General features: G+C 42.4%; 1 protein-coding gene and 1 long non-coding RNA gene across 5 annotated transcripts in view; one reads left to right on the forward strand and one right to left on the reverse strand.

Annotated features, from left to right (window-relative positions):
* Positions 1–60397: 60397 nt before the first annotated feature.
* On the reverse strand, positions 60398–104670 carry SLC25A37 (solute carrier family 25 member 37). 3 transcript variants are annotated; one of them, XM_049865367.1, is made up of 4 exons: positions 104320–104670; positions 68643–68871; positions 66602–66658; positions 60398–64300 (listed from the first exon to the last, which is right to left on the reverse strand). In XM_049865367.1, exons 1-4 carry the CDS (start codon positions 104539–104541, stop codon positions 63780–63782), a joined length of 1029 nt encoding a protein of 342 aa, XP_049721324.1. In that variant the 5' UTR covers positions 104542–104670; the 3' UTR covers positions 60398–63779. The 3 variants fall into 3 exon arrangements, with proteins under 3 accessions (XP_049721324.1, XP_049721326.1, XP_049721325.1); XM_049865369.1 differs by lacking the exons at positions 68643–68871; positions 104320–104670 and adding an exon at positions 68204–68615; XM_049865368.1 differs by lacking the exons at positions 68643–68871; positions 104320–104670 and adding an exon at positions 67758–68615.
* Positions 104671–135623: 30953 nt separating this feature from the next.
* The window catches only part of LOC126065386 (uncharacterized), an 8595-nt gene continuing 39 nt past the window's right edge, over positions 135624–144179 (forward strand). The window contains exons 1-4 of one of the 2 annotated variants that reach the window (XR_007514850.1): positions 135624–135839; positions 137830–138025; positions 142753–143097; positions 143868–144179. The exon at positions 143868–144179 is cut by the window's right edge and continues 39 nt beyond it. This is a non-coding gene — a long non-coding RNA (uncharacterized LOC126065386). The remainder of the gene's footprint in view (positions 135840–137829; positions 138026–142752; positions 143098–143867) is intronic. The other variant, XR_007514849.1, reaches the window with a different exon arrangement.

Below are 144179 nucleotides of genomic sequence, written 5' to 3' on the forward strand. Positions count from 1 at the left end.
TTAACAATAAAACTGACAGTTGACTTCTCAATTAAAATAATAGAAGCCAAAAAGTAAATGAAGTAGTATCTCTAATGTGCGAAGGAAAAAACACATTCTGTTAATAAAGAAAATTCTAAAGGGTGTAATTCAAGCAGAAAAAAAAAATCCCAAATGGAAGCTCTGAGAAGCAAAAAACAATGAGAAGAAACAGAGCAAACATCCATTAATAATAGGAACATGAAATGTACGAAGTATGAATCTAGGAAAATTGGAAATTGTCAAAAATGAAATGGAATGCATAAATATTGATACACTAGACATTTAGTGTGCTGAAATGGAGTGGCATTGGCCATTCTAATTCTACAATCATATGGTCTAGTATGTCAGGAATGACAAATTGAAAAGGAACGGTGCCAAACTCATCATCATAAAGAACATTTCAAGATCTATCCTGAAGTACAATGTTGTCAGTGATAGGATAATATCCAACTGCCTACGAGGAAGACCAGTTAATTTGAATATTACTCAAATTTATGCAGCAATCACTAAGGCCAACAATGAAGAAATTGATTTTTACCAACTTCTGCAGTCTGAAAGTGATGAAACATGCAATCAAGATGCATTGATAATTACTGGTGATTGGAATGAGAAAGCTGGAAACAAAGAAGAAGAAACATGATAGAATTTTTCAAGACCAATGACTTTTTCATTGCAAATACCTTTTTTCAACAACATAAATGGCAACTATACACATGAACCTCACCAGATGGAATACACAGGAATCAAATTGACTACATCTGTGGAAAGAGACGTTGGAAAAGCTCAATATTACCAGTCAGAATAAGGCCAGAGGCTGACTATGGAACAGACCAACAATTGTTTTTATGCACGTTCAAGTGGAAGCTGAAGAAAATTGGAACAAGTCCACGAGAGTCACAGTACGACCTTGAGTATATCCCACCTGAATTTAGAGACCATGTAAAGAATAAATTTGACTCATTAAACACTAATGACTGAAGACCAGACGAGTTGTGGAATGACATCAAGGACATCATACATAAATAAAGCAAGAGGTCATTAAAAAACAGGAAAGAAAGAAAAAAACAAAACGGATGTCAAAATAGACTCTGAAACTTGCTCTTGAATGTCAAGTAGTAATGGAAGAAACGATGAAGTAAAATGGCTCAACAGATGATTTCAAAGGGTGGCTCAAGAAGAAAAACATTATAATGACATGTGCAAAGACCTGGAGTTAGAAAACCAAAAGGGAAGAACATTCTTGGCATTTCTCAGGCTGAAAGAGTTGAAGAAAAAATCTAGGCCTTGAGTTGCAGTATTGAAGGATTCTGCAGTGAAAATATTAAATGATGCAGGAAGCATCAAAAGAAGAGGGAAGGAATACACAGAGTTATTTTACCAAAAATAATTGGTTGACATTCAACCATTTCAGGAGGTAGTAAATGATCAAGAACTGATGGTACTGAAGAAAGAAGTACAAGGTGCACTGAAGGAACTGGCAAAAAACAAGGCTCCAGAAATTAACAGAATAACAATTAAGCTGTTTCAACAAATAGATGCAGTGCTGGAAGACAGCTACCTGGCCAACCGACTGGAAGAGATCATATTTGTACCCATTCCAAAGAAACGTGATCCAACAGAATGCGGGAATTATCTAACAATATCATTAATATCACACACAAATAAAATTTTGGTGAAGATCATTCAAAAGCAGTTGCAACAGTACATCAATATGGAACTGCCAAAAATTCAAGCCAGATTCAGAAGAGGATGTGGAACAAGGGATATCATTGCTGATGTCAGATGGATCTTGGCTGAAAGCAGAGAATATCAGAAAGATGTTTACCTGTGTTTTATTAACTATGCAAAGGCATTCAGCTGTGTGAATCACAGCAAATTACGGATAACATTGCGAAGAATGGGAATTTCAGAACACTTAATTGTTTTCATGAAGAACCTCTACATAGACCAAGAGGCAGTCATTCAGACAGGACAAGGGGATACCATGTGATTTAAAATTAAGAAAGGTGTGTGTCAGTGTTGTATCCTTTCACCATACTTATTCAATCTGTATGCTGAGCTAATCTGAGAAACTGTACTATATGAAGAAGAACATGGCATCGGAATTGAAGGAAGACTCAGTAACAACCTGTGTTATGCAGATGATACAACCTTGCTTGCTGAAAGTGAAGGGGACTTGAAGCACTTACTGATGAAGATCAAAGACTACAGTCTTCCGGATGGATCACACTTCAACATAAAGAAAACAAAAATCCTCATAACTGAACCAATAAGCAACATCATGATAAATGGAGAAAAGATTGAAGTTGTCAAGAATTTAATTTTATCTGAATTCACAATCAACACCCATGGAAGCAGCAGTAAAGAAATCAAAGGATGCATTGCATTGGGAAAATCTCCTGCAAAAGACCTCTTTAAAGTGTTAAAAAACAAAGATGTCACCTCGAAGGCTAAGGTGCGTCTGACCCAAGCCACGGTATTTTTGATTGTTTGTATGCATGCAAAAGCTGGACAAAGAATAAGGAAGATTGAAGAAGAATTGATGCCTTTGAATTATGGTGTTGGCAAAGAATATTGAATATACCATGGACTACCGGAAGAGTGAACAAATCTGTCTTGGAAGAAGTACAACCAGAATGCTCCTTGGAAACAAGGATGGCGAGACTTTGTCTCATATACTTTGAAGACGTTATCAGGAGGGATCAGTCCCTGGAGAAGGACATCACCCTTGGTAGATGGTCATCGAAAAAGAGGAAGACCCTCAGTGAGATGAATTGACATAGTGGCTGCAACAATGGGCTAAAGCATAATAACAATTGTGAGGATGGTGCAGTGTTTCATAGTGTTGTACATGGAACACCTATGAGTCAGAACCAACTAGAAGGCACCTAACAACATGTTTAATTTAGAAGACAGAAAAAAGTAAAACAAAACATTCCCAAAGGAAGTACAGTAATAATGACAAAACTTAATGAATATCAATGTACGATAGAGAAGATCAACAATGCTGAAAGTCAACACTTTGGGAAAAAAACTAATAAAATCAACAAACCTCTGGCAAAATTGATTTTAAAAGGGAGAAAGAACAAATAAAAAATATTAGGAAGAAAAAGGGAGTTGTATCTACAGAAACTACAGAGTCTCAAAAAAAAAAAAGAGAGAATATTATGAATAAATTTATGCCAATAAACTTGAAAACAGATTATATGACACATTCCTACAACAAGATGACATCACAACAGTTTCCAAAAGAAAAAAAAAATTCTGAATGTCCTATGATTATTCAAAGAATAATTAATGAATAAAAACCTTTCCGTGTACATACTCATACACACATCAAAACAAAACATCAGGCCCAAATGATTTCCTCAAACACTCAAAAGATAAATAAATAAGACTCTAATCTTACCCGAAATATTCCAGGGTATAGAAAAGAGGCATACTCCCCAAATCATATTAAGAGGTTACCATAACTATGATACAAAAACCCAAGAAACACACTATAAGAAAGGAAAATCTCAGGCAAGCCTGATTCATAAACATAATTAAAAAATATATATATATAATTAGCAGACCATAAACATTTTTTTAAAAAGATAATACATCGTGAATAACTTTGGCTTATCCCCAGAATACAAGATTGGTTTAACATTAGAAAATCAACCAATGTAATTCACAACATCACAAAATTAAGGAATTGAGAACTATCCCATCACCCCAATAGATGCTGACAAGATGATAAAATTGAACATCAGTTCATAAATAAAGCTCAGGAAGGCAGTAATTGAAAGGAATTTCAAAAAACTTGGGGCAATCAAATTTAGAGGGGAAAATGTGAAATCTTTCCCTCCAAAATCTATAACACAACAAAGGTGTCCACTGTTACCGCTTCTGTTCATCATTGCTTTGGATGTCTTAGACAGCAGAGTAAGGCAAGGAATGAATGATATAAGTGTTAGAAGGAAAGAAAAAAAACTGCTATTCATAGACTATATGATTGTCAATGTAAAAAGTCTAATGTGTACATAAATCATTAGAATTATTGAAAATTTAGCAATGCTACTGAATGCAAAGTCGATGTTCAAAAATCAATAGTACTTCAAAAATCTTTGAGTTGAATTGAGACTCCAGAAAACAAACTAATTGTATTTCTACACACCAACAGCAAGCAGGTAGAAAACATACTTTTTTTTTTTTTTTTACGGGATAACCTTTATAATAGCTTGAAAAATCTAAAGAAGTACCTAAGAATAAATCTATAAAAGATATCCATCTCTTTATGGAGAACCAGTATAACATTTGAAGGTACTATAAAAAAAAATTTTTTTTTTTTTTTAACAAGGACCTATATTGTTGAAGAGATATACCATATTTATGGAGAGAAAGAATTGACAACCTGGTCCTGAGAGCATGTTTCTCATGCTCCCATGGAGGACAGGACTATCCCCGCAACGATGCATCCAAACAACGGTAATCCCCGGTAATCCCTGGGGATGGCCCTATTGGCGCCAATAAAAGGGCTACCCCATGCAAGGAGCTTGGCTGAAGAATTCCCGTGGGTAGCAGCTCCTTAAACAGTCCCTTACTGGTGGAAAATTTTGGCTGCGTTGTCAAACTTTCTGATCTTTGATAATTTTATAGGTGATAAATGGTAATTCAGAGTAGTTTTATTTTGTATCTATATTATGATGAGTGAAATTGAACATCTTTTCACGTGATTAAGAGACATTCATGTTTTCCTCTTTGAGCAATTTTCCTATTGGATAGAGATGGCCCTATCAGAGCCAGAAAAAGGGCTGCCCTATGTTTTTTTTTTTTTTTTTATGCAGGGAGCTTGGCTGAAGAATTCTGCTGGGTGGCAGATCAGCCCTCTCTCTTTGGTTCCTGCCCCATACCTGATTACATTATACAACACACCCATGATTATGAAGTGACTGTGACTGCCCTTTTTAAATAACATACAAAACTACCCTCACTCACATGTATATGAGTTCTTATATATTTGTTAAAAGTTTCAATCAGCTACAATCCCACCTTGGATAAACCTCATAGAATATGACACCACCATTGTAAAGGGATATTTGTTAAAGAGGGGGCAGTGTGGGGCAGAGAAGTAGCACCACCTTGGAAGACAGAGACTGGAGTTCAGGTATTAGCTCTGATATGGACTCCAGACTGGTCGCTTAACCCCTGGGACCTCATCAGTATGCCTGAAAACCAAACTGGATGACTGTTTAGCTTTTATGTGTTAGAATTCTTTGTAAATCAGTTTTACAACCACATCTCATGAATTGCCTTTGTTTTCTTTCTTTTGTATCTTGATTTCACTTATGGCTTGAAAACATTATGGGGAAAAATCCTATATTTTACTTCTTTTATATATCTATTAGGGGCTACAAAGAGTTTAGGGTGCAACAGGGACTAAGTAAGTGCTTTACAGGATGAATGTGTGAATGAATGGCGTTGAATTTGCTTAAACTCTCCCTCACAGGAGCTGGGAGTCTCCAGGCAAAAATGAAAGTTATTCTCCAACTCTCTATGGTCTGGGTAATATGAAAGACCTTGCTTTAAGGAAAACTTATGCACCAAAAATCTTTTGAACATTGACAGCTGTCAATGATTCTTTGCTTTGGGGTCTGAATCAGTCAGGGGTCCAGCAAGAAGAACATGGCACACTCAAAATGGGTAATTTAAGAGTTTAGTAGAAGAACTATTTACAGAGTGTGGGCAGGGGTTAGGAAGAACAGGAAGGGATGATGCAGTTGTAACTTGTAGCAAGGAGCAGCAGTTACAGCAGTCCTTACCAAGGGGAGGTCTTGAGGGAAAGTGGAGGCAGCATGTACCGGAAACCAGCGGGGAGAGCTGAATGGAAAAGCCTGCCTGACAGAGGCGATGCCTTCAGCAGAGGGATGCAGCCAGCTCATGGCCAATGGCAAAGAGGGACCCAGGGAAAGCAACACCCCAACCTTGTTTCCCTCTGGCCACCTACACTTAGAACCTGCAAGATGCACATTTATTCTAGAAAGAGATCTTTGAATTATAACCATTTTCCCTCCCAAGGGCCCATTGAAGGGTCAGAAAATATATATGTGAGAACTAAAACAATGACTGTGCCAGAAAATTTTAAAATGGGGTTGCATTATAAAGGAAGCCAAAGCAAGGAAGCCACAGACCAAAACACCAGAGGCAAGATCAATCCTTTCCAAGAGAATCTCAGAGATGCTCCAAGTATGGGGTCCCAAATATGAAGAGAAACTGTGAGCCATTGGGGCAATTATCAGGGTTAATAATGAAAGAAAATTAACTATGTTTTTATTTCAGCTGATCCAGAAAGTTCTAGATTTTACCCCACAGGTTTCTTGTAATATATTTCCCAATATTTTCATCAATGGTTTTTTTTTTTTTTTTTTAACATAGATATCTGCTCTTTTTTGATTAGTAAGTCTAGCCCTGGAGCTCTCTCTGGAATTCCCTCCCTTGTGGGCATCCTTTATGCCCAGGATGTGCCTACACTCTACCAACAGTGAACAACATCCCTGCGTTGAGGGATTCTACAAGTGGGTGGGGAGAGGCTTCAGGGAGCAGCAGGTTAGGGACTTTATGGAACAGTTCTACTCTGTCACATGGGGTCGCTATGAGTCAGAATTGACTCAATGGCGCCTAACAACCACAACAGTCTATATCACCTCAGCAGATACAAAGGGGAAAAAGAAAGCAGTCGTGCTCCTTCAGAGAGGGAAATACACAAACGCCCATCACACCAGAGAGCAGCCTTCCTGTTTTGCCTGTCTCTCATCTACACACCCTGAAGAAAAGCCTGACAGCTAACACGCCCCACCCTTTGTGAGAAGGCCAGAGAGAAAACAGACCTCTTTAACTGAAGCAGAAACTCCACACCAATTATTTACACAAATCAAACAAATGGTAACACTTTATACACACCATTCTGTACCTTGTTTTTTTTATCCTGTATTTTAACCTATATTTGGAAACGTTTTCATATCTGTGCAGGGGTTTCTTTATTCTTTTTTTTACAGACTGTATATTATTTCATTGGATTGATGTACCATAATTTATTTAAACAGTTCCTTGTCGTTGCTGTTGCTCAGTGCCATCGAGTCAATTCAACTCACAGTGACCTCATGTGACAAAGTAGAACTGCCCCATAGGAGCCCTGGTGGTACAGTGGTTAAGAGCTTGGCTGCTAATTAAAAGGTCGGCAGTTCAAATCCACCAGCCTGTCTTTGGAAACCCTCTGGGGCAGTTCTACTCTGTACTATAGGGTCGCTATGAGTGGGAATTGACTCGATGGCAATGGATTTTTTTGTTTGTTTTGTTTTTTAGGGTTTTCTAGGCTGTAATCTCTATGGGAGCAGATCACCAGGTCTTTCTCCCAAGGAGCCTCTAGGTGAATTCAACCTGCCAACCTTTCGTTTAGCAGCCAAGTGCTTAACTGTCACACAACCAGGGCTCCTTAAATAGTCCCTTACAGGTGGATAATCTTGGCTGCGTTGTCAAACTTTCTGATCTTTGATAATTTTATAGGTGATAAATGGGAATTCAGAGTAGTTTTATTTTGTATTTATATTATGATGAGTGAAATTGAACACCTTTTCATGTGTTTAGGAAATATTCATGTTTTCCTCTTCGAGCAATTTTCCTATTGGGTTGTGGGTTTTTATTATTGAAAGAAATCTAACAACCAAGTGGGGGGAGAGGGCTAAAAAGCAATGAAATTAAGGCTTTTTAAAGCCCATCACTCATTTGTAATTAACTTTTACAAAGATTCCCCTAATTAAAGAAATCAGGTTACAAACTTCTTACAAATATAACTCCATAAATTTAGCATAAGAGAAAAGGCATTGCTAAAGCCACCAAACTCATAGTCTCTTACAGTCTGAAAACTGGAGGGAACCTTCTACATGGTTTGATTCTACTGACTCATTTTATAGATACAACCCAGAGAAATTAAGCGAAGTATCCTTTGTGACTTGAATTCAAATCTCAAAACTACTAGCCTAGTAATCTTTGTACTTTACTTTGTTTCTCCTTTTAATCTGCTACTTAGAGAAACCAGAATTTTCTGTCCTTGGTCGAAAGTTTCTTTTTGGGAGATATGTGAACAGCCAGCACCACCCTCAAGGAAAACCCAGGACAGCTGACCTCCAAGTTTTTCTGTTGGGTGTTTCACCTAACTGGGGCCATTGTTCTCCCAACCTTGACCGTAAGCTCCTATAAAGGAAAGAATTCTGCAACACAGGGTTGCAAATAAGTATTTCAGATTTCTCCCCAGTGATAGACAGGACAGAACAAGGGTAGCCTGTACAGAGGTGTGGCTAGGAAAAACTTTCAGAGTCCGAACCTGCGCTGAATCTTGTCATCCAAGATAAACACACAGCTTAGTAAAATTTCAGGTGCTTGGTTATTTGCCTTTATGTCTGATCCCCTATAAAGGAGGAGTAATATTTGATGAGAAACAAAGATTTGAGCAAACCAGATAATAATCACGTACTGAGAATAGACACAGGAGTTTAATTGTTTAGATCCTGGATTAATATATGATGTCCCAGTGCAAGGACTCCAGCAGAAGCCATGGATAGGCAAGGCAATGTAGCCCCTGCTGCTGCTTACGTTGGAGGGTGGGGAGCAAGGGCCTCTCTTCTTTTAGAGAAGGAATCAGATCTTTCTCGCTTGTCTTTCTGGCTGTCTCTTCCTGTGCAAGAATAAGAGTTAGGAAGAGTGCCTGGATGGGCTTGGCTGAGTTGTGCTGTAAAGGAAGGACAGAAACGGATCATCTCTGAACCAGAGCTCTCTCAGCAGTAGGCCAGGAGATAGCTGCCTACATAGTCAGGGCTGCCCTGTATCGTTGGGCAGTTTGTGTATTGTTCAAAGGCATTTTCTGAGGGAGTACAGGGGCTGAAAACTAGCCTGCCCCCCACCAACCAAGCCATGTGGGGTAAAGAACTTTTCCTCTATACAAAGGCAGCTGCAGGGCTGCATCTGCCCAGAGAGAGCACCGTTTTCTAATCCAGGCAAAGGTGCCAGGTAGGTTAGGGGCATCCTGGGATCTTATTAGAAATGTAGGTTCTCAGGCCCTACTCCAGGACTACTGAACCACAATCTTTCCATGAACGAGAGCCCCATGTAACTTGTGTACCCATTAAAGTTTGAGAAGCACTGGCCCACATCTCCCTCAGCCTAGAGCTGTAGCAGGGGCTACATTGCCCTTCCCTGTCCACTGCTCGTGTTGGAGTCATTGCATTAGTTTTATATCTGATGTCATTCCACTTTACAGAAGGGGGAAACTGATACAGAGGAAAGTGCTTTGCTTTGTGAAAAGGTAGGGTAGGCCTCCTGAGTCCAAGCCCTTTACTGGCTTTTCCAGCTAATAGCCTTTTATTTTCTCCAACCAATTATTTCATAGAAGCACAGTAAAAGGAAGCAAGCATCACCTCACATTTTAACTCTCAACAGAGAAATTGTTAAGTTTTTCTCCTTAGCATTATCTCCACCATTCTGTTTCTCCACCCCTCGTTCTCCCTCTCTTCTTCTTCCCCTCTTTCCCCACCATTAGGGAGGGTCTCTTTTATCCTTTTTTTTAAAGCTGATTAACATTTTCCAAGTCTCTCCTGTGTGAGTCCCAGGAAAGAGAGGTTTTCACAGCACATTTTCACAGGATGACAGGGTCTTCCCAAACAGGGTCCCTGTGTCTCCTCTCCTTCCCTAGAGTTTCATGATCCATATGTGGGAGCATGTTTGCTAAGCTCAGCAGTTTGCTCAAAGGCAGCTGCCTTGCATGCCACCTGGCTCCCTGGGGCTGGGGACCGTGGTGCTTATACACCCAGAGGCTAGACTTTCTCTCCAGCTGATGCACTCCTGGCCACCTGGGCCCTCGACTGAGAGCCACCGATTTCTCTCCCTCCTCACACCTGCTCCCCACTTCCTCTTCTCCCCACTTCCAGCCCTTTGTATGGTAGGTAGGAGGATGTTGAAGGAGTTTCCATCCGGAACTTTTTGCTAAAACAAAAACAGCAAAAGGAGCAGCCATCTTCTTAAACTGAAGACTGAGGGAGTAGGTGGTAGGGTCAGAAGTTTAAGAGAAGTAGACGTTTTACATTGTTACACTGGAGAAAGAGAGCAAGAACTGATAGGGAAACACAGGAGGGCTGGGCGGCCGTGTGACTTTCTACCAGCCTGCTGTGGTAATGGAAAAGGCAGACTTTTGGATTCATACACATTTTCTCTCTCTTCTCTCACTCACTTTGCCTTGAGAGTAAGGATGGTTTTTTCTAGAGGGACCTCTAGCTCATTAATAACCAATAAGTGATGGGGAGAAAAAGGAGGAAGGAGAAACTTTTCAATAAAATGGGGCCTGACTAGCCCAGCCCAGTGTCTCATTATTATGGCAAACCACTCACCTCTCTGAATCATAATTTCCTTGGATATAAAAGTAGGATAACGACAACTATCCAGTCTACCACAAAGGGATATAGAAAGAATCACATAAGAAAAAGTCGGTGAAAAATTTTTTGAAAAGTATACAGTTGCTCTAAGAATACAAGGTGCTACTGATGTCAAATTATTGTCTTCAGTGCTTGTGAGAAATAATGTGCGTAATAATTGTTGAGGAGTCCCTGGGTACAACAAACGGTTAAGCACTTGATTACTAGCTGGAAGGTTGGCTGTTCGAACCCACCAAGAGGCAACTCAGGAGATTGGCCTGGTGATCTGCTTCTGAAAGGTCACAGCCTTGAAAACCAATGGAGCAGTTCTACTTTGCACACATGTGGTCACCATGAGTCATGATCAACTCCATGGCAACTAACGACAACAAAAAATAATAATTAAAAAAAAACCCACAGCCGTGGAGTCGATTCCAACTTATACGACCCTATAGGACAGAGTAGAACTGCCCCCATAGAGTTTCCAAGGAGTGCCTGGTGGATTCGAACTGCCGACCTCTCGGTTAGCAGCTGTAGCACTTCACCACTACACCACCAGGGTTTCCACTAACAGAAAAGAATTGTTTATCAACCAAAGAATTTACAATAAAATTAAGGAACTGAGACATATAGCATAAAATAATATGAGCTGGCTTATGGTAAGTACCAGATGAATGGTACAGGCACAAATGTGCTATGCAAATGTAGTGCAAAGAGTGATTTGGGAAGGTCTTACTGAAGAGATGAGAGTTGAGCAGGGCCTCGTAAGCAGTGCTGTATTCCCATAGGTACAGTAGAAAAGAGAAGAAGATTCTTCACGTGATATTAGATCACAGAGGAGTGTATAAGAGGTGAGCTTCACCAGTCAAGTTAATCATTTCTCAGTATGTTACAATACCTAGGGATAATGTCTGACTTCCCTCTGGATAAGATCAACAATTTCTTTTTTACTATATTATGTAGTAATCAGTATTATTGTAGCTTTGCTGCCTACTATATTTGGTTTGGCTGCACAAACTCTTTTTAAATTACTTCTCCTTGCCTATTATCTATTTATTGCCCATGAAGAATCATGCTGACCCTGTCTTCAGTTTTTAAAAATCAATGTTTGGCTTTCCTATTTGTTAATGCTCAGGTCTTAGGGCACCCAAATTTCCTGATAAATGTTAACGTTTGGCTCTAAAAAGAGCAGTGTGAAATTACCCAAGAAGGAACTCTTAAGCACTGTGAGCTCTGTTCGATACTCAACAGATTTTGCTTCAAGGAAATCCTGTTCTCTGAAGAAGCTGTTATGGTCTATTGGACCAGTACCATACCTTGAGAAAGCTCTAAGGGCCATATTTACACGTTCAGCTGTCATAGATCCAAAGTAGCCATTAGCGGTGATTAGGTAAATAGATTGACTTCAAATGTCCCTAAATACATATTTGCAGGATAATAGGCTATTGGGTGAGGTGTTTCTTTTTGAAAGAAGCCCAGATTTTCAAAATGAAACTCTGGTTAGGTTACAAGCACACTGCATAGCGCTGTCCCCGTCTCTGTATATTATCCATGAACGTATCATTGTTGTATCTGATAATGCCTTAGCCTCCTTTGGGCTCTCTAATGGTGATGCCTTCTAAGTATCCAACATTTGCTCAATGAGAAGCTCAAGACACTAATCAGTATTCTAAGTTTTAGAGCAGGGATGTCCTCAAAGGTAATAATGGATATCTGTGAGCGACTTTCATTACTTCAGCCTAGTGGAAATCATCTGCACTCAATTAACCACATTGTCTAATTTGAGTGTCAGCTATGCATTATAAAGGTTAAGAGTTCAGAGCCTGGAGCCACACTGTCTGAATTTGAATTCAGCACCACAACTCACTAGGTGTGTCCAACTTACTCAACCTCTCTGTACCCAGTTTTCTCATCGGTAAAATAGAGATAATGCTACCTACCTTATGAGATGGTTGTGAGGCTTACCTGAGTTGATACAAGTAAAGTACTTTGGGCTGTGCCTGGCATCTAGTCAGTTCTTGAAAAGTGTTTATTATTATTTTTTGCTTTTAGCTAAATTATATGAATGCCAACTAGATATTTCATGTTAATCAGAAACTCTGCTTGGCAATGATACATATTGCAAATTAATTCTCATTAATTGTTAAATATAACGTATTTTATAAGCTATCTCTTAAAAACAGTTTGTACAAGAGAAAGGAAGTAAAGGGGTCATTGGTAGTGAAAATGTTGGGTATCACTGTGTTTATTTCTTTAAGATAGTCTTCGTTGTACCAGTGTTAACACTCATCCAAGAGCATACAGGGAACACTCACTCAGAGAATCCAGTCCTTTTAAGCAGAATAATAATGGTCATTTAGCAACTGGATATAGTCTCTGATTCTAGCTCTATCAATTTCCCATTAAATTATTCAAGGAGATTCAGAAAAATACAAAAGTGAAAATTAAAACTGAAAGACATTCTAATACCAGAATCTGGGCAAAATCTCCACTAGATAAGTCAGATCGAGCTGAATAAAGGAAAACCCTACCCAGGATGATAAGGAACTTAAAATGCAAAACACCTAAATTAAAACCCACATTGGAGGGAGTAAATGCAGCCAATGTCAACATCATTCAAAACACAGTTTAGGGATTACCTCTTCTAGAAAGCTTTCCTGAGTCAAGCATCTCTTTTTCCATTGTGAGTATTCCTAGTGCAGCCTCTATATTCTTTCAGAATGCCACAGCATACTGATATTATCTGTTTGTAGGCCTAAGTCTAATTCTAAAACACAGGGACTATGTACAAGTCATGTTTACACCATCAATAACTGGCAGAAAGTCTGGCTCACAATAGGCACTCAATATGTACTAGCGGAACTGAACAGTACAGACTTGATCAAACCTTTTGCTGAAAGCTATCTATGCTCTTTGCTGTGCTTTCCTGAACTACGAGTTTAGTAGTCTGTCAAAGAAATGAACTTGTTTATTCATTTTGTCAGTTAGTCATTTTTTTCACTTGTTTAATACCCTTTGAGTTTTCCCCATGTGCCAGATGACATGTGCGTTCAATCTAATGTGACTTGTTTCTTTGGAACCCAAGCTGATGCCTAGTATGGCTAATTCCTTTTCTTTGTTCTCAGAAATGGTTCCTCCAGTAGTTCACTCAAAAACTTTTTCTAAGACCAATGTCAAGCTCATTGGTCCATAATTTGGTCAACATACCTTCTTCATTGTTTCAAAACTAGGAACCACAGCTGTCTATCTCTGATACCACTCTCATTCCTTGCAGATTCTTGTATTAGAATGCATTAACATATGATCCTTCAAATATCACTAGCAACAACAGTCGGACCATCTCAGCCACATCTTCTAAGTGGCATAGAAAGTAACATTTTAGGACCAGAAGACTTACAATCATCAAGAGCAGGTAGATGCCATCTTATTTTTATCAATTATAATTTTTCTTACAGTTTATATAGGAAGATCATTCTCCCGGACAAAGAAGATAGAAGGAAAATAGATACTAGACAATAATGTTTTCCTTGGCAACCTATAGATAATTCACCACCCAAACAAGGCAGTCAAAACCAAAGTTTGTATTTGCCAAAACTGAAGATTAACTGCTATAGAATTGTCTTCCCACTGAAAATAATTAGAAAACAGGACAAAGCATATGAAATACCTGTTTTCAGATATTGGACACTCAGCTTAGCATAGCGATGCCTGAATGAAGGGAAACTAATTAGGTGAGCCCTACAATTGCCCCAGGTTACAGCCTATAGATAGCTTCTAGTCTTCAGCACAAAGAGGGGGAACCCAAATATAGCCTGCTGGTCTTGCTGAGTTGCGGAGGAAGGGATTGGAGTTTGGGGAATCTGAGGTAGCTAGAATTTGTGGGGAGGAGTACTGGAGAGAAGGGAGCTGTGTAGAGAGAAAGCTCTACACGTGTGAGGTGAAATTCCCTGAGGCCAGGGAAAGATCTGCCAGAAAGAAACACACTAAACATTTTCCAGAGTTCACAAAGAACTAGAAATAATTCCTGTTTTCACCAGCCAAGTGTGGAGAGATTTCATAATATGTGGGACATTGGCCGCCATGTGCTGGAACTGGCTTGTACAAGCTAGAGAGAACTGTTGTTAAATTTTTTAGGGATTTTGAGAGCTGTTTGATGTCATATTGGTCGCTTGAAATTGGCTACCATAGGAAGTCAGTAAATGCTTGCAAGTCAATGTTTGTTTTTTTTTTTTTGGAGAACCAAACCAGCATACCACTGGTCATTGATTGGGTAGTCTTTAGAAGAACAATGCTTTAGTTAGAAATTAGAGATTAGATAGTTGCCCTTGAGTCGATTCTGACTCATGGTGACTGTATGTACAAGAGAAAGAAACATTGCCCGGTCCTACATCATCCTCACAATTGCTGGCATGTTTGAGTTCATAATTGCAGCTACGATGTCAATTCCATCTCACCAAGGGTCTTCCTTGTCCTTGTTGGCCCTCTACTTCACCAAACATGACGTCTTCCTTCAGTGATTGATCCCTCCTGATGACATGTCCAAATCAAGCGAGTCAGACAATGTTCTGTTTTTCACTGGCTAATTTTTGGAAGTCGATCACCAGGCCTTTTTTAGTCTGGAAGCTCTGCTGAAGTCTGTCCACCATGGGTGACCCTGCTGGTATTTGAAATATTGGTGGTATAGCTTCCAGCATCATAGCAACATGCAAGTCACCATAGTACTGCAAGCTGACAGGCAGATGGTGGACGCTTTAGTCGACCCATTGCCATGATGTCAATTCCAACTCATAGTGACCCTATAGAACAGAGTAGAACTGTCCCATAGGGTTTCCAAGGCTATTAATCTTTACAGAAGCAGACTGCCACATCTTTCTCTTGCCAACCTTTTAATTAGCAGCCAAGCACTTGACCACTGTACCACCAGGACTCCTTTGGGAAAGGAGGCTAAATTAAGTATAAATTAATCCTAAAACAAAAGCTGCTCTGAACCCATCCTAACAAAGCTTAAAAGCAAGCCTCAAAAGGATCAAACTAATCTCAAGTAACTTAACCTCAATAGAGGCACAACACTTAGACAAAATACAAAACACTCGGACAAAATACAACAAAATTCAGCTTTTAAGAATATAACATTCATAATCACATGAATATATAGCCTTAAATCTATTAAATAAACTGGATTCATTATATATATATATATATAAAAAAAAAAAAAAAACCTTCAAAAGAGAAAACTCCAGGCCCAGAGGATTTCATTGGTGAATTTTACAAAACGTTCAAAGAATAAAACCAATTCTACACAAACTCTTCCAGAACATAGAAGAAAACCAAACCCAAAGACATTGCCGTCAAGTCGATTCCAACTCATAGTGACTGTGTGTAACAAAGTAGAACTGCCCCATAGAGTTTCCAAGGAGCTCCTGGTGGATTCCAACTGCTGGCCATTTGTTACTGGCTGTAGTTTTTTTTCTTTAACCACTACACCACCAGGGTTTCGGAACATAGAAGAGTAGGAGGAAATTCTATGAGGCCATGTTTATCCTGCTATCAAAAGCAGACAAGAACATTACAAGAGAAGAAAGCTGCAGAGCACTAGCCTTTATGAGCAGAGACACAAAATCCTTAACAAAATATTAGCAAATTGTATCCATCAGTATAAAAATAATAACACATAATGGTAAAGTGTGGTCTAACCCAGGAATGCAGTAACTGCTTAAGATTTGAAAATTTATCCATATAAGTCACCATATTAACCCATTAATGAAAGAAGCCAGACCCAAGATTCCATACTGTACAATTTCATTTATATGAAATCCTAGAAAAGGTAAAACTATAGTGATAGAAAGCAGACCAATGATTGCCTGGTGCAGGGGTGGAGGGAGGAGGCTGACTGCAAAGAGGCATGAGGACAGTTTTGGGTGTGATGGAAATGCCACATTTCTTGATTGTGACAGTAGTTATGTGACTACACGAGACTACACGTTTGTCAATATTTATCAAAATGTACACTTAAAAACGGGCAAATTTTACTGTATGTAAATTATACCTAAATAAAGCTTATTCTTTTTTTTTTTTTTCTCAAATCAACAAATGCCCTCATAGCAAAAAACAGTTGAATCATCTTATTTCTCTAGGTCCCTCTTACCCTTCCTTTATAGCCCAGTGATACCTTAGTGGAAACCCTGGTGGTGTAGTGGTTAAGAGCTATGGCTACTAATAAAAAAAGTCAGCAGTTCGAATCCACCAGGTGCTCCTTAGAAACCCTATGGGGCAGTTCTACCCTGTCCTTTAGGGTCGCTACAAGTCAGAATTGACTTGATGGCAACAGGTTTGGTTTTTGTTTTTTGTTTGTTTGTTTATTTTTTGATACTTTAGTGCAATGTAAGTTCTGTGATTTTTTTTAAAGATTTAAAAAAAAATCTCATCTAGCATGTATAACTGTTTTTGGTAGGATAGTTGGTCCAAATACCCTAGCCTGATTTTTCTTAATGAAGAGTCTCAAAGAAAAGTATAAGTCAGTTGCCGATGAGTCAATTCCAACTCATGGTGACCCTGACTCATGGTGAAACCATGTATGCCAGACTAGAACTGTGCTCCACAGGGTTTTCAGTGGCTGATTTTTCAGAAGCAGATTGCCAGGGCTTTCTTCCAAGGTGCTTCTGAGTGAACTCAAACCTGCAACCATTTGTTCCACCCAGGCACGTCTAAGGAAAAGATCAAGTATGGGTATTTCAAGCCCCTGAGTCAGAATTAACTCCATAATAGCAACTGATTTTTTGTTTCGGTATTAGTAGCATGGCGGGAGGAGTGGGGGAATGTTTTTGTCACGATGGTGAGATTTTTCCTTTTTCTCTATTTTTTGTTATGAAAGTATACGTTTACCCAATTTGACTTGATAGCAGTGATTTTGATCTTGGCTCATAAGGTTGGACACTTTTCTTTGGTTCAATTAAGAAATATCTACTCATTCATCAGTGACAATAAATATATCAGGAATTGGACTTAGCAGTCAAATGATGAGTTTTAGAATTGGTTCTGTGTGATCTTCAAGAAGTGAACAAGTCGCTTAACTTCTCTTGGTTTCAATATCATCTTTCATAAAATGAGGCTCAATAATTTCTAAAGTGCTCCCAATAAAATCTGACTCTTGGCTCTCCACAGGAAAGACTCCTGCTGCTGCTTAGAATTGTTCATTTGCCTTCAGTTCATAACTTCAAAAGTCATGACCATAAAATATTTTAGTGCTGAATTACACTCAGTTTGTTCTCGTTGTTAGGTGCCATCGGGTCGGTTCTGACTTACAGTGATCCTATGGACAACAGAACGAAACACTGCCTGGTCCATATTCAGTTTAGTGGTCTTAATATACAAAAACAACTCATCTGACTAGCACTCAGTTCTCCTGATTTCTCAGTTCTCCTGGATATAATCAAGGATCAGGTAAGAAGCTTTAAAGGACGGAGGAGAGGAAGGCCTGTCAGCAGTCCATTCACTAGTTTGAGCATTTTCCTAAAAGAAGAAAACCATAGGCTTACTTAGGGCTAATTTGTTGGTTATTTTCCATCCAAACCTAATAATATTAGTTTGTTCTCAAGCCCAAGATAATAATCAGCAAATTAAAAAGTACATTGACAAACTAATTACAAGAGATAAAATAAATTAATAAAAAACAATAAAATACAAATGATCCGGTATTGACAATAAACAGTCCTCCACACATACTTCAATAGGTCCTGAGGGAACTGCTGTATTGGAGTCAAGTATAATTACTGATTTCACTAATGTTACCATCTTATGCTTCAGGGGACAACCTCTCAGATGTCCAGAAAACTCGCCTCTCCAGAATGACTCACCTTTCAAAAGCTGATGTTTACTGTCAGCCATTTCATATGAGTAAATGTTGTGCTCTCAACGATACTGAAGCTCCTTGAGGGGAAGGGCTAGCTTATATCCTTCTCTGTAGCTCCCATACAGCCAACTAATCTGTATCAATTACTTATGAGGCTAACGGTACCACCCTCACATGACTGTGGTTTAGGTAAAGCATTAAAATGCCTAAGACAAGAGTCTGGCACACAGTTGCTGCTCAATGTTAGTTGAATGAATGATGTCAAATGTGTTGTGCAGCTCAAGCAGTACTTGAATTACTATTAATTTTGGAGTCCCTGTGTCTTCTTCAAAACTGTATTATATGCTTGGGATGCCATCCCTTTTTCCCCCAACTCATCAATCCTTCTCTCTGCGTAATGAAGATAATCTCTGATAATAATCCCACAAATTGCCAAGACTTTCCTGATCAGCCTGAAATGGTCCGATGCTTCTCTTCAATCTCATGAAGGATGAATTGCAAACTCCCCTGGCCTTTGTTCCTATTCTCTTTTCAAAACGCTTTTTTCCCCCTACTTGAAATTTCTCTTATCTCTGACTCAAAATTGACACGAATTGTTTACAGCTTGGGTTTAATATTTACATTTTATTTTCTCTTTTCACCCTCTGTGGTCACATCCACATGACTGTCTTACATTACATATTTTTAGTGTCTTGGTGGGACATGCCATTGAAATTATTTTTTAGTTTCCTGTAGGCAGTTAGGTTCTTAAAAATACCTTTAGAAACGTGAATTAAGAATCCAAGAATTCAAGCACTTTCAAGGGAATATTTTCATCAGATGTTTTCTGACAACAAAACAGTTTTTAATGGAAAAAAGACAGTATTAATTTGTAATTAACTGTTCTGTGAAATTCTGGGACCAGTCAACAAGACTATTGCGTAGTTCTTGTAACAGCTAATTTGGGAGTCTGTAAGATAGGTGGCGCTGAAGTGATATAATTCAACATAAGTATTTAACGTATTTAATCTCTCATTGAAATATAATGACAAAAGTATTTTGAATATTAGAAAATAAAACAGTAAGAAAAAAATAACCTATGCCCCCACCCCCCGATAAAACTATTTGTATATACTTGAGAAGTGCTTGTTGAGTTTGCCCCGGAGGAGTTTGAAATCTGTGTGGGAGGAGGCAAGAGCTCCCCACTTGCAGGAGTTACAAAACAAGGTGAGACAATGTGGAACCAAGTGCTAAACAGAGCATTTAAAAAGGAGAGAAAATAGAACCTACAGAATGTCTGCCTACAAAAGGGCTTGGAGATACTGTACCCAAAGTATGAGAAAATGTCCAAAAACAAAACTCTTTATTCCAGTGACATGTTGGGTGAATGATACGCACTGGGGAAGTGTTCTTGACACCAGTAACGCTTACTGACCATGCAGAAGACAAGGATTTTTAACCCATCAACTGGGATACAATTGAACCCTCACAGAAGTAAGATCATGGGAGATTTTGTGAAGCTTTGTTCTTCTTCTACCCTTGGCGGCTCAATGGTTAAAGCGCTCTACTGCTAATGAAAAGGTCAGCGGTTCAAACACACCAGCCGCTCCTCGGGATAATGATGTGGCAGTCTGCTTCTGTAAAGATTATAGCCTTGGAAACCCTATGGAGCAGTTCTACTCTGCTATAAGAGGGTTACTATGAGTCAGAATCAACTCGACTGCAGTGGGTTACCCTTCCTTGGATATGGTTTGACACCTTTTTTAGAGTCATAGTTGAAACAAACTCTAAGTTAGGCCTGAACACTTGTGCAGATACTAACACACACTCCAGACTTAGGACATCATGTTTTCATTGTTTCCTAGAACAAATGACAATCTGAGAAAAGCAAGCAGTCATGCATATTTATACTGGGAAATTCTTTAAATGTGCATTCTATTTGTATAGGGTATGTACCAAATTTCTACAGTCAATGAAAAACACTGCTACTAGATGCTGTACGGCATTCTCTTTTTGTGAATTGATGTAGGGGTTTCTTTTCTTTCCAGCCAAGAGTTTGCAATTTACACCTGCGATTTCCAGTTTCGAAAATCACATTCTATGCAGCTTAAATATTTATTTTCATCACTTAAAAACAAGTTAAAAACTAATAACCAAGTTAATAAATTTTCACCCTAACGCTGTTACTTCACCAGCCTACTAATATTCCTAAGATTCTTTCCAAATCAGAAATATTAGGACTTACTGTGGGATTCCAGAAAATTCAGTAAAAAAAAAAAAATCTCTCCAATACCTAGAATTATAGCAATATTAGAGTTGTACATGAGCCCTGGAGATTATTTAGTCCCATTTCTTCATTTTACAGTTGAGATTCTGAGAGATTAACAGACTATTAAGATAATATAGCTAGTTATGAAAGAACTTCCATAGCATGCTTCCTACGTAGTGTTCAAATAATGTTTGTTGGGTGTCTTGCCTATGTCAGGTACTTGCGTTTCTTGCCTCTGGATTTACCGAGATGGAAAAGTATGTCAAAGAACTTAGTGCCCTTCAGGTATCCCGCTTCATTCAGCACTAGGGTTTGGCATCACCTCTTAGATATTTTCCACAGAGGTTGCACCATTTTACATTCTCACAAGCAATGGATGAGGGTTCCAATTTCTCTACATCCTTTCCACCACTTATTATTTTCCAAGTCTTTTTTTTTTTTATAATAATCATCCTAGTGGGTGTGGAAAAGCTCAATACCACCAATCAGAACAAGGGCAGGGGATGACTACAGAATAGACCATCAATTGTTCATATACAAGTTCAAGTTGAAGCTTAAGAAAATCAGAACAAGTCCAAGAGAGCCAAAGTATGACCTTGAGTATATCCCACCTAAATTTAGAGACCATCTCGAGAATAGATTTGAAGCATTGAATACTAATGCCCAGCGACCAAAAGAGTTGTGGAATGACGTCAAGGACTTCATACAAGAAGAAATCAAGAGGCCATTAAAAAGACAGGAAAGAAAGAAAAGACCAAAATGGATATCAGAAGAGACTCTGAAACTTGCCCTTGAATGTAGAGTAGCTAAAACGAAAGGAAGAAATGATGAAGTAAAAGAGCTGAGCAGAAGATTTCAAAGCAAGCTTGAGAAGACAAAGTAAAGTATTACAATGAAATGTGCAAAGACCTGGAGTTAGAAAACCAAAAGGGAAGAATATGCTTGGCATTTCTGAAGTTGAAAAAGTTGAAGAAAAAATTCAAGCCTCGGGTTGCAATATTGAGGGAATGATTCTATGGGCAAAATACTGGACAAAGCAGGAACCGTCAAAAGAAGATGTAAGGAATACACAGAATCACTGTTCCAAAAAGAATTTGTTGACGCTCAAGCATTTCAGGAGGTAGCATATGATCAAGAACGATGGTACTGAAGGAAAAAGTCCTAAGTGCACTGAAGTCATTGACAGAAAACAAGGCTCCAGGAACTGACGGGATACCAACTGAGATGTTTCAACAAATGGGTGCAGCAATCAAAGTGCTCACTCATCTATGCCAAGAAATTTGGAAGACAGCTACCTGGCCAACTAACTGGAAGAGATCCATATTTATGCCTATTGTGGAAATTATTGAACAATATCATGAATACTATACATGAGAAAAATTTTGCTGGAAATCATTCAAAAGTGGTTGCAGCAGTACATGGACAGGGAACTGTCAAAAATTCAAGCCAGATTCAGAAGAGGACATGGAACGAGGGATATCATTGTTGATGTCTGATGGATCCTGGCTGAAAGCAGAAAATACCAGAAAGATGTTTACCTGTGTTTTTTGACTATGCAAAGACATTCGACTGTGTGGATCATAAATTATGGATACAGTTGCAAAGAATGGGAATTCCAGAACACCTAATTGTGCCTATGAGGAACCTGTACATAGATCAAGAGGTGGTCGTTTGAACACAACAAGGGGACACTGCATCGTTTAAAGTCAGGAAATGTGTGCATCAGGGTTGTATCCTTTCACCATATTTATTCTGTCTCTAGGCTGAGCAAATAACCCAAGAAGCTGGACTATACGAAGAACAGGGCATCAGGACTGGAGGAAGACTCGTTAACAACCTACATTATGCAGATGACATGACCTCGCTTGCTGAAAGTGAAGAGGACTTGAAGCACTTTCTGATGAAGACCAAAGTCTACAGCCTTCAGTATGGATTCCACCTTAACATAAAGAAAACAAAAATCCTTACAACTGGACCAATAAGCAACATCATGATAAATTGAGAAAAGATCTAAGTTGTAAAGAACTTCATTTTATTTACTTGGATCCACAACCAACACCCACGGAAGCTGCAGTCAAGAAATCAAATGATGCATTGCATTGGGCAAATCTGCTGCAAAAGACCTCTTTAAAGTGTTGAAAAGCAAAGATGTCACTTTAAGGCCTGACCCAAGCCATGGGGCTTTTAATCACCTCATATGCATGTGAAAGCTGGACAATAAGGAAGACCAAAGAAGAATTGATGCCTTTGAATTATGGTGCTGGTGAAGAATAGTGAATATATCATAGACTGCCAAAAGAACAAACAAATCTGTCTTGAAAAAAGTACACCTAGAATACTCCTTAAAAGAAAGGATGGAAAGACTTTATCTCACATACTTTGGACATGTTATCAAGAGGGTCCAGTCCCTGAAGAAGGACTTCATGCTTGGTAAAGTAGATGGTCAGGGAAAAAGAGGAAGACTCTCAAGGAGATAGACTGACACAGTGGCTGCAATAATGGGGTCAAGCATAACAATGATCACAAAATTGGCGCAGGACTGGGCAGTGTTTCGTTCTGTTGTACATCGGGTCACTATGAGTCGGAAGTGACTTGATGGCACCTAACAACAAAGTGGGTGTGAAGTGGGTGTGAGCATCTTTTCATGTGTTTACATTGGGCATTTGTGTATCTTCTTTGGAGAAATGTCTATTCAAGTCCTTTGTCCATTATTTAATTGGATTATTTCTCTTTCTGTTTTTGTTGTGGGAGTTCTTTATAGATTCTGGATATTATATATTTATCAGATATATGGTTACCTAATACTTTCTTCCATTCTGTAGGCTGTCTCTTCACTTTGTTGATAGAGTCCTTTGCTGCACCAAAGTTTTTAATTTTGATGAAATTGATCTATCTTGTCTTTTCTTGCTTGTGCTTTTGGTGTCATTTCTAAAAATCCATTGTCAAAACAAGATCTTTAAGCTTTACCACTATGTTTTCTTCTAAGCATTTTATTTCTTATATTTAGGTCATTGATCTATTTTGAGTTAATTTTTGTATATGGTGTGAGGTAAGGGTCTAACTTTATCCTTTTGAATGAGGAGATCTCGTCCTAGGAGGGTTCCCATCACTTTTAAATTTAGATATTTTTTCACAATTTTAAGTAGATTTTGTACCAATTATTTCAATAATGAAGATTGCCTATAACTGTAGATATGAGGGACTGAAACACAAAAAGCAAAGCAACTTTTCCAAGATCACACATCTAGTAGTGGCAGAACCAAGTCACTTACCACTCCCATTGTCCAGAGATTGCTAATCTCTATGCAAAGAGGTAAAGAATTTGCCTTGCACTTAACATGGCTTTCAAACATGGTAAGAATTTGAAAGCAGAAGAAGTAAAAGACACAGAGGAGATATTATGGAAGATCAAATAAAATTTGTTTTCTCTTCACTTTAGTTAAAGAAATGACATGTCTAAAATTGATCCTAATCCAAATTGTACATTCCAGGGATAAGACTTGCCCATTTTAAAGTGTGTTGTGGTGCAATTAAGAGATACACTTAAGGCAGGGATTAATTTTGATCATTCTCCTTAGGGTTTTTTTTTAAAAGAGAGTACATAGATGAAATCATAACACACCCCAGCACCTCACCCCTGCTGCTTCACTCCTTCCAACACATGACAACATAAGGCAGAAAGGAGGCCCTAGGTCTCCCAACCAGGTTTTAGTTCTTAATTGTCTGTTTTACAGTAGGCCACTGTTTCTTCTTATGTAAACATGAAGGAGATGTCATCGTCTGGAGCAAAGAGGCTAGAGATGTCCTCTCTTACTCAGCAGGGCAGGGGCTGGGTCCCCCTCTGTGTCTCAGAGGACAAAGCATTTATTGTGACACCTCTGGTCTGTGTTCTTGGCTCTGGAGACTACTAGTTATGTTTCTTTGACCTGCTCAATAATCCCTAGACTAACTCAGTTGCAGTCCAACCAAATAATAAATATTGAGGACTCTGCTCTGCCCTAGGGAATACAGAGATATGATAGCCATGGTCTCACCCTTGGTGATTTTAGGGACTAGCTGAGGAGAGAGGAGGGAATCCCTAGGCTATCGGGCCTGGCTTACGCCTCTACAGTGTCTAGGAGCTGGTGCAAATGGCCAATGCACTTGGCTGTTAACCAAGTGGGTTTGAGTCCACCCAGAGGTGCCTTGGTCTACCCAGAAGTGTCAGAAGTCCTGGCGATCTATTTCTGAAAAATCAGCTGTTGAAAACACTATGGAGCACAGTCCTACTCTGACACACATGGGGGTCACCATGAGTCTGAATCAACTTGACAGCAACTGGCTTTTTAGCATGGAGCATAAGGAAAATTCTCCCACTTCCACCCTTGATGAGGATGCTCTTGGTGACTTTGCTATGGTGATAAAGGGACTCTAGATGAGGCAGATGGAGCAGTGAATTTTCTCAACAATCCCTTTGGTTGCTCCCTAAGGAGCCATCTCAGGTATAGCCCAATTGAAGTGGTTCTTCCATTCTGTGCATGGCTGTCCTCAGCCACAGGGCCCAAGAGCTAGCAGCCACTCCCAGCAGTGGGGCCTGTCCTCATCCTCATGCTACTGGCCTCTGGAACCACTTTTAGGCCCCAGACTAGGCTGTGTTCCACTCTCTTAGCATACCACTAGAGGGTCACTCCTAGCAGAGCCCCCGTGCAAATCTTCAAGCAGCTATGCTACTAATCACCTCTATCTCTGCAGGAAGATCCCATCAGCACAAGTTCAGCACAACTAACATGAAATTCACTATCTCACCCCTCTGTCAGCCTCAGCAATGAGATGTGTTCTTCCAGTATTTGTTGCCTCAATTAATGGCAGAACTAACTTAGTCGGCCAGTCCAGTGACTTCTACTTCTTCTCCCTTCATATTCAACTGACAGTCAAGATTTCTAGTCTCCATGGAAAGCTATAATTGAAACTAAGGATATGATGGTATCACTCAATCAGATAAGGAAACTGATGATCAGAGAGGGGGAGAAAATTTCCCAAGGTTACATAGCTGGTTCATGGAAGTGTTGGAATAAGATTTCTCCGTTTAGACATTCAGTTTATTATGCTTTCCAGGGCACTATGTTGTCATCCAAAGTATGTGTCATAAAATTACGTGAGCTACAGGAGTGTATGGTAGAGGCTAAGGCCAGAAAGCCCAGCTATCACCTGAAATGAAAGTGCTCCTTAGAACAATCAATTATATGAGAGCCAAAAGGGAATATTTGCCTAAAAGCAAAGACGAGAAGGCAGGAAGGAGTAGAAGATCAGGATGAAAGGAAATGGGGAACCCAGGGTGGAAATGGGGAGGATGCTGACATATCATGGGGGAATGCAACCAATGTCATGGAACACTTTATGTACAAACTATCGAATGGGAAACTAATTTGCTCTGTAAACTTTCACCTAGTGCACAATAAAAAAAAATTTTTTAAATATTTCTGGTCTAGGCCAAAATTCTATACCCTTTTCCATGGACACTGGCCTTATACTAATTAGACTCTTGAAATACATTCTAACTGGTTTCTCTGGCTCCGCTTTTTTAACTTCTCTAATTTTTTTTTTCCTGCAGCCCTGGTGATGCAATGATTAAGGGCTCAGCTGCTAACCAAAAGGTCAGCAGTTCAAATCTATCAGCCACTCCTTGGAAACCCTATGAAGCATTTCTTCTCTTTTTCTATCCAACCTCCAGATTTATCGTTTCTTCCCCATGCTAAATAAACTTTGGTGGTTCCCTGTTATCTACAGTTTAAAATTCAAACGCTATGGTAAGACATTTAAGACACTGCATCACCAAGATCCAACCCACCCTTCCTGGCTCATTTCTTACTGCACTCTATCCTGACTCTGCCTTCAAGTCTCATTGGAGTATCCATTATATGTATCCCCAGAATTTGGCACATATGTCTCTGCAGTGGCCTTCTCCCAGAAAGGATTAATCTTACTTCATATGTTTCTCCCAGAAAGGATTAAAAATTAAGCATATTTATCCATGGTCCAATTCAAAAATTACATTCTCCTGTTAATCTTTCCCCCATCTTCTCAATCTGAATTAGTACCATTTTCTAGGTTCATGTGGCACTTTGTTAATAAATAGAATGAGCCTACAGTTCAGTTCGCTTGGGATGCTCTCACTTTATGCCTAATGTCTCCTCTTATTTATTAATGGTTTTCTCCTTTCACTCTCAAAAATGTCCAAGTTAGGAGCCTGAACGGAGCCAGAGGTTTGTGCTTGGCTACTAACCTAAAGGTCGGTGCTTCAAACCCACCCAGCAGCACCATGGAAGAATTACAGCCAAGAAAACTCAATGGAGCAGTTCTACTCTGTAACACATGGGGTCACCGTGAGCCAAGATCAACTAGATGGCTTCCCCAGGGCCCAGCCCACTGCCTAACACATCATAAATGCTCAATATTATTTGTTTATAAAGTGTATTTTAGTTGGGCTTCGAAGGATGAGTATGATTTGAAAAAGCAGAAAGTAGAGACAATTTTTTTTAATGATCATTTTAGTGATACTAGGGATACTAATAAATTACATTGCAGAAAATATTAGTTAATTCCAACATCTCAGATCTAGTGTATTTCCTGACCTGCTGAGCAGAAAGCACATGGGGAGGTTTTTGAACATGAATTCAAGGCTATGGCTGGCAGCTGTTCCTCAGGAGTTGGGCAGCCCCAGATAGAAGGCTGAGTGGTTTACACACAGATTCCCCTAAAGGCGTGCCTGACAAAGCTCAGCAGACTCTGGGTGAATCTAACGCAACAGAGCAGCAATTCCGGACTCCATCAGGAAGTGAGCATCATTAAATTGGATGTCCAATCAGTACAAATGCTTGAAAAGTTATGTGCAATCTCCCCAACTTCGGATAGCTCTGAAGGGTTATCTGAGCTGCAGAACTCCCCACGGGGTTGGCAAAGCTTCTGTTGCTCTGCATCACCACTCAAGTTCTCCCTCTGCCTAGTCTTGCTTCCTTCTCCGGTCCACAGATGCTGATCCCCAAAGCATTGCCTAAGAAACCTGCTGCACACTAATCATTGCAGTGTTTGCACTGAGGGAACCTGACTCACAACACCAGCCAAAGAAATAAAAGCCAAGATCATGATTCCAGAATGCTTACAAATTAGCTGGAAATATCAAATTCATTCACAGGAATAAATAATAACAGTATTTATAAGAGTATAAATTATAAGACTTTTGAAGGTAGACCCCATGCCCCGTTTATCTGAGTATTTTAAGAGGCCAGCAGCAATCCTAGTTCTAATAGCTGTTTGTTTAATGGATAGACAGATGGTTGGATGGAAATTGAATGAAATAATTATTACACATGAGAAGGGCCGTAAGACTTCAGAGGAGCACAGATCACTGTGGAGTTTGGCTCCTCGGGAAGACTTCACTAAGGAAGTGGCACTTGAGTAAGGTATTAATGTACAGCAGGGAGATGGAATTACAATCTGAAATATAGGAAAAAGTCACAAATAGTGAAGGCCAGATTAAGAAAAAGCAAATCTGAGCAGCTATCTACAGAGCCAATTTATAAGGGGCACAAAAATATCACTAGAAATACAACAAAATGGATAATTATATGATTGTGTGTGTCCATACTTCTCTTAAGGATAGTATTAGAGGTGACTGGAAGTAAAGCTCCAATGAGCCTATTGAGGTGAAGGGGAAACCCTAAGGGACGATGCTCAGATAACAACACATGGTCACCTAACTTCCTTTTGAGGAGGCAGACCTGAGTACACACAGGTTTAGGGTGAGAGCTAAATTGTTCAGTACGTTAGAGAGCCTGGGGACTACCACTGCCATTCTTCTCTGATCTTCCCCCATACAGCCATCAGCCACTCCCCTAAAAAATGTTGAACAAACATTTAAATAATATTAGTTTAAAGGAATGTCATTTGATTAGCTTACTCTGGGAGCCCTCATGTCTCAGTTCAGCCCTAAATCTAGAGATAATAAGTAATGTGGAAAAAATGAGAAAGATATTGCAGATATTAAGGTTGTATCACCCATAAATGTATTAAAATGCTATTTGAAGCCATTTATACTTTTGTAAGTTCCATGAGAGTACAACCGTTGCATTCTTGTGTGTGTGTACTGGGGAGATACTGCAGGGAAGGTCTAATCCATGTTTTCACTCTAAATTCAACAGTGTCTGGACACACAGGAGAAGCTGATCAATGACAGCGTAAGCCTTACTCCCAGCCCGCAGGACTAAGACTCCTAAATATTCTATAACAAGAGTCTTCCCTTTACTCACCAGGAAAGCAATGGATAAAAAAGGAAATCATAAGGGTCAGGGGGTGAGCAAACCGAGATTCACAGCACCGTCTGGAGGAAGTGGCTGGTGTTGGAGGGAGGATAATTGTAAAAACAGTAAGACATGAATTAGGATTGTTCTCTCAACCAGTCTCCAGCTATTCATGATGGGGACCTAGGGTTGCTCAAAGTCTTGTCTTGCTAGGAGCACAAAGATTTGCAGTCTCAATACAGTTTAAGGGAAGGAAGTTTCTATACTTAAGCATCTGCTGGTTGGAGCACAGAATGGAGGTACAACAAGTCCACCAGGGTGCAGAGAACATCAAAGTCTCCCCATGATCAGGGACACCCCTAGAGTCATCGCAGGACTCTAGGGAGGGTATTACTGCAGAGACAATGAAAACTGATAATGCCGGGGTTACAGAGGAGAACAGATAGGTAAGTCCAGATGGCCATTTTTGAGCCCATGTGAGACCACAGAAACTCTGAAGAACCAAAGCAAAGTGTGAGGGGATGGAATATCCAAAGCTTTAAGGAGAAGACTAACTCAAAGAAATACTGTTTGTTAAAAATATTATGACTCTGCTGTCACCTCCAACACCAGATGGCTGTTCTTGGGGAACGCAGGTGTGTGTGTATGACTGAGTTTACTGAGTTCACTAAAAGGATCACACACCTGGACAGCTAGAAAACCCACTCCTAACTGTTTATATCTTGGGTGATTTCCTAGTTAGTGAAGATAGAAGTAGCCAGCTGGCTCATCCTGAGAGTACTCATCAGCAACTCTTACAGAAACATTTCGTCTATTTTCCTATCAGGAGTTTTCTGGTCTTGATGGCATCTGGAATAACCAGCCTGATACAGAAGTGAAAACAACTTCAGGAAGGCAGAGTAAACGGCTGTTGATGTGATCAGAGGTTTTGAGTGCTATAGAGAAAGTCCAAGGACTTAGAGAAAAATTTCTCCCATGCATCCTCCTGGCAGATGCCTGAAATTCTGTCATTACAACTTCACTCTGTTGACCTTTAATGCTGCTTATGGCATTTTAACTCCTAGATACACTTGAGTTTTTTTTTTTAATTTAATTATGAAAATAGATACTGTATTCACATGATTCAGAAGCCATACATATGAAAAGTTTGCCTCTTACCCCTGCCCTTCACCACCCAGGTGCCTCCCATACCCTCCCACCATTGTTATTAGTTTCCTATGTATCATTCCAGAGTTTCTTTTTGCAAAGAAGAGCAATAGAAATACATATTCTCATTATTCCCCTCTTTTACTCTCCCCCCCCACACAAAAAAAGCCAAACCCACTGCTGTCAAGTCAATTGCAACTCGTAACAACTCTATAGAACACAGTAGAATTGCCCCATATGGTTTCCAAGGAGCAGCTAGTGAATTTGAACTGCTGACCTTTTGGTTAGCAGCCATAGCTCTTAACCACTGAGCCACCAGGGCTCACCTTTTACCCAAAGGTAGTATGTTATAGCATTCTTCTTGGCTTTGATTTGTGTGTGTGTGTGTTTTGAGAGGATAGAGGTTTGTTTATATGTTTGTTTTTTACTTAAAAATACGTTTTTAGCAGTTTTCCATATCAGAAGTTTCTTTGTTTTTTAACAGCTGGATGGTATTCCACTGTATGTACATACCATATTTTTTTGAATCAGTCTCTTATAACTATCCTTAGGTTGAATACAATCTTTTGCTATTACAAATAACCTGGCAAGGGTGGAGCCAGTAGAAGCTGCCACAATGGTCATTTTGTACGTGTGCAAGTAGTTATCTGGAAGATAAATGGAAAAGAATGTAACAAAATGAATAATAAAATGGTAGATCTATAACCAACCATATCAATAATTATATTAAATATAAATGACACAACCACACCATTTAAAAGACAGAGATTGTTAGATTGGATTTTTTTTTTAAAGACAAATAATGCTACTTATAAGAAATCTATTTTAAACATAATGATACAGATAGGCTAAATGAAAAAAGATAAATCATGAAAACACTAATCAAATGAAAGCTGGAAATACTGTATTACTATCAGACAAAGTCAAATTCAGGACAGGAAAAATTATCAGGAATAAAGAAGGCCATTATTTAATGATTAAAAAAAAGTCAATTCACCAAGAAGACATAACAATCCTAAATGTGTATGTGCCTACAACAGACTCCAAAATACATGAAGAAAAACTAATAGAACCAAAAAGAGAGACAGACAAATCCACAATTGTACTGGGAAACTTCAACACACTTCTCTCAGTTATCAACAGAACAAGTATACAGAAAACCAGTAAGATATAAACCCAAAAAGCCCATTGCCATTGAGTTGACTTTGACTCATAGCAACTGTATAGGACAGAGTAGAGCTGCCTCATAGGGTTTCAAGAAGTGGCTGGTGGATTCAAACTGCCAACCTTTTAGTTAGCAGCTGAATGCTTAACCACTGAGCATCCAGGGCTCCAGTAAGGATATAGAAAACCTAAATAATACTATATCATGCAACTTGACCTAATTGACGTTTAGAGAACATTCCTGTCAACAACTTCAGAATACAAACTCAGTGCACATATGCCATTCAGCAAAATAGACTAAATTCTAAGTCATAAAATAACCCTTAATATATTTTAAAAATCAAAATCATACAAAGTGTGTTCTCTGATGCTAATGGAATTAAACTATAATTCAATACCATAAAGATATCTAGAAAACCCCAAATATTTGGATATTAAACAGCACACTTATAAATAAGCCATAGTTGAAAGAAAAAGTATCAAGGAAAATTAGCATTTTTTAACTGAATGGAAATGAAAATACCACATATCAAAATATTTAGGATGCAACTAGAAGCAGAGCTTAGAGAGAAATTTATGCCATTACATGCTTACATTAGAAAAAAAGAGAGGTCTTGAAACAATAACCTAAGCTTCTACCTTAAGAAACTAGAAAAAAGAAAAGCATACTAACCCAAAGTATACAGAAGGAAAAAAATAGTGAAGATAAAAGCAATGAATAAAATTGAAAATAGAAAACAAGAGAAAAAAATCAATGAAACCAAAAACTATTTGAAAAGATAAAAAAAAAAAAAAAGGAAGAAACTTCTAGCCAGACTAACCAAGAAAAAAAAACAGTAAGACATAAATTGCCCATATCAGAAATGAAAGAGAGGATATCACCACAGACTAAAGATATTAAAAAGGTGGTAAGGGAATATTATGAACAATCTATGCCCATAAATTTGACAACTTAAATGAAATGAACCAATTGCTTGAAAGACACAAAGTGCCAAAACTCACATAAGAAAAAAAAGAAAACTTGAATTTTTTAAAGAAATTGAATTTCTAATTGAAAATCTTCCAATGAAGAAAACTCCATCCCAAATGAATTCACTGGTGAATTTTACCAAGCATATAAGAAAGAAAGAATGCCAATCCCACAATCTCTTCTAAAAGATAGAAGAGGAGGAAAAAAAAGAGGAAACACTTCCCAACTCATTTTTATTAGGTCACCATTATCTTGATACTAAAACCTGAAAAAATATCATGAGAAACCTACAGACCAATATTGCTTATGAACATAGACACAAAAATCCTCAATAAAATATTAGCAAATCAAATCCAGCAACATATATTTAAAAAAGGATAATAGAAAAAAAAAAAAAGAATTTTTTTTTTTTTCTATTAGATAATACGTCATGCCTATTTTGGCTTTACCCCAGGAATGCATGACTGGTTAAATATTCTAAAATCAAAGTAATTAACCATATTAATGGACTAAAGAATAGAGGCCACAGGATCATTTCAATAGATGCAGAAAAACATTTGAAAAAAACTCAGCAAGCTTTCATAATAAAAACTCTCAAAAAACTAAAAATGGAAGAAAACATCCTTAAACTGGCAACAAATGTCTATAAGAAAACCTACAGCTAATATACTTAGTGGCAAAACTCTAATTATATACACCCAAAGATTGTGAACTAGGCAAGGATGTCCAACTTCACCCTTCCTATTTATTATCATATAGAAGTCCTAGTCATTACACTAAGGCTAGGAAAGAAAAATATAATCATTCAAACTGAAAAAGAAGAAACAAGACTGTCTCTGTTCAAAGACAACATGATAGTCTATGTAGAAAAGTCCAATGAATTTATAAAAAATAAAACCCCCTATTTTATAGCTAATAAGTGAGTTTAGCAAGGTCACAGGATACAAGGTCAGTATTCAAAACTCAACAGAATTTCTATATGTTAGCAACAAACAGTTGAAAATCAAAGGTTTTAAACTACCGTTTCCAATAGAATTAAAAAATGAAATACATAGGTATAAAATCTAACAAAATATGTGCAGGATCCATATACTTAAAACTATAAAAGACTGAAGAAGTAAATTAAAGAAAACCTAAATTAATGGAAAGATATACCATGTTCATGGATTTGTTATTGTTAGGTGCTGTTGAGTCAGTTCCAACTCACAGTGACCCTATATACAACAGAATGAAACAGTGCCGAATCCTGTGCCATCCTCATCATTGTTGCTATTTTTGAGCCCAATGTTGGAGCCACTGTGTCAATCCATCTCCTTGAGGGTCTTCCTCTTTTTTGCTGACCCTCTGTTTTACCAAGCATGATGTCCTTCTCCAGGGACTGAACCATCCTGATAACATGTTCAAAAGTATGTGAGACGAAGTCTCACCATCCTTGCTTCTAAGGAACATTCTGGTTGTACTTCTTCCAAGACACATTTGTTCATTCTTCTGGCAGTCCATGGTATATTCAACATTCTTCACCAATACCATAATTCAAATGTATCATTTCTTCAGTCTTCTTATTCATTGTCCAGCTTTTGCATTCATATAAAAAAAAAAAAGTGATTGAAAATACTATGGCTTGGGTCAGGCACACCTTAGTCCTTATGGTGACATCTTTGCTTTTAAATGCTTTAAAAAGGTCTTTTGCAGTAAATTTTCCCAATGCAATACATCATTTGATTTCTTGACTGCTGCTTCCATGGGCATTGATTGTGGATCCAAGTAAAGCGAAATCCTTGACTACTTCAGTATTTTCTCCATTTATCATGATGTTGCTTAATGGTCCAGTTGTGAGGACTTTTGTTTCCTTTATGTTAAGGTGTAACCCATACTGAAGGCTAGTCTTTGACCTTCTTCAGTAAGTGCTTCAAGTCCTCTTCACTTTCAGGAAGCAAGGTTGTGTCATCAGGGTATCATAGGTTGTTAATGAATGTTCCTCCAATCCTGATGCCACATTCTTCTTCATATAATTCTGCTTCTTGGATTATTTGCCTATCATACCAATTGAATAAGTATAGTGAAAGGATACAACCCTGACACACACCTTTCCTGATTTTAAACCATGCAGTATCCTCTTGTTTTGTTTGAACTACTGCCTCTTGGTTTATGTACAGGTTCTGCATGAGCACAATTAAGTGTTCTGGAATTCCTATTCTTTGCAATATTGTCCATAATTTGTTATGATCCACGCAGTCAAATGCCTTTGCATAGTCAATAAAACAAAGGTAAAACTCTTTCTGGTATTCTCTGCTTTCAGCCAAGATCTGACATCAGCAATGATATCCCTTGTTCCAGGTCCTCTTCTGAATCCAGCTTGAATTTCTGGTGGTTCCCTGTCAATGTACCGCTACAACTGCTTTTGAATGATTTTCAGCATAATTTTACTTGTGTGCATGACAGGAATGATATTGCTTGATAATTTTCACATTTGATTGGATCACCTTTCTTAGGACTAGTCATATGGATCTCTTCCAGTTGGTTGCCCATGTAGGTGTCTTGTAAATTTCTTGGCATAGATGAGTGAGCACTTCCAGTGTTGCATCCATTTGTTGAAACATCTCAATTGGTATTCCATTAATTCTTGGAGCCTTGTTTTCACCGATGCCTTAATGTTTCGTCAATGATGCTCATATGTTGAAAGACCCATTATTCTGGGATGTCAATTCTCCCCAAATTGATCTATAGATTCAATGCAATCCCAATCAAAATCTCAATAGCATTTTTGTATATATTGACAGGTTGATTATAAACCTGATATGCTAAGGTAAAGAAAATAGAATAAAAAAAAAATAGAATAGCCATGGAAAATTCACAGGATTTCAAGACTATCTGTAGTAATCAAGACTGTGGTATTGGTGAAAGGATGGACACATGCATCAGTGGAACAGAACGGAGAGTCCAGAAAGACACTCGTACAATATGGTCAATTAATTTTCTACAGAGGTGCAAAGGCAGCTCAACAGAGAAAGGGTAGTTTTGGAGTTTTTGAACAAATGGTGATAGAATGTTTGGAAATCCTTATACAAAAAAAAAAAAATGAACATTGACCCATACTTTGCATTCGTTAACTTATAGAAAAATTACCTAAACATTAGTCATAAACCCAACTTTGGAAAGTAAAACTTCTAGAAGAAAACACAGGGAAAAAAATTGTTGTGACCTTGGGCTAAACAAGGAGTTCTGAGATAAGGCACCAAAAGCACAATCCATAAAGGAAATATTTATAAATTGGACTTAATCAAAATTAAAACCTTTTGCTCTGTGAAAGGCACTTTTAACAGAATGAAAACACAAGCCATAATCTGGAAAAAAAAATTGCAAATGACATAGCCGACAGAGGATCTTTACACAGAACATATAAAGAATTCTCGAAATTCAGCATTAACAAAAATAGGAATGAATAAAATAAATTATAAGAAGAAAAACTCAATATTAAGACACAAATAACTCAATTTAAAAATGAGGAAAAGATTTAAACAGATACTTCCCCAAAGAAGATACATGGATTGCAAATAAGACCATGAAAAGATTGTCAAAATCATCAGTCACTGGGGAAATGCAAAATTAAAACAACAATGAGAAACCACTACACACCATTAAAATGGCTACAATAAAATAAAACTGACAATACCAAATGATGAAAAGGATGCAGAGCAACTGGAATGCTCACATATTGCTGCTGAGAATGCAAAATGATACACCCATTTTAGAAAACCATTTGGCAGTTTCATATAAACATACACTTACCATAAAATCCAACTGATGGTGATCCCATGTGTGTCAGATTAGAACTATGCTCCCAAGGGTTTTCGGTGGCGCACTCTTCCAAAGTAGATCACCAGGCCTTCCTTCTGAGGGACTTCTGGGTGGACACAAACTTCCAGCCTTTTGGTTAGCTGCCAAATATGTTAACTGTTTGCACCAACCAGGACTTTGCACTTATATTAGAACCCAGCAATTCCACTCCTAGGTATTTATCCACAGTAAATGAAACTTGTGTCTGACAAAACAGATATTAATATGTTTAGAGCAACTTTATGATGACTACTTATAATCATCAAAAACTGAAATCAATCTTAATGTTCTGTAATTGGTGAATGGCTAAAGAAACTACGGTATATTTATACAACGAAATGATATTCAGCAATAAGAAGGAGCAAACTATTGATATACACAACAACATGGATAAATTTCAAATACATTATGCTAAGTGAAAGACCAGCACGTGTCTGTTGGTTTGTCATAATTTGGTGGCTTGCATGTTGCCGTCATACCGGAAGCTTTGCCACCTATGTTTCAAATACCAGCAGGGTCACCCTTGGTGAATGGGTTTCAGCTGTGTTTCCAGACTGAGACAGACTAGGAAGAAGGATCTGGCAGTCTACTTCTAAAAAAAATGGCCAGTGAAAACCTTATGAATAGCAACGGAACACTGACATAGCGCCAGAAGGTGAGCCCCCAGGTTGGAAGGCACTCAAAATATGACTAGGGAAGAGCTGCCTCCTCAAAGTAGAGTCAACCTTAATGACATGGATGGAATAAAGCTTTCAGAATCCTCATTTGCTGAAGTGACACGACTCAAATGAGAAGAAACAGCTGCAAACATTCATTAATAATACAAATGTGGAAAGTACGAAGTATGAATCCAGGAAAACTGGAAATTTTCAAAAATGAAATGGAACACATAAAGATCGATATCCTAGGCACTAGTGAGCTGAAATGGACTGGTATGGACCATTTTAAATCAGTCAGTCATATGGTCTACTATGCCAGGAATGACAAATTGAAGAGGAATGGCGTCATGTTCATAGTCAAAAAGACGATTTCAAGATCTATCCTGAAGTATAATGCTGTCAGTGATAGGATAACATTTCTACACCTACAATGAAGACCAGTTAATAAGACTACTATTCAAATTTACACATAACCATGAAGGCCAAAGATGAAGAAACTGAAGATTTTTACCAACTTCTGCAGTCTGAAATTGATCAAACATGCAATCAAGACACACTGATAATTACTGGCGAATGGAATGTGAAAGTTGGAAACAAAGAAGAAGGACTGGTAGTTGGAAAATATGGTGACAGAAATGACACAGGAGATCCCATGATAGAATTTTGCAAGACCAACCACTTCTTCATTGCAAATGCATTTTTTTCAACAACATAAACAGTGGCCATACATGGGCCTCGCCTGATGGAATACATAGGAATCAAATCAACTACATCTGTGGAAAAAGACAATGGAAAAGCTCAATATATCAGTCAGGACAAGGCCAGGGGCCAGCTGTGGAACAGACTATCAGTTGTTCCTATGCAAGTTCAAGTTCGTATTGAAGAAAATTAGAACAAGGTCACAAAATCCAAAGTATGACCTTGAGTATATCTCACCTGAATTTAGAGACCATCTCAAGAATAGATTTGATTCATTGAACACTAATGACTGAAGACCAGACAAGTTGTGGGATGACATCAAGGTTATCATACATGAAGAAAACAAAAGGTCATTAAAAAGACAGGAAAGAAGAAAACACCAAAGTGGACGTCAGAAGAGGCTCTGAAACTTGCTCTTGAACACAGAGCAAATAAAGTGAATGAACGAAATGCTGAAGTAAAAGCTGAACAGAAGATTCTAAAGGGTGTTTCGAGAAGACAAAGTAAAATATTATAATGACATGTGCAAGGACCTGGAGTTAGAAAACCAAAAGGAAAGAACACGCTGGGCATTTCTCAAACTGAAAGAACTGAAGAAAAAATCCAAGCCTCAAGTTGCAATATCGAAGGACTCTACGGGGAAAATATTAAATGGTGCAGGAAGCATCAAAAGAAGATGGAAGGAATATACAGAGCTACTGTACCAAAAAGAATTGGTCAACATTCAGCCATTTCAGGAGGTAGCATATGATCAAGAATCAATGGTACTGAAGGAAGAAAGAAGTCCAAGGTGCACTAAAGGCACTGGCAAAAAACAAGTATCCAGGAATTGATGGAATACCAACTGAGATGTTTCAACAAACAGATGCAGCACTGGAGGTGTTCACTCACCTATGCCAAGAAATTTGGAAAACAGAGCTACCTGGCCAACAGACTGGAAGAGATCCACATTTGTACCCATTCCAAAGAAAGATGATCCAAGAGAATGCGGAAATTATTGAACAATATCATTAATATCACACACAAGTAAAATTATGCTGAAGATCATTCAAAAGGGGTTGCAGCAGTACATCAACGAGGAACTGCCAGAAATTCAAGCCAGATTTAGAAGAGGGTATGGAACAAAGGATATCATTGCTGATGTCAGATGGATGATGGCTGAAATCAGAGAATACCAGAAAGATGCTTACCTGTGTTTTATCGATTTTGCAAAGGCATTTGACTGTGTGGACCATAACAAATTATGGATAATATTGAGAAGAATGGGAATTCCAGAACACTTAATTGTGTTCATGTGGAACCTGTACATAGGCCAAGAGGCAGCCGTTGAAACAGAAAACGGGATAGTGCATGGTTTAAAGTCAAGAAATGTGTTCATCAGGGTTGTATTCTTTCAGCATACTTATTTAATCTGTATACTGAGCAAATAATCTAAGAAGCTGAACTATATGAAGAATGGGGCATCAGGATTGAAGGAACACTCATTAACAACCTGTGACAGGTGAATGACACAACCTAGTTTGCTCAAAGTGAAGAGGACTTGAAGCGCTTACTAATGAAGATCACAGACCACAGCCTTCGGTATGGATTACATCTCATCATAAAGAAAACAAAATCCTCACAACTGGACCAATAAGCAACATCATGAGAAACGGAGAAAAGATTGAAGTTGTCAAGGATTTCATTTTACTTGGATCCACAATCCATGCCCTTTGAAGCAGCAGTCAAGAAATCATATGACACATCGCACTGGGCAGATCTGCTGCAAAAGACCTCTTTAAAGTGTTAAAAAGCAAAGATACCACATTAAGGACTAAGGTGTGTCTGACTCAAGCCACAGTGTTTTCAAACGCCTCATATGCATGTGAAAGCTGGACAATGGATAAGAAAGACTGAAGAAGAATTGATGCCTTTAAGTTATAGCATTAACGAAGGATATTGAATATGCCATGGACTGCCAGTAGAAGGAACAAATCTATCTTGGAAGAAGTACAGCCAGAATGCTCATTAGAAGCAAGAATGGCAAGACTTCATCTCGCATACTTTGGACATGTTATCAGGAAGGTCCAGTCCCTGGAGAAGGACATTATGCTTGGTAAAGTAGAGAGTCAGCAAAAAAGAGGAAGACCCTCAAGGAGAGGGATTGACACAGTGGCTGCAACAATGAGCTCAAACATAACGATTGTGAGGATGGTGCACAACCAGGCAGTATATTGATCTGTTGTACATAGGGCCGCTATGAGGGGGAACCAACTTGACGACACCTAACAACAACAAGTGAAAGAAGCCAGATCAAAGGTCTATCTATATACTGTAGAATTCCACATATATTACATTCTGGAAAAGGCAGAACTATGGGAGTGTAGAACAGATTGCCAAGCGTTAGGGGTGGGGAGAGGAGTTGACTTACTAAAGGACAACATGGGGAAATTTGGGGAGTGATGGACCTGTCTTGTATCTTGATTGTGGTGGTGGTTAGATGACTATGCATTCCTCAAAACTCACAGAACTGTATATACTAAAACAGTGCATTATAATACATATTATTTGAAAAATAAATTTTAAAAATTTAGCAGCCTGTTGAATTCTTCAATTTCATGTCTTCCTCCCTTTAGTTGATGTATGCATTTCTAAAACCTGAATGCAAATCGAACTCCTATAAATTTAAATATCTAAAAATTCACCAAGTGAGCTTCCTTTTAAAAAAGAATCTTAAAACTAAACAAAATGCTATTAGAAAGTAAGCATGATACTGATATCATGTGTGTAAACCAGCTCTTTGGATTTCATCATCTGTTTAAAGTGAGGAGAATATGCAACTTCAATAATTTTTCAGGACATTTTTTTTTTCCACAGCTGTGATCATGAATAAGTTATTCTTACTGCATTTTCCATGCCAAGGTGGGAAAAAAAAGAGCTGGAGCACTCCTCCAGTACCTCCCGCAATACCTACACGCCCGGTACCTAGCACTGGAGAAACCCAATGTTCTCTGGCTTAGAGAAAAGGGAAACTGGAAGGTGGGGCTTGGGGAGCCCAGGTGTGCCGTGTCTGTCCTTTGTTAATTCGTGCTCAGAGCTGAAGGTCACTGGGGCCTGAGCCCCATGGAGCTAGATCTCTGCCACATCCCTCCACTCACCCTGCCAGCCTCTGAATGCCCTGATGTCAAGTGCAAACAGCAACACCATGAGAAAGAGGAAGTGGCCTTTGTCTCAGCTTGGTGCTTAGTGATGTATGTCAGTGATGACACCTATTCAATAGACCAGGTAAACTTTACGCTCCTTGTTCTTGGCTTCTTTCTGGTCCTGTAGTTAGCTCAGGTGCTCCATTCGCTAGTTTGCATATCCTGGTCACAATTCCTCAGGCCTCACTTTCCCAAGCTGTGTTCAGGTTCAGTAGTCTTTCAGAAAATCACAGACAGCTCTGCCTTTGCTCCTCCTAGCTTCCCGCACTTGGTCCAGCAACTTCCTGAAAAAACAATGGATGTAAATCTCATTGTTATCAATCACGAGCTTATTAAATGCCCAGGGGAGTTCCCTAACTAAAGCAAGCCCAATGGGTCTTCTTTATAAGCTGAAGTTTCCTTTTATGAAGGTACTAATCCCATCCCCCACCCAAGACACACACAGACACACACACACATGCACACACACACATACTTGCCAGTTTCTCCAGCTACTAAATCCTTATTGCCCCACACAATTTTTGATCTGATGGGCATTCTAGTAGTCACTCTCCTGGGTACCTTACAATTATCTATGCTTTAACGCAGTGACTCTGGGAGGCATAAGCTTGAACTTAATTGCTAGAAATCAAAACTACTCCTGGGAGCTCCAAGCTTCTATCAAAAGTATTTCCTCTTCTTTCTGTACCGTGCACTTCGGCTCCATGTAGCACTCCCTATTGACATGATGCCTCCTCCATAAAAGGAAAAGGCGGTGCCAAACAGCAATTAACCCAAGCTGAGGATACACTTACACGGTGCATTTAGTAAATAAAAAGACGTAGGTTGTATTACGAATGTATTACCAAAATACTACTAGAGTTTAGTTTCTTTAACCTGGACTCCTACCATAACCAGAAAGAGTCGGTGAATAATGCTAAATTTGTAAAATAAAGTCAGATTGAAGCCATTAAGTGTCTTATTACTAAGAACCCAAAGAGTATCCGTTAGCAACAAAGAGGCCATAGATCCCTGGCCCAAACCATCCATCAGTCTCTCCCAGGTTCCCGCTAAGCTGATTTCTCACTTGTTGAAGGAGAATTGTAGGTCAGGAGGACCAGTCCCTGACCAGACTCTGCCTCATCCTGGCATGCAAAGCCATGGCTCATTCCTGAAGGATTCTAGGACCATACCAACCTTAGGAGCAGAGCTGTTTGAAGAACTTCATAGGTCTGAGGCTCTCCTATTTTTGGAGTCCTCATCCCATATTAAATGAACATTGTAAAATTTGCCCACATCCCACATTAAATATAATTTCTATTCAGCTATGTAAGAATTAGAAGCAGTTAATAGTTGATACAATGTTTTATAGACATTCAATTGTTTATTAATTTTGCTTTTACATTAGTCTTTTCGTATTTTGAAACCAGTACCCACCCTGAGATGCCTCAGAAGACAGGCCTAGTGATCTGCTTCTGAAAGGTCAAGGCCTTGAAGACCCTAAGGAGCAGTTCTACTCTGCACACATGGGGTCGCCATGAGTCAGAAATGACTCTAACAGCAAATAACAACAACAACTTTTCATTTTGGTCCCTGGGTGGCACAAAAGGTTAAGTGCTCTTGTACTAACTGAAAGGTTGGCAGTTTGAATCCACCCAGAGATGCCTTGGAAGAATGGTCTGGCTATGCACTTCTGTAAGGTCATAGCCACCAAAACCCTATGGAGCACGGTTCTGCTCTGCACATATGGGGTCACCGTGAGTCAGAATTGACTCAAAGGCAACCGGTTTTTCTTTTCCGTTTTCAAACCTTCCCATTGCCCCCTACAATGCTGGTACACCTAAAGCACTGTGCCTGTAGTGCTTAATGGATACAACAGCCTTGTACAGAGGAGACAGGAAGCCTGCCTCTGGATCAAATGCCTGGTACATCCAGCTTGACGTTGGCAGGAGAAGCACGTTCCTGGGGTCTTTTGCCAAACTGAAAGGGTTCATGCTTTTGCCAACCATGGCCCAAAATGTTTGAATAAAAAAGAAAGTTATAAAACCCATAGTCGGTTTCACTTATATTATTTGCTTAATCTTCACAACAATCGTTTGAGTGTGAAATGATTGTTCATTTGGTACAAAGAGAGAAAATACAGTACGAAATCTTTTAGTAACTTGTCCAAGGCCTTGCAGCTAGAGAGTGGGGTTCTGAACCAAGTCTCGTGGCTCCAAAGTCCACAGTTTTCAACTGAGTCATATCCCCTGCAGGCCCAGAGGCAAGTCATGACTACCCTTGCTGACATTTTCAGTTATATAAATATTGGCCAATTTCAATGACTACTTAATGCTCTGTCCATTCACTTTGTTTTATTTGTATCTTCTAGAAGCTATTCATTCCTTTTTACCCCCTATATCTTTTAGTCCAAAATGACTTTGTTCAAGCTATAAAGGGTACCTCCAACTTAAGTTTTGTTTTTTGGTGTGTGTGTGTATGTGTGTGCGTGCATGTGTGTGTGTGTGTGTGTGTGTTTAGGAGGTAGATTTCAATCACCTTCTCTGCCCCTTCTCAGCCTTACCCACTTTCTCCTCTTTATGCCTAGAGTGCCCGCCGTCTATAGAAATCAGTTGGCACTTGGAACCTAAGGTCATTTTTCTTCTCCTACTTGTGTGGCCTCTTTCAAAGTCTATGATCTATGACCCACTGGGTCAGGATTAGATCTTAGGCTTCTTGCTATCTCCCTTAGCAATGTGACCTAGTGGTAAATGAGTCCTTGTTTCAAATCTCCCTCTGAAGATAACATTAGGCAAGCTCCATAGCCTTAGCCAAGTCACCTAACTTTTCAGTGTCTTTATTTAAACAGTGGAACTGCTTACCTCACTGGATCATTATAAAGATGAGAAAGCAAGACAATATATATGTGAGTGCTTTGCAATCTAGAAAGTACTATGCAAATACACAGGATTATTAGCCAAAAGCATGACTGATGTTGGCAGGAGAAGCACGTTCCTGGGGTCTTTTGCCAAACTGAAAGAGTTCACGCACTGTAACAGTTTAACCTCTACTGCACTGGTCTTCCCAAGATCACAGCAGGCTAGTAAACCAGGCCCAGATATGATGTGACAGCCAGTTCAGAGGTCAGGGTTCTAGAGAATGAAGGAGAAATGTCAGTGAGTGCCAATCTTGTGGCTGAGAGGGAAGGAGGCTCTAACCTCAGGATGAAGAGGGAGAAAGGAAAAAGTCAGATTCTTTGACTAGTAAATCTCGGCTTAACAATGCATTGGGAAAATACTTGCTATGGAAAAAGAATTCCCTCCACAGCACACGGAAGCAAAGCTTCCACCTGTAACAGAATCCCAAGCAAAGAGAGACACCTGGGTACTCAAGATCCAATACAACCAAGCCTCAACCTACCTCTTCAAGTCTAAAACGTATCTCCCTATCCCTATCCCCTAGGCTGACATCTACTCCAGGCCTCTTTCGTCTTCCAAATGTTTTCCAAAACCCTAAGCTTTGCTCACGATAGTCCATCTCTCCTAGAAAGTTCTTCCTTCATTCAAAGCCAGTGTGTCTGCCCTTGACAGAAGGAATAGTTCTCTCCTCCGGTACAAAGCCTATTTCACCTACCACGAAACTTTTAATGCCCCACTCCTCTGAGTTCATAGTTCATAATGCATGCATCACCTATGTGGTGCCATTTTATTGTCTTATACAGTGAGCCATTCTAGAAACATGAGTGAGCAAATGAGTGTTTTTAGTTTGAGTTCACCAGAAAGCAGAGTATGAGCCAAGGAATTGAGGATAGGTAATATATTTAGAAGATGATGCCAGAACGCAGAAGTAAGGGAGGGTACAATGTGAGGCAGAGAAGGAAGAAAAGTCAATCAAAAGCTAGTTACCACCTTGAGCAACTGGGTCTCAATCCCACTGGGATCCTCTGAGAAACCCTATAAAACAAAGCCAAGATAATAATCATGCTTATGTCAGGGGTTATTGGGAGCGTTAAAAAAGCTAGTGTTTGAAAGGACACTTTGTAAACTGTAAAAGACGTTTCAAAAATCAGCCATTATTATAGCAAGTCTGGCCCAGAGGCTACCTCTGTGCCGAAGCAAGCCCTGGTGTGCCCAGCCACATAGATTTCTTCCTTCTCTGGAAAATTCCAGCTTGTTCCCATACTGCCCTGCATTATTATTTATTTAGGCATCATGGGTCTTTTATTGCGTCCCCCACCGACCACAATGTCTTGCACTTTTGAGTTTTTACAGCCCATTCAGGGGTTCTCAGCTGCTCCCTGGATAAAACACAGGCTCCGCACACAACACTCATGGTCCTCCATGGGTGGAGACCTGGCTGTGGCAGCGCACACTTTCTGGCCCACTACGCTTCTCTCTGCCCCTCCCTGTACGCGCTCCTGCTTCCACTGTCTCTCCAAGTTGCAATGCCCTCCTCCACCTTGACTTTCTCCATCTAACTGGCACCCATCGTTTTAGAGTCAGCTCTATCAACTTGTCAGTGAAATCTTTTTTAGGTCCCTTCGTTCATGCATTCCGTGAGTATCTTTTTTGAGCACCTACCATGTGCCAGTACTGTGCAAGGTGTTGGGGGCACAATGGTGAACCAATCAGACTTGACCTCTTCCCTCATGGATCTAGAGCTTTTACTCCTAATGAGGCCTGGCACTAAACAATTTGCTTTGTATGGTTTGTCTTGACAACTATTTCATAAATGTGTATTGTATATCTCCAGCCTGAAACCTATATCTTTGAGTGAGGCTCGTTTGTACCCCCCACTCACAAGCAAAACAGTGTGTGGCATATAACAAGCATATGTCAAAATAGTACATGCTTCCACTCTTGGCTATAAGACAAAGAAACACATCAAAAATTTCCAAAACTACAAACATAACAGAGAACCTCTGAAAGAGCAGGAGGAAAGTGGGATACAGACCTCAAATTCTCATAAAAAGACCAGACTTGATGGTCTGACTGAGACTGGAGGGACTCCAGAGGCCATGGCCCCCAGGCTCTCTGTTAGCCCCAAACTAAAACCATTCCTAAAACCAACTCTTCAAAGATTAGACTGGACTGTAAGACATAAAATGATACTGGTGAGGAGTGTGCTTCTTAGCTCAAGTAGACACATGAGACTGCGTGGACAGCTACTGTCTGGAGGTGAGATGAGAAGGCAGAGGGGGACAGGAGCTGGTTGAATGGACACGGGAAATACAGGGTGGAGAGAAGGAGTGTACTGTCACATTACAGGGAGAGCAACCAGGGTCACATAACAATGTGTGTGTGCTTTTGTACGAGAATCTGACTTGAATTGTAAACTTTCACTTAGAGCACACACACACAAATTCCCAAACTGTAATAGCTATTCAATGCAGTGATCAATTAAAAACACCTAAAATGCACAAAAAAAAAAAAAATTTTTTTTTTTTTTTAAATGCACAAGGATGCCTGGATACAAATATGACTACCTAGATGCAAGAAGGTTGAGCTCAAGTTTCCTAGACAAGCTTAAGTTAACGCAATTTCCTTTAGAAATGCTATCATTTGAGAAAAATTAACATCTGGTACCATAGTGTTCAGGAGCTGAGACCAATGCGTGTTTCTAACTGCAGTGCGAGATGAGGCCTATGACTCCTGTATTAATGAAAATCAGATGCCACCTTGTGGTCAACAATAGAAAAAAAAATCCACTGCTCTGAAACTGAATGAAACATAAAAGGGCATTCTACAAGTAACACACTCCCTCCCTTTGGGAACAGTGTATCCCCACATTACGCCTCAAGACACTTCTCTGCTCCAATCTATGACTTCCTTACAGTCACAATCTTTAATTCGCATAGACACTACATACAAACCTCCTGCAGGCCTCCTGCTCTAGTCCATAGGGCTGATGGCCACCTCACTCAAAGTCCAGTGTTGCTCAACCCCGGACAAACCCTCAAGGAAATTTAAGTCCCTGAAGAGTAAAGATGACATTGCAGATATTTTCAAGGAAATTAGGTGAAACACAATTTCCTTCCATTAGCAAATAAATTCAGTGACAAGGGAATGGTCGCTTTGCTAAAAACCTGTCTATATGAAGTAATTTTTTAATCAATACTTTAGAGTTACACGTAAGTGCCCAATTTTGGCAGTACTGAAAAGTTCAGAATTTCCACAAAACGAAGAGTTATTCAAGGAGCCCTGCTGGTACAAAAGTCATGCACTTAGCTGCTGACTAAAAGGCTGGCAGTTTGAATTCACCCAGCAGCTCTGCAGGAGAAAGACCAGATAACCTGCTTCCGCAAGGATTAACCCGTTGCCATCAAGTTGATTTTGACTCATAGTGATCCTATAGGACAGAGTAGAACTGCCCCATAGTGCTTAAAGACAAGAAAACCCTATAGGTCAGTTCTACTCTGTCACATGATGTCACTATGAGTTGGAATCGACAGCACCCAACAAGAGTTATTCAATAGAAAAGGTCAATATAATCATGCTTTACTGCAGATACTATCTATTTGTTGTTGTTGTTAGGAGCCATCGAGTCAGTTCTGACTCATAGCCACCCTTATACAACAGAACAAAACACTGCCTGGTCCTGCGCCATCCTCACAATCGTTGCTATGTTTGAGCCACTGTTGCAGCCACTGTGTCAATCCATCTTGTCAAGGGTCTTCCTGTTTTTCATTGACCCTCTACTTTACCAAGCATGATGTCCTTCTCCAGGGCCTGGGCCCTCTTGATAACTTGTCCAAAGTACATGAGACTAAGTATCACCATCCTTGCTCCCAAGCAGCACCATCTATTTAGATGCTTTAAAAAAACAGTTTAGACCTAGAGACTACAATAAACAATACCATAGAAAAACTACATGGTGTTTTCCTGTAGCAATAGACTATCTGAAAATAAGGGCACTGCTGCTCACTGCTAACACATTTCCGAAGCTGGAGGAACTCAATATGACCTACCTCGTGCCAGGCACTGTGCTGGAGCTCAACAAGAGACAGACCAACAGTTCTCACTCACAGAGTTTGGACAGACATTAAAAACAAAATATGCATAAATAAACACATTATTTAATTACAACTGCATAGAGAAGTAGCAATTACAAACATTATAGAGTTTAGGGAGCAGTGAGTTTATGCAAATGGGAGAGGAACAACTCGAAAAAGGAGGATGAGAATGGTTGCAGAACTCAAAGAATGTAATCAATGTCACTGAATTGTACATGTCAAAAGGGTTGAACTGGTGTATGTTCTGCTGTGTGTATTCTCAACAACAACAAAATTAAAATAAATTATATAAGAAATTCATCTCTCAATGGGAAAAAAACAAACATTATAGAGAAGGATGCAAAATATACTTACATCCATCACTTTCCTACACCAAGTTCATGGATTTTTGTGTTTTATTTGTAAAGTAGTTTAGGAAGTGGGAAATGAGAAGTAGTAAAGAAAAATGATCATGCATGATTAATTCTGGTAGGAAGGCTAAAAGACTTGTGAAGATTTTCCTTCTAATCTCATATAAAAGCATGTGAACATATTTTAATTATATGCTTATATAGAGGCTAGGTTCCTGGGTGGCACAAATGGTTTGCTCTCAGCTACCAACCAAAAGGTTGGTGGTTCAAATTCACCCAGTGGCACCACACTAGAAAGGTATGACCCTCCGCTTCCATATGGATCACAGCCGAGGACCCTCATGAGATTGCCAGGGGTCAGAATCAACTCAGCCACAACAGGTTTGGTTTTATACAGAATCTGGAAAGATCTTGAATGATATGGACATTATCATTGGATAGTCCAGCTAGAAGAGCTATTATATAGGTCATTTGGCCCAACTTTTTCATTTCGTAGATGAGGAAACTGCAGAGCAGAAAGATTAAATGATATGCCCAAGGCCACCCAAAGTCACCCAACCAGTTAGGGCCCAGGCCTCTGAATGTACTGACCTATCCATTATGCACTCAATAGTTAAAATGGACCAGAGCAAATAAATTACTTCATTATACCAACAAATAGACAAAATTATCTTTGTACTGGTATTCACTATAAGGTAAGTATACGTTTTTCAAATGTGGCTTTTAGAAACTTGCTGATCTTAAAAACAAAAGAGGTATAGAGGCCAAGGTGGAAATTCAAGACAGCATCAGTAAACAAAGATTTTAATCTAAATCAAAATCAGCAGAAATTATTCCTTCAAATGAGAAGCTGGATCAGGTAAATCATGGCAGAAAAAATCTAAGGACAATTGTCCAATGAATGTTCTTGCAATCCTAGCTCATTGGAACACCATGAGACTCAGAACCACATGTTCTATTCTGTAAAGGAAGTTTTTCTACCACAATGAATAAGTAGGCTCAGCAGTTGGCACGCCCTTTTCCTCTAAAATACTCCTCTCCTGATGGCTCTTCCCATTAATCATGACCTTGATAGTGGGTGATTTACCCAGGTTTCACTCATTGTGAGCTCGAGAAGGACTGAAACCTTACAATTTGCCCTCAGATCCTGGGCCCTGCCTAAAAATTATGAACTCACCATAGAGTTCTAACTAAACCATGAATAAAACCAATGGAAGTGATGGAGAATAAGCAAGAACAAAAGAAAGCAGCTATGACTTGGGTATTACCAGTTTCCAGGCAGATATATGTCCCACTTACTGTGGAAAGTGAAAATCCATGATTAGCATGAGTTAAAAGAACTTGAGTGAAGAGGCTCTTAAAGAAACAATTTCAACAGGAAACTGTGGAATTCTAAAGTGTCTTCTCATAGTCAAGCCTTCACAGAAGGTCCCCCAAAGTAATATTACCTTTAGGAGACAAGGCTGGAGAAATAGGTAAGCTTGGAAGAATTCTCAATTTTTTTAAATGTACTGGAGAGTACAGATTTTAACTGGTGTCTGGCTGGGAACCCCTGATGAAATATTCTTCCTTCCCCACTAAAATATCAGTATATCCCAGTATCCAGATATTCTATAAATCCTTTAACTTCTTGATATATATTTAGCTCATTTCTACTTTTTCACTTTTAAGAACGAGCCTAGGATGTACATTTTTGAGTGCTTTTTCCTTTATCTCTTTAGGTAACTATTGGAATATTATGTCAAATACATTAGAAATGACACTGGCAGGGAAAGCAGATGAACTTGGTGAAGGTGGGAGTTAGAAGGGAATCAGAAAAGGCAAGAGCAAGGGGAAGGGAGAGACAACTTACAGACCGGGAGAGAATTTTTTAGGAAGCATACATTTGATAATATAGAATATATAAAGAACTCTAACAACTTAATAACAATAACAAAAAAGACAAACAACCCAATGAAAAACTGGACAAAGGACATGATTAGATATTTTGCCAAAGAGTATACACAAATGGCTAACAAGCACATGAAAAGATGCTCAATGTCATCAGTCATTAAACCAAAAACAAACAAACAAAAAAAACACCTGTCACTGTCTGAGTCGATTTCGACTCATAGCAATCCTGTAAGATAAAGCAGAACTGCCCTATAGGGTTTCCAAGGCCGTAAATCTTTACAGAAGCAGACTGTCAGATCCTTCTCCCCTGGAGCAGCTGATGGATTCAAACCACTGAACTTTCGGTTAGCAGCCAAGTGCTTAACCACTGCACCACCAGGGCTCCTTTATTAGTAATTAAAAAAAAATTGCTGTTGATTTGATTCCGACTTATAGCAACCCCATAGGACAGAGTAGAACAGCCCCATAGTGTTTCCAAGGAGAGCCTGGTGGATTTGAACTGCCAACCTTTTGGTTGGTGGCCATAGCTCTTAAACACTACACCACCAGGGTTCCAACTAGTAATTAGGAAGACGCAAATCAAAAGCACAATGACATATGACCTGACCCCCACTAGAATGGCTATGATTAAAAAAAAAAAAAGGGAAATAACAGATGTTGGCAAGAATGTGGAGAAACTGAAAGTCATCTATTGCTCATGGGAATGGAAAACAGTATTGCCTCTGTAGGACACAATTTCATGGTTCCTTAAAAAGATAAATATAGAACTACTATAACCCTATATGACTCAGCAATCCCACTACCTTCACTAGAATGGTTATGTTAAAAAAAAAAAAAAAAAGAAGAAGAAGAAGAAAAATAAAAGATTTGGCAAGAATGCAGAGAAACTGAAACCCTCCTTCACTGCTGAAGGGAATGTAAAATGGTACTGACTCTGAGGAAGAAAATTTGGTGGATCCTCAAAAAGTTAAACATAGAACTACTATATAACCAATAAGTAACCTCGTGATAAACGGAGATAATATTGAAGTTGTCAAGGATTTCATTTTACTTGGATCCACAATCAACGCCCATGGAAGCAGCAGTCAAGAAATCAAACAATGTATTCCATTGGGCATATCTGCTGCAAGAGACCTTTAAAGTGTTGAAAAGCAAAGATGTCACTTTGAGGACTAAGGTGTGCCTGACCCAAGCCATGGTTTTCAATCACCTCATATGCATTCGAAAGCTGGACAATGAATAAGGAAGACCAAAGAAGAATTGATGCATTTGAATTATGATGTTGGTGAAGAATACTGAATATACCATTGACTTCCAGAAAAAAAAGAACAAATCTGTCTTGGAAGAAGCCAGAGTGCTCCTTAGAAACAAGGGTGGTGAGACTTTGTCATGTACTTTGGACATGTTATCAGGAAGGACCAGACCCTGGAGAAGGACATCATGCTTGGTAAAGTAGTGGATCAGTAAAAAAGAGGAAGACCCTCAACAAGATGGATTACACAGTGGCTGCAAAATGGGCTCACACATAGCCAACACGATAAGGATGGCGCAGGACTGGGCAGTGTTTCACTCTGTTATATATAGGGTCAGAACCAACTCAATGGCACCTAACAAGACCATTATATAACCCAGCAATCCTAATTTTAGGTATATACCCAAAATAATTAAGAGCAGGGATGCACACGGAAAGCTGTACACTAAGGTTCATTACAGCACTATTCACAGTGGCCAAAGAACCTAAATGTTAAAAAACAGAAGGATAAAATGTGGCACATACATACAATGGACTATTAATCAGCCATAAGAGAAATGGTGCAGTGGTTAAGAGCTACAACTGCTAGCCAAGAGGTCAGCAGTTCAAATCCACCAGGCGCTCCTTGGAAACCATACGGAGCAGTTCTACTCTGTCCTATAGGGTCACTATGAGTCAGAATAGACTTGATGGCAACAGGTTTCAGTTTCCTTTTTTTTTTTTTTTTTTAATAAGAGAAATGCCACCACTCATGTGGTTTGCATGCTGCTGTGATACTGGAAGCTATGCTACCAGTATGTCAAATACGAGCAGGGTCACCCTTGGTAAAGAGGTTTTAGCAGAGCTTCCAGACTAAGACAGACCAGGAAGAAGAATCTGGCCATATACTTCTGAAAAAACAGGACAGCGAAAACTTTATGAATAGCAGCAGAACCTTTTCTGATATAGGCCTTACTCTAGCTACCTGATTTTAGAGCCTATTATTCAGCCACAGTAGTCAAAACAGCCTGGCACTGGTACAACAACAGATACATAGACCAATGGAACAGAATTGAGAATCCAGACATAAATCCATCCACATATGAGCAGCTGATATTTGACAAAGGCCCCAAAACTGTTAAACTGGGAAAGGGCAGTCTTTTTAACAAACAGTGCTGGCATAACTGGATATCCATCTGCAAAAAAAATGAAACAAGGCCCATATCTTACTCTCCATGCACAAAAACGAGCTCAAAATGGATCGAAGACCTAAATATAAACTCTAAAATGATAAAGATCATGGAAGAAAAAATAGGGACAATGTTAGGAGTCCTAATACGTATATAAAACATTATTAAGAATGCAGAAGAAAAACTAGATAACTGGGAGCTCCTAAAAATCAAACACCTATGCTCATCCAAAGACTTCATCAAAAGAGTAAAAAGATTACCTACAGACCGGGAAAAAGTTTTTAGCTATGACATTTCCGATCTGCACTTGATCTCTAAAATCTACATGAAACTGCAAAAACTCAACTACGAAAAGACAAATAACCCAATTAAAAAATGGGCAAAAGATATGAACAGGCACTTCACTAAAGAAGACATTCGGGTAGCTAACAGATATATGAGGAAATGCTCACGATCATTAGCCATTGGAGAAATGCAAATCAAAAGTACAATGAGATTTCATCTCACTCCAACAAGGCTGGCATTAATCCAAAAAACACAAAACAATAAATCTTGGAGAGGCTGTGGAGAGATTGGAACACTTATACACTGCTGGTGGGAATGTAAAATGGTACAATGACTTTGGAAATCGATTTGGCACTTCCTTAAAAAGCTAGAAATAGAACTACCATACGATCCAGCAATTCCACTCCTCAGAATATTTCCTAGAGAAATAAGAGTCTTTATACGAACAGATATATGCACACCCATGTTTACTGCAGCACTGTTTACAATAGCAAAAAGATGGAAGCAACCAAGGTGCCCATCAATGGATGAATGGATAAATAAATTATACTATATCCACACAATAGAATACTCAGCATCGACAAAGAACAGTGATGAATCTGTGAAACATTTCTTAACATGGAGGAACCTGGAAGGCATTATGCTGAGTGAAATTAGTCAGTTGCAAAAGGACAAATATTGTATAAGACCACTATTATAAGAACTCGAGAAATAGTTTAAACTGAGAAGAAAGCACTCTTTTGTGGTTACGAGAGGGGGGAGGGAGGGAGGGTGGAAGAGAGGTATTCAATAATTAGATAGTAGATAAGCACTACCTTACATGAAGGGAAAGTCAACACACAATACAGGGGAGGTCAACACAATGGGACTAAACCAAAAGCAAAGAAGTTTCCTGAATAAACTGAATGCTTCGAAGGCCAGCATAGCTGGGGCAGGGGTTTGGGACCATGGTTTCAGAGGACATCTAAGTCACTTGGCATAATACAATCTATTAAGAAAACATTCTGCATCCCACTTTGATGAGTGGCATCTGGGGTCTTAAACGCTAGCAAGAGGCCATCTAAGATGCATCAATGGGTCTCAACCCACCTGGATCAAAGGAGAATGAAAAACACCAAGGACACGGTAATTAGAAGCCCAAGAGACAGAAAGGGCCACATAAACCAGAGACTTCATCATCCTGAGACCAGAAGAGCTAGATGGTTCCCGGCTACAACTGATGACTGCCCTGACAGGGAATGCAACAGAGAACCCCTGAGGGAGCAGGAGAGCAGTGGGATGCAGACCCCAAATTCTCGTAAAAAGACCAGACTTAATGGCCTGACTGAGACTAGAAGGACCCCGGTGGTCATGGGCCCCAGACCGTCTGTTGGCCCAGGACAGGAACCATTCCCAAAGCCAACTCTTCAGACATGGATTGGACTGGACAATGGGTTGGAGAGGGATGCTGGTGAGGAGTGAGCTTCTTGGATCAGGTGGACGCTTGAGACTATGTTGGTATCTCCGACCTGGAGGGGAGATGAGAGGGTGGAGGGGATTAGAAGTTGACAAAACGGACACCAAAATAGAGAGTGGAGGGAGGGAGCGGGCTGTATCATTAGGGGGAGAGTAATTGGGAGTGTGTAGCAAGGTGTGTATAAGTTTTTGTGTGTGAGACTGAGTTAATTTGTAAACTTTCACCTAAAGCAGAATAAAAACTATTAAAAAAAAAAAATCAAATGGAACCCAGAAACATCAATATCCTAGGCATTAGTGAGCTGAAATGGAATGGTATTTGCTATTTTGAGTCAGACAATCACATGGTCTACTATGCCAGAAATGACAAATTGAAGAGGAATGGTGTCATAGTCTTTGTCAAAAAAGAACATCTCAAGATCTATCCTGAAGTACAATCCATATGTCTAAAAGGAGGACTAGCTAATACTATTATTCAAATTTAGGCACCAAGCACTAATGCCAAAAAATGAAGAAATTGAAGACTTTCACCAGCTTCTGCAGTCTGGAAATTGACCAAATATGCAATCAAGATGCATTGATAACTACTGGAGATTGGAATGGGAAATCTGGAAACAAAGAAGCATCAGCAGCTGGAAAATACGGCCTTGGTGATAAAAAATGACACCAGAGATCACATGATAGAATTTTGCAAAACCAACAACTTATTCATTGTGAATACCCTTTTCCAACATCATAAATGGAGACTATACATGCAGCCCTCAGAAGATGAAATACACAGGAATCAAATCAATTACATATGTGGAAAGAGATGGTGGATAAGAGCGACATCATCAGTCAGAACAAGGCCGGAGGCCAACTGCAGAACAGACTACAATTGTTCACATGCAAGTTCAAGCCGAAGCTGAGGAAAATTAAATCAAGTCCACGAGAGCTGAAGTACAACTTGACTACATCTTACCTGAATTTAGAGACCGTCTCCAGAGTAGACTTGATGCACTAAACACAACCGCCTAAAGACCAGACCGGTTGTGGAACGACATCAAAGACATCATACACGAAAAAAGTAAAAGGTCATTAAAAAGACAGGAAAGAAAGGAAACACCAAAATCGATGTCAGAAGAGATTGAAATTTGCTCTTGAACATAGAGCAGCTAAAGCAAACGGAAGAAACGATGAAGTAAAAGAGCTGAATAGAAGACTTCAAAGGGTAGCTCAAGAAGAAAAAGTATTATAATGAAATGTACGAAGACCTGGAGTTAGAAATTCAAAAGGGAAGAACATGCTTGGTGTTTCTCAAGCTGAAAGAACTGAAGAAAAAAATCCAGCGTTTAGTTGTAATTTTGAATGATTTTATGGGCAAAATATTGAATGACACAGGAAGCGTCAAAAGAACGTGGAAGGAAAACACAGAGTCACTGTTCCAAAAAGAATTGGTCAACGTTCAACCATTTCAGGGGGTAGCATATGATCAAGAACCCATGGCATTGAAGAAAGAAATCCAAGATGCACTGAAGGCACTGGCAAAAAACAAGGCTTCAGGAATTGACAGAATACCAATTGAGATGTTTTTTGACAAATGGATACAGCACAGGAGGGGCTCACTCCTCTATGCCAAGGAATTTGGAATGCAGCTACCTGGCCAACTGACTGGAAGAGATCCATATTTGTACCCATTCCAAAGAAAAGTGATTCAACGGAATGTGGAAGTTATCGAACAATATCATTAATATCACATGCAAGCAAAATTTTGGTGAAGATCATTCAAACATAGTTGCAACAATATATCGACAGAGAACTGCAGAAATTCAAGCCGAATTCAGAAGAGGACATGAAATGAGGAATATCATTGCTGATGTCAGATGAATCTTGGCTGAAAGCAGAGAATACCAGAAAGATGTTTACCTGTGTTTTATTGACGATGCAAAGGCATTCAACTGTGTGGATCATAACAAATTATGGATAATACTGGGAAGAAAGAGAATTCCAGAACACTTAATTTTGCTCACGTGGAACCTGTACATAAACCAAAAAGCAGTCGTTGGAACAGAACAAGGGGATACTGCTTGATTTAAAATCAGGAAAGATGTGTGTCAGGGTTGTATGCTTTCACCATATTTATTCAATCTGTATGCTGAGTAAATAATCCAAGAAGCTGGACTATATGAAGAAGAATGCAGCATCAGGATTGGTGGAAGACTCATTAACAACCTGTGAAACGCAGATGACACAACCTTGCTTGCTGAAAGTGAAGAAGACTTGAATCACTTACTGATGAACAGCAAAGACTACAGCCTTCAGTATGGACTGCACCTAAATAAACAATGAACCCTCACAACTGAACCAATAAGCAACATCACGATAAATGGAGAAAATACTGAAGTTGTCAAGGATTTCATTTTACTTGGATCCACAATCAATGCCCACAAAAGCAGCAGTTAAGAAATCTGGGCAAATCCACTGCAAAAGACCTCTTTAAAGCGTTGAAAAGCAAAGATGTCACTTTGAGGACTAAGGTGCGCCTGACCCAAGCCATGGTATTTTCAGTCACCTCATATGCATGTGAAAGCTGGACAATGAATATGGAAGATCAAAGAAGAATTGATGCATTTGAATTACATTGTTGGTGAAGAATACTGAATATGCCACAGACTTCCAGAAGAATGAACAAGTCTGTCCTGGAAGAAGTACAGCCAGAGTGCTCCTTGGAAGCAAGGATGGCAAGACTTCGTCTCATGTACTTTGGACATGTTATTAGGAGAGTCCAGTTCCTGGAGAAGGACATCATACTTGGTAAAATAGAGGGTCAGCAAAAGAGAGGAAAGCCCTCAATGAGATGGATTGACACAGTGGCTGCAACAATGGGCTCAAGCATAACAACGATTGTGAGGATGGCACATGACGGGGCAGTGCTTCCTTCTGTTGTACATAGGGTTGCTATGAGTTGGAACGGACTCCACGGCGCCTAAAAACAAGAGAAATGAAGTCCTGATACATACTACAACATAGATGAGCCTTAAAACATTATGCTGAGTGAAATAAGTCAGTCACAAAAGAACAAATATTGTATGATTCCATTTATATGAAACAGGTAAATGTATAGGGTCGCTATGAGTTGGAATCAACCGGATGGCAAAGGGCTTGGTTTTTGTTTTTTGGTATAGAGACCAAAGCTGATTAGTGGGAGGGAGGTGGAAGAAAGAGTCATTGTTTAGGGAGCACTGAGTTTCTGTTAATGGTGGTGGAAATTTTTGGAAAAAGATAGTGGTGATGGTTGCACATGATGAACATAATATCACTGAATAGTACATATAAAATTTGTTGAATTGGTATATATATATATATATAAACCAAAAAAACCAAACCCATTGCCATCAAGTTGATTGCCACTCATAGCATACATACATACATATATATATATATATATATATATACACACTACAGTTTAAAAAAAAAAGATTAAGGGGAGGGGAAAACTAACCAGTGACAAAGAGGACAAAAGCAAGGAGAAAAAATCTGGAAAAAAAATTGAGTGGCTTGAGCTGCATTTTCATTACACCTAAGCATGTGGAATGATGACTACCCCTTCTTCATAATCACCTCACTTCTTGGTTTTCTTCATAATTCTCTAACCACTTCAGTCTCTCCTGGCTCCCATTTCTCTCCTTACTATTTAATATAAGCATTGCATTCCCCAAGATCCTTTTTCTTTCTTAGGCCTCTCATCTGTTCCTCTCAACTTTAACCATCACACCCCTTCAGATAACCGTCAAATCTTCAGCTCCAGTTCCAGCCTTTCTCCTGAGCACTAATGTTGTATTCCCTGGGTGGTGCAAACAGTTATTCGGTTGCTAACCAAAAGGTTGAGGGTTCAAGTTCACCCAGAGGCACCTCAGAATAAAGGCCTGGTGATCTACTTCCCAAAAAATCAGCCATTGAAAACCCCATGAAGCACAGTTCTACTCTGACACACATAGGATCACCATGAGGTGAAATCGACTGGATGGCAACTGGTAGGTAGGTAGTATCTCTACCTAGATGTTCCACCAGCATTTCAAACTAGTTAACTTCAGAAGCTAACTAAATTCAGTTAACAATTGTTGCTGTTATTAACAACTGTTGCTGTTATAGAGGATGGGGAAAATACTAGGCTAGAGAGCTATGGAGAAAAAATGTGAATAAACTACCGCCTCTCTCCTCATGGGGCACACATCCTGGGCAGATGCCAGCAAAAATGCAAAGTGAGATAGGCCACAGCAGGCTTTAGGCCAGGGTCTGAGGAGGTGGGAGTGATCATATCTGATAATCCAATCATGAAGAGCTTTCTGATGAGGTAGTAAATGCTATCTTCAGGGTGACGTTAAAGGAAAGACAGGACATTGACGGACAGAGAGGGAAGGTAGGAGAAAGACATTTCAATAGGAACAAAACACTGGAAAGAAGTTGGCACTATCCTGTTCAGGAAATTAAGACCTAAGAGTCTTATGCATCCATCCTACTGGACTACTCTGTTTCTCTCCAGTCCTTCACACACGAAGCTAAATTGGGTACTGGCATATACAGGAGAATCTATACTTAAATTCAATAAGCAATGAGGATCCCTTGAAGAATTTGAGCAAGTGAGTAACATGGGAAGCATCTGGGAGCAGGGGTGAGGTCTCTTCGAGTAGTGAGATCTGGGAGGTCTCCAGCAGACCATTAAAAATTTAGATGTGGAGTTGAGGAGGGAAGTCCAGGTTACTACATCCTCACATCAAGAAATCATCTTCCCAGAAGAGACAGTTAAGGCTGGGAGGGCAGTTCAGCACCTAGAAGGTGTGAAGAGAAAGGAGGTCCAAAGGCAGAACCTTTCCCAGAGGCCATCCTCAGGAGCCCTAGGAAGGATTATGAAGCTGATGGGGGAGCCTGAGAAGTTAGTCACAAAGGTGGGTGACCTGGTAAAGGGCAGGAAAAGGAAGACAAGTGAAGGAACTTAAAAGAGAACACTCAAAGTGTTCTGCATGCCCAAGGAGAATGAGGACTAAGGAGATACCAGCAGGCTTAGAGCAGATGCATCTTCTCTACCACCACCTGCTTTTCCTCTCAGCCAGGTCTTCCTCCTGACACTGCCACTTCCCTCAGCCAGCCTATTCTCATCTTGCCCCACAGTCCTGTGCCACCGAAGCCTCTGTTAAATCCACTTCTATGCTCATTAGTCCTCATTCTGTTCCAGTTGCCCTTGCCTTTTTCCCTTAGTCATCCCTCTTCTGGACAACTTCAACGTGACACCAAATTAACCATCTCCTGGCCTCCAGGTGTTCCTTCTTGACCCCACCCTGCCCACTTCTGTCACAGGACTTTTCCTAAAGCAGGGCTTTAATCATAATATCCTCTTCCCAAAGACCCTTAATGACTCCCTATTACCTCCTGATTATAAAGGTCAAGCTCCTTACCATGGCAGTCAGAGCTCTTCCGGCTTAGCACTAGGGCATCTCCTAACGTCCTTATGTTGCAAACCAAGCTCCTTTCTCTGAAATTGCATTCATTACTCTTAGGGCACCCGCTGCATTCTGCCTTAGACCAGAGACAATTATTTCCCTTTCGGCAATGACACCGCACTTCCACTCCCACCCAGGAGTTGTGTGTGTCTCTCTTATACAACACTGGGTTTATTATACTCCTCTCTGTCATGTGAGTCCCACTCAGGCCACTCACGTGGGCTGGAGTGGAGTCTCTCCTAAAGAGGGTTTGGAAACTCATAGAGGAAACCTTATCCTGGAAGAAGACCTTGGCTCAGTAGCAGAGTGAACACCTTCCTTTCATGCCCTCTCTAGGGCTGCAGTTTGAAGAGTGTGGACATGTTGAGGGGGTCCCTGGGTGGTACAAACAGTCAGCACACTTGGCTGCTGACAGGAAGTCCATGCTGAGGCACCTTGGATAAAAAGCCTGGAGATCTACTTCTGAGAAATCAACCACTGAAATCCCTATGGAGTGCAGTTCTACTCTGTCACACATGCAGTCGTCATGAGTCAGTCAATTCCACAGTTTTTTTTTTGTTTTTTTGACGTGCTTGAGAGGGCTCCTGAATAATGCTGGCAGCCGCTAGGAGAAGCATGGAGCAGTTTCTCTCTGAGCCCTCAGAAGAAATTAATATGGCCAAGACCCTGAATTTGAACTTCTAGCTTACAAAACTGTGAGAAAATAAATTTCTGTTCTTTAAAGCCACCTGCTCTGTAGTATTTTGTTATGGCAGCCCTAGGAAACTAAGACATGCCCTCCACCAAGAAAGAAACCCACCCCCCTGTCCTGCATGGTGAGAAGTCACCCAAGAGGCTCCCAGCCCGGCCCTGGCATGAAACTATGTCTCTGGGTGGCCAAGGAGGCGGTCTGCTTCCCTTCTGGTAAGCGGGTTGGAAGAGTAGTTCCTACCAAAGCTAGGGATTCTGATCGTTAATGTGTGAGACTGGAAAAGAGACAGCCCCATAAATGAGGTCCCTTTTTCCATCCACACAGCTGTAATTTCAACATTCCCACCACAGAGTCCAGGACACTTCAAAGATCAATGCTTTATTTTCTCTAGCTCCAGTGTTATACAACTGTAGCAGCACATCAGAGATAAATTCCCCCCACATAAACACACATTTCTCCCCTTCTTCAAAGAGCTGGCAATTCAGAGGCCGAAACAATGATATTTACTATAGGCATTTAGGAAATAACACTGCCCTACCCCTATCACATACATTGTGCGTCTTGCAGATAGAAAGCAGCAGTACATTTGTATTTCACAGGCACAACCATCCTTAAATAAAGTTAAATAAAACCTCATTGGCATAGCAATGTGTTGGAGATGCGCCTTCAGGGAACTTTGGAGTACAGCACTTGGAATAAGACACAAACATTAAAAAAAAAAAGAAGAAACAGAAACCACACATAGGATGTAGGTCACTAAATTCAATCCAAAGTTAAGAAAACAGGAAGTCGTGATCTGAAGATTTATCCCATTTGAAAAAAAATTATTTTTAAGTACTAAAATGAAAGTAAAACTCTGATTTATAAGTGGCTGACCTTAAATCACGGTCTGAGGAGAAGAGCGAGCACACACACACACACATACCTGCTATTAAAAAGAGTATTGTACTCATGAAGATGACACAGGACTGGGCAATGTTTCATTCTGTTGTACCTGGGGTTGCCATGAGTCAGAGCTGACTTGACAACAACTAACAACAAAACGACTGTACTCATGTGGCACTGCTTGGCTGCAGATGTCACTCAAAAGGCAATAATAACCAAGTACACGCCATGATTATATGGTCATCGTTGGGGAGAGGAAAAGCATTTTCCTATTTAGCACCTCACAGCGTCAAAGTCACAATCAACAACTGGACTGCAGTCTGCATCAGACAATTCAAACTTCAGAGCTAAGACTAAGTGGAAAACTCACTCCTGCAAAATGAATGACCACTTATATCCATTTAGCGCTATACCGCTTCCAAAGTATCTTTAGATACAATACTCATTCAACCTCACAACCACCCAGGAGGCAGGCAGAGCAGTGGTGTCACCTATTCCACAGAAGATCGGTCCCTCGCCACACAGCAAGAGGGAAGCCAAGACCAGACCTTCTGACTCCCAGCCCACATAACTCTGAAATCCAGTTCCTGCCTCTCCTTCTTGTATGCCCCTAACAATGGTAGCTTTTCCAGACAAGTGAGCGTTTTCTTTTCTAGATACCATCTAAAGCAAAATCCTGAAACAAGGAAGATTTTGCAGCAGTGCAGCATCACCACATTTAAGTAGACTAAACGTGGGGTTGGATAATCTTTAAAAAATTTGATCTGACTTTTTCCTTTATTCCCAGAATGTAGCATTAGCCCAAGACATGAATGGAGGACAGGTATAAACCATTTTTAGCAGCAGCATGGTCTCCAGGGGCTTTTTGCATCCCAGAGGGGGACAGTGCATACTGCAACTGGTTTCCTCTGGGGCATGGGTCCAGGGTGGGGCTGCACAGCAGCCAGGCCCTGCTCATGGGGTGCATGTGGGAGGGACACCATGTGTCAGCACTCTCCTGTCCTTGATCTGAAAAAGGAAGTCAAATTACCTGTTGTTTTAATAAAATTTCTCGTAACTATTAGAACAGAAACAAAAACAAAAGCTACTGGAGGTACTGTGTGCATGGTCCCAAGACAAAAACTCTCCGAGTGCAACCTGAGCTCTACCCTGGAAGTAACACTACCCAAAGAGGCCCAGGCCTGAGCCTCAGCAAGATGCACGGCTTTGGCAGGGCCTGCAGCCGAAGGTCCTGGCCACCACGAACTTCCCCCACTCAAGCCCACCAAAATGAGAACACACAGGTGCTTCTTGCTCATTTTTAAAGACAGACTCTGGTGAGGGCTCATAAAAGGAAACTGATGTCATTCAGTCTTCCCATAGGCAGTGGTCTGGCAGCAATTCAGATGGCATAGCTAGAGGGAACAGGCTTATATTTTCTCTTAGGGATCATCTGACTTGGGACACACCATTTCAGAAAACAAAGCAGTTACGCCTTATGTTCTTAGGTGACATGGACCTAATGAGGCTGAACAATGGGTCCGAACGGTGCCCTTTTCCATGAGGGTCTGAGTCAGGCTTCAGCAATTAGGCCAAGGCTAAAGGGCCTGCTGGCTTCTGCCACTACACAGGTGAGAGGCTCTGTGACAGGGAAGTAATGATCAGGACAGGGCAGGGGTGTAGACGCACACCATAGATACGCTTACTATGTTTTAAAAACCCCGACTGTACAGGAAAACAAAAGAGGAGAGTTAGCCAAAGCACAGATAGGAAATGATGCCCGAAGTACCTCTGTTAAAGGTTGATGCAGAAATACATTAAGAATTAAGACAGGATTTATCCCAACTACCTGCACAACAAGTAGCCGAAGGATTGTATTTCAAGGTCTTAATAAGTGCCAACCCAGGAGACATGGGTTCATGTCATTCACAACCCAGGGAAGGCCTCCATAGGCACAAGACCAGTAACAATCATACTGGGGGCCAATGTCCTACAGCGTTACGGTTCTGCCACCCAGAGTGTGTGCGTGTGTGTATACAGAAGGACAGAACGCTCCAGGGCTTTATCTTCGGTCCTGGAATTTTTAGGGAGGACAAAAAGAAAAAGCACATGAAGGTGAGTGACTGAATAAAGGGCGGGGGGGGGGGACGGAAGAGAAGTAGCTGGAAGTAATACATCATTATTTTGATTTTTTTCAACGTACCCTTTTTTCTTTCATGAAAAGAGAAATTCAAAATATAAACTTAATATTTATTATTTTACATTCAAGTGAAACTCCCATCTGGGGGCTAAACAAATTTTAATCCAGTTACTCTGGTGCCTTTTTACTTAACCTGATGGAAGAATTTAGCCCTCTATTTTTTTTTTTAAACAGCTGTATATTCGCAGCTGTTAATACTATTTGTACACACGCACAGGCACACACCCGAATTCAAAAACTTCTACATAGAAAAATAAAGGATAAACATTATCCATCTATTTCATACTGTGTCCTGGAACTTTTATATACATAAAATTTGTCTTTAATGTTTTCAGTCACTGCACATGTTCTTCCCTCCTCTGTGTTCTAAGATTCTGGAGAGGAGACTGTGACAGTGAAGCAGAAAAGCTACATCCCTCGTCGGGAAGAAGAGAAAAAGTCATTTCTCCTCCCCTTGTAAGGTCTCTCCTCGACAAGCACCACCTCGCGCCTCCCTGTGGACAGCCTTTGGGTAGGCCGCCATCTCGTCCTCCCCCTTTTTCTAAGGCAGCAGGAAGCAGAAGGCCCATAGTGACCACCCTGCAAAAATAATCTTGGTGTGAGGACAAGGGAATGGAAGCAGGCAGGGAAAGCCTTGTAAAAATAAAAGATTCTGGAATCACTTCCCACTGTCTGTTCCTTTAGTATGGAGTTCGATTCTCCAGCTTGTGCTTCGTGAGGAAGTACTTGAAAAACTCATAGACGGACCAAGAAATGGCGGTGGATGGCATCTGGTAGATGACACGTGCCTGCACGCCTTTGAAGTAGCCGGGCAGGCCATTGAGCTGGTACACTGTCCGGAAAGCATTGGCCATGCCCGACAGGCGACCGCTGACGTTGGCCAGGGAGAGAGCCACATGTTCCTGAGTGTTGAGGAGGGTCTTACAGACGTCCAGGGGGGTGGTGGCAGCCGCAGCAATGGCCCCCGCCAGCCCTCCTGAGATAATGTGAGACTGCGGGTTGTACTCGCGATGAGGGTTGACCTGCTCCTGCAGGAACTCGTAGGTGATGAAATGGATGGACTGGAAGGGAATGTTCATGGTCAGCTGCGTGGTGTAACTCCGGTAGAAGGCCCCCAACCCCTCAGTCCTCCACACTGTCCGGATGCAGCTGAGGGCTGACCGGTGGGGCGAGTTGTACATCTGCATGCGTTGCTTCACAACTGTTGTCGGGCCATATAGCAGTCCAGACGGGCAGCAGGTGGTCAGTTGGTTCGGTTTGGCCCCACCCCCAGGTTGGGGTGAAATGAGAAGCCAAGCCATAAAGAGAAACAGCAAGTTAGATACACTGGTAATGGCCCCAAAGAGCTAGCACACACCCAGCCCCAGCAGGAGAAACCACCATGGGCTGGAGCCAGGCAACCCCATTTACAAACGTGTCTTGAGAACCTGGCCAGAAAGTTGGCTATCTCCCTAAGTCTTTTTTCTCTGCTTGAGCCTTGTTTAAGGTGGCCTGTAAACCTGGCAGCCACTTCAGGCTGGATTAGCTGGCCCAATCTGTCAGGTCCAGAGGCAGTAGCCTTTGGCCTCCCCTCTGTCCTCCTTGTCCCTAATTCATCTGCTGGGCTTGTTTACCCCCACCTACTTTGCATGGTCTGTACCTCTGACAGTGTTTTAAGTGTCTGTGTCACAGTACTCCCGGAAGAGACATTAGAATTGTGTCTGCCAAGGAGTTCAACCACAAACTCCAATGAAGACGCTGGCTTTGTTAATACAAAAGCAACTGGTGGTTCAAAGGCCATGAAGCAAGCAAGGGCAAACTGTGGTCACTTATGCTTAAAGTTTTAATGGTCCCTTCACACTGACAAATGAGTACATACAATGTGCTTTTCTTTAAAGAATTAAAGACCTGAAGTCAATAATAATGACAGGGAAAAGTGGGCGGGGGGGGGGGCGGGGGGCTGATTAGGGCCTCATTTTTGCTCTTTAAAAAAAAACAAAACCCATGGGCTTACTAGCCACCCACCAGGTCCCTGTATGAATCACCAAAAAAAAAAAAAAAAAAAGCCCATGATACGTAGTATGTAAGTGCATGTATCCATTTGGGGATTTTAAGTCTTTCATTGAACTACCCCCTAGAGGGCTTTCCCTCCCCCTGCCTACCTAAGAATACCTCTAACCAGTTAATTTTTTAGGATAATCTTTCCTGGCCCCAGAGCACATACTTGAATACCAAATTACAGGACAAAACATGGAGACCCAGGAAGACAGGCAAGTCTATCTGAGGAAGTCACATCTCTTTAGAAAGATGACAGGTATAAGATAAAATAGAACACAGGCTTTTTGAGCACTCCACTTTCTAAATAAAAAGTGTAAACAGTGTGAGTCCCTCCAGCAAATCTCACCCTGCAGATAAGAAAACCAAAGTGAAAGGAGTACCTTTCTTCACCTACACAACCTGGTAAACCCTCAGTCCCACAGAGAAAGGGACTCCTCTCCCCCCGCCTCCCAAGAGGATATCCCTTAAGGTCAGAATGCGCCCTTTGACTGCTAGGACATGGGGAGGCAGCTGAGAGCAAATACATTTTTAAAAGACAAAAACAGACGAACTTAAAACACAAGACTTAAAATGTTGAAACCTTTTATCTCCAATTCTCCCTTCTGGCAAGGGACCATTTTCAGATGGAGGGGAAAGGTGGAGAGAGATCCACATCTCACCTAAAGCCACCATCAGACAGAGAATAACCCAGCTTAAAACATGCCCAGTACCAGCTCCACAAGATCCTCACTATTCAGACCCGAGTCGGCTAAGGACACCAGGGTATGTAAAAAGCCAACTCAAGTCTTCATAGCTGGCATTTGCTTCATAATAATCCAGAAATTTAAAAAAAGAGAGAGAGAAAAAAAAAGATAATATGGGGGATCACCAAAACAATATGGCAAAGTGTTAATTTTTGAAGCAACATAAGGGATGCATGGAGGCTCACAATATTATTCTCTCTACATGTATATTTTTATGTATATATGCTTGAATTTTCCACAATAAGAAGTTCACTTTTTTTTTTTAAGTGAACTAAACACTGTTCTGCTGTGTATATTCTCAGCCACAACAAAAAATTTAGAAGTGAACTAAACACAAGCCCTAAGAATGGCCTTTGAAGGGTTCTTCCTAAATTTGCTAGTTTTGATAAAGGTTAACAAGGACCAGAAATGTGTGTGTGACCCCCACCCTCAGAGATTCTGATTCCCTGGTCTGGGGCCAGGCCTGAGAATCTGCATTTCTAACAGGCTCCCAGGCGATGCTGATGCTGCTGGTCTGAACCAGACGTTGAGTAGCACTATTTTGGAGAACAAGAAAATCACAAAGCTTGAACACTCATGTCCCTTCTTCAGGCCTTTAATAACACAATAAAGAATTTTCCTGCTTGTTCCAACTGGGGGGCCAGGAGTCCCCTTCCCACCACCTCTTGTTCTGCCCCTTTGCACATCCCCTACTGCCCCTCCCTGGGACCATGAAACATTACCTTCTGCTGGATTCATTACCGCATCGTGGAGCAGGGTGGCCATACTCCCAGCTATCCCTGCAAAACAAACTCCATAAAATTACCCTCTGGAATCTGATGTTCTGAGGAAGTTCCTGGAACCTAAAATCAGACAGAAGCCTGGACCTGGCTTTCTAAGAAGCAAAACTGACTACCAACTCCACCCAGGTGAGTGGTGACTAAACAATAATGAAAACACTAGATAAAAAATGGGGAACATTAACACAGACACGGTTACCCACATTTTAATATATTGCATGACCCTTCATTTACTTTTTTTATAGTCAACTCTTGGAAATGGCTAGACCTGCTTAAGTTGTATGGCACCCCCAAATCCCCCTTATGGCTTTTTTTACTATCTAGATTTTAATTCCTTCTCATCCCTTGCCCTTGTCTACAGATTAACTGGCTCTGCTCTTAAACGGGGTGGGGGGGGGGGCGGGGATTAAGCAGGAATATGTACAAGGCTGAGGGGGAGGGGAAATCTTTTAAGAAAATTTCCTTAGTAAAATACGAGCAATTTTTAAGAAGATAGGCAAGGAAAGGGGAAGTCTGAAAGACCTGCATATGGCAGATTTCCGTGGTAAGTTTGTAAAAACATGACTTGCTTGGGAGATGGCAGACGCCACCTGGGAGTCTCATCTGGCCTGGCTTCAAGAGTCAGGAACCTTTAGAAGCCTGAAGGTGGCCTGGGATTTTACTTTGGTTTTGGGTTTCCTCCCTCTGTGGTGACACTGCCAAGTGATTAAAATGACCACTGAATAGTGGGAAGCTCACGAGGGAGAGCAGGGTAACTCTTCAGGAATGCGTACGTCCCTCCTCGCCCAGGCACACTTATAATTACCCCCAAGAAAGATTAAAACCAACCAGAGCATACACAGAATGTGGCAGAAACAACTGGGCAGAGCCTGGTAGAAACTAGGTTATGTCAAACTCCATGCAATGGATGCAGTGACCAAAGAGCTAAACTATTACATAAGGCAATTTCACCAAAAGGAAATCCCCCCACCCCCAAGCCGGCAACGTGACATGAACTGGGGTATGGCATCACAGTATGGCTCCTCATGACCATCTCACTAAATGCAATGAATGGCCAAATTAAATGACTTGCAAACCAGCCAGATGTATGTATTATTACCAAGGTTTGCCGGTGGAAGGGGTGTTTTTGGTTTTCTCTGAATGGAACAAAAAGAGAAGAGAAAAAAGTTGTTGCTGGTCACGTCTACTCCATTCTTGAAAAATCAATTTTGTCAAAATAAGCACCCCTTTGCTGCTACCCATATTCCCATCCCATACCCAGACAAAAAGCAGCAAAAGCCAAACCCACCCAAGAGGAAAGAACAACCACTCTGCCCGCCCTAGTAAAGCGTGCCTTATGTAAGAGCTGTGCGCAAACTCACAACCCCCAACCGCCCGTCCCTCTCCCTCACAACAACAAAACTATTTCAGCCCTTGCTCGCAGGGAGATGCAACTCAGACAAACAGAAGAGAACCAGGGTAAAATTCCCAAATCCCCGGAAGCTTAAGGTGGGAAAGGTCGTCTGTGCTGGAGCAAATCCTTTGTCAGCCATAAAACTTCTTGACCTTTTAAAGTTTAGTTAGATCTTGACGTTGCAGAGACCTGTTGTACCAGTTTTTAAATAGTCTCAAAGAAGCTGTCCAGATAACTTTTTTTCTGAATCCAGCATTCAAAAGTTTTGTTTCTATTCAGGGTTTTTCCTATGTCTGATCATTAATCGCTTTTGAATGTTTAAAAAAAAAAAAAAACCCACACAACAAGAAAAACTGAAACACCTCTGTCACCAATTTCCCCAGGCTTCAGAAAGTGAAGGAGGGGAATGGAAAAAAGTGTGTGTGTGTGTGTATTTGGGTGGGCACACACACACAACGCTAGAGTTCTTTATTCATAAGCAAGCCGAAGACGAGGCGTTAGGCTGCTGGGTCACAGGGAAGAAGAGCACCCTGGGGAAGGGTCTGTTGAAGAAGAGAGCTTTCTAACTCCAGACAAATGCTTTCAAAATACCATTGGCTAGGTGGCTGTTTCCTTGGTGGTGGAAAACGTCATTTAAAGTCCTTTTCATGTTCTCATAGCAGGCAAAATACATGGCGTGGGCAGGCCCCGCGCCTGTCACCATCACGTTGATGCCTCGCAACGGCCTCCAGAAGCCTTCAGTCCGAACAATTTTCTTCAGGGCTCCATATACACTTGTGTACTGGGCTTTGGGATCTGGATGCAGACTCTGCATTCGTGTCTGGAGAAGGGGGAGAAGAGAAAACAATAAAATAGGTGTTAATGAGGTCAGTAAAGAGAGAAGGGGGGGCCCAGAAGGGAGAGGGAGGAAATAGATCATCTTCATAGCTTTAAGGATTTCTTAAGGAGCCCTAATGGCACAGTAGTTAAGCACTCGGCTGGTAACCCGAAGGCTGGTGGTTTGCACCCACTACCAGTTCCTTGGGAGACAGATGTGGCAGCTCTACTCTGTCCTGTAGCATTGCTATGAGTCAGAACTGACACAACAGCAATGGGTTTGTGTTTTTTAAGGATTTCTTGGTGAAGTAAAAGTTTTCATTCTATCCCTTCTGTAGTAGTCTCCAGCCCCCCTCTCCCCCTCCACACACACATATACAGACATTCACATAGATCTCACTAAGCTGGGGTAGGGGGCTGAAGGGGGGTGGGCAGGATTTGGCGTAGGGAGGCCTTGCCCTACCATTTGCAAGCTGGGGGCCTCTAATGAATCCTGTAAACTCTTTTGAGTCACAGAAGCTTTAACTTGTTAGCTGAAGACCAGGGAGTGGGGGCTGCAGGATTGCTGCAAGCATCAAATGAAAGAATGCATGTCAAAACCCTTAGTAAACTCAGAGCCCTAGAGAAATACCCGAATTGTTATCGTGCAGTTCCCACTCTGGTCCCAAAGTCTTCTCCATCCTCACTTATCTGAAACCTCCTGCTTAGCTCCTACCACGAAATCTCCCCAGAACCCTCTAGCCCTCATGCCTCTATGGGGCAGTCCTACTCTGTACTACAGGGTCATTATGAGTCAGAATCGACTCAATGGCAGTGAATTTTTTGGTGGTGGTGGTGTTATTACTATCATTAAGGGATTCATCAAGAGGCTAAATGAAGGTTAAGTAATGCAGTTCCAATATAAAATATGTAAGCTCCATGAAGGCAGGTTGCATCTGTCTTATTCACCGAAGATCCCCAATGCCTAGGACGGTGTCTAACTCCCAGTGGGAGCCCAGCAAATACTTGTGGAATGAAATGATGAACAAACAAACAAACACAACTTAGAATTCCAACCGGGGTAAGGGGGTACTGTCTCTTAGCCTACCTTTCCTACATACAAGCCATGCTTTCTGGGACTTATCTGTCCTTCCTATTGTTCTTTATCTAGATCTTTCCCTATAGATAAAAAGTCCACATTTCACTGCATTTTTCAAGCCCAGGGTCTGTCCTGCTGAACCACAAGCACAGCAGAGGCAGCCTGTCTCTAAGGGTCTAACTTGGGTCCATCAACAAGGGGTGGCTCATGCCAGTCACACTGCCAGAGGAGAGGCCACCAAGTCTTACTCCTGGACCGCCTCCTCCTTTCCTGGCTTCCAGCCTGGGGCAAGGTGTCATCTTGTTCCCAACAGGGTTTAAGACCAGTCTCTAGTACAAGGTCTTCATTGGGGCCTAAGAGGCAGAAATAAAAGATCCCCAAGCAAGTACGGCTGGCAGTGTGAGAAAACCTACAGAACCCTGAACCAGGAGTTGAAAGACTGCATTCTGACCTGACTCTGGCTCCAACTAGAGCCAAATGTCCTCAGCTAAGAAATCTCGCTTCTCTGGTCCCCACTGTCCTCAAATGGAAAATGAAGGGGAGGCTCACAGCAGTGGTCCCTAAACTCGGCTGATTATCACAATCACCTGGGAACTGTTTAAAACTACCAATCCACGGGCACCACCCCAACATCCACTGATTGAAAACCTTTAATTCTCCAGATGATTCTGATCATCACTTAGTTTGGAAAACCACTAACTGGCCATTTGGGCTGGTTTCAGCTCAAACACTTTGTAATAACATTCTCCATCTGGCCTTGGCAGTAATGCGATGATTCATCTTTGGTTACTGAGTGGGGAGTGGTTAGGGGGGACAGTGGGCGAAGGAGAAGGAGGCAGGGGCAGGAAATAGTGGGGTATGTGGTGACAAGGCTTTGAAGCCAGCCAAACAGACATCAATCTGAATTCCAGTCAGGGACCTCGAACAGGTTCCTCAATTTTGGAGCCTGGTTGTTCTCATCTGTGGTAATACCTCAGAGAGCTGCTGGGAAGATTGAGGGAGATAATCATGTAGAACACCTGGCACTGGTTGGCAGTAAATAATTACCGGTCTCCTCTTCTCCCCTACCCTCCATATATGTGAAGTCATCTGGAAGGCCTCTCCTTCACAAATCTGTCAGCCAGAGACTTACAAGGAAAATGTAAGATTGATTTCTCAACGTCCCCCTCTCCTTTTTTTATATTAGAGGCGGGGCAGTTGAAGAGGGGCAAATATTACTGAACCAAAACATACAACCCTCTTATGGAAAAGAAAATGACCACTGAATATCACTGTGCCCTTGGTGGATTTCTCTGTCCCTGGGGAGTGGTCTACTCAAGGATAGGCCACATTTAATGATGCCTGGCCAGTCAGCATCTTGGAGCCCCCGGTTGAGACAGAGACAGGTGGCTGGTGAGTGCAGAGACGAGCCTGTCAAGACCTTTTGGGCCCACCACAGCCACACTGGCAAAATTTGGGACCAGGGCCTCTTCTGTCCCACAGCAACTTCACTTGTGCAATCTGTCCACACAGAGCACCCACTTGGGGTCAGGCACTGGGGTACTGAGAGGAAAAGATGACAACGGAAAGGACGATGAGGACGGAAACAGGGACTTACGTGACGATACAAGAGAAATATAGCATGGACTACCGGGCGGGCCAAAAAGTTGTTCAGAGAGGGGACCTGGAGTACTGAATGCTGCACCAGGGGTCAGAGCCAATGTTATAGGAGCTTCCTCAGAAGAGAGGCAGATGGAGGCCGAAGGCGGGTGGAGAAGAAGTGGGGCAGCAGTGGCCAGAACCAGAGACTTCATCAGCTTAGTCTCTTTTTCTGGGGACTCTGCCTGTAAAATGTAAAGAATGAGGGCTGGGCATTTTCTATGTACCTTGTGGACCAGAGAAAGAGAAAAGTGGGGTGAGGGTGTGGAGAAGAAAAAAGAAAATGAATGAACAGGATGCAGAGAGGACAGACTTAAAAAAAAAAAAAAGACAACGGAGACAGAATTTCACCAACTTTTCACAAATGGCTTTTCTTGTCGGGAATTCATTTCTTGCTCTCAGGGTCTGGCTGCATTCCTCCCCCATTTCCATATAATAAATTTCCATATTTTGTATTTTAATTCTCCTGGCTTGGAAATTCATAATGTACATGGGCCTATTAAAGTCTTCTGGAAGCCCTCCAGGAAAGAAGCCTGTTTAACTTAGTTTGAAGGCCCCTCTTAAGCTTCTTTGGCAAGGGAAGGCTTTTTCATTTGATAACTAGTTACTCCTTGCTGAAGACACTTTGGAAAACACTGCTGCAGCCAATGGTGAACCCTGAGGTGGGAAGTGCACCAGTCAGCTCTGGGTGTCTGACCCTTTCAGCACTCTGCACTGGAGTTTCCAGGGCAAGGCCTGAACTGGGGCATGGTACATCATCAGGGTGGCCCTGTCTTGCATATGACTCAGGGTCACTTCACACCAACTAGTGCAATTTGGCTCACTTTCAAAGAGGCTGGAATGGGGAAAGTACACTGGCCCAGAAATCAGGAAACTGTCACTCGCTGTGTGACCCAGAGCAAGCCCCCTCCAGCTCTAGAATTGCAATCCTAGAGGAAGACTCTGTGTCAAACAAAGATTGTGATACAAACTCTGTATCTTCATTTAGCTGGCTCCATGAACTCCCAGCAAGCCCAGAATGGAGTGAGGGGTCAGTCCTTTACTTAAATTCTCACCTAAGAGAACAAAACAGGAAAAGCCTGTATTGTTTACCTGTGCTTTTACTGAGGGGAGGAGGGAGGAGATGGAGTGGAAAATGTGTGTTCTGTCCCACGTGAGCTTTTCATTCTTACTCACGGGATCATATAACGTGAGCCCTTGAGGAGAGAATTCATCTAGCCCAGCACCTGCCTCTTCAGATGAGAACCTGGGGCCCCCGGAGGGAAAGGACTTACCCAAGATCACATGGATAAGGAGTCATCACAGATGAGATCTCACACCAGAAAAGAGAAAGCTGAGCCTGATAGGAGGCGTCAGGCCTCCCTGAGGGTCCCGCTGGGGATCTCCCGGCCCACCCCTGGCCCCTGCAGCATCTCTCAGCCAGTCTTCTTACCAGACCCGGAGACAGCTGGCAATTCCCAACTCTCCTTTCTCAATTTCTTAAAAATAAAAAACAGGTGGTAATATATATTTAAATATATTTTAATAATTTAAATAATATATATTTTAAAACAAAATTTCCCATATTTAAAGTATGTACAGCACTTTTAAGAGCCCTGGTGGTATAATGGCTAAGCACTCAGCTACTAATGAAAAGGTTGGCAGTACAATCCCACCCAGCATCTCCGAGGGAGAAAGATCTGGTGATCTGCTCCCACAAAGATTATAGCCTAGAATTATGCTGAGAGAAACTAGTCAGTTGCAAAAGGGCAAATATGGTATGAGACCACTATTATAAGAACTCAAAAAACAGTTTAAACAGAGAAGAAAATATTCTTTGATAGTTACAAGAGGGGGTAGGGAGGGAGAGAGAGGGGTTTTCACTAATTAGATAGTAGATAAGAACTATTTTAAGTGAAGGGATAGACAACACACAATACAGGAGAGGTCAGCACAACTGGACTAAACCAAAAGCAGTTTCCTGAATAAACTGAATGCTTTTCTTTTTTTTCAAAGGCCAGTGTAGCAGGGGTAGGGGCTTGGGGACCATGGTTTCAGGGGACATCTAAGTCAACTGGCATAATAAAATCTATTAAGAAAACATTCTGCATCCCACTTTGGAGAGTGGCGTCTGGGGTCTTAAACGCTAGCAAGCAGACATCTAAGGTGCATCAATTGGTCTCAACCCACCTGAAGCAAAGGAGAATGAAGAACAGCAAGGACACAAGGTAATTATGACCCCAAGAGACAGAAAGGTCCACATAAACCAGAGACTACATCAGCCTAAGACCAGAAGAACTAGATGGTGCCTGGCTACAACCAATGACAGCCCTGACAGGGAACACAACACAGAACGCCTGAGGGAGCCAGAGAGCAGTGGGATGCAGACCCCAAATTCTTGTAAAAAGACCAGGCTTAATGGTCTGACTGAGACTAGAAGGACCCCAGAGGTCATGGTCCCCAGACCTTCTGTTAGCCCAAGACAGGGACCATTCCCAAAGCCAACACTTCAGACAGGGATTGGACTGGACTATGGGATAGAAAATGATACTGGTGAAGACTGGGCTTCTTGGATCAAGTAGACACATGAGACTACGTGCGCAGCTCTTGTCTGGAGAAGAGATGAGCGGGCAGAGCGGGGCAGAAGCTGGCCGAATGGACACGAAAATGGAGAGTAGAGAAAAGGAGTGTGCTGTCTCATTGGAGGGAGAACAACTAGGAGTATATATATAAAAAAAAAAAAAAAGCAGCAAGGTGTATACAAGTTTTTGTATGAGAGACTGACTTGGTTTGCAAACTTGCATTTTAAGCACAACAAAAATTAAAAAAAAAAAAATATTACAGCCTAGAAAACCCTATGGGGCTGTTCTTCTCTATCAAATGGGTTGGCTATGAGTCGAAATCGACTCAATGGCGCCTACCACGGTACTTTTAGGACCAGGAGAAAACAATGCAAATTCCCATTCATTCATCTACTCAAAAGCAGCTATGCTCCTGCTTATAGTCAGGTGCTGCCCCAGCAATGGGGACACGGGCGGATGTGCCCGCATGGGGCTCCTGGTTCAGGTGGAACCAGGTACAGACACAATTCCAATCCAGGAGCCAGGGTCTGAGCTCCAGAAGGTTGGCCAGGAATTTCTGTTCTAGACTTTCTCCGAGAGGAAGAAAATAAGGTTTAAGCCAAATCCCTTGCCTTGAATCAATTCCAACTCATACCGACCCTGCAGGACAGAGTAAAACTGCCCACAGGGTTTTCAAGGCTGTAAATATTTATAGAAGCAGACTGCCGTTATCTTTCTCCTGCAGAGCAGCTGGTAGGTTTGAACTGTAGACCTTTCAGGTTTAGGCACCGAAAAATGCTAGAAAAATGCCAAATAACATAAGCATCTGCTGCCCAATATGTGCTTCAGAATTAGAAATCAAATCTGTAAGTTTAATTCTACCTTTTTGCTAATTATTCCCAAGTAGCACTGAAGTTCACTAAATAGAACCATAGTAAAATGCCTAAGCCAAACTGCAGGGCCAAACACCAGCCCCCTCCCTATTTTCCAAGCCCCATTGCTCATCCTGGAAGCAAAGCCTTACCCTTCAGTCCTCTGACAGGCAGAGTTCTCTGCTTCCACCCCTCAGCCATCCACAGCGCTGTGTTCCCACTACATGGGATCTGCTAATGACTCTCCCAAGAAGTGCCAAGGCCAGCTCCCATCAACAACCACCCACAAAAGAGAATATCGGGCAAAGGAGGTTGTTCCTAAACAGAGTCCTCCCACACTGAAATACTAAGCCACAAATACAGCATAAGGTCAGGAGGAAGAGGCTTTTTTGGCACCGGGCTTTGTGGAAAGGATTGTCTTCCAGAGTAAAACCACAACCTCATCTAGGACTTGGAAAGCCCTATCTCACCTTCCAGAATCCCAGGAGGCACAGTACACATGAAGAAACCCAAACCACATCAAGGAACACCACACACAGTAAAACTTTCAGCCTCCTAGTTCAAGACTACCAGCATTACTCACTCAGGGCCCATTCCCTTACTCTGCTCATTTACAGATGATGGACTCTTCATAGCGCTTTCAACGATCATACCCTAGCCCTCTGAAAACACATGTAATCATCATCAAAAATGGACATGTGGTGACCATCCAGCATCATTACCACGCTCATTAACCAAGTATGGAGGAATGCAAAAAATCCTCTAAGGGCGAACAATGAGAGTCATGGCTTTCTGAAGCACACCTAAATCTATTCGCATGTTCAAACTTTCAAAGCACATTCTCTTCACATCTCCCAAATGGCAAAAATGAAAAGTGTATATACAGAGAAAACATATGTGTGTGTATGTATATATACAGATATACATATATATTCTTTGTATATTATTACGCATATACACACATACATATATATGAATATATTCTCTGAAAAAAATATCAAAAGGAAAATTTGTTCCTCGTAAAGTTCAGGAACCAGCAAGAGAAAAATGACTCCTCAAAAGTAGTCACTGAGAAGAAAACCAAAGACAAGGAAACAAAGAAAGGTTAGTCCAAAGGACTAATGGACCACAACTACCACAGCCTCCACCAGACTGAATCCAGCACAATTGGATGGTGCCTGGCTATGACCACCAACTGCTCTGACAGGGATCACTGGTCTGACATAGACTGGAAAAACCCTGAGAGTATGGCCCCCAGACATCCTTTTAACTCAGTACTAAAGTCACTCCTGAGGTTCACCTTTCAGCCAAAGATTAGACAGGCCCAGAAAACAAACAATAATCCATGTAGCTCAACCATGTATATGAGGCTAAATGGGCACACCAGCCCAGGGGCAAGGGTGAAAATGCAGGAGGGGAGAGGAAAGCTGAACGAATAGAAATGGGGAACCCAAGGTCAAGAAGGGGAGAGCGTTGACACACTGTGAGGCTGGTAACCAATGTCACAGAACAATATGCATATTAATTATTTAATGAGAAACTCATTTGCTCTGTAAACCTTCATCTAAAACACACACACACACACACACACACACACACAAGAGTATCTCAGGGCAATAAATAAAAAGATTACAGCTGTGTCACATGGGGTTGCTATGAGTCAAAATCGACTCAGTGCCACCTAATAACAACAGGTTTTATGTTCCAGCAATATGAGTGCAATCTACATGGGTCTCCCACATTCTCCCCTTCTATTTAGTTAAACAAGTTGCCGATGAGCCAAATCTAATTAATGGCGACCCCATGTGTGTCAGGGCAGAACTATGCTCCACAGGGTTTTCAGTGGCTGATTTTTCTGCTGTAGATTGCCAGGCTTTTCTTTTGAAGCACCTCTGGATGGACTGGAACACCCAACCTTTCAGTTAGTAGCCAAGCACATTAAACATGTGAATCACGCAAGGACTCCACCTATACTATACCTGCTATATCTATATCTCTACTTGTATGTCTATATCTATTCTATATTCATATACCTCTGTTGGTGAGTGTAACATGCAAATGACAAGTTCAAACAATGTAGAAATTTTAAAACGTTTTATTTAATCCATGTCCTACGCTTCACAGAAAAATTCAGATGTCACGCTGTTGAAAAGAAATCTGAAAATACAAATCACCTCAGATAAGGCCTTGGTATGCATTATTGATAAATTTTATCACATTTTCTTTTTGTGGATAAATTCAAGGTAAAATAAAAAATCTCCATGTTTAAAAAAAAAAAAGTAGTCCTTGCCCTCCCTCCTGAAAAAGGGAGAATCATATGGGTAGAATGGTACAAGGGGAATTCCAGGCATACACATTTTGAAAAAAGCTCCCCAGCTCATTCTGAAAAGCCCCTGTTAAGACTCACGACTTCAGAGCAAGCAGAAGGTTCCACTCTCTGGAAAATCAGTTTTGTCTTCTTACCAAGACAGAACAAAGAAATAATGAGGCCTGGTGAAAACACGAGTCCAGCTAAATTACGTCTGCATCAATTTTCCCACCTACCTATAAGAAGCCCCAGGCTTCCTTCCGTTTTTAGGCCACCCTGATTTGGGGGGGACGGGGGTAGGGGAATGGAAATGAGTTCATATATGTGAGAACCATAAGGGTGTTCTGCCTTTACAATTATGTCCCCTGGTGCCCCACTTTCCAGAAAGATCACATTTACCCTTCTGAACAGACCAGTCACCATCCGACCTTCCTGGAACCTGCTGCCTCTAAAGTGCAGGCCTGGACTGCAAAGGGTTCATGCCACCTGCCATTCAGACTCTCCAGACACACAGTTCTGAAACATTCAGGGTCCGTCAGCGGCGTGCTCAGAAGCACTGCCGTTTCTAGGGAAAAACAACCAAATGAAAGGCTTCCATCCCACATTTCAGTACAAAATACAAATTCCATTAAGAAAACCACAGCCAAGTTTCTCAGCCTCTCAGACAGGAAGCCACAGCAGCAAACATCGCTTCTCCTTGGAATACGCCACAGCAGGGAATACCAAGAGTGTAGATTCAGATTCTAGATAACATCCAATGGGGAAAGGATGCTCGAAAGTGGGGACATTTAAACTGCATCAAGAAAGAGGAACGGTCTTCAATCAGTATGAAATGGAGCTGTTACTACAATCTCTTTTACGCTATTTGATTTTTTAGCTACATGCATATGTTACTTCAGTTTTTTTAAAAAAAAGCAAACAGAGCAGGGAGAGGAAGAGAACAACCCTGGCTGAGGGAATGTGAATGTGCAGGTGTATCTGGGAAACAAGGACATTGTGGCTGGAGGGTATGTGTGCAGAGTTAATACAATGGTAAGATACAGTTGGAGAGGTGGCCCAGGACTTAGGGTAATGGCTGGTACGTTAGATGATCGATAGATGTTTGCTGGAAGAAAGGCAGGTTGGGACTAGACTATGGGAAGCCCTGAATACCTTGCCAAGGAGATTAGAATTTACTTAATAATCATGGTTACCTGTTGCACAGGACAGCAATATGACAGGAGCTACGAAGAGCCACACAGTAAGCAAGACAGGTGGAAATCTCCCGCAGGTGGGAGAAGGGAACGGGCTTACGGAAGAGAAGCCCACCCTGCTGGCTTATGTTACAGGCTGGCCGCTCTCTCCGAAGATGCCACCACCTGCAAGGCCACCATTGCATCGTCACACACTACTTAGATCTTCCTCCCTACCACAGGCAGCAGCTCATGGCCTTGCATGAGGCTCAAGTGATGCCATTCTCACATTCCTTGACCCCAGCAGCCAGACCTGGTCCCCCTCTCCTCCTCTAGTGAGTCCTACAGTAGAAGGAAGGAGGGAAGAAACAATCTGTACCTGGCTCAGGCCCAATGCACCAGGGAGGCACTCACAACATCCAGTTTGTGGCCCGCCCAAAGGATTATCTCTGCCCCACAGGTGGGGCAAATTCCCAAGATTCCAGGTAACAGGGCTGGGATTTCATGGGTGGGACTGGTGACCTTGCTGGGAGGAGAGGGATGGGAGCGCACCGGGCTGGAGGTAAAGCCTGAACCACCAGACACCCCGACCCATGTTGCCCTGCTCTAATAAGAGCAGCAGGGGCTGGGGGTCCTAGGTTCTGATCCCACATCTGCTTGAACTGACTGTATAGCCTTAGGTAAACCAATTTGCTTCTGAGGCCCAATGTCCTTATTTATAAAGCAATTATAATGAAAACAAGAGTAATATTAGCAGCTAGCTATGCTCATATTGCAAATGAGGAAACTGAGGCAATAAGTAACTTGCCCCAAGGTCACAAAGATATGAAGTACAGAAATAAGGTTGGAAGCCAGGCAGTCTGGCTCCAAAGTCATGCTCTTAACCACTAGGCTAAGGGGTGGACTCTAAGAGATCATAGGTGATCTCTAACTTCCTTCTGTCTCTGATACTGTCTTATGACCATGCTAAATTACATGTATACCATCCTCCTATGTGCCTGACCTTTTTTCAAGGGGAAACAGCCCTGACTATGTCAAAGTCACCCAAATCCTCACTGGTTAATGTCCATATGGCTCCTGAGGTGGTTTACTGAGCAGTATACTTACAAGCGGAGTTCGTGGTATTGCAAACAGTTAACATGCTCAGCTGCTATCCAAAAGGTTGGTGGTTTGAGTCTGCCCAGAAGCACCTCAGAAGAAAGGCCTGCTGATCTACTTCTGAAAATGCACCACTGAAAACCCTATGGAACAGTTCCACTCTGACATACACACGGGTCGCCATGAGTCAGAGTCAACTCAATGGTAACTGGTTTATACTTACAGGCAGTCATGATCCCAGTCCCATGAAGGTCATGGGACTTCACTCTGTCCCACAGTCTTGGCAATTAGTGTGGCCACTGGTTCTAAGCAGAACTGGATAATACTGACTGGTGTGATACAAACCCATTCTCTCTCCTGGAAAAGAGTTCAAACCATTTGTCTGGCAAATGTTGCGGGCAGGAGGGTTATCTCGATAGATGAAAACCTAGCGTTCCCATCACTAGTCAAAGGCTAAGACTGAAATATTCCGAAGGCCAGACTGCTTTCAAGGAAGAATTTAATTCACTGCTGTGGCGTGGACTAACTAGGTCCTACCACTAACTCGGCCAGCCCTTGTCTATATCATCGGCTTATAAACATCCCACTTACAAGTAGGGACAAGATGCCAGATGCAGAACTGCAGAAACACCTCATCCTCGAAAGCTTTTTATTTTCCTGGTGTGTAGGTAAACTCCTGAAGGAAGCATCATAACATCACATCGAAGAATAAATTTAATTGAGTCCACAACAAAGCCCCCTCGAAACACATCGACTCACCATAAAACACCAGAATACCTACTGTGCGTGGGACAGAAGACTGGCCCTGGTCTCTGCTCCCCACTTCAGCCACAACAGGTCTGCCATCATCTCTTTGGTATGTTGGGGCTCCCTATGAGTTTTTTTTGATTACTGAGTTCTAACACCCATCTACCCTCGCCCCACTTCATTCTGCAAATGGGGACATAGTCCTGGCTGGCCTGAGCTCCCAGCATGGATCAGACTTGGCCCTGCCCACCTGACTCCCAGATCCTAGTCCACCCAGCCTTTGCCCATAATTTGCCGAAAACTCCAATCACAGAAACCTAGTCAACCACCCACCCAATGCTCAGAGGCAGCCTCTGCCCATAAGGTACTTATGTTCTAATTGGAGAAACTAGACTAGTAAGAGGTCTAAATGCAACAGGAATGGAGGTGGGATGTGGGGGCCAAGGGGACTGGAGGAGGGGATCAAAAGGGAGACCTCGTGTGTAAGGCAAGCATCCCTTCTCAACACGGCCCAGGATGGCAGGGCGAGACTGAGAGAATGGAGTCTGAAGTTCATTCGTTCACTGAACAATTACATACTGAGCCTCTACTCTATGCCAGACATCATTAGGAACTAAGCAGGCAGGGACAGCCCCGTCCTCAAAGGTCTCACAATCAAAATTCTGTTCTAGTTTTTAGTTGTATGAACTTGGTGAAGTTATTAACTTTTCTGAGCTTTACTAGGTATAAAAACCCTTAAACCACATGCTTCCTCAGGTGAAAAAATGAGAAAACTTAGGTACATCCATCACCTAGTACAGTGCAGTAGATGTTCAATAAATGTTTATTATTATAATTATTTTTAAGAGAGGCTCCAATATGTTCACTGCCCGGAAGGGGGAGGACCACCACCTATGTAAATATAAATGGGTTAAAATCTCATTACAAACACCCACCAAAACCAGCTTAATCTTGCCTAAGGTGTGGGTGTTTCCCCCTGCATGCAGACAAATGGCTGTTTAGTACAATGTTTTGCATAAAAACCCTTTCTCATTAAAGAGTTTGAAATTAATCACATTAGACTCTACAACAGGACAGATCATAAACCACACAATGGATCTCTAGGTCCCATAAAAAAGTTACCAACTGGGGGCATCTGGACACCAAGCCACAGTTCCCACATCCTCACAAAGAAGGGGAAGGAATGAAGCCCTACTCTGACCACCTCTGATTAGTTAAGATTGCGTGACAAAGATGCCCTCCCAGTTCCCGCTGGACTCCAGACCCACGCAGGCCAGCTAAACAATGCAGTGGTCAGCTGCCCAGGCTCTGAGCCCCACCTGTGTCTAAGTCCCAGCTCTGCCACTTCCTCCCTGTGTCACCCTCAGCAAGTTACTTAATCTCTCTGAGCCTGTTTCCTAATCTGTAAATGTGCCTACAAAACAGTGCCTACATCTTCAGGTTTCTGTGACGATTAAAAGAAATAATGGACGAAAAACCCTTTGCATGGTGTCTAGCATACAGCTGCCTTGCTGTTTCGGGTGAACAGCAAATTCCTAGGAAGATGTTATTTTTACTCTAATTCCTTTATACAATTCTCGTTCCGTAGGAGGAAGAAAATCAAACCAAAAGCAAACCTGTTGTCGTCAGTTCTGACTCATGACAACCCCATGTATGTCAGTATAGAACTGAGCTCCATAGGGTTTTCAAGGCTCTGACCTTTCAGAAGCAGATCTCCAGGTCTCTCTTCCAAGGCACCTCTCAGTGGGTTCAAGCTGCCAAGATTTTGGTTAGCAGCTGAGCGTTTAACTGTTTGCACTACCCAAGAACTCTGGTTAGAAGCAAGCCCACCCATAATTACTGTACACTGACACTAGAAGACATCTGAACAACCATTCAGCTTTGCTTGCCCTCAGAAAGGGCCCAGAAAAGGAAAGGGACTTGCCCACAGTGGCCTCATAAGGGTGCCTGTCCCTCTCACCCCCATACACTCACCTTTCTTTACTCATCATTTCTGACTGAATGGACCAGCCTGCTTAAATTAATCCTCATTATGTAACAAAGGAAATTTGGATAGCTAGAGACGTAGGAAAAAAAATCACCAGTGTTAGTTTACATAGGCACAAAGGGTCCAAGATGAAGGTGCTGCAGGAAGCTCACTCACCTGGCCTGGCTAATGTGCTCAGGGCCCAGTGTTGTTTGGCAAAAAACCAAAACCAAACCAGTTGCCATCGAGTTGATTTCAGCTCATAGTGACCCTACAGGACAGAGCAGTATTGCCCCATAGGGTTTCCAAGGAGCAGCTGGTGGATTCAACCTGCTGACTTTTTGGTTAGCAGCCGAGCTCTAAACCACTGTGCCAACTGGGTTGTTCAGAGAGCTTAAAAAAAAAAAACAACCCACTGCTGTGGAGTCAACTCTGACTCATAGAGACTCTTAAGACAGAATAGTGCTGCCCCAAAGGGTTTCCAAGGCTGAAATCTTTAAAGAAATAGACTGCCACATCTTTTTCCTGCAGAACAGCTAGCAGGTTCAAAACGCCAACCTTTTGGTTAGCAGCTGAACGCTTAACGGCTATGCCACCACTGCTCCTTCCTGGAGAACTTTAGCCAGTGCTAAAAGTCCGTGGCTAGGGCTGGGCAGGGAACCTAAGTACCACCCAAGATTCCCTGACACTGCTGACTGGCACCCACTGCAGTGTGGTCTTGCATGGCCAACCACTGTGGAAAAGGCCCTCACCACTGCTCAAGGGCTTGCTACTCTCTGAACTGACAAGAAAACAGCCCCAGGGGCAACAGCTACAGAATTGGGCAGGGGGGAGTCCTTTGTGGGTTCTGCACCCCTCTACCATGCTGCCCAGCAGCCCTGGGGAACTTGGCCCTTCACAGCCTGTGGGTGTGAGCAGGCTCTTAGGTCTCTCAGATAAATCCACATGGCACTGAAAAATAGAGATGTTTACCTGAGTATGTCTTACTTTACCAAATGGGGGAATCCTCGAATATGTGCACCTAAATGTGCACATGATAAAACAGAGAGAGCCCTGTTCCAAAAGTCAGAAGATCTAAATTCTAGACCAGCTCTGCCACCACCTGACAGAGGAACTCCGAGCACTCACTTCACCTCTAGGAAGCATGGAATTTCCACCAGCATGGAAGCCCTATAAGGAAAGAGATTTCTTCTCTTTTGTTCGCCTATCTATCACAACTGTAAACATCTGTTGAATGAATAACTGGACTTAATGGACTATCTCTAAGGAGATCCTATGGAGCCCTGGTGGCGAACAAGTTAAGCAATGAGCTGCTGACTGAAAGGTTGGCAGTTCGAGCCACCAGTGGCTCCTTGGAAGAAAAGACCTGGTGATCTGCTCCTGTGAAGATTACAGCCTAGGGGCAGTTCTACTCTGCCCCATAGGGTCACTATGAATCGGAATCAACCTGATGGCACACAACACCACCACCAACGAGATCCTGTTCAGCCTTTAATGTTCTAGATCTATGAAACCTATAAAGAATCCTTTGAAAAACAAATGTGTGTGTTTTACTTTGAGTGGAAGGTAGATCTACATTATTCTACACCAGAACTACTTGAAGCAGAAACACACCTGTATTAAAATTAAAAAATAAAAAATAACAAGATTTCTAAATCTAATCAATGGCTCATTCCACACAACATTTCATAGTCTGAAATGTCAGCACAGCCAAGGAATTCAGACAATAGTTCCTTGGGGTTTCCCATAACACCTGGAATAGTAGGGCTTTTGTTTGTTTTTGGTAAAGGCAGCCAGTGGTCTCAAATGCACAGAATTCCCTGGACACAGCAATATTCTTGGGCCCCAGAGCTCGCCTTGTAAGGAAGCACCCAGAAGGTCAGTCCAGGGGCTCCTCAACGGAAGCAAAGGTTTAACAGAAGGCGAAACGCTCTAGACACAGAGCTAGAGCCCTCATTCTTCCCCACATGCTGGACGCTGCCCCAATGATGCAGCGCCTCCCTTTCCTGTACATGCTGGCCTGTGCTACCCCAAAAGATCTTATCCCTGGAATCAGCAACCCAACTGCTCGGACATGGAGGTAGCTGATGAAAACGCTGCCAAACATTAGTGACAACGCCAAAGATTCCAAGACACTGTCCCTGCCACCAAAGCCAGGGCAGCTGGGACGGCACCACAGAGTACTATGGTCACAGCTCTCCTCGTGTCCATGCTGAATGGGGCCCAGGGAGCCAGGCGCCTAAAAAGCCTGTGCGCTTCTCTCAAGTCAGGACTGGTCCTGCCAGCTTCCACAATGCTCACTTTCCACACCCTTCACAAACCCTACCATTAGCCTACTATCCATGGGAAAAAAGATGTTTAGAAACAGCCCTGTCACCAGCCTTCTCTCATTCACTCCTCTACATATAATTATATCAGGTGATGTGCCTGCACGTCTGTCTCCCATTAAAGTCTGAGAGAAACGTGAAGGGACAGCATCATTCACGTTTATGATCTCGGCGCCTAGTGCTGTGCCTATTCAATAAATGACTGACATAGGCTCAGGGATGAACTAGATCTCACCCATACAAATTTCACCATACAAAGCAGGCAATGCAAGGTCCGCACTCACTCCCAGCCCTGCGCTGCTATGCGCTTCCTGATGATCTGTGTCCTGTGGCGTGATGCGCGATGCACTCGAGGAGAGCAGAGGCCCCTCACAGCATTTTCTGGGCCTACCCCATAGGCTAAGAGTCTAGGACATAAACCCCTATGAAAACCCTTCTCCAGGGTACAGGGAATGCTAGAGGTCTGACTAGGTGTCCAGGGTGAGTTCCCCAGATGTTTCTGAAGCCAAAGTCAGGTTTTCCCCAAACACTACTGTCAAATTATCTCCATAATACTAGATGATTTACACGCAGGCAGGGCCTGATCACAGCTCTAGAGGATATTCTCCCACTATCCTCACACACTTTTCACACCAAAAAGCAGTAATAAAGAAAAATGACAAAATACCAAAACCAAGAGGCTTGGTGTTCTAAGGATCTCAGGGGAAAGACACCAAAGGAAACATCTTAATCAACTTTCACCCTCCAGGGGGCCTACGTGCTACAAATAAAACAAGGTAGACAATATGTAAAAATGGTTTTATAAGTTTTTTGGGGTTCATTTTTTAAGTTTTATTGAGTGCCGAAGGCAATGGGAGGAGCCTTCAATCATTGGGGTAAGATACCATGCTGATTTAAACCTTCTTCTAGAAAACAAAGAGCTCACGTGTACATTTGAAACCAAAGCCAGCTCGCTAGAAGGAAAGCACAGGATTTCCAGAAGTGGGAGAAGGCTGGTACTGGGGATGATCCTGAGTCCCCAGACTACAACAGTCTCAGTTAGCAAAATGACATGGTCATTCTTAAAAAAAAAGTATCGAGCACCTACTAAATAAATGCCAGTGTGATGCTAGGAGTACCGGGGATTAATGATGAACAAAACAGAGTCCTTGCCTTGAAGGAGCTTACAGGCTAGTAGTGGAGAAGAACACTAAACACACACACACACACACACACACAAATCACACAAATAAAAAATTACAAACTCGAAAAGTCATGAAAGGATTCCTCATGGTGCAACAGTTAAGCACTTGGCTGCTAACTGAAAGGTTGCTGGTCTGAACCCGCACAGCAGCTCTGCAGAGGAAAGACCTGGTGATCTGCTTCCATAAAGATTACAGCCAAGAAAACCCTATGGGGCAGTTCTGCCCTATCACATGGGGTCACGAGGAGTTGCAAATTGACTCGACAGCACTGAACAACAACCACAGTCATGAAGCAAAGGTAGAAGGTACTATGAACAAATACGGAGGACCTAATTTAGGTATGGGGAGGCATCCTGGAAGTGACTTCTAGGCAACGATCTGAAGAGGTTGGGTGGCGTTGGGTAGGTGAAGCATGGGAGAAAGGGACTCTGGGGCACAGGAAGCAGCAGGTAGGATGAGAACACAGGCCCTGAGGAGCCTGGAAGTAGCAGGAGATGAGCCTGGGATGAGGCATGAGGACATAGAACCCATGCTAAGTCCTGAAAACCACAGCACAAGGAGGGTAGATTTTACCCTTCATGCTATGGAAGCCACTATGGAGTCTGAAGTAGCAAAGTGACACGATCCAATTTACTTTTTAAAAAGAACACTCGGGCTGTTACACAGAAAAACTGTCGGGGGCCAAGGGAAGAACAGGTAAATATGAGGAAGTTTGTGACCTGGAGCAAGGTTGCTGGCAGGGGAGATGAAGAGAAGGCAGAGATCTGACATGTTAGGGAGGGAGCATCAATAGGACTTGGTGAAAGATGGGCTGGGAGGGGCAATGGAGAGAAAAAATCAGGGGTGATTACTAGGTTTCTGGCTTGAACAACTAGCTGGATGGAGGTTCCCTTCATTAAGATGGGGAAAGACCACAAAAAAGAAGGGCAGATTTGAGATGAGGGGATGGGCAAGGAAGGATTTCACCTTTGTATATATTAAATTTGAGATGCCAGTGAGCTGTCCAGTAGGCAATTAGGTACATGGGTCTGGAACAAAGAAAAAGTCCTAGTCTAGAAATAAACATTTGAAAATCATCAGCAGATGACCGTTAGGATGCCATTATCCCAGTTAAGAGTGTAAAGTGAAACGGGAAGAGGGTGTGGGACTGAGCTCTGGGTAACTTCTAATGGTGCGAGATTAGGCAAAGGAAGAGGATCTAACAAGGAAGTATGAAAAGAAGCAATGAGAGAAGTGACTTCTCCCTACTTTGAATCCTCATAGCCCTTTATTTTTACCTCTCTTGTACTCTTATATTGTACATGTTACGCTACAATTTCACTTGCAGGTGCTTGCCAACTACACTTTAAACTCTTGTGGCAGGGACTGAGTCTCACATTTGTAACCTCCACGCTCCCTTTCATAAAGCAGTAACCCAGTGATGAAGGGATCCACGAAAACACCAAAAATGAATCACATATACCTGCCATTTTACCATGTCCCCTTCAGCCTGAGCATACCAGTACTATATTCTGGTGCTTCTAAGTCTTTATTCTAGAAACAGTAACTTAAAAAAAGAATGTCATCAGAGAGAAAAAGTTCAGGAATAGGGATCTAAGCACAAAAGTGCCACCCCTGTCATCACCGCCACCATATACATACAAACATACACACAGACACACATACAGGTGAACGGCAGGAAAAAGTCTTCACTTCTTCTTGCCATGGTTTTCTCTCTTCTCTGCCTTCTTTTATTCTGCTTCCATTTAGAACTTCCAGAACACAATGGAGAAATTAAGATAATGAAAACTAAACTTCAATATGCTCATCCGCTCCTGTGAATGCAACCTTTATACGGAGACGCATGACAGGCTCCCAATTAGATGGACAGCATCGGGCTCTCACATGGCTCTCTTTACAGACACATGCCCTTCAGCAATCCTAAAGTCAGAAGGTGCAGTGTCCACAGGACTACATCTGCTTCGCACCTAATGGAAGTCCCAGCCTATCTGAATGGAAATGGTCTCTGGTCCCAGTAAGGGGCTGCACCTTTGGCTCGTAACCTCTAGGTCCCTGGCCAGAGAGCCCGCAGATCATGTATCCCGTATATTCCTGACAGTGACATATCCTCAAATAAAAACATGGGCTCAATTCCCACTTCCACTGCCCTAATTCAGGCCCTCACCATCTGTGGTTTGGGGACTGCAGTAGCCTCCTGGAGGATTGTCCTGCCTCTGACAGATCCCCCTCTAATCCATCCTCTCTGCTGTCAGTTGCTGGGGTTACCACAGGTCTATCTGATCACAACACTCCTCCACTTAAAAACCTTCAGTGGTACCCCAGACACCTGCAGCAATGCCTTCAAAGAATATCAGGGCAGGCTGTTGAATGAAGATTGGGTGCCCTACCCCTAGAGAGTCTTTCAAAGAATACTGATCTACAGAATCAAGTCCAAAGTCCATTGGCAAGGGCTTCCGGGAGACCATACCCTCCCTGTCCCTACTTTTGGAAATTCCTGTCATGCCATGAATTGGCCCTCTGCACAATTTCCTACTTGCTCTCTCTCTCTCTCTTTAGAATGCCCTTCCCTCATTCCTCCATCTGCAAAATGCCACTCTTGAGGTATGACTTGGATTATCCTAGGTCCTCAAGACCCTTGCCCTTTGACCCTCCAGGCAGTGAGAGACACCTCTTCATGTGTCCCCTTGATAACAAGTGTGTGTCTATCAGTGGGCTGTGGTCATATATATGCCTATCTGTCCTCCCCACAGTGTGACAGCTCTGGGAGGGTAGAGGGCAGGACTGGTCTCCTAGTGCCTGGAAAAAGCAGGTTCACCAAGCCTGTTAAAAGGGTACCTAAGACCAGGGTAAGTTACCCAGACATACCCCACATCACACCACAGAGCGGCCTCTTCTCATAGAATTGCTTTTCAGTCTGTTTGGTTTTTGATCTCTTGCCTTGGCTTTGGAACAGAGAAGAAGGAAGAGAAGAAAGAAATGAAGCAAATGAAATAGGAGAATGTCACTGTAAAATCTAAAGGGCGCACGAGTCATCGGGAGTGATGACACTCCCGTCACCGTGAGGTGAGATGGTGCAGCCAGCCTCCTAAAGTGAGGAATGGTCCCCCCACTCTCTGTCACTCCTGCCCCCTCTCTCTCAAAATGCTCAGGCTGTCTGGGCTAAGCTCATCTGTGCTGCTGGCAACACTGGGCAACCTTGACCATACCAGCTGACCCCTCAATGACTCAGCTTCCTTCCTGGTACTGAACTTGTGAAAGGTCTCCAGCAGGAGGGAGTCAGAAAGCTATAAACAGGGCCTTCCAGAAGCATCTGCTACACTTCTCCCCTTGATTTCAAAGCAGGACTACGGCCATTCAGCATTTTCTGGAATCACCTGAATGAAGGAGAGATTAAATAGCTATAATTTCCAGGCAGACATTTTGGGATACAGGGGCAAGTCAGGGTGCTGAAAATGGTATTCACAGCTGGTTCCTGTCCCTACTTCTCTGCCTCCTTGCAGAATTCCACTGCAGGGGTCTTCTCAGCTCCCTCTTCAAAGAGGAGTGCTTACCAGTCTATTCTTCACATTCAGAGTCCAAAGAGGGAGGCCACAAGTTATACTGCCCCATGAGAATAAGGAATAAAAATTTCAGAACTGGAAATTCCTAAGAAACCATCTGGCTTTGGTTCAAACTTGCTAGTTTACAGGTGAAGAAACTGAGACTCAGAGAAGTTAAGTGTTCACTCAGTTAGTGGACTTCTGGTCATCTGAAGCTAATTATAATTCATCCAAAAACGTCAGTAGAAATATTACGTGTATGTTTATACAGAAAGAATCGGTGTTTGTTTTGGTTTTCCTCATTTCATTTCCTGCCCTTTCATTCCCTGCCCCCCATACTCAGGTGACACTAGGAGCGGCGGATTCTGGGGTTTGCAAAGACTCCCGGTCGCTTATACCCTGGCTGCTCAAAGTAAAAGATCAGAAATCTGTTTTTAAATCTAAAATATCTTTTGTTAAAAAAAAAAAATCCCAGCATTGTAGTAGCTTTTGGTTTGAAAGAGAACTTCAGAAACTTTCTTGTGATTATCAGAAAACACAAAAGACCCTTGGAAGAGCTACACAAGGAAAGTTTGTAGCACGAATGCTCACCCAAAGTCAGGTGGGGCGTCACCCAGTGGGCATACTCTCAGAAGCCTGTGGAGGGAGCAGAGCCAACTCCAAGGATCAATGGAATCTGCTGCCACCTACATTTCTACCAATAAAAAAAAATACTACCCCAAAATGACAAATTTCAGTTTCAACTCCTCTACCTCCTTCCCAACCTTGAAAGGTTTTTTGGAAGCCAAGAAGTAGCTACATTTTAACTTGTATTTTCCCCATTCCTATTATAGTTTTTACAATTAAAAGTTATTTCTGAAGCTGGTATTCTTAAAGTTCTCAGGGCTAAATATAAATCTGCATTAATTTTCAAAGCTGATTTAACACTTCACTCTTTCTGGCCTGCCTAAATACATTTACATTAGTCCAGTTACCGCCTGAGAGGCCAAGATTCAAGGAAAAGGAAAAAATGTTTTTAAACACAATTACACTCAAAGAGAGATCTTCAGTCTCTCACACACTGTAGGTTCTTGACCCGTCACTGACAACATTTCTCTACCCAGGTATTTTCTACGCCTCAACTTCTTCCAGATCAAGTCTTTGATTCTATACTGACCACTTCTTCTGAGTTAAATAGCTCAGCATTGTCTAACGACAATGAAAAAGGCCAACACACCGCTTCCTTCAAGACACCCAGCAAACAGGTTTTATAACAAAGACCTCCTTAGCCAGGGGACTCCATGGATACAGAAGGAGAGGGGTGGCACTGGGGTCAGTGGGTCTGTGCCTGTGTCACAGCACTGGCTTCTGGGAGAAACAGGACTCAGTTCCAGAAGCTGCGAGATCCAGGTACTTCTGTCTAACCCTTAGACTAATATAAACACTTGAAGAAAAAGCCTCAAGGGCTGAGTCTTGACCAGCTTAGAGGCAAATGGACAAGCTGCTGACTGAACCCTCTGTATTTTCTAGGAACCTCCAACTTTGAGAAAGAAACACTTAAAGGAAAGAGAGAGAACAGGAAAAAAAAAAAAAGACTTCAGCTATATAATGACCTTGTAGAGTGACAAGAAATAATACATGAATTCAGACTACTCCTGAGTGTCAAGAAATCCCGGCACAGTTGTTACCTACATTTACCACCATCCTACAGTTCGTCAAGGCCTTCTTTATCCTACAAATTATGACCTGGTCACAGGGGCCCATAAAGGTCACTTGGGCAAACCCTAAAACTTCACATCACATAACCAGATTTAATTTTTAGCTACATACCTGGCCTCTGCTCCAGCTGACACTTGCCACTAAAGCCACCCATTATTATAAACCAATTACACATAGAAAAGCCTTTGATATTACAACTTTCCTCCCTTCCTCCTTTTGTCATGGTCTTCCTCTAGTCCTCTAGGCTCTGCCATGCAAGTTCCCACCCAGGGAGGAGGCTGGGCTTCCCTCGAAGCCATGGGGCAGTTGCCAGAGGCAACCTCCAGAGGCAGTCATTCGGTGGTGGTGGTGGCGGTGGCTGTGGCAGAGCAGGGAATTAAACTTTTAGAACAGGGAGAAGAGCAGCAGCTGCAGATTCAGCCCAGGAGGCTGATGATCCAAACTGCAAAAACTTCCCCCGCTGACTTTGCAGTCAGATGGCTCAGAGCAGAGCCGCACAATCAGAGTGTTAGTAGCGTGTAGGCACCTTGATGAAGGCCAGGTACCTCTGGGCCGAGCCATGTCTTTTCCAGGGACAGAAAGACTTGTACAGTTTTGTTCCAACTTCTGTATCTCCTTCAGGTCTAGATATTAGTTTCTTAAATATTACTGCCTCACGGGGGTTTCCTGACCCTTAGACAATTTGGGTTCCCTGAGGAGCTACACTTCCCCTCCGCAACAACATTCATCACCCTTGAGAGGAATGATTCACTTGTTCTCTGTCCTCCCTGCTAGACCTGAACCTATGGAAGGAGAGACCTTGGATGCGTTGAGCTTCCTGTCCCCTGTCACCGAGATCGGGAGGTTGTACCCAATTATGCTCCAACTCCTTAATTAATTTGGTCATTCAATGAAGTCCAGGGAACGAAGTCACATTTTTGTAAAGCCCTTCAACTTTTCCTAGGCAGAGACAGTACTGACTCAGGCTAATGCAAGCCAACGTTTAGCAAACAAGCCATTCAGACAGTAACTAAGGAGAGCAGCTTTCTTGGTTCTTCAGTTACAGACACACCCTGGATTTCACTCCTTCCACCTTTATATGTATGTATATATACACTAGAATCTTCTCTCCTTTCAAAAGGCTTCCCTGTCTCTCCAGTCTAACTTCTTGGATCTAAAACCCTGCTGGCTACCCAGCTCCTTTAATGAAGGCTTCCGCCAGCCCTGGGACACCCACGATCCTCTTCCATGGCCAGGCAGAGGAGGCAGGAGAGTGGCAGCGGCACCTCGACACGAGGGCAGCTGTGAGTCAGAGGCAGTGCCGAGGTGGTGCGGGGCTCTGCCCGGTGTGTTCCGTTTCCCAGCACACCCAGCTGGCAAGCTGCCTGCATGCTGCAGGCGCCCACCCGCCACCTTCCGTTCCTCAAGCCAGGCGGGGGCAAGGCAAAGAGCTGGCAAAACCATCCACTTGGCACCATGAGGACAGAGGGAGCAGGGACCCAGACACAATGGCATCTGTGTCCTCCCCATCCTTCTCCTCTTACTTTCTACGTCAGCAAACAAGGAAAACAGACAGGAAGCCTAGGGGGAAAACCCAATACACAGATGCACTTCAGGACCACCAGTCACCACCCTGGGCCTGGGAAAATCCCAGCCCCAACATCCTCAGGCTCATCTGCCTGGCACTCAAAGGGACAGACTCCTTAAAGTAAGCATATAAAATAAAATCCCACAGAGATCTTCACAGGTCGTAACAGCCCTGGGCACACTGTTGTACTCCCTGAAGGGGGTCTCATACTACCCAAGCCTGCCGTGTGCTGCTGGATGCAGTTATCAGCATCATTGATCCTACATTATCAATTTAAAATATATTTCAGAGAACACTCTGAGTACAATGGCTCTTCCTCATTATTTAGCTAATGGGCCAGCAGCAGACAGCCACCACTGCTTTTACCCAACAGATGGGAGACACTGTGTGTAAGGAGAGAGGTGAAGTGCCCGAGGCCACGCACAGAATCCTCCAGTAGAGCTGGAATGGGAGCCTGTATTTTCCATTCCCATGTGCTCACCTTACCCCTTTAACAGGATCCCAGTCTGATAATAAACACAATCACCTAGCACCCACACAGAGCTTTACACTTTTTAAACTGTGTTCACTGCAAACCTGGCTATATTCTCTTACTAGATGCAATACGCCTGCAGACAGGGCAGGCGTTGCTACTATTCCACATTTAAAATGAGAAAACTGCAGCCCTAAGGGGCCAAGGAACTATGAGGCAGTGCTCTTTCCAATAAGTCATTTTTATACTGTGACCTGGAAAGGAATTCTCAGACCAGTCCAAATTCTAATCACCATAGAGTCCAACTTCAACTCCCTGCTGAAATGAGAAGGTGCCACGGCAGCTGTAATTTGCTCCAGAGAGAAGAGCCAGTCAGAGTCAAATAACCCACAGCAAGAACCATCTGTCACCATATCCTTGCCCTCCTTACTGGAGTATGTGACACCAAGGAACTCCTACATATACATTAGAGCCCTGCACTCTGAGCCATACTTTGCTTTGAATCTAGTTCCTCCCTTCCAGGAATGCAGGTGGGGCCCCATCATCAATCCCAGTCCTTTCTCTCTCATCTCTCAGAAGGCAGCTCAAGGGTTCCACCGTCATTAACATCTGAGCCTGTGCCCTAGCTTCCCACTTGCTTGCTCCCACCTGATCCCCTTCCTCACTTCTTCCATTTTAGCTCTGGTATAGGAGAAACAGGAGCTGAGAGGAAAGACCCAAGTTCTAGGGCACATTATTTATCTGAAGCTCAGTTTTCTAATCTCTTAAATGAGAAACAGCACATGCCTTTCCCATCTTCAAAGAAGAGCTAAGAAAATCGAGTGACATAATAGAAGTTGGGGATAATAAGAAAATTTTGCAATATACAATTACAAAAGCAATATACAAGCACAACCAGGGACTTAATACCTTTAGAAACAATAACAAGAGCTAATGTTAACTGAGCACTTACCACGTGCCCAGCACTATTCTTAACACTCTATCATCTGAATTCTCATAACAACACTCTGAGGTGGGTATTTCCATGATCTCCATCTTACAGATGAGAAAAATAAGGCACAAAGAGGCTTAAGTAACTTGATCAGAGCTTGTGCTGTTAACCTGACCACTCTTCTCTTAATCATTAAGCATACTGCCTCTGATACAATCAGTCATTAGCTTAGCATATTAAAGTTTACATAAAGGTCATTTACAAGGGGGATCCCAGCTAGGCTTCTCAATACCCCGGTCAAGTAGGTAAAGCAGATGATATTAATGTAGTTCCATGAGGAGACACTAGCTCAGAAAAATGACTTACGCAAGGTTTCAAAGTTAGTTAATGGGAAGAATGGTAAGACCAGGGCTCAAATGCATGGGCCAAGACCCCTGGTTAATGTCTCTCCCATGAGCCTCGACACTAGCCTAAGTCTGAGACACCCCCCTCCCCAGGCCCCAATTAAAGCAGCATCTTAAGTGTTCACTTGATGACTGTGGCAAGGGACAAAGGCTGCTGGTACCATAATAGGGCAGGTCAGGGGCTTTCGTCAGCATCAGGCACCACAGGCCATGAGGCCAGCCAGAGTTTAGGGTACGAGAGCTTTCTCAGTCTCTCCAGCTAGATGTGTCCAGTGGATCCAGAGGCCTGGTGGTCCCAGAGGAAGTCCTCTCAGTTACACAAAGCTGCAGTTCCTCAACCTAGTCTATAATAGCCAGTCATTTCCTAAACCTGTTATGCAACTCTTGCTTCAACCAAGCTGCTGCTGGGATTTCTCCCTATTTCAACATTTTTTGTTTTCTCGTCAGAGAGAAGGCATGAATGTGAAGCCACAGCACCTCTTAGTGACCAGACAATGGCCTTTCTTAACTGTCTGGGATTACCAGTACGGTGGGGGATATTTTTGGAGGCACCTTCTATTAGCCAACTTGAGCTTCCAGAATGACGAACAACCACATGAGTGCAAAAGAGGATGGGGAGTGATACAACTGAGGACCACTGCCTCCTTCAGCAAAAGAAACCATTTCAAGGGTGGCCTACAAAGAAAGCCAGAGTGACAGCCCCTCCCCTCCCCTGCCCCAGCAGGCTCCAGGCCTTCAAGAAGATGGCAGCTTGAGCACACCAAAATCCAGATTGTTTCTTTTAGCCCATGTGAAAGTAAATACCAAGACAGGCAATTCTTCAAAGGGAGTCAGTCCTGCCACACAAGTTCAAGGTCTAATTATAAGGAGCATGTTTTGGGGACAGAGACCATGAGTTCTTATTTTTACATCCCAGTGTCTAGTACTGTGCCTGGCTCTGAAAGGGTACTCAGTAGGTATGGAATGAATAAAGCGAGCAGCCAGATGAGTAAATCATCTCACCAGGGTACAACTGCTGTTCATTTGCTTCTACTGCAAAAAAAGGACACACAAAAGAACTGAGAAAGTTTTTTTGGTGACCAAGAGACATTATGGATTTAAAAACAATACAAAACAGCTAACATTTGCTTTATGGTATTTTTCCCCCATATTTCTTTCAAACAGCCATGTCTTCACTTTTCACTCAATATTCATTGGAAACCTTTACGTAGCACCCTGTGGACAAGTCAGAGAAGGCCTGAAGGGAGGAAAAACCTCAGCCTCTGTGCCTGCCCTGCTAAGAAGTCCAGGCTCTACCCTGAAGGCAAAAAGACCAGCTGAAAGATTACAAGGTGAGGAAAGATACCACCAGCTCTCAACTAGAGAAATGTCACTGCTCCTCAGTACCCCCTGCCAGCTCTGCTGCATCAGGGAGAACAGGCTGGGGCCTCTAAGGCCACAGTGGGCAGGACCAATTAAGAGCCTACTGTAGTAATTCTTTCAACAAATATTAATGAGCATCTGCTGTGTGCTAGGTACTGTTTTTGGCAATGGGAATACACCAGTGAACAAAAGAATAAAAAAAAACCTGCCTTTGTGGAGCTTACATTCTAATGAAGGGAGATAACCACAAACAATACAAATAAGTAAATGATATTATATTTTTTTATTATATTACATATTAAATTATATGTTATTATATTATATGTTAGAAGGTAATAAATGCTGTGGAGAAAAGTCAAGCAGGGAAGGGGAAGAGGGAGTGTAGGGTGAGAGGAAGGGAAAGAACAATGAATTTTAAGTCAGGTGGACAGGAAGCCCTCAATGAAAAGGAGACATTTGAGTCCCCTGAACCCAATGTAGTAGCACTGAAGAGAGAAGTCAACAAATTCAAGAGGTACTGTATTATAGATGGAAAAATCAACAGTCTTGGAGGCATACAGGGAGGGGAAAGGGGAAAGGAGAAACACTAAAGATATTAACTAAGTTCCTGGGGGAGGGAATCCAGGCAGAAGGGCAGGACTGAGAGGAAGGTCTGGATGTCCATTCTGGACACACTAAGTTTGAGGAGTCTGTGAGACAGCCAAGTGGACATATCAGCTCCCAAGAGAGTCTGGACCAGAGTTACAGATCTGGGAGTTACCAGGACAGAGACATATGTCCTGTGGGAAGAGAAGAGGACTGAGGGCAGAATTGTGAAGATCAGCAGTAAAGGGAGATTAGGAGCCTGCAAAGGGAACTGAGGAGTAGCCAGACCAAAAGAGGGAAAACAGAGACAACTGTGGGCCCAAAAAGGTTAAGGGCTCCAAAAGGAGGCGCACTCAGAGGGTCAAAGGCAGCAGAGGAGCCAGGAAATAACAACTGAGCTCAGCAACAACATCACCAGCAGCCTCAGTGAAGTTTCTAGTGGAGTGGCGGGCACAAAGGCCAGACTGCTGTGGGATGACGAGGTGAGGAAGCAGAGACCAAGAGTCAACAATTCTTTCATAACACTTGTTATTTTAAGAAGAAGGAAAAAAAAGGCAACAAGAGTTTGTCTGTTTACGGGAGGAAAGAGAGGGTAGTACCTCGGTAGGGCATATGAGGTCAAAGTGAGATGTGTGAGGTTTGTTTGTTTGTTTGTTTGAGATGGGACAGGCCTGAACCTCTATAAATGCATTTGAGAAGAAGCCAAGAGAGAGGGGAAAAACTCGGTGACTCAAGAGAAAAGTGACAAAAATAACTATCCTTGTCATCATTTACTGATAACTTATTTGTCAGGCACTGCAGCCAAGAGTTTTACATAATCTCATTTAATTCTTTCAGCAACCCCATGGGGTAGGTATTGTTATTAACAGCCCCAATTTGTGGAGAAGGAAGCTGAGTTTAAAGAGGACAAGTAATGTGCACAAGGTGTAGGTAAAACCAGAGTTCAGATCCAGGTCCGTCTGGGTGGTCCATAAACATCGTCCTTCCCGCCTAGGGGGTTCAGAGCCCTTAGAGGGCGATTTGCCTTAGAAGGACAAAGCTTACCTCTTACCTTATGGCAGGAGGAGAGTGGTGAAGTGAAGGTAAGTGGGTTTGGAGGGAGAGTGACAAGGAGATGAGAGAGTTTAACTGGGGTCTGTCATGGATTGAACTCTGTCCTCCCAAAATAAGTGTCAACTTGGCTAGGCCATGATTCTCAGTATTTGACAGTTATGTAATGATGTAGTTTGGCAGTCATGAAATGATACAAGTTGGCCATAGTGTAATGATAAAGTCATCCTCCATTTTTGTGATCTGATGTAATTATCCTCCATTTTATGTGTTGTAAGTCCTAAAGCCTCTATGAGGCAGGATTTGGGTAGGGTGTATCTTGAGTCACACCCATTAAGTGCTGTCTTACTTAAGACACCACTCTTCTCTGCCTTACTGAAGTCACACCTTTGCTTGAGTCATACTTTTTATCTTACAAAAGATAAAAGGAGAGAGAAGTGAGTAGAGAGGAGAAGGATCTTACGACCACCAAGAAATAAGAGCCAGGAGTGGAAAACGTCGTTTGGACCCAGGGTTCCTGCACTGAGAAACTCCTAGACCAAAGGGAAGATTGATGCCAAAATCCATGAAGATCTTCAAGGAATGCCAAGCTCACAGGTGTTGAAAGGAGACAAGGACCTTCCTCAAGAGTCAGCAGAGAGAGAATGCCTTCCCCAAGAGCCAGCTCCCTGATCTGGATTTCTAGCCTCCGAAACTATGATAGAATAAATTTCTGTTTGTTAAAGCCACCCACTTGTGGTATTTCTGTTTATAGTAGCACTAGATAAGTAAGATAGAGTTCTAGTTACTTTACAAACTAGAAAGCAAATGGAGAGGTCAGAGATTTGAAGAGAAATAGGATGTTCTAAAGCAGCTGTTCTGGAGGATGGAAGCAAACTGACTAGAAAACAGGGAAGGATGAACAGTGGTGCTGAGAGCCCCACTGCGGCCAGAAAGCATGAACATGCAGGGGCAGCAACTGAGTCAACATGTGATTTTCTCCACAAGTGCTCAGCTGTCCGATGGACAGATGGATTATCCAGGATCAGGGTTTGGACAGACCGGTGTTAGATGAAACAAAGGCAGAGAAACCGAGGAAACAAGAGTGGGTGAAGTGATAGACTAGATAAGGAAAACAGGAAAGGGTTGGGGGGAGGGGCGGAGGAGACAAGAAGACACTAGAGACCAAGTAGACTGTGACTGTGAGAAAGCTGTGGCCAGGCTATGAGATGTCTGATTCAGAGGTGGAAAGGTTCTGGATTATGACAAGGCCCAGGTAAGGTAAAGGCTGTTGACCTGAAAAGCATAAAGAACGGAGAGATTTGAAAGTTAGTCAGGTGGCAGTGACACACATGGGAAGTTCTTAGGATGATGTCAGGATTTGTGATGGAGAAGTAGTCTATGAGCCAGATGCCAGGGTCCTCATGAATGAAGGAAAGTGATGACAATCATGATGATGATGCTGAGGACAGATGATATTTTTAGACAGTGTTCACTATACATCTGAGGGTGGAACACCCTAGCTAAGCAACTCTAGTTAAAGAGAATGTGATTAGATATATCCCTCTTATGGAAGGTATCAGCTATGAACGTACAAGGTGGAGGCAGGAATGAAAAGAGCAGGTTTGGGAGAAGGTAGAAGTCATTCTAATCACCTAATGCTTCCTTAAGTGGTCCAGCAAACATCATAATTGTAGAGATATGTCTGGAGCCAGCACTGATAGAACCAGACAGCTCATTTAAGAGTTCCTTAAAAAAAACAAAAAACTTTCAGAAGGAAAGGCTGAGTTCTAGGGGAGATAGGAAGAGAACCGGAAACAAACAGGAACATTCTAGGGTTCAAGAGAGACGGCCAAAGGCTTCAACGCTAGTTCACCCAATGGGTCAGGGGAAAGCAATGCTCCTGAAGTAGGAAAGGGAGTTAAGAACCCAAGTCTATAAAAAGGGGAAAGTGGGATCGATGCCCTGAAATCAGTCACTGCTCCAAAGAGCAGATGGGACAAAAGCCCTTGTGGATAAGATGGCCACAGGTGGCTAAAAGGTGCCCAAATGGAAACCGTGAAAAGCAATGGCCTCCCTTTCATGTGACACACACATTCCCTACTCCCACATACGCATGCCTTTGAGGTTTTAAACAATGCTGTCAGTTAGATTCCCTCGTTAAACCCCAAATGCCTCTTTGAAGGGGGCATGGAGTCAAAAATGAGCATTCTTGTATTTCCTCTGTTTCATGAGGGTACCTTCATTGCTCACTATAATCCTGGAGGCTACACTCCAACCCCTCTGCCCCAGCCCACCCCTCTCCAATCCCAGGGCAGAGGAGGCTGGTGGCAGGCAAGAAAGGGAACATAAGGGGGACGAAATGCTGAATCTGGGACTGTAAAAGATTCCCACTCCTCCTCCAGCATCAGGCCTCACCGGTACATGTCACGGGTATGGGTATCACCATGTATCCTGGGAGTTCATGAAACAGAGGAAGTTCAAAAATGAATACTCCTTTTTTGACTCCATGCCCCCCCGCCAAAAAAAAAGCACCTCCCTTTGAAGGAGAGAAAAGAAGGGAGGGGATGGACTTGGATAAGAGAAGACAGGAGAAGGGAGAGACAGAAAAATCACTATAATTTTGTTCCAGGAACCAGAGCAATTTGGGATTTCACGCCCATTTGAAGCCGAATGGCATCTACTGTACTTTGCTTCTATTGCTGAAGGACTTTGGAAAGCACTGTGGGTGGGAGGGGACTCTGGCAGCTGCCTTAACTCCCCTGAGCACCCTTCTACCAGTCAGCCTGCATCCTGGAAACCATGAGGAGGAAACTCCAATGTTAAGGAATTCTGAGCTGCCCTGGCCACCTGCCTCTGCTTAGTGCAGCTCAGAGCTCAGCAGGGCAAGCTACGGGAAGCCAATCAGGTCAATACGAGGGTTCTGCTTGCTCAGCACTCGCCAACTCCTAGAGAGAATGCTGAGCCTTACAATGCTTGGCTCTCAGATCTGTGGTCCTCTCATTCCTTCTGAAACCCAGCTGGGAAGGAAGGCTTATCCTAAGAGAGTTAAAGGACAGGGTTTCCCTGGCAAGGAAAGCAAAAGAAAGGGCTGTGAAGGGGTCAGCGGAAGTTCCCTCACTTCAAATCTTTCCTGTTTCCTTCTGCCTCTGCTTTCACCACCACAGGACTCAGCATGGTCTACAAGCAGTGTGCCTAATCTTGCTGGAATTTCCTCCTCCACCCACCTGGCATTCTCCCCACAGTCTTGAGCACTCCAGACTAGGGGTTCTCACAACCACCCCAAGTGCCCGTCTCGGCTACCATGCTACTGCAGAGGACCAGAGAGATCATAGGAAACCTGTACCCCAGGTACCCGCAGCGGGGCTTAGGGTTGACATGAGAAAACCTGTAGCCAAAGGACCCAGGAATCTGGCCCTTTATAGATTAACGAGCACTCATATTTACCCACAGTGAAAAATTAAAGAGGAAGACTCAAGAAGGGGCAGAAAGATCGCTGAAGGTCTTCCAAATACTCACAGGCTGTCGGCTGCTGGAACTTGAGAGCCATGAGTGATCACCAGGCTGAACGTTTTTCATACTTTTTTGACCATAATGCCCAACAAGAAGTAGATTTTACATTGCCACCCAGGGAACATACATATATATACAAAACGTCGTGAATTACCACATCTCCCTGCCACATGTCATGCTCACTTATATTGTGTACTCTCACAAATCTCTTTCTAAAATGTCAATCACACTAATGGGTCACAATCCACAGTTTGAAAAACACAGGTCATTAAGTATAATGTTGGGGAGTGGGGTGGCACCTCATGAAAAAGCATATTTAATATTACAGTTTTAAGGATTTGCAAAGCTGGTTTTCGGCATTATGACCACACACCAAGCCGCTCCCAAGGCTCAGCACTGAAAGTGACCAGTGCTGGATTCTGTTGTCCACACTGCCTGGGACAGGATAGCTAGAAAAAGTAACACTCTCCTTTCACATCCTAAGATCAAAGTTTAAAACGTATGCCTTTCAAAATTAATTTTTTCTTACAAGATATGATTACATTGATTGGGTTTCACCTGTAATGATTATTTTGAAACTTCAAATAACATAAGAAAGGATAAACAGATGTTTTGTTTTTATTGAAAAGAGGAATGGGTTAAAAGTGTTGCCCCATTTTATGAGCATCAAAACTAAGGCACAGAAGTGTCTAAGGCATGAAGCCAGATAGGGGCCGAGCTTAAAACCGAGCCCAGGCTCTCCTGGTTCAATTACTCAGGGTCTCCATCATCCAAACTATTTAAGAAGAACACAGACGGGGTCTTCCGAAGTAAAGCATGTGTGTGGCTGAAGGACAGATGCATCCCTGGCACCTCACACAGGGCACGGACAACCGTGTCAGTGATACTGGTATCTGTTGCAGCCTCCCTGTGACCTGAGCTCACACCACTTCACTCTCTCTGCGCCGTTTGTCTCAGCTTAAAAATGAAAAGAATAATCCTCGATAACCTTCCAAGAAAGTTGTAGGGAAAAATGAGAGGTGCTTTCAAATTGTATGCTTAAGAACCGCCTGCTTAAGAACTGAAGAAATCTGAAGGGTAGTAATTTGGGATCAGAATTAGAATTCCCAGGACCTGGAAGATCTTACTGATTAGCCACCCAAAGCCTTCATCTTACAGTCCAGCCCCATAAGGTAAATAACTTGTCTAGGAAAGCCAGACCAGCATCTTCTACCGTACACGCCACGCTAACCTGTCTGTAGCTTGAAACTGCTACAGAAAATAATGTTAAGTATAGATGACATCTGGGTCAAAACAAACCAATGTCTCAGAGGCAGAGGAGGGGCAGAGAGGAAATTAAACACAGATCACACAATTTAAACATATGAGACAAATGCTTCATTAGAGTATCAAAGGGAGCTCAAAAGGCATGACTAATTACTTTTAATCTTAAAAATGAGCAAAAATGATGCCTAGAACCAAACTCATGGTAAAAAGGCCAAGGACCTCAAAGGTGGTAAAGTTCCTTGAGGGAACATTCAGCTCGACAACTTCAGAGTCTGCAGCCTGCTCAAATAGTATCTCGCTACTACTAACTTTCCCCAGACTCTGCCCAAAGCACTTGAGACAACAGCTTCAAATACAGAGAATTTTATTACATTTGAGGGATTCCTTCCTATACAAAAGCCATCTGGTATCTGTCCTAGAGGAGTTTGGAAATCCCAAGAGACAAGATCTCCTCCATTCCCTTGGCATCTGTGGCAGGCAAGAACCGTTTGTCTAACTCCCCACTGGGACACTAGAGGGATAGGAGTAATGACTCAGGCACTGCAGCACCATCACAGACTTAGGCCTGGCTTTATTACGAATGCCCCTTCATTTTCTCCCTGGACTTGTGCCTGTCCAGCCATCAACCGTCAGCTCTCCAACAGATGCCCAGAGTAGGAAAAGCCCTCTGAGTTAGACTGGCTGGCCTTCACGCCTGCTTACTTGGACCAACATCAGCAACAAGATACAGTTGCGGGGCGGGGTGGGTAGTTTTGTGGACCATGCCTAGCCATCTGGAGAGGCCCCCAGCTCCCCCAGAACACTTGAGCTGCAGGTCAGAGAAATAAGCAATGTATGAGACTTAGCAAGTTAATCAGTTCACCTCTCTGTACCTCAGTTTCTTATCTATTAATCCCCCCCCCCTTAACCTGGGGATTAACTATTGTGTGAATGAGATGACCTGTGAGTATGAAAATGCAATGTGTAACTACTAGTCAATACTAGTAGTGCCCCCTGCACTATCCCTGGCCACTCAGTCTCCTGAGCAGGCTGACAGAGGGCAGTTCTAACGCTAACAGGTAACATTCGCCTGTTAAAGCCACCTCTTTACAGAAGTGTATTTACAACTCCCTGGGGGAGTGACCTAGCGCTGGTGGCACAGTGGTTAAAGCGATGGATTGCTACAGAAACGTTGGTTTGAAACCACCAGCGGCTCTGCGGGAGAAAGATGCGGCAATCTGCTTCCACTAAGATTTACAGCCTTGGAACCCTATGGGGTCGCTATGAGTCGGAGGCAGTGGGTTTGGACAAACTGAGTGCCTATTACACAACCCATATTAAGGGCTGTATGGCACAAGCTCGCCTTCCAGCAAACAAAATGAGAAGGCAAATGTCACTGCAAGTCTCTCTGCTGCCCACTGCCCGAACCCCGAGGACATGGGATCTCACGGGGCGTAGCTTAGCCAATACTCCCAAGAGAGCTGCCAAAGGCTGAGAAGTCCAGCCACCCGCACGCCCCCCAAAAAAGCCCGTGAGCAGAAGCAAAAGGCCAGGGCTGGCGGGCGCGCGGCGGGGCTGCGGCCACGTTTCTCCGCGCGAGTGTGGTTACCGCTTCCCCTCCGGGAGCACCCTCGGCAACGCTGCACGTGTGGGCAGCCTCAGCCTCCCCACACAGGCCTGCCGGCGCCTCGCGGGAGTCCACGACGACCCAGGACCCCAAAGACCGCGGATCGCAGGGGCAGGAGTAGCAAAACTGTACAAAGCTGCACCGATCCCCTCCCTCTGGATCCCCGCCACGACCACCAAGGCCAGCGGCGGGCGCCACCAGCCGGGACAGCAGAGGGAGCGGCGGCGGTGGGGCTGCGGCAACCTCGCCGGGTGGAAAGGCTCCTCGGTCGCCGAAACGTGCGGCGGAAGAAGCGGCGCGGCGCGCTCCCCGGCGCCCAGGCTGCGCGCCCACTCGGGTAGGGACCCCCGCCCCGCCTCCGGCCCCCGCCAGCTCCGGCGCCGAGGGGGCGGAACGGCCGCAGTCCGCCGCGCTCCACGGCCGGCACTGCCCGGTGGAGAGCGTGCTCTCATTGCGTTGCCGGGTTCTGGTCTTGCGCGGGATTCGGCCGCCCGCGCGTTCTCTCTAGCTCTCGCTCGTTCTGTCTCCACAACGTCTCCTCGGGGCTCACCTTCACTGAGTCTATTGGATACATAACCGAGTGCTCCAGGATCCCGGCCATCGCTCCGGCTGTCATGTGGGTGGATAAAGAGGCGCTGGTCGGCAGGTTCTCATAGTCCTCCGACCCGGCGTCCTTGCTGCCGCCGCCGCCGCCGCCGCCGCCATCTCGGGTGTCCCCTTCCATCCCCCGCCCCACAGCCTGGCTCCCTACGCCGCCGCAGCGTAGCTCCATCCGCCAGCTCCCCAGGGGACGGGCGGCTGCAGGAGGTGGGTAGGGAGGGGGAGGGGGTGAAAAACTTCACTTCTTAAAGTGGGAACCACCTCCCTGGCGCTGCGGCGCCTGACGCCATGGCGGGATGGGGTGGAGCAGAGGGGCCCAAGACACCAATCACTAGAAAAGAAGCGGCCAGCCGCCGCCTGCCATTGGTGTGCGGGACAGTAGGGACCCGCCTCTTTGTGTGACGTCAGCTGTCCAGTGCAAATTTCCAAGCAACCGGATGGGGGCGAGAGGAGACGTTGGGGCGTCGTGGGAAGTTGTACTACCTCCAAGGTGGTGCTGCCCCGCTAGGGGCAGGCCAGTGGCCATCGTTGGAAGGGTCAGCCAGGCCTCAGGGGGCTATGCCTAGAGCTGGAGTGAGATAAGTTACAACGACTAAGGGGGGGGAAACCCGCCCCCAGAGTCAGTGGTTTTCAAAGAGTGTATTGCTCAGCAAGCTGTGGCATTTCTAAGGTCTGAAGGGAGGGAAGTTGTTGTCATGTCAGTTATGGTGGTTGGCGTAGAGGGGGGTGAGTAGAGGCCACACTGCAGGATAGCAGTTGTGAACCTTCCTTTGTGCAACACGAGGCCGTATACCATGGATGGGACAGCGTTAATACCCAAGGTCATGTTTGAGCTGCTCAGTCGGGAGGGGGGGGAAACACCCATTTATTCAAAATCTATTTCTTTCACTGAAAACACTTTTCTTACGTAGTGCTAATTTCTTACAAAGAGGCCAGATCCACCCTGAGCTGGACTGACCTAGATGATAAATAGTAACCAGGATGGAGCCCTTCAGAGGAGGCACCTCAAGCAAATTTTCTTTGGGTTTGACATGCTTGAAAAATGTTTGTAGAGGCCAGGTTGCACAGAGTGCAGAATGGCTGACAGTAAAATCTTGCAGCGTGTGTCTACCTGTCTTTTAAGACTCTCTTCTCCTAGTCCTTGAAGTCATCCCAAGCTGGCTTCTTAAAGTGCAACCCACTTTATCTTGCTCCTTTGAGGGAATCTGCGTATCTGAATAGGCATGTTCCAGGCCTTAAGACTTGACTCTCAGTGATCTACCTCACCAGGGCCTCCCTGCCTTATCCAGAGAAGACTTCTGGTCGCAAAAGCTGGGCCTTGAGATACGAAAGGGCAGAGGAGATGCTGCACGTGCTCTTTGCCCTCACCCTGTCCCAAGATTCAGGTTACAGCAACCCAGGCAGCTCTTAGGGAGTTGAGATGCAGCGATACGAGCATTGTCAATAGAGGCCTCAAGGCCAGGGACCCTTTCCGGGTTTTTGATAGCTGTGAACAGTAGCTCCCAAGATGAGCGTTAGGGATCTGGTAGATCCACAAACACTGTATCTAGTGATTGCTAGAGAAAAATTTCCTACTGTTCTAAGAGTTAATTTTTAAGAAATTTGATCAAAAGCTGTTGCTATTCATTTAAAAGCATACGCCATTTAACCAGTACATTCGGGTGGGGGGCAAGGGGGGAGAGCAGGAAAGGCACCTTTATTTCCTCGTATAAGGAAAAGGAGTCAGTTGGAGCTGCCGCTGCCAAGGCTGCTCCTTAACCAGTACATATTAACCCACTATTCTACTTCTAGGAAAGCAACACAAAAGCCTAAATATTCATGAAGCTCTTCTTGAAAGCATTATTTATAGTAGGAAATAATTGGAAACAACCTACATGTTCAACTAGAGAGGGATGGTTAAGTAAACCATGACATGTGTACTTGTTGTTAGGTGCCGTTGAGTTGATTCTGACTCACAGCAACCCTTTCAGAGAGTAGAACTGCCCCATAGGGTTTCCAAAGAGCAGCTAGTGGATTTGAACTGCCAACTTCTTGGTTAGCAGCCAAGCTCTTAACTACTACACCACCAGGGCTCCATATGTACTTAATGAAATATCCAGCTATTAAAAACAGATTATGATATGCAACATGAAAAATAATTATGATATAATCTTATATGACAAAGCAAAAAGAAAATTCTATAAATATAAAATTCACAAATACGTAAAATAAGCACAAGAAAAGAGTAAAATGGTTATTGCAATAGTGAGGTAGGATTATACATAGCTATTTTTACTCGAAAGCCCTGGTAGTAGAATGGTTAAGCACTCAGCTGCTAACTGAGAGGTTGGCAGTTAGAGCCCAGTAGCTGCTCCGTGGGAGAAAGATATGGCAGTCTGCTTCCGTAAAGATTTACACCTTGGAAACCCTATGGGACAGTTCTACTCTGTCCCATAGAGTCTCTATGACTCAGAATCAGCTCATTGGCAGTGGGTTTGGTTTGGGGGTTTGTGGTTTCACTCTATTTTTCAGACTTTAAATAATATTCATATTCTATAATTTTTTTAAGTGCCTAGAATTTTTTTAGAAGATTTATGTATCTATTTATCTGTCTCTCAATGAATGAGAAATGCTCTGAACTTTGCAGTGGTAGAATTGGTGGAAGGAAGTCACCTTTTGGTGGTTAAGAAAATAGTTGGCAAGGGTAAACATGCCCAAAATCTTCAGAGATATAAGGTTTTTTTTTTTTTTTAATTTCACTAGATAATTACATCAGAATCTGTTAGGAAATCTTTTTAGAACATTTTATTATAAATACTCAGTATTTTTCCCCATATATTATAGATATGGTGGTTTGGCAGTCAGCATACATGTTAAATTACTTTTTGTACTGCAGTGGCCAGAAAGTTTAAAACTACACTTCTCAGACTCCCTTGCAGCCAGGGGTCTACATGTGAATTATATTCTACCAATAAGATTAATTAGGGAGATCTAGAAGGTGGAAATGGAAATGAGATGGAGGCTATCTTCCTGCAGCCTTGATGTTTTCTGCTGCCTAGAAAGGTCACAGACACTCGGGCAAGGGGCAGTTGGGGTGGTCAGAGACTTGCCTATTGCAACAGCACTGCAGTGTCTGGACACGAGCTTCATTTACAGTGTTGAGAGACAATTGAGGCAGTGGAGGTGGAAACAGTAATGGTGGCAGCCTACTGATCCCTGAACTGAAGCTTCAATAGGTGGCCTTCTGATTCCTCACCTTTGTGAACATGGCAGAGGCAGCCATTCCCTTGGAAAGCCAGTTTGGCAGTGTGGATCTGAGAATTCTTCCTGGAGCCTAGAATCTGCTCCTCCACACCTTCCAATGATATTGTATATAGTAGCAAAAGGGTATAATAATGAAGGAGCCACTCCTACATGCCAGAAACACAGCATCCAGCTTTGTTCTAGACCTCTGGGGAAGGCCCACTGGGAGAAGGGTGACATCTCAGACACTATAACCCAGTGTTTCAGCCACACTGTCAGCGGGGAGGGAGCAGCTATTTCTCTGAAAAGCAAGAACATGGGGACCAGCAGCAGAGGAGTGGCTGCTAATCTTCTCCCGTGGGAGGGGCCAGAAGACTCAGACTGACTTGCTGGTGCTACCAGAGTCTTTCATAAAGTTCCTGGACATTGAAGCTTTTAAGACGTCATCATACTGTCCTAGCCTAACTGGAAGCCAACCTCCACTCAGAAAGGGGAAATTGTAGAGGGTGTAGGGTGAGGAGCACTTGCCTTGGAGTCATGGATCCTATTCAAGCCCTAGTTCTACACTATTTACTAGCTATATGGCTTTGGCCAAATTTGTTGGCCTGCTTCCTCCTCTGTAGTGCGTGGACATTGATACTTAACATATAGTAATGTTGTGAAGAGTGAGTGACATACAGAATGTGAAAGCTCATGATAAAGTATATATAATTTGGGGGTGTTGGGAGGTAAGAGGACAGAAAGGGGTACAGAGAGAAGAGGTCCAGGCTTTCTCCAAAATACTATTTTTTGCAGAATAATTCTCTAGCCCTGACATCCTCTGTCCACCCATGCAAACGCCCAGATACAACAACACTCTATTCAGAATTTAGCCAATACTATGTCTCCACTGGAGCTCTGGTGGCACAGTAGTTAAGAGCTCAAATGCTAACCAAAACGTCGGCAGTTCAAATCCACCAGTCATTCCTTGGAAGCCCTATGGGGCAATTCTACTCTGTTCTATAGGGTCGCTGTGAGTCAGAAACGACTCAAATGGCAATGGGTTTGGTTTTTTTGGTTTTATATCTCCTCTGCCATATGCCACAGAGAAGGTCTCTTGACATGGAGCTACTGCAGCTGGTGTGGTACCAGGGTGGTGGGGTATGTTTCCTGTCTTTGTTTATTACAGTGTGCACTCATCCAAATCCTTGTTAATTTTAAGTCAAGCTTTTATATGTTGGGAGGCCTGAGAGGGCCTTGTTCATATCTGACCCTGTAATCTCAGAATCCCTTGTTTTCCCAGAACAGCACTGTGTTTCTAAAAACTCTATCTGTGGCCCCTGCTAAGGAGCCCTGGTGGCACATGGTTAAGTGCTCAGCTGCTAACCAAAAGGTCGGCAGTTCAAGACCACCAGATGCTTGATGGGAGATAAATGTGGCAATCTGGTCCCATAACAATTACAGCCTTTGGAAACCCTATGAGGCAGTTCTACTCTGACCTATAAGGTCACTAAGAGTCCGAATCAACTGACAGCATCGGGTTTAGTTTGGTGTTCAGTAGTTCATATTCAGAGATGAGCTTCCTCGTGAGACAGAAGAGGAAATGGTGATGAAAAGCTAGTCTCAGAAACCCCAAGTCAGATAAAGAAGAGGTGGGGAGTGAGCCATCAGGTGCAAAGAACCTCCTCACTTTACCAGGCTTCCTTTTACAAAGGGTGGTGACAGGCAAGGATCAGAACTGGGGGCTTAATTAGCAGGTGTAGAGAGACATTTTGACCTGATTTACCTCCCAAGAACCTGCCTGTGCTCACACTTCCTCAGACTCTACTGGTTGAGTGCACTAATAATCCTCTCATGGGATGTTGCTGGGCCCTACTGCTGTGTGACAGTCAGCTTATTCCTCTTCCGTGGAGATTCACTGGCAAGATGTAGCAGCCCCAGCTACCTTTCTTTCCACATCAGAGGCCACCATCTCTGCCCTGCTGTCCTGTTCCCGCCTCCAGCTTGAAGATGTACCTTCTTTCACTGAAGAGCCCACCCTGACCACAGCCCTCTGACTATAGCCCTCTATCCCACCCCTTTGTCCACCTCTGGGGCCTTGAGCCACCCAGTATCCACCTACCACAACAGCTTACATTTGGAATTTTTTCTCTCTCCTTACCTATTTCTACAAATGTACTCGAGTGTCTCCATGTCCTAATAAAATCTCCCTTCCCACCTTAAGCTATTGCCTTACTTCCCTCCTCCATCCTGAAGTCCTTGAAAGAATAATCTATGCCTGTTGTCTGTCCTTACTCACAATACACCCATTCCTTAAACCCTTGCATAGTGGTTTCTAATCCCCTGGACTTTTCTAAAGGAGTTCTGGTAAAGTTCACCAGTGACCTAAATGCCAAATCAGCTCACCTCTTACCAGCATGAGCCTCTTGACCTCTACCTCCTCTGGAATTCTTTCACTCTTGCTCTCTTCCTGCCCTTCTGACAGTGCCCTCTGCCTCCTTCTCTACCTCTCCTTCCTCTCTTAAACCACATCCTGTCCGCAGAGCTCTTCTCCTCTCTTCCTTTCAGTAATCTCTTCCATTTCCAAGTTCCAGTTACCAATTCTGTCTCTGTTTTAACTCTTGACTTCTCTGAATTCCAGTTCCACATTTTCATGTGCCTAGACACATGGTGGTGGTGCAAACAGTTAACAGACTTGGATGTCGCAATGGTTAAGGTTTTGTGTAAACTTGACTGGGCCATGATTCCCAGTGGTTTGGCAGTTAAATGATGTAAGTTGGTAGCTACGTAATGATGTAATCTCTCCCATCATAAGAAATGTTATAATGGAATCACCTTCAGGATGAGACCTTTCATGAGCAGTTGAAAGGGATTTTCCTTGGAAGTGTGGCCTACATCCGACACAGGTGGACTTTCTGGCAAAGCTCGTTGGCTTTTGCTCACTCTGGATCCTGCAGCTGGCTCCTGTTCATCTGACCTCCAGCTCTTGGGACTTGAGCTAGCAGCTTACCTGCCAATCTTGGGATTCATGAGCCAGAGGCCTGCTGTCTGAGCTGCCGATCTTAGGTTCACCAGCCCCTGCAGCTACATGAGTCAAGGGAGGCCTCCTCCTAAACCATGGACTTGGGACATGCCAGCCTCTATGACCATGAGGGCCATTTCCTAGATATAAATCTCTCTCTCTCTCTCTCTCTCTATATATATATATAAAAAAAATTTTTTTTTGCACGCTTTATTGGTTTTACTTCTTTAGAGAGCCCAGCCTAAGAAAGCTGCTAACCAAAAGGTTGAATGTTGGAGTCCACCCAGAGGTGCCTTGGAAGAAAGGCCTGGGATCTACTTCTGAAAAATCAGCCAGTGAAAACCCTATGGAGCACAATTCTACTCTGATACACAAGGAGTTGCCATGACTCAAAATCAACTTGATATCAACTGGTGCTGGTAGTGGTACTATTGATGAATGGTTAAATTGTTTCCAATTGGGATCTGTTATGGACTGTGCTGCTGTGAGCATTCTTATACATGTCTTTTGGTGCACACAAGTATGTATTTCTCTTGGGTGTATATGAGAATTGCTGAGTCACAGACTATGTGCATATTCAGCTTTAGTAGATATTACCAAATAGTTTTCCAAATTGATTATATACGTGCTGGTTATTTTAAAAGCCGGACTAAAAATACTCCTGATTATGTTGACTTTCACCTGTAAATTCTCAATTGCTCTGTGATTGTTCGCCAACAGCAGCTGAAACTGAGGTAGATACTTGAGAAGCCCACATGATTAAAGGTCGGGAGAGACGTACTGTGCATAATAGAATACCATAGGTAATAGGGTGGTATAGTGGTTAAGTGCTATGGCTGCTAACCAAGAGGTCGGCAGTTCAAATCCACCAGGTGCTCCTTGGAAACTCTATGGTGCAGATCTACTCTGTCCTATAGGGTTGCTATGAGTCAGAATCGACTCGACCGCAAGGGGTTTGGTTTTGGTTTTGGGGTATAGGTAATAGGCTGCTATGGACAGAGAAAACAAATGTGAAACCCAAATGGAAGATCACAATGGTTGGTGTTCCAAATCATGAAGGAGCTGCTTCTCACAAGGGCAACTCTAAGAAACAGCAGGTATTTATTTATTTATTTAATCCTCATCTGTCTCCAGAGCACATGCTTTTTATTTTTATGCTGTATCATCTCCATTACCTTAAAGAGCTCCTCCTCTATTCTCAGTAGTCTATTTGACTCATTGGAAATATAGCAACTATCCTGACTGAAAGATCATGATCAATGAACTCTCATTAATGATGCGTAGAGCTCAATGGTAAAACTCACTTGTGGAACTTGGCAAATGTGCCAGTGCGCTAATGTGCTGTGTCAGGTGAACTTGGCCAGAGTGGAGAATTGATGACTATTGATTTTTATAGAGTAGGCATCTGAGATATGACTAATGACAGCAATAGAGGAGTCTTATCAGCCTCAGAGTTTATTTCAAAGGTGAGTGACGAAAGAGTACTGAATGAAACACTTGGGCTTTAATCCCAACACTGCCACCAACCACTTTTGTGTCCTTGGACAAGTTCCTTTACCACTTGGCTCTCTTCTGCTCACCTGTAAGATGAGAGTCTAAGACCATATCATGTTCAAGGTCCCTTCCAGCTCCCTGGCTTCATAACTCCATGTTATCCTAAGAAAAGTAACATGGTAATTTAATATTTGTGATACATACTGTCATGGGTTGAATTGTGCCCCCCTCCAAAAAAATATGTGTTTTAAATCCTAACCTCTGTGCTGGTGGTTATAATCCATTTGGGAATAGGTTGTCTTTGTTATGTTAATGATGCGGGATTAGTGTAGAGTGTTGTAAAAGAGATTGAATAAGCTAGCAGGGCAGAGATGGGGGAAGAGAGATGCCTAGCTGAATGAGGATCACCCAAGAACAGAAGCTAAAAGAGACAAGGACCTTCGTCCAGAGCTGACAGAGAAAGCCTTCACCTAGAGCCAGCATCCTGAATTTGGACTTTTAGCCCCTTAAACGGTGAGAAAATAAATTTGGTGGTTAAAGCCATTCATTTGTGGTATTTCTGTTATAGCAGCACTAGATAGCAAAGAAACGTATGTACTTTGAAAGAAAAGAAAATGTCATTTGTTCTCTCTTCTCCACAAACTATGTTCAGAGCCTCCAGATCTGAGAGGCAACTCGGTTTAATTTCCTGTAAATCTTTAGCGTTTGCGATATTTTAATGCTATTATATAGAAATGGTAGTACAATGGTTAAGTGCTCAGCTACTAACCAAAAAGTTGGTAGGTCAAATCCACCAGCCATTCTGTGGGAGAAAAGACCTGGAGATCTGGTCCTGTAAAGATTACAGTGTAGGAAACTCTATGGGGCAGTTCTACTCTGTCACATATGGTCGCTGAATGATTCTTACAGAGAAGTCATCTGAGATATGACTAATGACAGCAATAAAGGAGTCTTATTAGCCTTTGGGAGACCCTGGTGGTGTCGTGGTTAAGAGTCTGGCTACTAACCAAAAGGTCATCACTTCAAATCCACCAGGCACTCCTTGGAAACCCTATGGGGAAGTTCTACTCTATCCTATAAGGTTGCTATGAGTCAGGATTGACTTGACGGCAGTAAGTTTGGTTTCTGGTTTCTTTGATCAGCCCTTGAGTCAGAATCAACTCAACAGAACACCACAACAACAATAATGTAAGAATATAGGCCACTTTTCCAAAGAACCCATTGCCGTCGAGTCAGTTCCGACTCATAGAGACCTTATAGGACAGAGTAAAATGGTCCTCTAGGGTTTCCAAGGAGTGGCTGGTGGATTTGAACTGCTGACCTTTTTGGTTAGCAGCTGAACACTTAACCACCAGGGCTCTTACTCATTTAAGAAATGCTTTTTGAATGTTTACTCAATTTATATCTTCAAAGAACTTCCAGTATCACAGGAGAGATAAGATGGGGTACTACAACTGTTACATAAAGTAGAAGGAACTAAGAGCCCTAAAAGAGGCATTAAAAGAGCTACAGGGACATGAGGAATTCTGGGAAGATAGTGGCATAAACAAAGCATCATTCCAACCCTCCCCCATAAATACAACAAAGAAATGGTGCCTAGCTTTGAGGGACATACATCAACAATGAGTCAACATATGGTAGGAAAATCACTTCTCCCACCATCCCTGCCCCAGCCACATGGGCCACCAGCTGCTGGGAGCTGGGAAAGTGACCCCAGAAAAAGAGCCTGTTTCTCTAACCACCACAGCCCCTGCCTGTACAAAGAGACAGAACTCAAAGCCTCTGCTCTAAAGTCAACAAAGCAGACCTTCTCAGGGGTCTGTTTGGAGTGTGCCAGCACCTTGCCCACCTGGACACTGGAGGTTGCAAGCCTACTATGAATTGCTACAGAAAACCCCCGGAATGGAGTCTGCTGTCATAGGCAACACTGTGCCTAACTCCCTGCACACTCCATACCTCAGGCCTTTGAAATCAACAGGACAGACCTCCTGGGGTGTCAGTTTGGGTCTCCCTAAACCCCCTTCCAGTTGGTGCTGAGGACTGCTGACTGAGGTTGTTGTGTACTAGGAAGCAGACATCTGCAGTGGAGGCTACACCCACAGCCAACATACTCTGGGTGGTGGGGCTCTGATAGCAACAAGACAGACCTCCCTGGGGGTCCATTTGTAGTGTGCCAACACCTCCCCCACCTGGACACTGTTGACTGCAAGGCTACTGCAAATTGCTACAAAAGGCCCGTTCAGTGGAGTCTGCTCCCATAGTAAACACTCTACCAGCCTCCCATTGCCCTCCATAGCTCAGGCCTCTGAAACCAACAAGACAGACCTCCTGGGGAGTTAGTTCAGGTTCTGTTTGCTCCCCTTTTGAGTCAGTACTGAGGATTGCTGATTGAGGCTGCCGTGTGCTAAGAATTAAGCATCTTTAGTGGAGGCTACAACCACAGCCAACATACTACAGGAAGGGCTCTGATAGCAACAAGGCAAACCTCCCTGGACATCTGTTTAGAGCATGGCAACCCCTCCCCCACCTGGACACTGTCACCTGCAAGCCTGCTGTGAATTACTGCAGAAGAGCCCTGCAGTGGAGTCCACTCCCAGAGTCAGCACTTTGCCTGCCTCCCTGCATACCCGATAGCTCTGGCTTCTGAAACCAACAGTACAAACCTCTCTGGGTGTCAAGTACAGTTAGTCTGCCCCTATTTCCAGTTGATGCTGAGGGCTGCTGACCGAGGCTGCTGTGTCTTAGGAAGAAGGAGCCTTGAGTGGAGGTTGCACTCAGAGCCAACAATCTACCAGCTGAATCTGATAGCAAAAAGGCACACCTCCGTGGGGATCTGACCAGAGCATGACAACCCCTTCCCCACTTGGTAATTCTTAATTACTAGGCTGTTGCAAACTGCTACAGAAGACCCCCATAGTACAGTCTGCTCCCATAGTCAGCACTCTACCTGCCTCCCTGTGTATCCGCATAGCTCAGACCTCTGAAACCAACAGGACAGACCTCCCTGGGGATCAGTTTGAGCCTGTCTTCTCCCCCTTACAGTTGGTGCTGAGGACTGCTGACTGAGGCTGATGTGTGCTAGGAAGCAGGCATCTTGATGGAGAATACACCCACAGCCAACATACTACAGGGTGGACTCTGTTAACAACCAGTCAGGCTTCACTGGGGGCCTTTTCTTCTCGAAATGTAACTACACCTCCCCCAACTGCTAACTGTTGGCTGCTGGACTGATACGAACTCCTATAGAAGGATCCCCATAGTGTAGTCAGGAGGTGAGTCGCCTGAGTTGAGACTGCTCCCCCAGCCAACACAGGGCAACTGGGGCTCTGAAATCAAGACAAATCATCTGGAGGTCCTTCTGGGGAGTGCCTGAAATGGAGAAAAGTCCACCTGTCCATCCACTGAATATCAGCTCAGAGATAAGCAGCCCCCACAGAGCAGGGAAGGAAACCTCAGGCAAAACTGGAAGGCAACACTCCGCCCCAAAGGGGGCTTGCTGGGTATGGGTTTTCTAACTGTAAACGTGATTGCAGAAAACAGAGAAGGAAAGGAAGTAGTGATCAGAGAGAGAGATGACTGCACCGTTGGTGGACAAAGTGATTAGTTCATGATATCTCACCTAAGTGGCAGTACCTGCTGGTGGAAAAACTGACCACAGCATGTTCTCTGGTCTGTTTGGGAGAGATTGAAAGTTGAAAAATGAGATCTGGAACTTTGAAATCCCAATTAAACCAGGGAGAAAGAAGGAGCTCTCACCCCAAAACAGCACAATATACATTCTACTCCAGTGCACATGGATCATTCTCCAGGATAGACCACATTTTATGTCACAAAGTAAGTCTTGATAAATTTAAAAAGATTAAAATCATACAAAGTATTTTCTCTGACCACGACAGAGTGAAGCTAGACATCAATAACAGAAAAAACCTGGAAAATACACAAACATATGGAAATTAAACAACAAACTATCAATGGTTTAAGGAAGAAATCACAAATTTCTTAGAGTCAAATGAAAGCACAACTTATGAGATACAGCAAAGGCAGTACTCAGAGGAAACTTTATAGCCATAAACGCCTATACAAAAAAAGAAGATCTCAAATTAACAGTGTAACACGACAATGCCAGGAACTAGAAAGAGAAGGGCAGCCTAAGCCTAAACCTACCCAAAGAAAGGACATGACAATGATCAGAGAAGAAATAAATAAAATACAACAGAAAAACAATAGAACCAATAAAACTAGAAGTTGGTTCTTTGAAAAGATCAGTAAAATTGACAATCCTTTAGCTAGACTAGACTAAGAAAAGATACAAAAAATAAAAAATGAAAGAGGCAACATGACAACTGACCCAACAGAAATAAAGAGAATTATGATAGGCTGTTAGAAATAACTCTATAGCAACAAACTGGATAACCTAGATGAAATGAACAAATTCTTAGAAGCCTACAGCCTACCCAAACTGACCCAAGAGAAAACAGAAAGTCTCAACAGACCCATAACCAGTGAAGAGGTAGAATCGGTGATCGAATACCTCCCAATAACAACAACAACAAAAATTCTGGGATGAGCTGGCTTCACTGGGGAATTTTACCAAACATTTAGAGAAGAATGGATACTAATATTGTTTAAACTCTTCCAAAAGATAGAGAAGCAAGGAGTACTTCCTAATTCATTCCATGAAGCAAGCATAACCTTGATACCCAAACCAGACAAAGACATCACACACACACAAAAAACTATAAGCCAATATCTCTTATGAATATAGATGCAAAAATCCTCAACAAAATACTAGCAAATAGAATCCAACATCATATTAAAAGAATCATATACCATGACCAAATGGAATTTATTCAAGGAATGCAGGGATTTTTCAATAATAGAAAAACCAATCAACGTAATACACCACATCAATAGAACAAAGGAAAAGAGCCACATGATCAACTCTATGGATGCAGAAAAAGCATTTGAAAAAATCCAACACCCTTTCTTCATGAAAACCCCAAAGAAGATTGGAATAAAAGGGAAATCCCTCAGTATGATTCAGGCATACATGAAAAGCCAACAGCCAACATTATACTTAATGAAGACCAAGAGCTTTTCCCTTGATATTAGTAACAAGACAAAGTTGCCTGCTCTCACCACTTCCATTAAATATTACATTAGAAGTCCTAGCCAGACTGGGAACCATGGTCTCAGGGAACATCTAGCTCAACTGGTATAACATAGTTTATAAAGAAAATGTTCTCCATCCTACTTTAGTGAGTAGCGTCTGGGGTCTTAAAAGCTTGTGAGCAGCCTTCTAAGATACTCCACTGGTCCCATCTCATTTGGAACAAGGGAGAATGAAGAAAACCAAAGACACAGGGAAAGATTAGTCCAAAAGACTAATGAACCACAACTACCACACCCACCACCAGACTGGGTCCATGCACATCTAGATGGTGCCCGGCTATCCCTACTGACTGCTCTGAAAGGGATCACAATAGAGGGTCTGGCACAGAGCTGGAGAAGAATGTAGAACAAAGTTCTCGGTCACAAAAAAAGACAAGACTTACTGGAGAAACCCCAAGAGAATGGCTCCCGGACACCCTTTTAACTCAGTACTAAAGTCACTCCTGAGGTTCACCTTTCAGCCAAAGATTAGACAGGTCCATAAAACAGACAATAATACACGTAGCTCAACGATGCATACGAGACAAAATGGGCACACCACCCCAGGGTCAAGGACAAGAAGGCAGGAAGGGACAGAAAAGCTGAACGAATGGAAATGGGGAATCCAAGGTCTAGAAGGGGAAAGTGTTGACACGTCACAGGTTTGGCAACCAATGTCACAAAACAGTATGTGTATTAATTGTTTAATGACTAACTAATTTGCTCTGTAAACTCTCATCAAAAGCACAATAAAAAAAAAAGTGTTGCAGTTTGAATGATAAATTATATGGTCACTACAGTGCCCTGGTGGAGCAGTGGTTAAGCACTCAGCTGCTAACTGAAAGGTCGGCGGTTCAAACCTACCAGCCGCTCTGTGGGAGAAAGATGTGACAGCCTGCTTCCATAAAGATTTAAAGCCTTGGAAACCCTATGGGCACTTTGACTCTGTCTTAAAAGGTCTCTGTGAGTTGGAATCACCTCGATAGCAATGCCTTTTTTTTTTTTTTTTTTTTTTTGGTATAGCTATAAGCGATGCTATCTCAGAGGCAGACCCTATACACTGCTAATACAATCAGAGAGGTAGAAAAATAGAGAGGAGTCAGGACAAATTCTAAGCTTGCTAGGTGCTTGGCAGGTAAAATGCAGGGGAAAAAAATGACATTAGAAGAAGTCACTGATTGGAAGGAAAGATAATAAAAAATTTAGTTTTAAACCAGAAAGTTAGAGTTGAAGGGACGGGGGGCCTTCAGATAAAGAAACTGGAGCAAGAGATAACTTTCCTAACGTCCCCAGTCACAGTCAGGGAGGCCTCCTGATCTCCCTCCCCAAGTATGAACCTCTTGACCCGCTACCTCACTGATCTGTAGATTCAGACAGAATAGTCAGGTAGAGCATCTAGTTAAAAAAAGGCAACTGGTTGCCCTCACATCAACTCTGACTCAAGGTGACCTTATGTGTGTTATAGCAGAACTGTACTCAGTAGGGTTTTCAGTGGTTTAAACGGTTTTGTTTAATTTTCCCTCTGTTCTTTAGTCATCTGGTCCATGACAACAGCGTGCTTACCTAGGCCCTATGTCTCTCTATTCCCAAAAGTTGGTGACCAAGTCGTACTAAATAATGGCAACTTTTATAGCACTTGATAACTTTCCAGCACTTTTATTTATCTTATCTCATTTGATCCCTAGGGCTATGGTTGTGGAATAAGGAGAAATATATAAAAAAATTTTTTTTTTTTTTTTTTAATATGTTGTGGTTGGGTCAATTTGTAGCTGTATCCCAGGAGGATTGATTAATGGTGCCAACATCAGCAGAAAGGGAGGTATGACACAGAACTCTGTCCTTTGACCAGGTTCAATGCAATTATGTTTTATCAACTACTGGAAAAAAAAAAATCATGGAATACAGACTTACCAACCTCTTAGAAGACACAATGCCAGGAGGAGTAGCTTCTTGCAATGCCAAAAGTCAAGGTTGTTTTAAAAATATTTTAAAATGTGAAGTTTTACCGTCAAATCTTAAAAATAACAGAAACACTAGACAAGTTAGAACACTCCTGAACTAAAAAAGGCTTCACGTGACACTATAGTTGCCTATAAGCTCGTACAAGCTCCAGCTCCTAGAACATGTTTCCTGGTTCACCTCACCTGGATAGCTGCTACTTGTCCTTCTTGTCCCCTTTTAGATGTCACCTCCTCTGGAATGCTGTCCCCAACCTCACAGATTTGCTTCCAGTTGCTCAAGTAAAAAACCCTAGAGTTATCTTTAGCTCCTTATTATCTTTCACACAAAGCATTTGATCAAGTCATACTAAATAATCATGCTGGCTCTACCTTCAAAATATATCCAGAATGTGACCATTTTTCACCACCTGCACCATCATCTCACACGTGGATTTCTGCAATACCCCTTCTCTGCTGCCAGGCTCTGCTCTGTGCCCCCCTGGTGTATTCTCAACACAGCAGCCAGAGTGGTCCTGTCACCCCTCCAATGCTTTTCCATCTCACTAGAGCAAAAGCCAGTATCACATCCTTAGGATGTCTCCAAGGCTCCGTGCGGTGTGGCTCCTCAGTTCTTCTTTGACCATATCTCCTGTTACTCTCCCTCACCCTCACTACAGCAGAGCCATTCTAGCCTCCTCGTTATTCCTAGCAAGTTCCAGGCCTACCTAAGCGCCTTTCCTCTGCTTAGTGCTGTCCAGTGGAACTTTCTGCAGTGATGGAAATGCTCCATTTGGCAGTGTCCATTATGGTAGCTGGAATGGACTCGACAGCAATGGGTTTGGTTTTTTTGGTTTTAGTCACATGTGAGTATTGAGCACTTGGAATCTGGCCAGTGCAACTAAGGAACCAAATTTTAAGTTTTATTTCATTTTACTCAAATAGCCACATGTGGTGGATTGGATGGTGTAGCTCTAGCTGTTCCCTCTGTTAGAATCCTCTTCCCTCCAATAGCCTCTTGGTCAATCCCCTGTAGTCTTTGTTCACATCCCTCCCTTTCAATGCAGAATAGCCTAATTACCCTATTGAATGCGGTGGTCTGCCCCTCACCCCCTGACTTTCCTTATCTTTCTTTCCCTATTCTATATTGGGTTTTTTTAATAGCACTCATCACCCTCTAATATACAATATCTGTTTTATTTATTATTCATTAATTCACAATATAGTTTTATTTATTATTTGTTAATAAACAACATGGCTTATTATTAATTAGTACACAATATAGTTTGTTATTTATTAATATATAATATAATATAATTTTATTTATTGTCTATACTTTTTTATAATGTCTATTTATTTATGTTTATTGTTTATTATCTGTCTTCCCCCAACCAATAGAATGTAAGCTTCTCAGAGGGGAAGTCTTTGTTTTGCTCACTGGCACCTTCTCAGAATCTACAATGGTGCACTTTTTAATGAATGAATGAGTGAATAAATGACAACGTGAGCTAGGCACCCCACTTCTGTGCTCTTGTATTATCCTGTAATTCTCTCATGGTAAGACTTGATGCACTGAAGTGTAATTGACTGGGGTTTATTTCTACTTGAAAACATATTTTTTAATTACATGTTTGCCCATGAATAAATTCCAGTTGTCATGTAATGGTTTACTTGTCTGACCACCTCACTAGACTGCAAACCACAAGGAGTCCAGAGCTTGTCTGCCTCGCTGAGGGCTGCAGCTCTGCTCCTGGCACAGTGCCCCACACAGAGGAATGACATCTTCCTAGAGTGCAGGCACTCTTCTAATGTCCTACATGCATTTAATCCTTGCAAGAACCCAGTCAGGCAGGTGCTGTTATTATCTCCATTTTATAGATAAGGAAACTAAGGCCCTGAGAAGTTCAGAAACCTACTGAAAGGTCCATGGTAAGAGGTGAATCTCGGATCCTGACCTAGGAAGTCTGGCTTCAGAATCCAAGCTCTAAACTACTACACTGAATTGCCTCACGTTTATGAGTAAGAGCCAATAAAAACTGTTGAATGCATGAATGAATAAATGAAATGTGGCTGCCGAAAAAGGAATGCATTCTTAACCTACGTTAATGAAAGTATCTAGATAATAGAGATTATAGTCTCAGGACACAGTAGAGGTCAGCTCAGTTTAGGATAAACCCTTTTCCAAAAGAGATCAGTAAATTGAAGTGTGTCTGAAGAACTAAAACTGCACTAGCAAAGGCCCTGGAAACTATGAAATAGTGAAACTGCTTAGGATTTTTTGAAGAGTGGACGGTGGTAATCCACGATTTTTCTTCACATCCAAGGATTCCTGTTGGAAAGGGACTAGACTGATGCCGTAGAGCCCTGAGGGCAGAGCTGGGCAACTGGTTGTAAGTCACAGGACAGCCGATGTCAGCTCACTGTGTGAAAGAATTAATTGAAAAATTCAAAGATGAGAGTCCGCCTTCTGAGGCAGTGAGTCCCCCACCATTGAGAGTGAACAGCCAAAGCCTAAGTATCAGGGTAAATATAGGGGCATTCTTAAATTTGGGTGGGAGCTGGACTGGATGGCCCTTAAGGCCCTTTTTGATTTTTAGGTTTTTATTTACTTCTTTGTTTTAAGCATGTATTAAGCAATTATTATGTCAGTAACTGTATTGAACATGGATTATTTTATTAACTATTCACTACTAGAGGTCACCCCCACGTGTCTGTCAGCTTGTCGTACTGTGGAGGCCTGTGTGATGCTCTGATACTGGAAGCTATGCCACCAGTATTCAAATACCAGCAGAGCCACCCATGGCGGACAGGCTTCAGCTGACAGACTAGGAAGAAGGATCTGGCAGTCTACTTCTGAAAAGAATTGGCCAGTGAAACCTCATGAATAGCAGTGGGACATTGTCCCATATAGTGCTGGAAGATGAGCCTCCCAGGTTGGAAGGCATTCAAAAAATGGCTGGGGAAGAGCTGCCTCCTCAAAGTAGAGTCGATCTTGATGACACGGATGGAGTCAAGCTTTCCGGACCTTCATTTGCTGATGTGGCACGACTCAAAATGATAAGAAATAGCTGCAAACATCCATTAATAATCAGAATGTGAAATGTATGAAGTATGACTCTAGGAAAATTGGAAATCGTCAAAAATAAATGGAACTCATAAACATCGATATCCTAGGCATTAATGAGCTGAAATGGACTGGTATTGGCCATTTTGAACCAGACAATCATATAGTCTACTATGCAGGGAATAAAAACTTGAAGAGAAATGGCGTTGCATTCAACATCAAAAAGAACATTTTAAGATCTATTCTGAAGTACAGCTGTGTCCATAATAGCATAATATCCATACACCTACAAGGAAGACCAGTTAATACAACTATTATCCAAATTTACACACTAACCACTAAGGCCACAGATGGAGAAATTGGAGAGTTTTACCAGCTTCTGCAGTCTGAAATTGATTAAACATGCAATCAGGATGCATTGATAATTATTGGTGATTGAAATGAGAAAGTTGGAAACAAAGAAGAAGGATTGGTAGCTGGAAAATATGGCCTCGGTGATAGAAAGGATGCCAGAGATCAAATGATAGAATTTTGCAAGACCAACAACTTCTTCATGGCAAATAACTTTTTTCACCAACAAAAATGGCAACTATACACGTGGACCTTGCCAGATGGAATAGACAGGAATCAAATCGACTACATCTGTGGAAAGAGATGATGGAAAAGCTTGATATCATCAGTCAGAACAAGGCCGGGGCCGACTGCAGGTCAGACCATCAATTGCTCGTATGCAAGTTCAAGTTGAAACTGAAGAAAATTAGAGCAAGTCCACAAGAGCCAAAGTACAACTTTGAGTACATCCCACCTGAATTTAGAGACCACCTCAAGAATAGATTTGACACATTGAACTCTAATAACCAAAGACCAGACAAGTTGTGGAATGACATCAAGGACATCATACATGAAGAAAACAAGAGGTCATTAAAAAGACAGGAAAGAAAGAAAAGGCCAAAATGGATGTTAGAAGAGACTCCGAACCTTGCTCTCGAACGTCAAGTAGCTAAAGGAAAAGGAAGAAATGATGAAGTAAAAGTACTGAACAGATTTCAAAGGGCAGCTCAAGAAGGCAAAGTAAAGTATTATAATGACATGTGCAAAGAGCTGGAGATAGAAAACCAAAAGGGGAGAATATGCTCGGCATTTCTCAAGCTGAAAGAACTGAAGAAAAAACCCAAGCCTTGAGTTACAATACTGAAGGATTCTGTGGGGAAAATATTAAATGATGCAGGAAGCATCAAAAGAGGATGGAAAGAATACACAGAGCTGGTCAACATTCAGCCTTTCAAGAGGTAGCATACAATCAGGAACTGATAGTACTGAAGGAAGAAGTCCAAGCTGCACTGAAGGCATTGGTGAAAAAAAAGACTCCAAGGAGTTGATGGAATATCAACTGAGATGTTTCAACAAACAGATGCAGTGCTGGAAGGGCTCACTTGTCTATGCCAAGAAATTTGGAAGACAGCTACCTGGCCAACCAACTGGAAGAGATCCATATTTATTCCTATTCCTGAAAAAGGTGATCCAACCAAATGAGAAAATTATCAAACAATATCATTAATATCACACACAAGTAAAATTTTGCTGAAGGTCATTCAAAAGTGGCTGCAGCAGTATATCAACAGGGAACTATCAGAAATTTAGGCCAGATTCAGAAAAGGATGTGGAACAAGGGACATCATTGCTGATGTCAGATGGATCCGGGTTGAAAGCAGAGAATACCAAAAAGAATACCTGTATTTTATTGACTACACAAAGGCACTCGACTTTGTGGGTCATAACAAATTACAGATAACATTTTGAAGAATAGGAATTCCAGAACACTTAATTGTGCTCAAAACCTGTACACAGATCAAGAGGCAGTTGTACGAGCAGAACAAGGGGATACTACATGGTTTAAAATCAGGAAAGGTGTGTGTCAGGGTGGTATCCTTTCGCCATACCTATTCAATCTGTATGCTGAGTAAATAATCCAGAAGCTGGACTATATGAAGAATAACAGGGTGTCAGGATTGGAGGAAGGCTCATTAACAACCTGTGTTATGCAGATGACGCAACCTTGCTTGCTGAAAGTAAAGAGGACTTGAAGCACTTACTGATGAGATCAAAGACCACAGCCTTCAGTATGGATTACACCTCAACATAAAGAAAACAAAAATCCTCACAACTGGACTAATAAGCCACATAGTGATAAATGGAGAAAAGATCGAAGTTGTCAAGGATTTCATTTTACTTGGATCCACAATCAACACCCACGGAAGCAGCAGTCAAGAAATCAAAAGACACATTGCGTTGAGCAAATCTGCTGCAAATGTCCTCTTTAAAGAGTTAAAAAGCAAACATATCACTTTGAAGACTAAGGTGCACCTGACCCAAGCCATGGTGTTTTCAATCATGCATGTGAAATGCATGTGAAAGCTAGACAATGAATAAGGGAGCCCAAAGAAGAATTGACGCCTTTGAATTATGGTGTTGGCAAAGAATATTGAATATACCATACCATGGACTGCCAAAAGAATAAACAAATCTGTCTTGAAAGATGTACAGCCAGAATACTCCTTGGAAACAAGGATGCCAAGACTTCATCTCACAAGCTTTGGACATGGTATCAGGAGAAACCAGTCCCTGGAGACATCATGCTTGGTAGAGGGTCAGTGCCCAAAGAGGAAGACCCTCAACAAAATAGACTGGCACAGTGGCTTCAATGATGGGCTCAAGCTTAACAATGATTATGAAGATGGCCCAGGACCAGGCAGTGTTTTGTTCCGGAGGCTACACGTCCAAACTAGGGCCTCAACAAGGGCAAGCTTAGAGGCAGGTGCTGCTTGTGTTCTGTAATTACTTAAAATCATTTTGCTGTTTTTATGCTTCCCAGTTTTCACCCTTACTTCCTTCTCTACACTCCTGACCTCCTTGATTTGTTCAGTAGCCATCCTTGTGATATCACAAGCACAGGGCTGGGACTCAAGTCGCCTGCATGTCAGTCCCAGGTGCCATTGGCAGACTGTGTGACTTAGAGCAAATCAACTGCCCATTTAATGGTTTCTGTTACTTCCTTTGTAAAATGAGGCAGTGAAACTATTCATGTATCCATTTGTGCATTCATTCATTCAATAAATATTGAGCACCTAATGAGCACTAAACATTTTTTTAGGTGCTGTATTATTGCTGATTTCTCCTGCAGCTAAAGTTTTATGCTCCCTGTGGCTTTTCAGTAGTGCTTTCTCTGTTGCCATGTGCTGGATCTCATAAGTGGAAGTGTTCTGTTCCCAAATAAAACCTGAGTGTCCTCAGACAGGCCAGATAGTCCCTGCTAGTGGTGGAGAAGGGGAAGAGAGGGAAAGATCACCAGTAGGATAGGCCAAAGCTGTTCGAACTATGCTTGTCCACTCAGCCTCCCACTGGGAGGAATTTCCTCAGTCTCCATGGCCTCCAAGCTTCCGTCAGAGGTTCTGACCAACAACCATCTAAACTCATTATAGTGTATACCCCAGGACCTGCTTTAAAAAAAGATCGCTAAACTGATGGAAACCTTTGAAAGTAGATGATGATGATGGTTGAACAGCATGATAAACATATATGACCGAATTGTACATGGGAAGAATGTCAAAAATGCAAACAATTTGTTACATATATATTTATTACAATTTTTTAAAAATTCCTAAACTGATCTTCTTACCTGGTAGCCTGATTTATAATTGCTGTCTGTGAGTACTTAAGGGGCTGCATGCAGTGTGGTGACCCCTCACAGCTTCGGCGATGAGGGAAATTTAGCTTTCCTCTGAGTGTCAAAGCCTAACATCTACTCACAGTAGACCTGTGAGTAGAGCTGTGCAGGCACCTGAGAGATGATGATGCCTGGGTCCATAAAATCTGCATAATAGATTGAAAGTAGCAATACTGAAATTAAAAAAACAAAAAAAGAATGGGTTAGTCATGAAGGCTTGAAGTCTAGTAAAAGGAGAGTGACAGATAGAAACCTTAGCAGCACCTGTCCACCCAGAGATGAAGAAGGAGGCAGCCTCAGCAAGGCTTTGAGCATTCCCACCCATTTGACAAGCCTCCCCAATGCTGAGAGATGTGGAGGGATCAGAGCGTGAATGGCATGCCAGCATTTAGGTGCCTTTGATTGCCACGAAGCATTTGACTCATTTCATTCCCGTTTCTGGCTCTGTACTCTCCCAGGTAACTGACTGGGTCATTCTCTGGCTTTCTATGAGGGTTGGCCTATGCAGAGGGAATGTGCTGAGGATATGGACTTCGGCTTTTTATTCCTCCCTGTAGATTAATGGATAACTTGGCAGTCTAGTTTCACACATTAATCATGTGTGTTTGATAAATACGAACCAGTCCCTGAGAAATCAAAGTACTCTCAGGGCACTGGCAAAAGCAGGTTTGTGAGTCTGGAAGTTGGCGGACTGTGGTCAAGTTGCCAAGGTGTAATGAGCAGGACGAGGCCATACCCCCTGATGGCCACACCCAGAGAGTTGCTTGGTTGCCTGACACATCATTTTTGAGCACCTTTTAAGTGCTACACACTGAGCTAGGCACATGGGAAATACGTGTTCCTGCTCCCTCAGAGTCCTTGGTTTTGTTTTCTAGAGCAACTTCTACAGAAATTAAAATAACAGCCCTTTCCTACCTCTTCTCAAACCAAAAGACTACTTTTAAAAAAAATCATTATAAAATAAATACAGACTGAAGGAAACTCCTGCAGGCCTGTCCTGCCACTCCCTGAGATTTTGCTGACATGAAGGCTTTCTTTTAATTAGTGGTTTCCATTGGCAAGGCCTTCTTAAAATCCTGCTTCTGTCTTTGCTGTGCGCTACCTGTACATGTCAGCAAGTGAGAGCTGCAGAGACTCTGACTGTAGCCAGGCTGTCAGGAGTCAGGTGAGGACCCCGCTGAGAGGCAGATGGGGAGCACTCAGGTGCATGGGCACCCAAGAGACAAATCCACCACAACAAGCAAGCCATTACGGAGTTACCAAGGATCCGGCTGGGTTCAGATGCTCTTTCAGTTTCATTATGTTTTAAAGTGTCCAGCACAGTTGATGAAGTTGTGAAAAGGGCCCTTGTTCACCTACCATATTTAACCTCACAGGAGGCTCTTCCAGAAGAGTCTCAGTGACATTTATCTTCCATAGGCTTGCGAGGCCTTTGTTGGTTGATTAGGGGGAGGGCGGGTTCAGCCCTGGGTCAGAAATCATCTTCTCTCAGGCCAGAGACACATGCATCAAGCAAGATGTCTTGGAGAGGTAGTGGGTACCATGAGATAAGCTGGGAGGGACCTGTCAAGGCAAGCACACCCATGCCCAAACCCAGAAGGAGGAAAGGCTCTTAAAGGGGCAACATGAGGCATGTTTGTCTCCCGAGCATGCTCTGATAGTTCAAAACGTTCAACTGTATGATTTTGGCTTAAAGGACATTAAACTAATTGTAATACACTGTAGCTAGTTGAGCCATGGCATTGTCCAATGGCAACTAGTAGGAGTAGTATAAGTTCTTTTTATGTTCTGTAAGAGACATTTTATAAATGGTAGCTCCTGTATGTAGATTATTTAGGAACAAAAATATCAAGGTGTTGTTGCAACAACGCAGGGCTGCATAAGAGTCACTTCATGCTAAAATACAGATTCCCAGGCACCACTCCCAGAGATTCTAATTGGGTAGGTTTGGGTTAGGATCTAGAAATCTGCATTCCAACAATCTCCTCTCCACTACCCCCATACCGCCAAACCCCATGGCATGCCTCTCAGTATACTGAGTGATTCCGATGTGAGATATCAGAGGTCCCACTGAGAAACTCTATGGAAAGGGAACTGGGCTGGGAGTGAAAAGGCCTGGATTTGGGAATAGCTATGTGACCTTGGACAAGTCCCTTCACCTCTCTGGGCCTCCATTTCTGTGTTTATAAAATAAGGAGCAATATTCTGGGAGTTTAGGCACATTCACAGCACTCTCCCAAGACCACGGGTGTCGCAAATCTGCTATAATTGACCCTCAGATTGAGTTTTCCCCTAAAGAGGATCAGTTGAAACACAGAGCTTTCTCCCAATTCCCGCATTCAGGACTAGGCCTTTCAGAAGACATAATACTATACTTTGATCTAACACAATCCCTTTCTCTGTAGATAACTTTAAGTACTTCCACAGGCATAATTTGTTTTAGCCTTCTGTAAGGCTAGACTTCAGGCAGAACAAAGAAAGAACCTCTGTGTTGACGGAAGGGAGACTGAGACACAGAGAGATGGGAAGCTAAGAGGCATGGACAGCCCCCGCCTTTCCCTGACTCTTGTGCTTTGTCTTGGGGTCTCCAACCATCTTTTCCTTGATATTTTGCTCTGAGTTTTTGCTGCATATACACATCATGGGAACAATTTGCCCGGGCCCTGCACTCTGTAAAGTGAGAGCCCTGCTTCTAAAAGGAGTTTGGAAATTTTATTCTATGTGCTTTTACTAAGTCTGGTCACCACAACCTTAGCTAACTGATAACAACTAAGGAGCCATAACTTCCTGCTCTCAGAGGCTTGGAATTTAGTTGTGAATCATCACCTCGTTGAGTTACTACTACCTGGCTATTGCAGTATGAAAAAAAATGAAGAAGGGTGAAAAACAGTGCCATACAAATAAGAAAGTTGGTATTTGTCATACCTGAGCTTTGCTGCCCCCTTTTACACTCTCCCTTCTCTTCCCCCTTCTGGTTTTGCAGAGTAAGCCCAAAATTACAGTCCCAGATAGGTACAAACCCATCTGGGTCCTCATTTCGTCAATTCTATAAGTTGTTACTTACAGAGACTTCCAGGGAAACTCTTGTGTAAAACCACAAAATCCTGTAGCAAATACTGTGTGACTCCTGTTTCTGTCTCAATTTAGGGTTATCCCTACATTTTATCTACTGGCAATTCATTTCCGCAGCAAGAGCCCTGTGCCAGTCGCAAATCCATTGACCTTACAGAGGTTAAAAATGAAAGAAGTAAAAGAAATAAGTCACTCTTTCTTCTCTACCTTCTACTACCTTCTACACTTGAAGTCAGCATTTGAGAACACCCCTGAAAACCAGAGAAAGGTTTACTAATTTTTTTTTTAAGGTTTGAAACAGCCAAAATAGACACCATAAAGTTTGTGTTCTTTACTCTTAAGGACCCTCTAAGATTCTCACACTGAGCCCTCATACATTATTTTACAAACAACTCCAAAAAGTTAACTTCTAAACCCATGGTGCATTGAAAACAGCAGGCTAGAAGGAAAGAGGATGCTATAGACAGATATTGACAGTGTAACACGTGGCAGCCTTTAGAAGCTGCAAGGCTGGGAATGTTATAACTAGATACTCTGTGTTCAGTTTAAGAAAGCAGAAAAGTAGAGGAAATATTCTGGAACCCTTTCTACTCCGAATCGTTACAACGTAAAAATGTTGAAGAGATTAAACAAAATACATCCTCAGCTATCTGAGAAAACTCACTCCCAGAAAGTAGCAGTGTTTCACTGTAGTTAAATATTTATCCTCAGTAAGTTGCTAAGTCAAGGAGCCCTAGTGGCTCATTGGTTAAGCGCTTGGCTGCTAACTGAAAGTTCCGTGGTTTGAACTCACCAGCTGCTCCACAGGAGAAAGATGTGGCGATCTACTTCCGTAAAGATTACAGCCTTGGAAACCCTCTGGGACAGTTCTACTCTGTTGTATAGGGCCACTATGAGTCGGAATCAACTGGACAGCATTAAGTTGCTAAGTCAAATCCTTTTAGTGTGCTGGTTTATAGAGCATCGGTTAGCGGAAGAGCCATTTACCTAGAAATCCCTGACTAGCTTTGGCTAAGTGAATATTGGGACCATTTTCTATACTTCCAAGCTTTGAGAAGTTACCTAATTTTGCAGTGAAGCCAGCCACCCTTCCCCAACACAGTGGTGTATATCTAAGTGTGTGGCATGGATGGGGGGGGGGGGTGACACAGGAAAGGTATGTTTAAAGTGATCTTAAAAACTAATTTTTAAAGAATTTTTGAGACTTTCAGCCAGTGCCCTAAAAATAACTTTTTTATTACAAATGTGATGGATGAACATTGTGGAACTTTTAGAAAACTCAGACAAAAAAAGAATAAAGTAAAAATCACTTATAATTTCATTTCCAAGAGATAGAATTGTGAACATACATTCTTCACGTCTTTTAGTTTTAATTGAACACATGTACCTTTTAAACAAAATTAGAATATCGTATATGAATCTAAATTACTCCCCATAATCCCAGCCCTTCCCCCTATCCAGGCAACCAGCCACTCTTGGGAGTTTGGTGTGTTTCCTTCTAGAATTTATACACACATTCACACACACACACATATATATGTGTATATATATATATATATATATATATATATATATATATATATATATAATTGTATACATGTTGTTGTTGTGTGCCATTGAGTCGATTCCAACTCAGACAGTCCTATAGAACACAGTAGAACAGCCCCATAACTATATATAATGTATTTCAAGTGTTATGTTTACATAAGAGGCATCATACTATATGATGTTTTTGTAATCTAAACGTGTTAATATACAGACCAAGTTTCTTTTAACTGCTGAATAGTATTCCATTGTATGAATATGCCATATTTTATTTGCCCTTTCCACTATTAGTGGACAGCTAAGATTGTTAACAATTTTTCACTACTACAAACAATGCTGCAGTAGATATCTTACCTGAGTTTTTCTGTGTCTCTCTGTTCTAAATTCCTATAAGAGAAACTTGTGGGGTCAAAGGCTATGCACTTACCGCCTGCCTGCTAAAGTGGCTGTGTCATTTTAGAAAATGAAAGCAGAGGATGAAACTTCCTGTTTCCCAGCAATCTCAACAACTCTTCACCTACCAAACATTTCCATGACCAGAGTCATAGGTGTAAAACGTTATCTGTTCATTGTTTTATTTGGTATTTCCATGACAAGGATGTGTTTGAGCATCTTCTTATACATTTATGGGCATTTCTATTTCCTCTTCTGTGAACCGCCTATTCATACCCTTTGCTCATTTTTCTAAAGTGGTGTGTTTTTTTCTTATATATCCTTTATACTAATACTTTGTTACAGGTGTTGCAAAATGTTCTCCCAGTCTTCATCTTGTCTTTTAACATTGCTTGGGGCATATTTTGTTATATAATTCTTTTTACAATACAGATTCAATCTAATTATGAATTTAATTAAAAATTTTCAGTCTTTTACAGTATGATTTTTGCTTTCCATGACTTATTTAGAGTCTCCTTTTTCCAAGTAATATAATGATAGTTTTCTACACTTTTTTTCTAGTAGTTTAAGATTTTTATTTTGAGGGTTTAGGTTTTTCATTCATCTAGAGTTTAATTTTGGGTATCATGAAAGATAGAGGCTTGGCTTTATCTGTTTTGTCTACATAGCCAATTTTCTCAATACCATGTGTTAGATAGTTCATTCTTTCCCCCACTGATTTGAAATGTCACCTGTATTACATACTAAATTCCTAGTACTGTTTCTTAGCTTAAAAAAAATAATAATAAGTTCCATTGACCTAGCTCTAGTTTTACAATGAAATGAGACTGATATAATTGCTCTGCAGTGTGTGTGTGTGTGTGTGTGTGTGTGTGTTTTACAACCTGCTTTTTTCACTGAAAACTGCAATAGGAGAATGGGTAAATTCTGGTAGCCACACGATGAAACACTATAAAGAAATTAAAGCAATGTGTGTCCACATGGATAAATTTCCCAAACTTAATGTTGAGTTAAAAACAAAAAAAAAAAGCAAGTTGCATAAAAATTTCATGGAGAACACCATTTGTATAAACATGTAAAGCAATATTAGTTTAAGAATATATATGTAGTAAAAAAGTAAAAGGAAATTCATGAGAATGATTAAAACCAACAGGATCGAAGATGGATTTACCATGAAGCTTATGAAGGTCCACTTACATGGACCCCTTTCAAGGTCCTGCATTTAAAATTTTATTTCATATTTTTTTTTATTCTTCTCTCAAATTATATTATCTTCAGGCCTTCAGGGAGGAGGGGTTGCTGGGTGAGGGGTGCAGGAAAGAGAGAAGAGAAAAGGAAAGGAGAAGAAAAAGAAAGAAAACAGTCTATCCTAAAAGACTGCTGGCTTGTCAGTGCCTGCAATGGCATCACTGGCCAATTCTTAGGCACTAGGGCCTAAAGGTCTGTTTGCTGTAAACTAAAGGGCAGGACAGCAATTGTACCTGACTTGATTTTTAGTTCAGTGGTCCAGTGCCTTGTATACTCCCAGACCTAGAGGAGATTCAGCAAAAGCTAGCTGACAGTGAGGTACTCCACTCCTGAAGGGAGAAAAGAGTTCCCAAGACTGCTTCTAGCTGCTAAACAGCTCGCCTCAGTCAATTCTTCTGGCTAGTCTAGCTTCGTCTGGAAGCTCCACTGAAACCTATCCAGCATCATAGCAACATACATGCCTCCGCTGACAGATAAGTGGCAGCTACTCACGAGGTACATTGGCTGCTCATGAGGAGAATCTAAACCGCATGGCAGGCAAGAATTCTACCATTGAACCACCACTTCCCCCTTTGAGTTCTCAAAATACAGAGTGGTCCAAGAGAAGGTCTTCATGCAAGACGCCAAGTGTGCAGGCATGTGTCTAGGAGCATGGCTGAGACATCAAGGCACCCTAGAGCCACAGTTCTTTAACCTTCCAGACTCACATTCTCATTCCTTTTACTCAAAGCTTATACCACTTTGTTTTAGCAAACCAACTACAGCAAAATAAATAAATGAATAAAAAATAAAAAACTGACAGAAATATATTCTGTGAACGTCTTTCCATGTGATTAAATATTCTTCTACAGTATTTTTTTGGCTGCATAGCACTAAGTTCTATGGCCATGTCAAAATTTATTTAACCAATAACTATTGTTAGATATTTAGATGGGTTCCAGTTTTTGCTTATGATAAAAAAAAAAAAATGGTGTAACAACTAAATAGACAATAGATAAGTGGTAACTTTGGTGAAGGGTAAGACAGTATACAATATTGGGGAAGCCAGTGCAACTTGGAAAAGGCAAGGTCATGGAGCTCCACAGACACGCCAAACTCCCTGAGGGGCCAAATTGCTGGGCTGAGGGCTGTGGGGACCATGGTCTTGGGGAACATCTAGCTCAATTGGCATAACATAATTTATAAAGAAAATGTTCTACATTCTACTTTGGTGAGTAGTGTCTGGGGTCTTAAAAGCCTATGAGTGGCCATCTAGGGTACTCCACTGGTCTCACCCCTTCGGGAGCAAGGAAGAACGAAGAAAACTAAAGATTGAAGGTACAGATTAGTCCAAAGTACTAATGGACCACATCTACCACAGTCTCCACCAGAGTGAGTCCAGTACAACTAGATGATGCGCAGCTACCACTGACTACTCTGACAGGGATCACAATAGAGGGTCCCGGACAGAGCTGGAAAAAATGTAGAACAAAATTCTAAGTCAAAAAGAAAGACCAGACTTGCTGGCCTGACAGAAATGGGAGAAACCCTGAGAATATGGCCCCTGGACACCCTTTCAGCTCAGTAATGAAGTTACTCCTGAGGTTCACCCTTCAGCTAAAGATTGGACAGGCCCATAAAACAAAATGAGACTAAAGGGGCATACCAGTCCAGGGGCAAGGACTAGAAGGCAGGAAGGAACAGGAACGCTGGTAATAAGGAACCCAAGATTGAGAAGGGAGAGTGTTGGCATGCTGTGGGGTTGTTAAACAATGTCATAAAACAATATGTGTACTAAGTGTTTAATCAGAAACTAGTTTGTTCTGTAAACCTTCAACTAGAGCACAATAAAAAAAAATGGTGTAACAAACATTCTTATTGCTAAATACAGCAGTGCTTATTTCTTTATCAAAGAGTCTGAACAGTCAATTGAAGGCTTTTGAGATAGATCGCCAAATATAACTCCAAAAAGTAGAATCAATTTACAGTCTATATAACAGTATATGAGAATACCTGTTTTCCCAAACTGAAGCTAACACTAAATGTTCACATGAAAGGAAAAAAAAAGTCCATTTGATAGACAAAAATATGGCATCTCATAGGTTTAATTTGCCATCAATCATAAGGCTAAATTGTCATATGGTCATTGGACATTTATGTTTCTTCTTCGTTGATTTATTAGTCATGTGCTTTGTTCTGTCTTTTATTGAGGTATTCCTCTTTTTATTATTGATTAATGAGAACTTCTTATATATTATATTAATTCTTTTTCATGTACGTTGTTAATATTTTTCCTTTTTGTTTTGCCATTTGCCTTTACATTTTATTTATTGTGCTTTTGACAGTCAAACATTTTTTTAAGTTAGATATATTAATGTTTTTCACTTCAGAGTTTGTCTTTGGTGCTTTTTAAGAAAGTCTTTCCCCCAAAGGTTATACAAATATTCACCTATGCTTTTCCCCCAACACTTCCATGGTTTGATTTTTAAAATCTATTCTAGTATTTTTATTCTAGTATAATGGCTGCAGTGGGAATCTAACTTTTTTTTTTTCCAAAGAGTTAATCATTTCATGAATAAACTATCTTTTTGTTACTGATATTAAATGGTACTTTAATTATATTCTAAACTGAGCCTGTGTATGGATTTTGAGCAGTCTGCCATAGATTACTAACCTAAGGGATAGCACTTTGGACCAACCCAGCACCTCCAGGGAAGAAAAGCCTGGCGATCTGCTTCTGTAAAGATTAAAAAACAACAATATCAACAAAACCAAACCCACTGCCATCGAGCCCATCCCTACTCATAGTAACTCATAGTTACAAGGCTGTAATCTCCGCGGAAGCAGACTGCCACATCTTTCTCCTGCAGAGCCACTGGTGGCTTGAGTAGTTCACAGTCTGTCACTTTAACCACTGCGCCACAATGAAAACCCTATGGAACAGTCTACTCTGTCACCATGAGTCAGACTGACCTGATGGCAGCTAATGACAACAACCCCATCGCCATCAAGTCAATTTGGGCTCATAGCGACTCTACAGGACAGAGTAGAACTGCCCCACGGGGTTTCCAAGGAGTGGCTGGTGGATTCGAACTGCTGACCTTTTGGTTAGCAGCCAAGCCCTTTACCACTGCACCACCAGGGCTACTGTGACAACAACAACAAGGTTATATTAGTTTTTGAGACAGCAGACTCAGGCTTTAGCTACTATTTGGCTTTGTCATTAACAAAACAGCTTAGACCCTTTCCACATAAACTAGAAAACACATTTGACAGATGAAAATGCACTCATAATTTGCTTTGGTGAAGAAACCACTGAGAGAAGCCTTTAAAGCCAAGAACAAGGTAAGGAAGGGCCTTTCTAACTACCAGGGTTGTGGAATGATGGGTACTGTGACATTTTTCACGCTCAGGGCAGGTGGGCCCCTCAGCAAAGAAATCCCTGGATGCCTCACTTTAGTGTGTCTTGCGCCAAGTAAAAGCCGTTGCGGTTGAGTGGATTCTGACTCATAGTGATCCTCTAGGGCAGAGTAGACCTGCCCCGTAGGGTTTCCAAAGAGCAGCTGGTAGATCTGAAATGCTGACCTTTTGGTTAGCAGCCGAGCTCTTAACCACTGCACCACCAGGGTTCCTGTTCCAGGTAAGGTCTCTGCAAAAGCGTAGAGCATTTGATAATTGTGCTTTAGACACTTTTTAGTCTCGCTTGCAGTTTCCAAGGACTGGTTGGGAGCAGTGAGAACTTAAATTTCTTACATTTCTCTCGTCTATAAAAAAAAAAATTTTTTTTTTATGCCAATACGTGTGTCTGACCATGAAAATGGAAATTAATTCTCAGGGCCCGGATTACACTGTGCTTAGTACCCTGGGGTCCTGGAAAGTTTCAGTCTGGTTCGTTGGCAGCCTCTCTGTTCCATCACAGAGTTTAGCTCCTGCGACGCCCTCCTCCCGCTCACAGTTCCCTCCCCGACCGTGCAAATACGGGCTGCACCTCCTGGTCGCGCAGTGCCCGTGCGGGAGTCCCAGGGAGCCCGCCATGAGAGCTCTGGCCCTGCCGCCCAGGGTGGACCTAGCAGCCGGGCAGAAGAACCACCGGGCGGCCTCTCTAGCCGCGTCTGATGGGCCCTGTCCTGCTGCCTCCAAACCGGAAAGATCAGGCGTGTGAACAAGTCGGCCCCGCTTGAAATCCAGAAGGAGGCCTAATTACTACTTATCTCAGTTTTCCCTGTTACCCTAAATCCTAGCGTAGATCACAGGGAGTTAAGTTAGGAACTGAACGCAGGCTTTAGAAGGAGGGAGGAGGGGAAGCCCAATTCGCTTCTATTGGTAGGAGAGGAACACGTGAGCCTAAAGAGTTACTGGGCTCTGCCGTGGCAACACAAGTTTCTTCAACTAGTTCATTTTCACTGGGCTCAGCCCACCTCACATTTTTGGGCTTTGTTTTCTATTAATCTGCTTCTTAAAATGTAAAAACCCTTTTGGAGTAGATTACAGATATCCCCTTACACTGCTATTCTTCCAGGCAAATTCAGTCACTGAAGAAGTACAAAACAGCCTGGTTTGTTCAAACTTTTGCCACCAAATAGGGCAGAGAGAAAGTGTTAAAGAAGAGGTGTTTTCTCTACCGTAGATTCAGCCAACTGGAAAGTAGATCCTTCTTTGCAAAGTGTACAGCCAAGCCCAGGAGACAGTGGTAATAAATATAGATGGCAAAAAAGAAAAAAATGGTGCAGCATCTTGTCTCCGACTTAGGCTTAGTGGAGCCACCAAGTGCAAAAGATGATGACGGGAGAAGACACCAGCTCCACAATGCTTCCAGGACCTTTCTAGCCCTTCCTTCCTCCTTCCACCTTCCTTCTCTTCCTCCCTCTTTCTTGTGGAACTCTGCTGAACACTGGGGAGGGAACATGGTGGTGAACTAGGCCCAATCCATGTTCCTGTCTCTCCCCCTTTCGGCTCCTACAACAGTTCATGGGCTGAACTGTTACCTTGTGCTATTTAAGTCTTCATTTGTGTATTTTATTCCCCTAAACTCAGCAGTGGGAATCCTTGTGGCGTAGTGGTTAAGAGGCTGGCTGCTAACCAAAAGGTCAGCACTTCGAATCCACCAGGTGCTCCTTGGAAACCCTATGGGGCAGTTCTACTCTGTCTTATAGGATGCTATGACTCGGAATGACTCGACGTCTGCAGGTTTGGTTTGGTTTTGGTTTTTAACTTAGTTGTATCCCTTACAGCTCATCCCAAGCTCAAGATGAAAAAAATGAGTTTTCAAATGAATGAACAAATCTATAATGCTAACTCCACAGGTTCAATAGGAGAAACTGGTCCCTTTAGGGATGTTTCTGCAGACTAATTAAAACTGGTAAAGCTCTTCAGAAAGCTGCAATGAAGAGTATGGTTTGTCTTTAAGTTATATTCTGAACCTTTAGACTCAGAGTTAAAATGTTCCCACAAAGAACATTTATGAGCTATCCATTGATTTGAGATGTCCCCATTATTATTACTTTTTTAACATTTTACCATGAAAAAGTTCAAACAGATACAAGAGGGGAGCAAACTCCCGTAATACCTATCCCAGCTCCAACAACTATCGGTTTATGACTGAGTTTTTGTTTCACTTGTATTTCATCCAGGAATCCCTCAGCAGTGCAAATGGTTAATGTGCTCAGCTGCTAACTGAAAGGCTATTGGTTCAACCAGAAGTGCCTCAGAAGAAAGGCCTGGCAATCTACTTCCAAAAAGTAAAAGACACTGAAAGCACCGTGGAACGCTGTTATACTCTGACACGCATGGATTCACCATGAATCAGAAATGACACGATGGCAACTGGTTAGTTTTTTTTTTTTTTGGCTTTACAATTCCTCCATTCATTATCATCCCCTTCCCTCAAGGATTATTTTGAAGCAAACAAAATACATCACGTCATTTTATCCCTAAATATTCAATGTGTTTCTCTAAAAGATAATGACTCTTAAAAAGAAAAAAAAGTTACCTTCATAGTGCTCTGATCTTTGAGGAAGAGTCTGAAGGCTGCTGAGTTCCCTCAAGATGTGCTTCTGCCAGCCCCCTGTTACTGTCACACAGGACACCATGGGTTCTGGAAATCCTGCTTCACCGCCCCCCCCACCCCCCTGCACCCCCCACGCATTTCCCAGTGGCCCGCTCTTGGGGGAGCTGGCTTCTAAGACAGGCTTAAATGGGTACATTCTGAAGCCACACAGGCTTAGAATCCCAGCTCCACCACTTCTTACCTCTTTCTAGTCCCTATTCTGTGACCACGAGCAAGACAATTAACATTTCTGTGCCTCAGTTTCCTCATCTGAAAGTTAAGATAATACACTTACCTCGTGGGGTTTCCCTCAGTTAGGGATTAAATGTGTTAAAATAATATGAAGCAATTGGAACAGTGCCTGGCACACAGGAAGTACCATGTAAGTGGTGCTGTTGTTATTCTTTGTTTGGTATATATACCGTTTCTACCAACACCACCTACTCCCTGAATACTGACAACGATAGCCCCTCATATGTGCACAGGAATATATGTATTTCTCAAAGCACCTGAGTGTACATTGTGGAGTTCAATCATGCACTAATCCATGAGGGTGTGAGGCCCAGAGGGATTCAGACGTGTTAAAGTAGAGCAGGAGAAATGCAAAGATTTAGTTACAATTAGCCTATTTATATGAGTCAGACACGGGAGCTCTGGTGGCACAGTGGTTAAGCATTAGGCCGCTGACTGAAAGGTCAGCAGTTTGAACTTACTAGGTGCTCCACAGGGAGAATGGTGTGGCAGTCTGCTTCCGTAACGATTACAGCCTTGGAAACCCTGTGGGACAGTTCTGCTCTCTTCTGGAGGGTCTCTATGAGTCGGAACCCTTTCGAGGGCAATGGTGTTTGTTTGTTTATGATGTATCAGAAGAGAAACCTGGTGATCTAATTCTGAAAAATCAGCCATTGGAAACACTAGGAAACACAGGTTTACGCTGACACGCCTGGAATCACACATGCTTGGTTACGACAGGAAGAAATTCGAACAAACCAGATGTCTAACAATAAGAAAAAAAAAAAAAAAACAATAAGAGATGGGTTAAATAGAGCATCTCCGTACGGCGTCACCATTATAAATGAGGCAGAAGAACATCTAATATAAAAATTGTTTACGTTGAGTTACTTGAAAAAAGAAAGTTACAAAACAGTATGTAAAATATTAATCCATCATGCATTTTTTGGTATATTATGCTTGGTAAAAAGACCAGAAACATATACACCAAAATATTAATATTGGCTATTTCTCAATGAAGCAACAAGTAGTCGTTTTTCTTTTCTGTGCTTGAATTTTCTAAACGTTGCATAATGAATATGTATTACTTTTACAATAAGGAAAAGGTAATTGTCTAAAAGCAGGACAGAATTGTATATACAGTGCAGTTATGAAAAAGATTAGTGAAAATAACAAAACAGTAATGGCAGTATTGTAGGTGATTTTTTTCTTCATCTTTTCAGCATATTCTGGGGGCAATAAGTTGTTTCTACGAAGATAGTTCAGATAAGAAATGGAGGCACAGTAAGTGGGCAGCAAAGTTCTCTGGCTGCACACACTCACCTCTGCTTGCCCTACCTTAAAAGAACCAGAACAGGTGTGGTCAAACCTCCCCAGAGATGCCCAATGTTTCCTTTCATCCCTGACCCATGACTTAAAGCTCTAGGCTGTGACTGTCACATAATAACAGGGATGCAGTCTCCGAGCCCCTTCTCTTATTCTTGGCTAAAGAGCGCTGATAAGCTACATGAGGAGAGAAGAAATGGGCCGCAGGGCCCTGTGTGTGTTGGGGTTGAGGGCGGGGGTGCTCAGCCTGTCAAAGGTACCACCCCTTGCTATCTGTAGGGGCGGGAAGCCAGTCCATCAGCTGTGCCACACAGACAGCTGTGCTTCCCCAGATTCTGGAGCTGCAACCATCTTCCCACTCCAGATGCCAGCTGTTAGGGAGGAGGGAGGCCTGGAGGCACACGTGTCAGTAAGTGATAGGAGCCCACCCAGTCCAAATATTTTGGATCTCCCTAATCTACTTTCCTAACAAGCATGTCTAGAACAAAATAAAACAAAACCAAAAACAGAGGTGAGGAAACAAAAGGAAGTGAGAGAATGAGAGAAAAGTATCTTGTAGATAAAGCGTCTACTTGGAACGGCAGTTGGATTCTCTGGGCACCCTAGGAGACAGGTATCACGGAGGGTGGTATGGTCCAATGAGCAAGGCTATGGGCTCAGCAGTCATAGGCCAATCTCTGTTGTTTCACCCACTGCCTATGACTCTATTATCCAGGGCATGTCCCCTTTCTAGGGCAGTGCCCCTTCTGCAAGAAGCAAGTGTGACCTCAAGAGTAAGAATAACTCCTTGGTCCTGGAAGGTGAGCTACCAGGGCACATCCGCCCTGGATAACCACAGGAAGGAGTGGTTGGTTAAGCCTTTCTGTTTTTGTCTGTTTGGACCCTCCTGTCAGGGCAGATCATCATCACTGTTAAACTTGCTGCTTCTAGACCTGCAGGTGAGGAAATGGCCCCCAGCCCCCTATGATGGCCCTGTGTGGGTGCAGAGCCATGCCCAGCCTGCCTGTCAATGCACTCAGCTCTGAGTGGCTCTGATAGTTCATGGCCGGCCCTCCAGCAGGCTCTCACAGCCCACGAGGTGGTTCATGTACTTATCCATTGGCCCTAGGGTAAACCAGTTTGCTGGGAATTTTTTTTTTTTCCTTCAGGTAGAATGAAAGCAAAAAGTATTAGTGACCTACTTCTACCAAAATTTTGCACACTGCCCTGGAAGCTCTAGGAACTTCTTTTCAGTATGTTGAAAGGCAGTTACATACCTGTCTTTGCACAAATGGAGTCTCTAGCAGTGATTTCAGTCAGATTTGAAGGCAAAAATATGAAAGTAGAGCAATGCTGAGAATTCGGATTGTAGGAAAGAAAAATTCTCCCTGACTCCCTATCTTCCTAAGTTTTCCTTCGGGGGTTTGCTCTTAAAATCCCACTGAACGCTTCCATTGGCCTCCAAATCTGGCTTCAAGGATTGGTTCAGGTTTAAGGTTCACTCTTCTAGGCCTAGCACTGGGCACGATGTGGAGGAGGATACAAAAGAAGAATAAGACTTGATCTTAATGTCCTCCAATCCAGCACGGGTGACAGAAGTCACGCTGCGGGCTAACACTGACCGGAACAGGTCAGGCAACAGTCAGGTTCCGACCTAAATCACGTGATACCGTCCATGAGTCTGCTCATTCCAAATTGACACCATCCCCAAACAAACAGATAAATTGAATCCTCAAATGGACCCCTTGTATGTTCACATCAGCCTGGGCTGTTAATAAATGTGCTGCAGGGATAGTCCTCTGCTCAGAATGCAGGAGCTAGAGGGAGACCACTCGGTACCATGCCAAGGGCATTCTGGGTCACATTAATGATGACCTACAAGCAACAGCACCTAGGTCTTTTTTAAATGTATCTGTCAGCGTTTATATATGTCTTACCCAGAGGATGGAGTCCTTGGGTTGTGTAAACAGTTCAGCGCTCAACTACTAGCTGAAAGATTGGAAGTTCAAATACACCCAGAGACACCTCAGAAGACAGGCCTGGCAATCTGCTCCTGAAAGGTCATCGCCTTGAAAACCCTATGGAGCACAGTTCTACTCTGCACACATGGGGCTGCCATCAGTTGAAATTGGCTAGATGGCAATTAACAACAACACCCAGAAGTCAACAAAGAAGAGAAGATATTTACTGGGACCCCCAATTTAGTTCCACAGCAGATCCACTTCTCCTTTGCTGGGTGTATTTTCTTCATTTGCTTTATGTTTCTTTCCCTCTTTTTACAGGCCTAGTCAAGCCTCGCGTCTTCTCCAACTCTCACTGATATCGCCTACTGTTTTTCCAACTGCACATCAGTATTATTAAACTAAAACTAGTTAATGATTTATAGTGTATGCTTCATATCTAATAACACTGACTTATTCTGTATATGTTGTCTTCCAGAGGCTGCAGCAGCCAATACTTCTCTGAGCCCCACCAGGGTGACCGCACAAAGTCCAGCAAGCCTATCACCAGGAAAATAATGATAAACACCACTCTAAGCATCTAGTAGTGGTCTGTGCTCTATCACTTAATACAAATGAACCTCTACATAGCTGAATACTTCCAGTGAATATTCAGGTAGCTGCTTTGGAAAGCGAAACACCTAATGATAGCCATGACTTGCAGCTTTTGATAAAAAGCCAATTAGACTTTTGTATCATATTGTTCAAACTCGTGTTCATCTGCAAAAGGATTACAATCAAAATCGTCATTATTTCAAATAATAATCTGTATAAACCCACTGCCGTTGAGTCAATTACAACTCATAGCCACCCTATAGGGCAGAGTAGACCTGCCCCACAGAGTTTCCAAGGAGCGCCTGGCGGATTCAAACTGCTGACCTCTTGGTTAGCAGCCATAGCACTTAACCACTAGGCCACCAGTTGGCGTTAATTCCAACCAAATAATATGTGCTTCGTTCTGTTGTACACAGGGTTGCTATGAATCGGAACCAACTCAATGGCACCTAACAACAACCATATGTGTGGTAAATATAATATTTGTGAATAACAATTACCAAAAAGTGCAAACACATCCAAGAAATATTTCAAGGCTTAAATCCGTGTGCCAGCTCTACCTAAGAGAAGAACGATAAGTAAGACGTGAATATTCTTTCTGTTTACACATCTGGTCCAAAAGCCTAATATATTTGACTTATTATGAGATTTAGAACTTACATTGTGGGGCAATATATATATATTTCTATGAAGACACCCCCAATCGAAACAAAAATACATAACTGAACAAATTCATCATCAGGATAGAGGTGAACACAAAGGTAAATAGCAATTACTTTCTTAATTATTTCCTCCTTGCTAGGAATATTAGTCTCTGTGTTGTATGTACTAATTATATAGGTAGTCCTCAGCTTACGATGGGTTCCCATTCCAATGACTTTGTCACAAATCAGCTCTGAAGTAAGCTGAATACCTTTTTTGTTTGTTTTGTTTTCATTACTATTGCCTTTCATTGTCAGTATCTTTATAAGTCTGAGCTTTATTTGTCTTTGGTGGCTGGAAACAGTACATATAAACTTACAGATATGGTGATGTCAGCAAATTACATGCTGCAACATTGTATGTAGTACATATTACTGACGATAAGATACACACACAAATGAAAAGAGGGTCGTAAGTGCAGCTCGTGGTAACTCAAATATGTTGTAGGTGGAGGACTACCTGTACTTCCTTTGTAGATAATTGCGAGGAGGTAAAAAAAAAAATTACTTTCAAGTACATAAACAAAAGTACTGTATATCCAATGTAATATTAGGCTGATTGAGTCTGGCCTAGTATAATTTGGACTATAACAAGTAACTTAAAAATGATTTTTAATTGAAATATCTAACAGTCTACCTAAGCAATCATGGCCCCTGCTTACAGTGAATTAAAAAAAACTATGGCTTATTTCCATATAAATGGATGTATTTTAAATGTTTAAATTATTTATTCTTTTAAGTAGGTAAATAACCCGTGAATTAGTTTCCTACCTGTAGCAAATTACTACAAATTTAGTGACTTAAAACAATACAAATGTATTCTTTTACAGCTCTGAAGGCCAGAAATCCAAAATTCCATTCATTGGGCAGCAGCCAAGATGTTGGCAGGGCTGGTTCCTTCTGGAAGCTCTAAGGGAGAATCTAGCTGGCCTCTTCCAGCTTCTGGAGGCCATCTGCATTCCTTGGCTCATGACTTCCTCCTCCCATCACTCCATTCTCTTATTCCTGTCCTCACATTGGAATTTCGGTGTTCCTGTATATAAAGTGGACATTATGAAGTGTATGCTATGTATGTCTTGTTATTGTTGTTGTTGTTAGTTGCTGTTGAGTCGGTTCCCATTCATGGCAACCCCATGCACAGC

Source organism: Elephas maximus, chromosome 22 (assembly GCF_024166365.1).
Source record: "Elephas maximus indicus isolate mEleMax1 chromosome 22, mEleMax1 primary haplotype, whole genome shotgun sequence".
NCBI lineage: Eukaryota > Metazoa > Chordata > Mammalia > Proboscidea > Elephantidae > Elephas > Elephas maximus.

What these genes read in the sequence shown, in the direction of transcription:
- SLC25A37 (XM_049865367.1), bottom strand. Translation starts at nt 104,541, where the DNA reads ATGGAGCTACGCTGCGGCGGCGTAGGGAGCCAGGCTGTGGGGCGGGGG. An exon ending in ATCCAATAGACTCAGTGAAG is followed by an intron (nt 68,872 to 104,319) that starts GTGAGCCCCGAG and finishes CCCCTTCTCCAG; the next exon opens with ACACGAATGCAGAGTCTGCA. An exon ending in GGTAATGAATCCAGCAGAAG is followed by an intron (nt 64,301 to 66,601) that starts GTAATGTTTCAT and finishes GCCCGACAACAG; the next exon opens with TTGTGAAGCAACGCATGCAG.